At 42.9% G+C, this 144,179-nt stretch overlaps 1 protein-coding gene, 2 long non-coding RNA genes and 1 pseudogene across 3 annotated transcripts in view; 2 read left to right on the top strand and 2 right to left on the bottom strand.

The window, feature by feature from the left end:
• Positions 1-9,410, top strand: part of LOC130107213 (uncharacterized) — a 14,135-nt gene extending 4,725 nt beyond the window's left edge. Inside the window, exons 2-4 of the long non-coding RNA XR_008809802.1 lie at positions 8,338-8,465; positions 8,737-8,943; positions 9,311-9,410. This is a non-coding gene — a long non-coding RNA (uncharacterized LOC130107213). The remainder of the gene's footprint in view (positions 1-8,337; positions 8,466-8,736; positions 8,944-9,310) is intronic.
• Positions 9,411-13,502: 4,092 nt separating this feature from the next.
• Positions 13,503-14,499, top strand: LOC130107214 (uncharacterized). Its single transcript, XR_008809803.1, has 3 exons — positions 13,503-13,596; positions 14,081-14,243; positions 14,365-14,499. It is a non-coding gene; the product is annotated as an uncharacterized LOC130107214 (long non-coding RNA).
• A 5,951-nt stretch (positions 14,500-20,450) lies between these two features.
• On the bottom strand, positions 20,451-20,556 carry LOC130108557 (U2 spliceosomal RNA; annotated as a pseudogene).
• A 55,056-nt stretch (positions 20,557-75,612) lies between these two features.
• LOC130107212 (uncharacterized) lies at positions 75,613-137,940 on the bottom strand. The gene is made up of 3 exons (XM_056273694.1): positions 137,347-137,940; positions 93,100-93,129; positions 75,613-75,829 (listed from the first exon to the last, which is right to left on the bottom strand). The coding sequence occupies exons 1-3, from the start codon at positions 137,628-137,630 to the stop codon at positions 75,718-75,720; spliced, it is 426 nt and encodes a 141-aa protein (XP_056129669.1). The 5' UTR covers positions 137,631-137,940; the 3' UTR covers positions 75,613-75,717.
• Positions 137,941-144,179: the final 6,239 nt, after the last annotated feature.

The following is a 144,179-nucleotide window of genomic DNA, read 5'->3' as shown; positions in this document are numbered from 1 at the left end:
TAGGAATTCTAAGAGACTGCTTATCAGAGTACCAGAGAGCCGTTAAATCTGCAAAAACACAGTTTCTATCAAACCTTGTGTCCAACAATTGTCATAGGCCTCCGGTTCTTTTTAATACTATTAACTCTCTTATAAATCCATGTGATTCTCCTTGCATTGTGTCAACACCCACACACTGTGAAGAATTTCTTAACGTTTTTACAGATAAAAGCTCTGCTATTAGGGCCTCACCATCTTCTTCGGCCTCAGATCCTGCTGTTTATTGTGTGCCCAGCTGTCTTAGAGCAGTTTGAGCCCGTGTCCCTCTCCTTTATACCTGAGGTAGTTAACCATTTGAGGCCTTCACATTGCCCCCTCGACAGTATTCTACCCAGACTGTTAAAGGATGTTTTTACCACTGATGGGTCTTGTATTGTAAATTTGATAAACACCTCTCTTCTCTCAGGCTGTGTTCCTGCTGTTTTCAAACATGCTGTAGTGCAGCCCCTCATCAAAAAGAGCAATCTTGATCCTTCTGTTCTTTCTAATTTTAGGCTAATTTCTAAGCTGCTTTTTCTTTCAAAAGTCTTAGAGAAAGCAGTTTATGTACAATTACAAACACACCTAGAAATGAATGGCATTTGTGAAAAGTTCCAGTCTGGTTTCAAATCACATCACAGCACTGAAACAGCCCTTTTAAGAGTTTTTTAATGATCTTCTTTAAACTGTGGACTCTGGGAACTCTGCTGTTCTGGTGCTTTTGGACCTGACTGCTGCCTTCGACACGGTTGACCATAATATTCTTTTATCATGTCTTGAGCTATGTGTAGGCATTAAAGGTACTGCCCTAGAATGGTTCAAGTCTTACCTGTCAAATAGAAGCGTTTCTGTCCATATAGACCAATTCTCTTCAGCTGCGGGTCCCACTTAACTGTGGGGTCCCCCAAGGCTCCATTTTGACCCCTATTCTCTTCTCATTGTATATGCTGCCCTTGGGGTCCATTTAAAAAAAAAACATAATATCTTTTCATTGTTTTGCTGATGATTTGCAAATCTATATGCCTATAAAAAAAACAGCAGAGATTCTATACAGGCTTTGCTGAGTTGTTTAAAGGATATCAAAACATGGATGGAGTTAAATTTCCTGAAACTAAATCAAAATAAGACTGAAATTATTGTATATGGACAACCTGATCTTCTGGATGGTTATGATAGCGCTCTTGGCCCTTTAGCTTCCTACAGTCACTCTTCTGTTAGGAATCTTGGTGTGATTTTTGACAGCTCTTTTAACTTTGATAAACAAATAAGTTCAGTAGTCAAAACAAGTTTTTTTCAATTACGACTTCTGGGAAAAGTAAAGGCCTATCTCCCTCCAAATGATATTGAAAGGGTAATTCATGCATGTATTACCTCTCGCTTGGATTATTGTAACTCATTGTATGTTGGCGTAGCTCAGTCGTCGCTTCGTCACCTGCAGCTTGTACAAAATGCAGCTGCTCACCTGACAGGAAAGAAATGACGTGATCACATAACGCCTGTACTGGCCTCCCTTCATTGGCTTCCTGTCTGTTTTAAGATTTTATTACTTGTTTTTAAGTCTTTAAATGGGCTGGGACCATCTTATTTATCTGAGCTAATACATCATCATACACCAGTCACTCAGGTCAACAAACCAGATGCTTTTACATGTTCTGAAATCCAGGCTTAAGAACAGGGGCGACAGAGCCTTTGCAGTAGCTGCCCCTGATCTCTGGAACAACTTACCAGTACACATAAGATCTGCTCAGACCGTAGAGGCTTTTGAATCTTTGTTGAAGACCTACCCCTTCTCGCTGGCATTCAATTCAAGTTGAGCTTGACACCGTGATTTTATTGTGGAAATATACCTTTACTCTTATGTTTTATTGTTTACATTTTATAGTCTTTATTTTATTATGTCTTCTTTATATATATATTTTATATTCATATGTGTCACTTATTTTATATTGCATTTTAAGCTTGTGCAGCACTTCGGTTCAACTGTGGTTGTTTTAAATATGCTATATAAATAAACTTGACTTGACTTGACTTGAGTTGATTAATCAAAAAACCCACTTTCTCTGCTGGAGCAGAAGCCCTCTAACCTGGAGGAACATTGCTCGGGAAAGACGAAACAGTCCTCCTGCTGACCATAAGCCTGCTCTCCCATCAGCTCCAAAGAAGAGAACACAACTGGCTGTGAAAAGGGACCAACCCTGTTAATGCAGCCCCCTGCGGGCCCCTTTTGGCATATCACACGTGGTGTCCTCACCTGCTTTCAGGTATCTAAAATCACACTTTTTAGCACATATTGCCCTGATTTAGTAAAAGCAAAAAAAGTGAACTTCAACACGGGGATCTCTGGTTCGAATCCCTGTGTTACCTCCGGCTTGGTCGGGCATCCCTACAGACACAATTGGCCGTGTCTGCAGGTGGGAAGCCGGATGTGGATATGTGTCCTGGTTGCTGCACTAGCGCCTCCTCTGGTTGGTCGGTTGGGGCGCCTGTTTGGGGGGAAGGGGAACTCGGGGGAATAGTGTGATCCTCCCACGCGCTACATCCCCCTGGCGAAACTCCTCACTGTCAGGTGAAAAGAAGCAGCTGGCGACTCCACATGTATCAGAGGAGACACATAGTAGTCTGCAGCCTTCCTGGGATTGGCAGAGGGGGTGGAGAAGCAACCAGGATGGCTCGGAACAGTAGGGTAATTGGCCAAAGTACAATTGGGGAGAAAAAAAGGGGGGAAAATCCAAAAAAAAAGAAAAATGAACAGTGATCTTGATTCAAAAACAGCCATAGCCTGTATATTTACCACTGAGGCAGGAGTCGTTCATTGAGATGCTGCTTCCACACAACTGAGCTAAGGTCCTTCAGGGCAGGTAAGCACATACACTCCTTATTGCCTGCATACCCCCAGAGGAGAAGCAGCCCAGCCTTTCTGTTTTCTCAATGTACATGATGTCGAGTGAGTTGTGGCCGGTCTGATGCTGATGATGCCTCTGCCATCCGTCATCAACAATGGAGGCTTAGCCTAATGCAATGCCATTGGTGAGGAAGGGTGCTCACTCTCTCTTCCATAGAGCAAATGGCCTGTGCCCTGAACGTCGATGCTGGAAATTTGTTGTTTTCACAGAAATATAAAATAGATTTTCTTTTTTCTTTTTTTGATTTTGATATACTTTATTAATCCCTGTGGGGAAATTCTTCTCTGCATTTAACCCATCCTAGCTGTGTAACTAGGAGCAGTGGGTGGCCGTTGTGCAGCGCCCAGGGACCAGGAGTGTAAACCCTAACATACATGTTTCTTTTTTTGATGGTGGGGAAAACTGGAGCACCCGGAGGAAACCCATGCAGACACGGGGAGAACATGCAAGCTCTACACAGAAGATGATCTGGGATGACCCTCAAGGTTGGACAACCCCAGAGTTCGAACCCAGGACTTTCTTGCTGTGAGGTGACAGCGCTATCCACTGGGCCACTGTTGCAAATATCTGAGAGGGAATTATAACCTGTTTAACTTCCCAACACTAATTCTTCTTTTTCCTTTTTTCTTTTGGATTTTTTCCCCCGTTTTCTCCCCAACTGTATCCAACCAATTATCCCACTCTTTCGAGCTGTCCCGGTCGCTGCTCCAACCCCTCTACCGATCCAGGGAGGGCTGCAGATTACCACATGCCTCCTCCAATACATGTGGAGTCACCAGCCGCTTCTTTTCACTTGACAGTATGTAGTTTCACCAGGGGGACATAGCGCATGGGAGGATCACGCTATTCCCCCAATTCTTCCTCCCCCCAGAACAGGCGCCCCAACCAACCAGAGTAGGCGCTAGTGCAGCGACCAGGACACATATCCACATTCGGCTTCCCACCCGCAGACACAGCCAATTGTGTCTGTAGAGATACCTGACCAAGCTGGAGGTAACATGGGGATTGGAACCGACGATCCCCGTGTTGGTAGGCAACGGAATAGACCGCTACACTACCTGGACGCCCCGAAACTAATTCTAAGCAGCTTACAATACATAATTAAAGCTACTAAAGTCAAGAATTTTTTTAATGAATGTTTTTTTATGCAAATAAGCACTATAAATGACAATAGCTAAGTAAAAAGACAACATTTAGACGGCTTAGTTGTGTGGGACGGTTTACATTGACTTTGAGATGGAAATTATTTTTTAGAACAGTTCCAGGATAGTGGTGAAAAAAGTTAATCTGGAACCCTGCATACATGAAACGAGTTGTGCATGTACAATATGTTCCTGTCCTTCTATTCACTCCATGGGTGAGGTGACAATAACCTACATACATGCAACACTTACTACAAGATTGTATGAATACAGGTTGCATTTTCAAAGCACACATGGCTGGCCTTACCAATATGGTATTGGTAATATGGATGATACAAATCCTCAATTTAAGAACATTATAAAATGGCAATAATAAGTGTGGGGGGGGGATGCGCTCCAGTTATATAGTCTACCTCTCTAAGCTAGATTGGTCAGTGCCATGAATGACAGGCCTGGCTATAGCCTTCCATAGACTGTATTCCACCTGACCTACACTGTCAAAACAAGTAATTACAAATTACACCACAGGAACAGAAGCAGCAACTGCGTTCAAGATCTGAGCTCACAAACTATTAACCAATATGCTTTCAGAGCGTGACATGTCCAAAATTTTGCGCAAAGACTCAATTAGGAGTTTCTGCTCTGAAATATTCAGTGGCAAAATTATTCACGGTGGGAAAAAGGCAAATACATTAAAGTAAAGTTACACTGCATGGCAGCAGCTTTGAATAAACAATTAGCCTACCTTGCGGCAGTCATGATGTCTGTTATCGCCTACTCCAAAAGTGGCCCTTGTCGGGCCTTGTGCAAGTTTTGTGGTGATGAAGGATCGCATCAGGCATACAGCCTATGTCCAAAATAAATATGTGCCCATGTATGAGAGAGAAGTCCATCTCCTCTGGGTCATTATGCTAGTAAAGCCAACACTTAGTTTGGAAAAATGTGCTTTTGCATAATTTTGGGGAACATTTATTGGGAAAAAATATTCAATAACTTTGCTCTTATACAGTGTAGTACCATCAAATTCAGTTCAACCACCAAACTAAGTGTTGTAGTATAACCAACAGGAGACCATTGATTTGTGTATTGATTTTGGGCACACTGAATAAGAATTAAGTTATTGAATATTTTTGTGGTATTTCTTTTTAATGTTACACTTTTGAAAAGGTCCCTGTGCACTCGTCTCACAGTTGGCTGCATATAGAGACCAGTGTTATTTGTCCAGCTCAGAGGATGGCTCGTTTTGATGAAAATTAGGTTGTAGCTCGCTGTCTACCTTACTACAGTAGGAAAGAGGCGTTGTTTGTGTTTTAACAATATTTCGCTTATGAGTTATTGACCTGGGATGTTTGAATCTGTGAATATATTCCCAACTTTACCGAAGTGTTTGGTAAGTCATTTCTTTTATTTGTAGGTAATTCGTGCTATTGGGTACAACAGTGCTCTTCAGCAAGTGTCTATCTGGCTTATTTGGCAGTGGTTTTACACAATCCTCTTCAGAAAAATGATCACTGCAAAGGCGGAGTTGTCTCAATGTTGTGGGTGGAGTGTTGATGTCTATATTCAGTGCAACTAGCCACAGCTGTCTAAGGCCAATATCCCTCAGCGGTAGATGGTGAACTCTATAAGGTGACCAGGACAGTTCTTTGTTTCAACAGCCTGGAAAAGTACAAGCACGCACCGTCTTTGAAATCTTTATAAAAGTGAAGTCTGATTTCAGTCTGATCGTGCAACAGCTTTTTCTGATCCAAACAGCTGATCTGCAGGCATTGTAATACAGTGCGTGGCACAGCTGCACTTATGTGTAGAATACGAAAGTTCTACGGTTGAGAAAATGTAGTGCCAAAAAACAGGCTGTCTGACAGAAAGGTGAAGCAATGAAAATATTTTTAATATCGACTACTACTACTGTAAAATATTCTAAATATAATGTACACTTAAACAGATATTGATTTTTTTAGATGGGTCTTTTTTAGGTGGCTAAAATGCATTTTGTTTCTGACCCCTTCCACTGCAGTACATTGCTTGCTAACCCTCCCTATACCCCTGGCTGCGTCTCCAAACTGTGGGCGTGTCAATCGACATCTACTGTAGGTAATACACTAACTATGGATAAGTACCTCATACAAGCCCACTTCAAAAAATCTAAACTATCCCTCATAAGGACTCCGTGGAACAGATTGAGACATCATGCCTGTTATGCAAACTAGGACTACTGAGGCAGAAAACACTGCTTTTATTTTACCCCCTTGATCTGAGATCAAGTAAAGAGCTAATCAAAATCCTGGGCCTAATCTATGGGTTGACATCTGCCTAGGGCTATTCAGCGTAACTCTAGGTGAATGGTAATGGATGACACATTTTAGCCTGAGGAAATAATCCAACCATAGAGCAGAGCAACGATCATGGCTGATGCAGCAAAGTTTAAAAAAGATATCAGCTAGGTTGAGTTGTAAAAAAATAAAGAAAAAACAAGTTTAATTCATGAGACCTAGTCAGAAATGAATTCATATTTGGATTTGGACTGTAAAATTTGACCTTTGTTTAGTAGACTTTGTTAGAATTAATCACGTCCATAGATATTCCTAAGTTTAATAAAGGAAACTCAACTATGCTAGTATGAGCCACTGTATCTGATGGTGGATATACAGCAGGTAATTCCATGTGCCATAGCAGCTTGATAAAAGGCTAACAGGGTTACCCTTAAGTAAACTAGTGCAATATGCGATTGTAACATTTGTGATTGTAATTCTGTGTTTGGTTGTGGCTTAGAGCAGTAAAATGCACTAAAATTTTGCTCCTTTGTTTATATTGCTTGTGACATTTCTCAAGGTCTTGTACAAAAAAAAAAACAGAAAACAAACAACAACAAAAAAACTATCAAATTGTATCTGTGTGTGCTTATGAGAAAAAAGCAGGAAATTGAAAATGTGCAGCCAGCAGCTCAACTGCTGGAAGGGGCTAAAATTGGAGCTTCACAAATTGATCTGCCCAGTGAGATTAAACAGGCTTTGCAAAGGATGAACTGGTGAAAGGCTTTGCCTAATATCACTTGGAGGAAAAAAAAAAAAAAAAAAGAAAAACTCAGACCCTTTCTAAAAATAGATCCGCTGGTGTGACATCATCAGTGCAACACAAATATGATCCACCTTTACATCTGCATAGCGAGAGAAGTCCCAGAGGAGCCAGTGTTGATGTAGCATATCTCTGGTTGTTTAATGGCGACACATGTGCACGTGCACAAATTCATGCAAACGGGCACACAAAGACTAAGGCAGGTCAAAAAAAATTCTATATTGTCCTGCAGTTCTATACTGTCCCAATAATCCTGTAACAATTTCTACATTTTTCAACATCACTATCCTCTATAAAATGTTTAGGGACAAGCAGTAACCGGAAAACACTGACATAGTTCTATTTGAACTACGGAGAAACGTGTAGAAACCAGGCCCTGTATTTCCAGGGAACATGCTGTTACTTTCTTAGTACATTTTTCCTGCCCCCACAATTGTTTTTTTTTTCCTGTTAAGCTCACAATATCAATTTGTCAATTTCCTCAACTGCCAGCCCTAATCCGTCCCAAAACCCCATAGCATGCCACATTTATCCCAGTACTCACAAGTGATGGTAGTGTCTGTGAGTCATGGTGGGGCTCTGTCTCTCTGGACTGGGGAGCAGGAAAGCTGAGGCACGCCGTCGCTCTCACACGCACTTCTAAGCCCGCTGCTTATTTCAAGCCTCATCACATTGGGGAATGGGATACGTAGAGCATTCTAGTGATGTAACCGACGTCACACATTTTATAAGCAGCAGCCACTGAGGCGCACAGGGCAACGGACCGGGCACCTGTGCACTCCTGGCAAACTGGAGTTGAACTCATTCAGTCTTTTTCTGTTGATGGCTGGTTGTGTTGACTCTTTAGACAAACATCTTTCCCATAAAAGGGGGTCTGAAAATGACATCCTCCGACTGTTTTTTTTTTAACTCATCCAATGTATAACATTGGACGAATTACAGCTTGTGTCTGAATACAATTAAGATAATATCTGATGAGATATTTCTTCTCACATGGAGTTACAGCATGATGCACTTCAATGACTGGCATTAGGTTGCTCATTTTTGTATATCTTATGAAGCGAGTCTTTAGAAAGTGATGATTGATTGAGCATATATAATTAAACTCTTACATATCAGTGTACATAAATCTATTTCAACAACAACAACTTAGTTTGCCAAACTGAAATGGTAGTTCTTCCCGCCCTTTCTCTCCGCAGCTGTACCTGGCCAAAATACACATACCCACATCCGGCTTCCCACCCACAGACACGGCCATTTGTGTCTGTAGAGATGCCCGACCAAGCCGAAGGTAACACGGGGATTTGAACTGGCAATCCCCATGTTGGTAAGCAATGGAATAGGCCGTTATGCTATCCGGACGCAAAAATTGAAGTAGTTCTGAGTCATTTTTTTGTATGGTCTGGGTATGATAATAAACCACATGGAAGATGTTCCTGTTATTTTCAAATAAACACCAGGTGGGTCTTTGTGACCACCTTTATCAACATGAAAGGGCCATGCTTGACCCCAGCACTTATGACTGAATGTCTGGCAATGCATCTCTGTGTATTTGCACTGTGGGAACTTTAACAGCATAACTTTTTTCTCTCCTGCAGTGAGACCTACGCACCGTACTATGAGCTGGCTCACTGTAGTATTATCCTGAATTCAAGAGAAATGATTGGTCCATGGGTAGCTATGGAAACCAAAGTCTGAGTCGCAGGTAGAGCAGGCAAAAGGGAATGCAATCACTTCTGCCCTCCTCATCTGGACCTGATGAGCCCTCCCCAGCTAATGGAGTTTAGCACAAACAAAATGGACAGGTACAAGCCTTAATTACATTTGGAGAGTGGTCCCTAGCTACCGCCTGACTTATTTGAGCTACCCTGGTCAGGCAATGACAAACACACTAATAAAGGTTTCAGCAAGCAGGGCTAGAATTCATTAAGTAAATGACACAACACACAACATTTCAAAGCCGATTTGACATGCAATCCAGGCAATTGTGAGATGGGACATGGTTAATTTAAAGAAATGTACCCAGATACAAATACAATTACACCAAGTAAAAAACACATTAACAGCAAGAAAACGTTATAGAAATGTTAAACTAGGGTTTTTGATGTAAAATGTCCATCTTAGCTGCCAATGGAACATGCCGCTTATTTTCAATATGCTTATTTAAACCAGATTAAACCAGAGAGGAAGCTATTGTGGGGGAACCAACCGATCACTTTTAATGGCACTGGGTCACGCCAACTCTGCTTCTCTGTGGACCGGCATGATGGGAAAGATTAATCAAGGTATTTTCGAAAATCCGTCATCCCTGGTTACACCACAAGCATCCTTAAGATAAGGTCCCATGATCGGTCATCCCAGCCCACCTCCTACACTAAACAAGCCCTGTCCTCCCCACTTTACCGGGACAATATACCGAGAATATACAGCATATGTACAGTTTATTGACAGACGGTCACTTCATTTTACTGATGTTTATCTGAATTACTGAAGTAATTCAAGTAAATTTCTGTTGCGAGAAGAATATCAGTTTAGATCCACTGAATCAGTGAGGCAGAGGTCAAAAGCTCTGTATAAGATACTGCGTCTTCACAATTTACAGTTACGCGCCTATTTCTCTTTCAAGTCGGGAAGTATGAGAGAATGTCCTAACCCTTTGTTTTAACATGCAAAAGACTGACAGATTTTCAGCCATACCCTCCATCTAGTTGCAGCACAAGGACAATTGTGTAGACGTGGAAATATGTTTATGGGTAAACTTACTCCTATAAAGATTTATACCCTTGAGAAGACGGGGAGCTGTACGTCAATGAGGGAGGAGGGAGGGGTGAATTGCTTGACAGCAACCTGCACCTTCACTCAGTTGATAATATTACTGCTGAATATACTTTATGTGTGTTGAATTCCAAAACACTGAAGCACATTCCTCACAGGATTACGTACTGTGTGGAAAGTGCAGAAATGGCAGCACCCTATTGACACAGCAATAAGCGAGGCAGAAGTGTTGAAACATCAATCACAAGGAGGACCTTAACAGCATTTGCTATGACAATAGTGACAGGTGATGGATCTCTCAGGGGACCTGATGACATTCAGCCAGGCTCTACTTAGATATGGGCTCAGCCAAAACGAACACCCCCAGTGCAGCAAATCCATCTACCCCCTCGGCACCACAGCTTGCCCATCCACATGAGAGATACTGGTAGTCCGCTCACAGCCAAAGATACTGAAGAAGAAAATGTGCGTGAGGCAAGTGTGTCAGTGTGATGAATGGCATTGGATCACTAACCACATGTACTCATTACTCGGTATACATTTGATTTACAACACCTCAGCCCCACCAGGAGGCGATGGTAAAAAAAAACAAAAAACAAATCTGAGGGCCTAGCAATCACTCTGAAGATGGGAACTTGGGCCAGGCCATGTAGTAGTGTACAGAAGTTAGCATGTTTGCTGCCTTTCTTCTGTGTTAAGAAGAGATGGGGGGTTAACAGGGTTTGAGACATCATCATTACTTCAGCTAATATGGTCCTTTTGGAAGGCTCCAACCTGGGCCCTATGATTTCCACGATGTAGAAAACATGGATGGAAATATGGAATGGATGCATAAAAACAGATTTCAGATATAAAAACATAAGCATGTGGAATTTGGAGATTTGTGGGGGATTATTGTGAATTTATTAGACCTAGACCATCTGCTTCTTTTCTTACCAGAAATCCTGCTGCGTTTCTGTGTCTTTGTGTATGTGAATGTACGCATCATAGTGTGCACATGTCACGCATGCGAGTTTACTGCATAGGATAGAGAAAAAAATGCCAAAGTGACTGGCACCACATGAGACAACAATGTGAAAAAAAGCCCAAGAAACATCGCCATTTTGCTTTTGTTTTTACTATTGTGATTGATTACACAAACTTTCTTACAGTAAACCTGGGTAAAAGGACAAACATCAGGATGAAAAAAATACACAGAGATAACTAGAAGTGGGAAAAATAAAATGGAATTTGAGAAAAAAATAAAACAGATGTCATAGGGCCCTAAATGACAATGTCTCACCTCAATATCAAAATCTTGAAACAGAACAGAGAGGAAGACAGAGCACATATCCCCCTTTAGTATGTAATATCTGAAGTGTATGTAATTGGCCCTATTTTCCCCCCTCATCTGTAAGATCACTGGGATCTTGAGCAAATATTTGGCGTGTGAATGAATTAGGACACTGATTCAGAGAGAAGAACATTATCAGAAAGAACACATCTAGAGGCTAAACTTATCTCTCAGTGGCTGGGTGCTGCGCTCACTACACCCAATCCCTGGGCTGAATGAATCTAATGGTGCATTATATAACAGGCTTTGGGAAGAGTGTATGATGAGCCTTGCTTGACATGTTTGTTCAGATGAAGTAGATATGGCTTCCCTCTGATAAGTTTGTAGATTAAAGACTGGGGCATTACAAATCCAACACTTCAATATCCTCCGCATAATGAGATTGAGCGAAACTGGAAGACTGATTTCAATTATGTCTGCATAACTCTAGATAGCGAAACAGCACAAAAACACTAAGGATGCCTTCCACAAGGACACTGGTCTCAAAAGAAGTTGGAGTCTCACAGTCATTACAGTCACCCTTTGGTGTTCTCAAAACAAACAAAAAAAACTTAATCTGTCTGCATGTGAGCGTATCACTGTTTATGGTCACTTGATCTCTTATGACTATTGACTAATCTTGTCATTCTGCTCTGTTGTGCAGTACAGCACAGTTGGGTGTGTGGGGCGTATTCAGGATGCTTCCCGATTAGAAAGAGCCTGGGGCTCACAACACACAAACACTTAACCTTACTCCACTCCCCTGGTCAGTGGAAGGCAAGACCGGGGATGAGACGAGGTTATGAGGTAGCAGTTCAAGCATAAGAATGAATGATATGAGAGGCTGTTGAGAGTGAGCCGTCTATAACTGAATTCATTTTGCAGAGCGACTCAAGTGCTTAACATGCTCACTGATTTTGCTAATCATGTTTTTGCATTGACTAAAATGAGTGCAGAGCACTAATATACTCTGTGTGTGTGTGTGTGTGTGTGTGTGTGTGTGTGTGTGTGTGTGTGTGTGGCACCAACAAATCCCAAGACTAAAGATTTTGACCAAGAGAGGGCAGTATGTTTTCATTGAATGAGACATAGTTCACATGGCCCACTGGACAAAAAAAGCTTCAAAAAAAGCTACTCATATTTGCACTGACATAAAACCATAAAACCCAATTCTACAGTGGTTCAAAATTAGGCTGGAGGAAAAATGAATCATTAATAGCCAGTCACAATGAGTGGAGTAAATTTTACAGTGCCAGAAGACTTGTTACACACAACTTGGTCAACAGCTAAAAAGCTTGGTCTCCAACAGATCTATAGTTAGCTGAATTTTACTATTTCCTCATTAGAAGCTCTTGCCCTTTAGGCCTATGTGACAAGAAGTAAGTCCCAGGACATCAGCTGTGTGAGATAGCGGGTGGTGGATGTAGCACTACGTAGTTATGACCAGGAGATCACTGCCCCAAGCTCAAAGGCAAATCATACAAAATGTATTCAACTTTATAATAATTTTCCGTCTATTATCCAAACCGCCTATCCTGCTCAGGGTCGCTGGAGCCTATCCCAGCAGTCATTGGGCGGCAGGCGGGGGGACAGCCTGGAGATGCCACCTGTCCATCACAGGGCTCGCTCGCTCGCTCGCTCTCTCTCTCTCTCTCTCTCTCTCTCTCTCTCTCTCTCTCTCTCTCTCTCTCTCTCTCTCTCTCTCTCTCTCTCTCTCTCTCTCTCTCTCTCTCTCTCTCTCTCTCTCTCTCTCTCTCTCTCTCTCTCTCTCTCACACACACATTCACACCTCGGGACAATTTTTAGTATGGCCAATTCACCTGACCTACATGTCTTTGGACTGTGGGAGGAAACCGGAGCACATGGAGGAAACCCACGCAGGCACGGGGAGAACATGCAAACTCCACACAGAGGACGATCCAGGACGATCCCCAAGGTTGGACTACCCAGGGGCTCGAACCCAGGACCTATTTACTGTGGGGTGACCGTGCTGACCACTGCACCACCATGCCGCATAATCATTTTAAATGCTGACGTTTTCTAATACATTTCTCACCTACTCTTCTATGTTTTGTTGCTTGGAATTGTCAGTTGTGACAGAATAGTAAATTGTCTTGCTCTGTTGAATGGGAAATCTTCAGGTATTCTATTTTGAAAAGGAGCAAGGTCTTTTTCCAAAACCTTAAACTTAATTTATTGTCATATGAATGTGTCAGCTGAAATGCATTACAGGATGCTCGGAACACTTGGTCAAATGAAATGGTTATTGTGTTTACAGGAGACAGTCACTGAAGGTGTGGAGAAGTCATGTGCGGGCTAGCCACTGAGATGCATGTTCTATGAGGGGCTTCGGGGAGGGGCTTTCCCCGAAGTAAGGTCATCCCACAGTTGATGCAGATGTATATGGGGGATGATGATACTGTACAGCTTGTGACATGCATTGGGGTGAAAGCCCTGGCAAACACACACAATTTGTAATTGTGATATTGGGCTATGACTTGACTTGACTTGACACTCAGCATTACACACTGAGTGCCAACATCAACCAGTAGGGGGAAGAATGAGCAGGATTTACTGCTTGAATTGCCAATGCCATTTCATGGAAACACACACATACACACACACACACACACACACACACACACACACACACACACACACACACACACACACACACACACACGCACACACACACATAATCTAGTTAGTCATAGCTGATGATTGCTTATAGCATGAAACAGGCTTGTACTGTCTCATAGAGAATGTACTTGACTAACTGGATTATTCTGCTCCTTATTTGTTGAGCACTATCCCTACCGTTGAGTGTTTCTTTTAACAAAGTTTTATATATAAAGTAGTGAATTTGGGTGGCAGCCCGAGAACTGCTGCAACCAGGACGCGAACCCGGATCTCCTGCACCACGGGTGACAATGTTAACCAGTCAACTAAAGGGTCGACACTCACGCCAACAACGCAAACAGAAGAAAAGCGTCGAGGAGTCAAGACCACTTTTCTAAGGTAAGGGGAGCATGCCAGATGCCATAAAACCCACTCGGTTGGTAAGAAAAGCATTCCATAACGTTAGTAACAAAACTCACTCCACAACATTAATTTCTCTGTCTCTCTCTCCCCCCCACAGAGAACACAATTTCCACTGCTGCGCTACAGACTGACAAACTCTGTGTGCTGAGTGAGATTACACGTCAGCATCATGCCATCATCATTGCCATTAGGCCTAATTCAGTGGTTGCCTTGTACAGTTAAAAATAGCACCCTCAGTCGCTTGCAATTACTGACAGTTTCCATTTGTTTGGGATGGACACAACGTTATGTTTGTGATGTTTCAGCAATTAGTATTACAAATCCAAAGTATAATGCAAATAGTTTAGTTACACTTTGCAATTCTAAATGCTTTTGTTATTTTGTCTTGCAATAAAACACTTCAAAGTGTGTTTATCGGTGTAGTGGATTCCTGAAAAATCATTACATCACCGGGGGGAGAATTTACTTGCAGCGGGGGGCGGGAAGCTTGGGGGGGGGGGTCTCCCTTATTTCTACACATAGAAAGTGGCAACCCTAGGTAGGACATACATAGACAGACACTCATTCCATTTTAGTTAGGTAGCTGATAGTCATAATAACATAAGCGTATGCTGAGTCTCATAGAGCTAACTTGAATGCAGTAACTAACGTCAACAAGTTCATTTGTTGATCCATAATTTAGCCAGCTGATTAGTAAAAAAAAATTGATAGGTTAAAATGTTATTTCTCTCTGCTGGGAGCTCCCTGTTCTTTTTGTTTTAAGATAATGTTGAAAAGTTCTCTTTTAATTTAAACAATATGCTTAAAGGCATTTAAACGTTTTGTTTTTGAGCTTGTTTTAAATAATTTTGAATAAGTTAATCGCTGTAAATCACATTTCGGTGGCCTTACGCATACGAAATAGGTAGCGATTGTACAGAAAATGGCTTGTGTTCTGTTGTAACAGGTGTCTGAAATTCAGATTTGACCAGAAATGTAAAGCGCTTTGAGTGGCTGTTGCAGCTAGAAAAGTGCTATATGAAATGCAACTTGATTGGTTGACTGATTGAGTCTAAATGTCGACATCAAGATTTTTATTTTATTTTTTCCCTGCAAATGTGAATCAGTTCCAAATATCGGTTATCAGTCTCCTTGGTTACTAATACTCAGTATCGGCCCTGAAAAAACCATATCAATCTACCCCTAGCAGCAAAATACTTATAAGTTTTGATGAACAGCACTTAAGTGTCATTCCAATAAAGAGACCTCCACAAATTCTCTTCTCACTTTTGGTTGAATGATTTTTCACCCATCTTTGATTTTGGCACGGACTTCTAAAAAAGCAGCACCAAGTTTCACCTTACTTTGACAACAATTATTCAAAACTGGCCTTTGATAGTCATGAGGTGGGGTTTGAAGAGTTTTTCCAATGCCTGCACCAAGAACTCCGTCACTAAGACTGACAGATGCAGTACAATGCAGAGATGTTCCTCTCTGCCCACCAAATCACTGTCATCACCATCACAACTCTGTGTACACACTATTACCACATCCTATTAATGGCATGTCACAGCCAGTCAACAATGCACTGATGATTACAATCCTAATCGAAACAGTAAATGGCCTCCATTATCATTACAGTTAATTATCTCTCATTCTAGCACACGCAAACTGTGACAGGGAGCTGTCACAGCCAAATGAACAAAGATAAGCTCTCTAACCTGAGCAGGGAGGAAAAAACAGGAGTTTTGACTGCAGGGTAGGCCTGCACATTTCTATGTGATTTCAACAGCAGGAGGCTACGACCTTCAATTGCTGATCCTTTAACGTGCCTCCCTTAATGTCTTGAACGTTTGACATTTAGCGCTGCGGTGAGAATTTGATTATTAAGGATTTTGCACAACATTAAATTACTATATACTTGGATTAGAGAATGAGATTATCAATGTAGGCTGACTTTGTCGAGAACAGACATCTATTGCTGATGTGAAACCAACCAGACAAAGGCATGTGCATGTGCCTGTATTTTAAGGGATCAGCCAAGATGATTGTATGGCCTCAAATCAAATAACAATTGAACAACTCCTGAGGTCAACAACAAGAACAACTTAATCTAGGTGTGACCTAATCCAATTTTGCCATGGCTTTGCTCTCTGACAGATGTGGCTCCTGGATGCAGAATGGGAATCACACTTGATCATTCAGCAACACAGTCAAACCATAAATCTGGTTGTCACGCCCTCCACGTCCACCTAGCCTGCAGCCAGAGTCTCTGTCTCTGTCTGTTTGTCTGTCTGTTTCTTTTAAAAGTTTAGGATGTATTTTTAAAATAAAAGTTACTTTCTAAAATAATAAAAAAATCTCTCTCTCGACCTATTACAAGAAACCTGGCTCTTCAACCACTCATCGCCAGATTGTTGTATAGCTACTATGTTACTCTCATGTACTCGATTGCTCTGCAAAGCTTTTCAGAGTATTTTCCTAGTGTTGTTGCTTGTTAGTCTAATCACCTCTTCCTTGTGTTTAGTGTTGCCAATCTCCCATTCCATCTACCTGCCTGTCAGTGTGCCTGCTTGCCTGCCTGACTGCCTCATCTGCTCAGCTGCCGGTCCCCGAGCTTGGTGCAGTCCAGCCGCGCTCACTCCTTTGTCCGGCGTGGCCTGGCTCTGCTATCCGCCTCTCCCCATACACCATCAATTCTCCACTGTCTGTCTGGCCTGCCACCCTCAATAAACCCCTTTTACCTACTCTCCTTGGTCTGTGTCTGTGTCTTGCAACTGGGTTCACTAGTCTTGCCCTTGACAGTACAATCTGACCAACAGATATAAACCCAGCAGACACAGAGGCTTTCTGCCATGCCCTCGTAAATCAAGGCAGTTTAATTGGGCAACACGACCAGGCATTGAAAGAAATTATGGACAGCCTTAAGGCCCTGTCAGCAGACCAATCTACTCCCTAGGCTCCTTCAGCAGCCCTGAGCCCTATCCCTTCCTTCTGCAAGCCAACTGTCCCCACACTGGAATGCTATGATGTCGACCTATATTTCCGTCATGCCTTCCTGGTACAATGTTCCCTGGTGTTTGAGCAGAAGCCCCACACATATACCTCAGACAGTTCCCTGAGTTCCAGGGAGCAGACAGTTCCACACATATACCTTAGACAGTTCCCTCAGTTTCAGGGAGCTGCTCTCCTGTGGGCTTCTGCTGTGTGAGAAAGACAAGTCTGCCATCTGCTTCTCCTACGCTGACTTCACCCAAGAGATGAAGGTGTTCGACCATCCTGTCCATGGTGAAGATGCAGCCAACATCTCCTTTCCCTCCACCAGGGCTTCCTCTGCATTGCCAAGCTTGCCATCAAGTTCTGGACTCTTGCTGCGGAGAGCTGGTGGAATGATGATGCGCCTCAAGGCATTTTCCAGAACTCCCTAATAACGGCATTAAAGATGAGTTAGCCTCCCGGGAGGAACCTCCGAACCTCAACCAACTGATCTCCTTCACCATCCGGGTTGAAAACTACCTCCACGCGCGAAAAAAGGGCCTCAAGGACACTGCTGTTTTCCCTTTCTTCTTTGGCTACTCCCCATGGTCTGCCTCCAAGTTGACCCGAGCCCTGCCAAGACACCATGAGCAGCTCCAAACCTGAGCCCATGCAACTGGGCTGAGCCCGCTTAAACCCAGAAGAAAAGGCTCACCATATAAATTCCAGGGCCTGTCTGTATTGCGGCCAAGCTGGACACTTCTCTCCACTCTCATCACTTGTGAGGTTGAGTCACTGGTAAAACAAGTCCAGAATCAACAACCTGACCCAAGTAACAGTTAATCCCCAATTGCCTGTCTGTCCCTGACTCGGTCTGCTCCCAGGTTCTCCAGTGAGCTCAATCAACACGCCTCACCTTCAATACTGGTATAAACCTGAGGCTCGCCTTCCTACATCAATGGTTCTGGTAGCCTACCATGGATGCCGACACCCAGTACTTGATCTCTGCTTGTTCTGTGTGTACACAAAATAAGGCATCCATGAAAGCCCAGCCTTCGCTTCCTCCTGTCGGTACCCACTCATTTGTGGTCAACACATTGGTGACACTTCGTCACCAGTCTCCCTCTGTCTGAATGTAAAAGTCATACTTACCATCATAGACCACTTTTCCAAAGCAGATCATTTCCTTGTTCTGCCCAATCTTCCCTCAGCTAAGGAGATCCCAGACCTCCTGGTGGTCCATGTCTTCCGCTTGCATGGCCTACCATTGGATATTGTTTCTGATAGAGGTCCTGAAGTCTAGAAGGCATTCTGCACTGCCCTGGGAGCCACCACCAGCCTCTCTCCTGGATACCATCCCCAAACCAATGGCTAGGCTAAGTACAGTAGGCCAACCAGGAGATGGTGGCTGTGCTCCGCTGTGTTGTCTCTGCCAACTCGTCCACCTGGAGCTCCCAGCCGCCCTGGGTGGAATATGCACACAACTTCTTGCCCAATGCCTCCTCGGGTATGTTCCCCTTCCTTTGCTCTCTCGGTTACGAGCCTCCCTTGTTTCCTGAAATAGTGGTTCCATCAGTCCAGGGCCCACGTATGCCACTGCCGCAGGACCCGGAAGCATTCCCACACTGCCCTACTTCACAACACCACAAGAGCCCAGAACCAAGTGAACCACCACAACATCCAGTTCATGCGAGGCCAAAAGGTATGGCTACTCTTTAAGGACCTCCCACTCAAGGTGAAATTGAGGAAACTGTCACCCTGCTATATTGGTCCCTTTGAAATAGATTCTATCGTCAATCCCTGTGCTGTCCATCTGACACTCCCTGCATCCCTTAATGTTAATCCCACCTTCCATGTGTCCCAAGTTAAACCTGTCTTACCAGTCACTTGCTCCTCCTCCATCCAGGATGGTCGACCATCCTCTCTACATGGTTTGGCGGCTGCTGGCCATACGCCACTGTGATCATGGCTTACAGCATTACAGATCTGAGGACCGCAGCTGGATCCAATGCAACCAAATTTTGGACCCATCCCTCAACCAATATTTTCATGGGGGACATCCAACCAGCCCCAAACATACGCCAGCTGGCGCCCATAGAAAGGGATGTACAGTCACGCCCTCCACATCCAGCTAGCCTGCAGCAAGTATCTCTCTCTCTCTCTCCTGACCTACATTCACCTCACCGCTTCAGTACTACACAATTGCTCTTCAACCACTCATCACCAGATCGTTGTTTTAGATACTACGTTATATAGTCTCATGCGCTCGGCTGCTCTGCAAGTCTTGAGTATTTTACCAGCATTGCTTGTTACACTAATCGCCTTTCCGTTGTGTTTAGTATTGCCACTCTCCAGTTCATCTGCCTCGCCTGCTCACCTGCTGGTCCCTGAGCTCAGCGCAGTCCAGCCATGCTCGCTCCTTCATCCAGCGTGACCCGGCTTCTGCTGTCTGCCTCTATGCCATCACCTCTACACCGCCTGCCTGGCCTACCATCCTCATTAAACCCCTTTTCCCTACTCGCCTTAGTCCCTTGTCTGTGTCTTGTAACTGGGTTCACTAGAAGTGACACTACAATATGCTAAAAATACTATGAGTCACACTAGTAATCTCCTCCACGTTCAGCTGCGAGACATTCTCACACACAGATGCACGGATGAGCACCCACATATTCACATTGCTTGGGTCAAGCCATTCACAAACACGGAGACTGTTTGAATTTGTTGGGTTTTTATCTTCAAGGGGCTTTCATGTGCATTTTGAATGCATATTTTCTCTAAGAAAGACAACAATAAAGATTTCAATATTTCACTATTGAGCGTCTCTATTCTTGACTAACCTCCTGCTTGCCTCTGTGTGTACCAACCAGAATGATAATCAACTGTGGCTGTTAGAACTATGATTAAAAATATTCAGTTGACAAGAGTTTATTTTGAGTTAATAAATGACATTAGGAGGCTTTTGTATATTAATATTCTTTTTTTTAATTTTTTTTTAGCATTTTCCACCTTTATTAGCAATAGTATAGAGAGACGGGAAAGGTAGGGGAGAGAGAGGGGATGACATGCAGCAAAGGGCCCGGGCCGGATTCGAACCCAGGCCACTGCGGTAAGGACTCAGCCTTATGTGGTCCGCACTCTACCAGGTGAGCCACTAGGGCACCCCCTTTTTTTAATTTATGGACATTTTGAAATCCAGGAATAATTATAATAATATTTGTTATTTTAATAAAGGAATGACACTATCAGATTAATATTGTTATCAGATTAATGTCATTATTAAACTGATAAGAACAAGATACTACACATGATCTTAGCCAAAAGGCTGAGAAGTGATGGATTAATATCATTATTAATAAAATCTGGACTCAAACAGTTTTTTTTCTCTTTTCAATCAGCTTAAGAGGCATCTTAAAAATTTGTTTTGTCTCATTATTTGATCATTGTTCAGCTACATTCACACCTCTATACATGCTGTTAGGTAATTTTCACTATGTAAAAGTAAGCTGAGCCTGAATGTAACAGTTCAAGGCCAAGACAATTTACATTTAATAGCTCAAAAGTAATTCCAAACACACACACAAAAAAAAGTTTCACAATAGTTGACATGCAGTGTGACACTACAGTTCAAACATTTCCGTTATTATGGTTCAAAAGAAGTAATTTTGAATTATGTTTATACATTGGGGACCTGGTCTTGAAAATATGCTAACACACCTGCAGAGTTACTAAAAAGTTGAACAGAAAACAAAATCTTTTCGGTTCCTTGCATTGCTGACAAGAGGACAAAAAACAACAAATACACTCATGCAATTTTTCCCTGACTCACAATTGGACTTTTTCACTACCAAACACCATGTTCACAACATTCAAAAACAGGACTCACTCGTAATTCTGAATTTCATTTTACAGCATCAAATTTCATGGTCTTGCTGCGAAATATGCTTAATCAATCAGAATATTTTACTTAATGTTCAAGACTCAGAATATATATTTCATAATTAGTTTGAGCAGCTACGGAGAGCAGAAAGATACTCAAGGGCTTGACAGCAGATAGTATAAAATCTTATGCTGGATGCTGATAACTGCTTTTTTTTTTTATAACCCCAGTGACATGCCTGCACTCAAACACTTGACTTTTTAATAGTTGTTTTGGTCATTTACTCATGATGCTGCCTGTGAGATGAGCCAGTAGATTTATGTCTTCCATGCTAACCACTAAGTACTTTGGGTCAGGGAATGAATTTGTACAGTAATTGTCTAAATTCATCTTCAAGTGTGAATGGTCATGCTCACTCTAATGGTAAAGGGATTGTCATGTCACTGCCGAGTTTAAAATGAAACTTGTTGCGCTCCTTCGAAGCTTCCTAAACTGATACAGTTACTCAAGAAGCTGAAAAAAGTGATACCAATTTGGTCACAATTTTTTGTATGGCCTGCATGTCTAAACACCGTGATACTGTTTAGTGAAAATTCTGACACTCAACTGCACACACTTAGTATCGTTGTGTACCATACTAAGTGGTACACAACCAATGATAGTTCAAGAGTTTTAAAAAAAGCTTCAAGGAAATGACACAATTTTAATCAACTGAATATTAATACTGATTGTTAATAACAAAGGAATCAGCACCATATGCAACTCATTCTGACTGTTGGTAATAATATCTGGGCTCAATGCAAGAAAATCACAGCACCCTTTAAATCTACATTCCCAACAAATTAATTAGAATAAGAACAGAACCGCTATGGTTTCATACCATCACGCATATATTGTGAAATGGGCTATACAGTTCAATATTTTCAGGTCACCAGTGCTGGAAAAGTGTGGGGTTCTATTGTCTACATTTACCCCCTAACAGGTCGAATATAAGACTAAGGCATATTATACTTTGACATTTTGCTCTGCTTTCTCTCACACACACCCCATTCCGCTGGCCATGGAGGCGGTATGGGTGTCCTCATTTCCAAAGACTGGACATTCACTAAGCTTTCTCTGCTAAGCAACAACTCCTTTGAATACCATGCAATCATGGTTACTGCTCCTATTAAGCTATTTGTGGTTGTCATATACCACCCACCAGGGTGTCAAGTGGGGAACTTTGTAGTCGGGCTAGACATGTTACTCTCTCCATTCCTAATGATGACGCACCACCGATTTTCATGGGAGATATGAATCCTTGCTGACAAAACCCAAGCGACTGACTTCCTGTCTTCCTGTCTCTTCTGTCCTGTTTTGACCTCAAACAGGTCCCCACCCCTCCCACACACAAAGTGGGCAATAGTCTTGGATCTGATTTTGACTCGGAACTGCTCCACAGCAAATCTGACTGTCACTCCCCTACATCTGTCAGACCAATTCCTTTTTTATTCAATTCATGGCCTCCTTACAGGAACATCCTCATGTTCTCCCAAAAATGGTCTCCTTCCGCCAAAACATCCGATCCCTTACACCAGCGGTCCGGAACCTATGGCTCGCGAGCCATATATGGCTCTTCCGGTGACGGCATATGGCTCCCAGACAATTTTGAGTTGAAAATTATTATTTTTTCAAAAAAATCAGTTTGGAACTGATTTTAAAATACTTGTGATATTTCTTAATAATACTGTGTCATTTTAAAGTAAACAGAAATTAGTTTTGAAGATAAATTTCACGGGTCACGGGTCACCCGTGGGTCGGGTCGGGAACCAATGGCTCGCGAGCATGTCCGGGTCATTGTAAAGGTGAAGAAATCAATTTTATCAGATAGCCAACTAGTTTATCCGCTTCAACCCTTGTAACGGAAAAGATGGCGAAAAGAAAAAAAGACGATGATTACCGTGCATTCCAGGCTGCGTGGACAGAGGAATTTGCATTTGTGGAGAGAGCAGGATCTGCGGTATGTCTAATATGCAATGATAAAATTGCACCGATGAAACGGTCAAATATAAAGCGGCACTTCGATACGCACCATGCTTCATTTGCATCGAAATATCCAGCGGGGGACAGCAGGAAAAGGGCATGCGAGGAGCTACAGCGGAGAGTGCAGACGAGTCAGCAGCAACTACGTGTGTGGACCAAGCAAGGTGACGGGAATTCCGCTAGCTTTGCGGGGGCTTTGGCAATAGTAAGGAATGGAAAGTCATTCACAGATGGCGAGTATGCCAAAACATTCATGCTTGATGTGGCCAATGAACTGTTTGATGACTTCCCAAATAAAGACAAGATAATCAAACGAATAAAAGACATGCCCCTGTCAGCAAGAACTGTGCACGATCGTAGCATCATGATGGCAAATCAAGTCGAGGAAACACAAATTAAGGACATAAACGCCGGGACACACTTTTCTCTCGCGTTAGATGAGTCAACAGACGTTAGCCATCTATCTCAGTGCAGTATCATTGCCAGGTATGCTGCAGGTGACACACTGCGTGAGGAAAGCTTGGCTGTTTTGCCAATGAAAGGGACAACAAGAGGAGAGGATTTATTCATGTCTTTCATGGAGTTTGCTAAAGAAAAAAAACTACCGATGGATAAACTTATTTCTGTCTGTACTGATGGTGCACCCTGTATGTCGGGGAAGAACAAAGGATTTGTAGCGCTTCTCCGTGAACATGAAAAGAGAGCCATCCTAAGTTTTCATTGCATCCTGCACCAGGAGGCGCTTTGCGCTCAGACGTGTGGCCAGGAGCTTGGCGAGGTGATGTCTCTGGTCATTCGAGTGGTCAACTTTATTGTTGCCCGAGCTTTAAATGATCGCCAGTTTAAAGCTCTGTTAGAAGAAGTTGGGAATCATTATCCCGGTCTGCTTTTACACAGCAACGTGCGTTGGTTGTCAAGGGGGAAGGTGCTCAGCCGTTTTGCAGCTTGCCTGAGTGAAATCCGGACTTTTCTTGAAATGAAAGGCGTCAAGCATCCTGAGCTAGACAACACTGACTGGCTCCTGCAGTTTCACTATCTCGTGGACATAACTGGCCATCTGAACCAGCTCAATGTGAAAATGCAAGGTATTGGAAATACAATCTCATCCCTTCAACAAGCAGTGTTTGCATTTGAAAGCAAGCTGGAAGTCTTTCTCAGGGACATTGAAACAGGTCGTCTTCTGCACTTTGAAAGACTGCAACAATTTAGAGATGCATGCTTAGCAAGTGACTCCACTCAACATCTGGATCTCCAGCAGCTAGCTGGCTTTACGTTCAATCTCCTGCAGTCATTCAAAGCACGTTTTGGAGAATTTCGTGCGCGCACTGGTCTTTTCAAGTTCATCACTCATCCACATGAGTGTGCAGTGGACAAAATCGACCTGACATGCATCCCCGGGGTCTCTATCGGAGACTTTGAGCTGGAAGTTGCTGACCTGAAGGCATCAGACATGTGGATGAGTAAGTTCAAGTCACTTAATGGAGAGTTGGAAAGTCTTGCGCGACAGCGAGCAGAGCTGGCGAGGGAACACAAGTGGACAGAAATTAAAAATCTTCAACCTGAAGACCAGCTGATTCTTAAAACTTGGAACGAGCTTCCTGTGACATACCACACAATGCAGCGTGTGAGTATTGCCGTATTGAAAATGTTTGGCTCTACATATGCATGTGAACAGTCTTTCTCGCATATGAGGAACATTAAGACCAACCTACGCTCACGTTTAACTGATGGAAGCCTCAACGCCTGCATGAAGCTCAACCTCACCACGTATGAACCAGACTACAAGGCCATCAGCAAAACCATGCAGCACCAGAAGTCGCATTAAAAGTAAGACATATTTAATTTATTATACGTTAAAAATACTATATGGCTCTCAATGAAATATATTTAGAAATATTTGGCTTTTATGGCTCTCCCAGTCAAAAAGGTTCCCGACCCCTGCCTTACACCGACCGACCCAGCTTTCCAATGAGGTCTTGGCTTCCATTCCTCCTCATAATGAATTCTCTTCACTCCCTGTCAACGAGGCTACAGACACACTGTTCCTCACTAGCTTCCTCTCTTAGCAATCTCTACCCTCTAGCATCCAAACCTTCTTGTAACACCCCCCCCCCCCAGTCCATGGCTCACTGCGGTCATCAGAGAGCAAAGGATGGCGCTCAGAGTGGCAAAATGAAAATTGCATAAAACCAGGGAGTCCACTGACCTCAGTGACTATCAGTGTCTCCTAGCATCATTCTCCCCCAGCTTAAACACAGTTAAGACCACTCAGTATCAGAACAAGATCTGTGGTGCCACTGACGTCCGAAAAATGTGTTTTTTTGCTTTTAATTCACTCCTCAATCCGCCTTCTCCTCCGACCTCCATTCTGCTCACTCCAGACATGTTCACCTCATACTTTCCTGATAATGTTTCTGCCATCAGTAACCAGTTCTCTGAGCCTGACCAACTCTGTCTGCTGCTGCTAGCTAACAGTATCTTACTCACTTCATTCTACCCCCTGACCGAGGAGGAAGTCTCCAAGCTTCTGCTGGACTCTCATCCCACTACCTGTCCGCTGGACCCGATACCATCCAACCTCCTACAGACCATTTTCCCCGCACTTAACCCCACAGTCACACATATCAACTCCTCGCTTACAATGGGTGTGTTCCCCATTGCATTTAAGCAAGCTCGGTCACCCCGCTGCTCAAAAAACATACAATAAACCCAGCCCAGGTTGAAAACTACAGACCAGTTTCACTCTTACCCTTTCTATCAAAAATACTTCAGCACACAATCTTTAACCAGGTCTCTGAATTTCTTTCTGAGAACAATCTGTACAATCTGAATCAGTCCGCCTTTAATCAGGATCACTCTACCGACACTGTACTCCTGTCGGTAATGGTATCACTACGTTTGGCTAGAGCTGCTTGTCAGTCCTTAGCTTTATTGCTGCTACATCTGTCAGCTGCCTTTGACACAGTTAATTAACAATTCTTCCTCTCCACACTCACTGAGCTTGGTATCTCAGAAACTGCCCTCTGTTGGTTCATGTCCTACCTGTCAGGGAGATCTTTTAGAGTATCTTGGGAGGGGAGAAGTGTCCAAACCACACGGCTTATCCACAGAGGTGCCTCAAGGGTCAGTGCTCAGTCCCCTTTTCTTCTCAATATACACCACCTCACTTGGTGCAATCATCCCCTCCCATAGTTTCTCATACCATTGCTATGCTGACAATACCCAGCTCTTCCTATCTTTCTCACTAGATGACCTCACAGTCTAGGCACGGATATTATTGTCATGCCTTGCTGATATCTCTGCATGGATTAAAGAATGCCACCTTCTGTTATCCTCTTTCAATGTTGTATTCTGTAAATTGTGTAAACACAACATCCATTGCACATTGTCCGTCTTGGGAGAGAGATCCCTCCTCTGTTGGTCTCCCTGTGGTTTCTTCCCATGTTTTCTCCCTGTTAAAGGTTTCGTTTTTTTTAGTTTTTTTTTTAGAGTTGTTCCTTATCCGATGCGAGGGTCTAAGGACAGAATGTTGTGTTGCTGTAAAGCCCCTTGGGGCAAATTTGTAAATTGTGATATTGGGCTATTCAAATAAAATTGACTTGACCTTCAGCTTAACCTATCTTAAGAATGAGCTCCTTGTCATCCCAGCCAGTTCATCCTTACAACAACAGATCAATATCCAGCTCGGATCAACCCAACTCATGCCCACTAAGTCTGCCCAAAACTTGGGTGTCATGATTGATGACCAACTAACCTTTAAGGCTCACATGGCCTCGATTGCTTGATCATGCTGATTTTCTCTGTACAACAACAGGAAAATTAGACCCTACCTGTCTGAGCATGCTCTTGTAATATCACCCAGTGACTACTTCAACACCTTACTCGCAGGTCTCCCTGCATGCACTTTCAAGCCTCTGCAAATGATCCAGAACATGGCGGCGCGTCTGGTCTTCAACCAACCCAGAACAGCACATGTCACTCCACTGTTCATATCCCTCCACTGGCTCCCAGTTGCTGGCCACATCCAATTCAAAACCTTGATGCTTGCTTACAAAACAGCAACTAAAATGGCTCCCACCTACTAGGGCTGTGACAATTATTACATAATTGCCTGATCGCGATTATTTGACCTGACCGCGGTCATTTTGCATAATCATTAGAATTGTTTCCATTCATTTGTATAAAAACAGCTGGATGAAACTAACAAATGTCATATTTCATCACTATTTCCACGTAATTTTCCACCATTCATTGTTTGACTGGCGCTCTTTTAATGACGTCATCTTGTTGCGCCCCTTCTGCGATGGTAATATGTGTCATTAAACTGTCTGGAGACCAGAGAAATCTTGAGATGTTTATTCTCTAATATTCGACGACTGCATTTCGATGAGCATCTGTTGACATTAACATCATGGATGTAGTTGCAAAGCCAAACACCACAGCATTGCTGTGGGTACATTTTGGTTTTAAGCCAAATGAAAAAGGAGAGCCCAATGACTTGGAGGAGGTGGTTGGTCGGATTTGCAGCAAAAAGGTGGCAGTCAAAAGCACTAATACCACAAATTTAAAAACCATCTACGGATCCACCACCCCACCCAATTCACCGAACTTGGAAAGACAGCCACTGCCGCAGCTCCATCCCGGCGGCAACTAGCTGTTCCTGGAGCTTTCGGGCGAGTGTCTAAATATAAATGTGACAGTACCAGATGGTGCAAGTTAACAGACAGTGTAACATGGTGTATAGCCAAAGAAATGCAGCCGTTCAACACGGCTGAAAAACCAGCATTTAAAGAAATGCTGCAAAAGTTTGACAACCAGTACGAATTACCAGGAAAAACATGCATATCCAGAACTGCAATCCCCAATTTACACAACTGAGTGAAGCATGACATTCTCAAGGATTTAAAAGAAATTGGCTTTTACTCAGCCACTACAAACAAGTGGTCAAGCCCAAATATGACCCGATACATGAGTTTAACAATATATTACCTCACCACTGACTGGACTCTACAATCGAAGTGTTTAGAAACAAGATATACACTAGAGAACCACATAGCTGATACATTTGCAGGCCTTCAGTCTGCTTCGGCAGATTGGGCATTAGATGAGCAGAAAATGCCATGCATAACCACAGATAATGGTTCTAACATTGTGACTGCAATAGGCAAACTCGGATGGCCATGGCTAAATTGCTTTGGCCATAATCTCCATTTAGCTGTCACAAATGCCATAGCAAGTGAGAAGGAATGCATAGCTCGCGCCTTGGGATTGTGTAGAAGTCTGGTTAATACTTTCAACCTCAGGTGAGAGAGAGACCTGAGAAAGGCACAGACTGAGGCCAATCTCCCCCAACACAGTCTAATTATTCAGTTATTTATTTAAAACATTTATATAAGTCAATTTGTAAACATAGTAATTTCTATTCATAATTTACTTTTACATTATGTATCATTTACACTTGAAATCTGGGCATGGGCAGTGATTTCTCTCTATTAGATGCTGTAGAAAATGTTTTGAAATTGAAACCATAAATGTTAGATCATTGTCATGTGATCTTGGTATAATGAATAAAAGCCTAAACAAATGTGTTATCTTTCCTGCAGGATGCCTCTACATGATGGGGTACCAAGCAAAAAATGGTAGAGAGGGTGCTGGAACAATTCCTTCCCAAAAGACGCATCCTGATCGATGACAGAAAATGTGGGCGCCTCAACCCGACCTGGCAGGATACATCTGTCTTGGAATCCATCAATGCAGCACTGAAACCGGTGGCTGATTTTACTGATGTTCTATCAGGGGGAAAGTATGTGACTGTGTCTTCTGTGAAGCCTATGCTGGACCTTCTAAAGGGAGAACTCTTATCCCCAGACCCCAAGGACACCACACTCACAGCAAATATCAACAAAAAAATGTGCCGTGTTCTTGATGAAAAGTACAGCACAACGCCCCTTCAAGAGTTCCTGAGAAAGGCCACCCTCCTCAATCCAAGGTATAAGGGCAAAATCAGGGATGCAGTGGTCGTGGATGATACTAAGGACCAGCTTTTAAGGGAGATGATGGAGATGAGAGAGGAAGGAGGCAACAGTGACAGAGGTGGGGACTGTAACAGAGCTGTGGCAGATGATGATGGATCTGCATCTCCTGCACCCAAGAAGAAGAGGCTGTGCAACCTGTTGCAGAACTGAGATGGTACCTGCAGGAAGATACACTGGATCTCTTGGCTTATCCTCTGATGTGGTGGCATGACAACCAAGCAGGGTTCCCTTTGATGGCCAAGTTAGAAAGAAAGTACATGTATATTTGAGCAACAAGTACTGCCTCTGAGAGAATGTTCAGTATGGCTGGCAACTTTGTGACCACAGTGAAATCTTGCTTTAAGCCATATAAGGTCAACATGTTGGTATTCCTTGCCTGGACTCTACCTAACCAGTGAGGAGCATGACTGGCTATGGTTGACAAGGATATGGCCTGTTTTGGCCAGAGTACAATGTTCATTTGGATTATTGGTACCTTCAATTTTCAGTAATTTCTTTGTATAGTTCAGTAATAGGCTTTGTATATTTAAGTTATTTATGTCATACTATCTGCCCTGTGCAATTTTTGTTTACAAAGTCTAAAAGGCAAACAGAAATTTAAGTTTTATTTATATGTTCCAATGTTCAGTGCCAATAAATGGCTCTTCTTCATAAGGTATATGTGTATTATTAAAATATGATTAGGCTTATACTATAATAGTGGCATAAAATGATCAGAAAAGACAATTAAATTGTTAATCGCAATTGTCTGTATGACAATTAGTCATCAACTAAAATTTCATGATCATGACAGCCCTACTGCCAACCTGAAAGCCTTCATTCAGGTCTGCAGTCAGTCCCACTCACTACATTCTGCCAATGAAAAGCACCTGGCACTTCCGCCACAACAGGGCACTATGTCAGTAGTGAGACTCTTCCCTTCTGTGGTGGAACAAGTTACCAAACTCCATTCGATCCACTGAGTACCTCTCCATCTTTAAGAAGAAGCTAAAGACCCAGTTCTTTCTCGAACACCTCCACACTATCCATCCATCCATCCATTATCCGAACCGCTTATCCTGCTCTCAGGGTCATGGGGATGCTGGAGCCTATCCCAGCAGTCATTTGGTGGCAGGCGGGGAGACACCCTGGACAGGCTGCCAGGCCATCACACAGGGCCGACATACACACGCACACATTCATAACTAGGGGCAATTTACTATGGCCGATTCACCTGACCTACATGTCTTGGGACTGTGGGAGGAAACTGGAGCTCCAAGAGAAAACCCACGCAGACACGGGGAGAACATGCAAATTCCACACAGAGGACAACCGGGGATGACCCCCAAGGTTGGACTACTTCGGGGCTCAAACCCAGAACCTTCTTGCTGTGAGGTGACTGTGCTAACCACTGCGCCGCCCACCTCCACACCTGATATCATTCATTCATTCATTCATTCATTCATTCATTCATTCATTGTCAGCCACTTCTCCAGGGTCAGGTCGCAGTGGCAGCAAGCTAAGTCAGGCACTCCAGACATCCCTCTCCCCAGCAACGCCCTCCAGCTCCTCCTTGGGGACCCCAAAGCGTTCCCAGGACAGATTGGACATGTAGTCCCTACAGCGAGTTCTGGGTCTACCCTGGGGTTTCCTCCCAGTTGGCTGTGCCCGGTAAACCTCCAAAGGAAGGCGCACAGGAGGCATCCTAATCAGATGCCCGAACCACCTCAACTGGCTCCTTTCAAAGCGAAGGAGCAGCGGCTCTACTCTGAGCTCCCTCCGGATGTCCGAGCTCCTCACCCTATGTCTAAGGCACCCTACGGAAGAAACTAATTTCAGCCACTTGTGTCCGCAATCTCACCCTTTCGATCACTACCCAAAGCTCATGACCATAGGTGAGAGTTGGAACAAAGATTGACTGGTAAATTGAGAGCTTTACCTTCCAGCTCAGCTCCCTCTTCACCACAATGGTCCAGTACAACATCCGCATTACTGCTGATGCTGCATCAATCCTCCTGTCAATCTCTGACTCCATCCTACCTTCACTAGTGAACAAGACCCCGAGATACTTGAACTCCTTCACTTGAGGCAACACCTCATCCCCAACCCGGAGGGATCAATCCACCATTTCTGGTAGAGAACCATGGTCTCAGACTTAGAGGTGCTGACTCTCATCCGAGCCATTTCACACTCAACTGCAAACCGCCCCAGTGTGCACTAGAGGTCGCGTTCTGATGAAGCCAACAAAATCACATCATCTGCAAAGAACAGATATGCAGTTCTTAGGTTCCCAAAATGGACACACTCCTCACTTTGGCTGTGCTTTGAGATCCTGTCCATGAATATCACAAACAGAATCGGAGACAAGGAACAATCTTGGTGGAGTCCGACACCCACCAAAAACGTGTATGACTTTGTGCCGAGAATGTGGACACAGCTCTCACTTTGGTTATACAAGGACAGGATGGCTTGTAGCAACTGCCCCGGTACCCCATACTCCTGCAGTACCCCCCACAGAGTGCCCTGGGGTACACAGTCGTAAGCCTTCTCCAAATCCACAAAACACATGTAGACTGGCTGGTCAAACTCACATGCCCCCCCTCAGCATTTCTGCAAGGGTAAAGAGTTGGTCTGTTGTTCCACGGCCAGGACGGAATCTGCTTGCTCCTCCCGGATCCGAGGTTCGACAATCGGCCGGAGCCTCCTTTCCAGCACCATAGAGTAGACTTATAGACTTCCAAAGAACAGTTTGAAAATTGCTCATCTAAATATTTGTAGCTTGAGAAACAAATTGAATGAAATTGCTGATCTGTTGTTTTCAAACACAATTCATATACTTGCTCTTTCTGAAACGCATTTGGATGAGACATTTGATGATGATGCTTTGACCATACTAGGATATAATCTATACAGAAAGGACAGAAGTATGCGTGGAGGTGGAGTTGCCTGTTATGTTCAAAATCATATTCCAGTGAAAGTTAGGGAGGACATTATGTGTAAGGAAATTGAGGCATTGTGGCCTCAGGTTAACGTGCCCCATATTAAATCAATTTTATTGGGCTGCTGTTACAGGCCACCAAGTTCAAATCATTATTATTTAGATGTTATAGGCGAGAATCTAGATAGGTATGTGAATTGAATATGGAAGTTGCTTTTACAGGAGATTTAAATATCGACTGGCTATCACACATACATATGTCCCTTATAACATCAATTGATCACCATAACTGAGGGTTGTTGTTTGAAACAAATGGTAACACAACCAACTCGATTAAATATTAACAATAGGGGTATCAACACATCATCTTGTATCGATCATATTTTTTTGAGTGAAAATTATTACACCAAGGTAGTATCAGTTCCAACAGGTTGTAGTGATCACAATGTAGCAGCGATTGCCAGGAAAAGTAAAGTACCCAGAGCTAAACCAAAAGTTGTGTACCAAAGGTCATACAAGGGATTCTCTCAGGAAGCCTTCTTGGAAGATGTTAGTAACATATGTTGGTCAACCATTTATGATGAAAAGGAACCAGATGGAGCACTAGAAGTCTTTCTTAAAAAGTTTCAGCCAGTCTTGGACAAGAATGCACCTGTTAGAAAACTGACGGTGAGAACTCATAGAGCACCATGGGTTGACAAGGAGTTAAAGGACCACATGTCTCTGAGGGATAAGGCAAAGGAAATGGAACAAAAAAGTGGTAGCATAATTGACAGACAGAAATACTGTAAATTAAGGAATTATGTTACAAAGCTCAACCAAAAGAAAAAGAAACAATATTATGCTCTACAGTTAAGCAGAACAAGGAATGATGGGAAAAAGCTTTGGAGTACACTGAACAGTATAATGGGACAAAACTCATCTTTACAACCCACCTGTATTGATTGCGGAGGTACCTTATTACTAAACCCAAAGAAATTGCAAATTATTTGAATGTCTATTTTAGAAGCAAGGTATATGAATTAAGGAAAGAATTAAGAATTTTTAACCTAAAAAAATATATGAGATAAATCATGTCATTTTGAGTTTATTGAACTAAAAACAGAAACAGTTGAAAAATTAATTAAGTTAACATTTAATGACAAACAACCAGGAATTGATAATATAGATGCTAAACTGATTCGAATAGCTGTTAATTACATTGCACACCCTGTCTGTCACATAATGAATACCAGCCTGAAACAATCGATCTTTGCACAAGCTTGGAAGGACGCAAAAGTCATGCCATTGCCCAAAAATAAGAAAACATAATTTAGTGGCCATAACAGTCGACCCATAAGCTTGCTATCAGCTATAAGTAAAATCTTTGAGAAGGCAATTTTTGATCAAATACAAGAATACTTCTCAGCAAATAATCTGATAACAGATTTTCAGCATGCCTATAGAAAGGGACATTCTACATGTACAGCTCTAGCTCAAATGACAGATGACTGGTACAAAGATTTGGACAGCAAATTGATCTGTGGTGCAGTCCTATTAGATTTTACAGCAGCATTTGATGTAATTGACCACAAACTCCTTCTTGAAAAGCTGGAGTCTTATGGTTTTATACCATCTGCAATGGCCTGGATGGAAAGTTATTTGATGCATAGATCACAGAAAGTCTTCTTTAATGGAGATTACTCAGATAGTGTATCTATAGAGTGTGGAATTCCTCAAGGAAGCTGCCTAGGTCCACTTATGTACTCCATTTTTACAAATGATTTACCCCTTGTGCTAAAAGATGCTAAATTAACGATGTATGCAGATGACACTACAGTGTATGCATCAGCAACAACACCTGCTGAGTTAAAGGTAATCTTGAATAGGGAGCTAGATATAATCTGGAAATGGGTCTTTGAAAACAAACTGATACTTAACACAACTAAAACGAAAAGCATTATATTTGGTTAAAATCATTCTCTTAGGAAAGAGCCATAGCTAAAACTCTTTATAAATAAAACACCAATCCAACAAGTAAAGGAAACTAAGCTCCTGGGCATCATTCTTGACAATAAGCTGTCCTGGTCAAAAAACACTGACAGTGTTGTAAACAGACTGGGTAAGGCATTGGCAGTGGTAAGGCGATGCAGAATATACCTTACACCAGAATTGACTAAAATGGTAATAAACACTACTGTTCTCTCACAGCTTGACTATTGCCAAATAATATGGGCGAATGCCATGAAAAAAAGATTTAAGCAAACTCCAGTTGGTACAGAACAAGGCGGCACGCCTTGCTCTCCAATGTCCATACAATACGAACATCATCAGCATGCACTTCTGTCTACAATGGTTAAAAGTTGAGGACAGAATGAATGCTGCACTTCCATCTTCAATATGGAAGGTTTTACAATACAAAACTCCATTATATCAGCACAATCAGTTAAAACACAATTCAGAATCATTTATATATGCCACTCGACAGACAACAGAAGGCCGGTTTTCACTTCATAAGCCAAACACAAATTTTCTGAAGCATACAGTAGAATATAGATCAATGAAAGCATGGAATTCCTTACCAGTGCCAATGACTAAACTGGCACAGAAATCAATATTTAAAAAGCATATAAAGAAACACCTTGGAATGTTATATTTTTAGGATGCAAAATACATGGTCATACGTACACACACACACACACACACACACACACACACACACACAAGACAGGGTAAGGTGTGATTCGAACTGAATTCTATAGCCTGGATGGTTTCAACAGTTTGTACATTGGAATGATTTATGTATGTGTCTTTGCTGTTGGATGATGACTTATGTGTACTGTAAAGTTTAATGTAGGTTTTTGCTATTTTTGTTTGTTTTGCTTTTGTTTTTCTCTGTCTTGTTTTTCTCTGTATGTATTAAATGTATTGTTTTTATGTGGACCCCAGTAAGACTAGCGGTGCTTTAGGGCACAGCTAATGGGGATCCTGATAAATAAACAAAACTTTCCCAGGGAGGCTGAGCAATGTGATGCCCTGATAATTGGAGCACACCCTCCAGTCCCCCTTTTTAAATATCGGAACCACCATCCCAGTCTGCCACTCCACAGGTACTGTCCCTGACCTCCACGCAACACTGAAGAGGAGTGTCAGCCAAGACAGCCCAACAATGTCCAGAGCCTTCAGCATCTCAGGGCAAGTCTCATCCACACCTGGCGGCTTGCCACTGAGGAGCTTCTTAACTACCTCAGAGACCTCTGCCAGAAATATGGGTGGGGCTTCCCCTGAGTCTTCAGGCTCTACTTCCTCCACTGAGGACATGTTAGCCAGGTTCAGGAGCTCCTCTAAGTATTCTTTCCACCGTTCAACAACACCCCCAGTCTGGGTCAACAGTTCCCCTCCCCAGCTGAACACAGCCTGAGTCAAGCCCTGCTTCCCTTTCCTGAGTCCCTGGATGGTTTGCCAGAACTTCCTTGAGGCCAACCAAAAGTCCTCCTCCATAGCCTCGCCAAACTCCTCCCACATCTGATTTTTTGCTTCCACAACCCCGAAGTGGGAGCCCTTCTGGCCTCCTGGTACCTGTCTGCTGCTTCAGGAGACCCCTGGGCCAACCAAGCCTAAAAGGCCACCTTCTTCATCCTGATGGCTTCCCTCACCAACGGTGTCCACCACTGGGTTCTTAGGTTGCCACCTCAACAGGCACTGATGACCTTATGACCACAGCTCCTGCCTGCCACATCTGCAATAGAGGCTTTGAACATGGCCCACTCAGACTCCATGTCCCCAGCCTCCCTCGGGATACATGAGAACTTCTTCCGGAGGTGGGAGTTGAAGACCTCACAGACAGAGGCCTCTGCCAGATGTTCCCAGTTCACCCTCACTACACGTTTGGGTTTGCCAGGTCTGTCCGGCAGCCCTCCCCGCCATCTGATCCAACTCACCACCAAGTGATGATCAGTTGACAGCTCTGCTCCTCTCTTCACCTGAGTGTCCGAAACATATGGTAGTAGATCTGATGATACGACCACAAAGTATATCATGGATCTTCAGCCTAATGTGTTCTGGTACCAAGTACACTTATGAACTAATTTATGTTCGAACATCGTGTTTGTTATGGCCAATCCATGACTCGCACAGAAGTCCAATAACAAGGCACTGCTCGGGTTCAGATTGGGGAGGCCGTTCCTCCCAATCGCACCCCTCCGGGTTTCTCTATCGTTGCCCACGTGAGCATTGAAGTCACCCAGCAGAACTATAGAGTCCCGAGGCAGAGCCCTATCCAGGACACCACCCCGAGATTCCAAGAAGGCTTGATACTCAAAACTGCTATTCGGTGCATAAGCACACACAACAGTCAGAGCCTTCCCCACAGCGACTCATAGTCATATAGCAGTGACATTCTCATTTCCCGGGGAGAACTCCAACATGGCAATGCTCAACCAGGGACTTGTGACTATCCCCACACCCACCTGGCGCCTGTCACCTTGGCCAACTCTGGAAAAGTAATGAGTCCAGCCCCTCTCCAGGAATTTGATACCAGAGCCCATGCTATGTGTGGAGGTGAGCCCAACTATATCTAGTTGGTACTGCTCCACCTCCCGCACTAGCTCGGGCTTCTTCCCTGCCAGAGAGGTGACATTCCACGTCCCGAGGACCAATCTGTGATGCTGGAAGTTGGCATGTCCTGGTCCCCTCTTTTGCCTGCCGCCCAGCCTACCTTGCAAAAAAAAACCTCTATGCACCCTATGCATTCCCTTTGTGCACTGCCTATTGACACCTTATGTCCTATCAGACTTGAACCTAGTCTGTTGGCACTTACTTGCATTGTTGTCTCCTGACTAGATCCTTGCTTGTGTTGTATTAAATCAGATGTAAGTCGCTGTGGATAAAGGTGTCTGCTAAATGAAATTGCAACATTCTAACATTTTCCTGACAGATCCAGTGCCTCCCCCAACTGCCCCCTTTACATTGTACATGCACAAAAGTGCATGTACAGAGGTACAAAGGTGCATGTACAACAGCACTGACAGTATGTGTCACTGAATGTGTGTAGTTATATTCAGAAGTAAGAGCTGTTTACATCTCTTGACGCGGTGACATCGACATTGCCACATATACATGACCACCCGTGCACACACAAAAACAGACAAATAGATGCATACACACACAAAGAGCAACCCATCTCTGTGGCTCTGGCCTTTTCGCTGATCACCTCCTGCTTGATGCTGTCGAGCCACATCTGCTGTGCTTGCACTTTGGGCTTGAGGCCTGTAGGGAGCTCTTAACAGGAACTTGTGCTTTTTCTCTTTTTGATTGATAAGGTCAACCCAAATCCTAGTCCAGTTCCAATTTCCTTTGCCATTTTCTTGCCATGTTTTTCTCGCACTACAGCAACTCAAGGCAGGGAAATTTACAGATGTTTACTGGATTAGAATGACATTCTTTGGTTTTAACAATAGATTGTTCTTTTTTCATTCTACTCACTTAAATCAGTGCAGTGTCAATCTCCTATGCTAAGCAGAGCACACAACATTCAAACATATAGCAAGTGGCAGATGAGTTGGTGTTGGTTGAGTAAAAAACTGTCAGACATGTACAGCATGCCCCAGTTCTTTACCAAAAATCAGTAGCAAGAACTCCTTGATTGAAATGAATTTGCAGCTCCTGCTATTGAGACAGACTATTTTTCATATCCTTACTTGAATTGGATGTTGAGTTGATGGAAGGTGGAGACAAGTTACTGACTAATAGCAAAGAGGATCTGCTAAAGGAAGAGGAAGTTGCTGACAGAGCAAGGAAGGAAAGGAGCAAGTAATGTCAACTCAGGAAGAAACAGAATGAACATCTGTCAGCAAACGTCTTGATTTAAATATTGGTGCACAAACGTGACAGAGATATACATATCAGTTTTTTATGTTACCATGAATGATAGCCTGATGATAGACTGATGCATATTGCAAATGCAAGATAAACAAGAGTTGCATAGTCTACACCTGCCCAGCCTGGTTCTGGGGTGGCCCGTTTGCAGATATGGGTATCTTAAGGTTCATATGAGCAGTTTTTCATTAATCTGATCATTTGTTTGTAAGGTACAAACCACAACACTTTTGTCTTATCCTCATCCATAAGGGGCTTATTTTTAGATGCAAAGCACCAAAGAGCAATCTTGATCCCTCTGTTCTTTCTAATTTTAGGCCAATTTCTAAGCTGCCTTTTCTTTCAAAAGTCCTAGAGAAAGCAGTTTATGTACAATTACAAGCACACCTAGATAATTAATGGCATTTCTGAAAGGTTCCAGTCTGGTTTCAACTCACGTCACAGCACTGAAACAGCCCTTTTAAGAGTCTTTAATGATCTTCTTTTAACTATGGACTCTGGGAACTCTGCTGTTCTGGTGCTTTTGGACCTGACTGCTGCCTTCGACACGGTTGACCATACTATACTTTTATCACGTCTTGAGCTGTGTGTAGGCATTAAAGGTACTGCCCTAGAATGGTTCAAGTCTTATCTGTCAAATACAAGCTTTTCTGTCCATATAGACCAATTCTCTTCAGCTGCAGCCCCACTTCACTGTGGGGTCCCTCAAGGCTCAATTTTGAGCCCCATTCTCTTTTCATTGTATCTGCTGCCCTTGGGGTCCATATTTTTAAAAAAAAAACATAACATGTCTTTTCATTGTTTTGTTGAATATTTGCAAATCAATCTGCCTATAAAAACAAACAGCAGAGATTCTATACAGGCATTGCTGAGTTGTTTAAAGGATGTCAAAACATGGATGGAGTTAAACTTCATGAAACTAAATCAAAATAAGACTGAAATTATTGTATATGGACAACCTGATCTTCTGGATGGTTATGATAGCGCTCTTGGCCCTTTAGCTTCCTACAGTCACTCTTCTGTTAGGAATCTTGGTGTGATTTTTGACAGCTCTTTTAACTTTGATAAACAAATAAGCTCAGTAGTTAAAACAAGTTTTTTTCAATTACGACTTTTGGGGAAAGTAAAGGCCTATCTCCCTCCAAATGATATTGAAAGAGTAATTCATGCATTTATTACCTCTTGTTTGGATTATTGTAACTTATTGTATGTTGGTGTAGCTCAGTCATCCCGTCGTCATCTGCAGCTTGTACGAAATGCAGCTGATCGCCTTCTTGACAGGAAAAAAATGACGTGATCACATAACGCGTGTACTGGTCTCCCTTCATTGGCTTTCTGTCTGTTTTAGGATCCAGTTTAAGATTTTATTACTTGTTTTTAAGTCTTTAAATGAGCTGGCACCATCTTATTTATCTGAGCTAATACATCATCATACACCAGTCAGAGCACTCGGGTCAACAAACCAGATGCTCTTACATGTTCTGAGATCCAGGCTTAAGAATCATAGGGCGACAGAGCCTTTGCAGTAGCTGCCCCTGATCTCTGGAACAACTTACCAGTACACATAAGATCTGCTCAGACCCTAGAGACTTTTAAATGTTTGTTAAAGACCTACCTCTTCTCACTGGCATTCAATTCAAGTTGAGCTTGATACCATGATTTTATTGTGCAAATATACTTTTACGCTTATATTTTATTGTTTACATTTTATATTCTTTATTCTATTATGTTTTCTTTACATATATTTTCATATGTTATTATTGTATTTTAAGCTTGTGCAGCACTTAGGTTCAACTGTGGTTGTTTTAAATGTGCTATATAAATAAACTTGACTTGACCAAAATGAACCTGATTTCTAAATCACTGACTCACAAACTGACTTCAGTCTCACATTTAACTGTACCACCTGCATACTTTCTTTTTAATTAACATCATAACAATCATTGGAAGGAAAAGTAAAAAACAACAACAACACATTTTCTCCAGTTTCCCTACACCATTCTTTCTTAGCCTCTATCTTGTATTCTATCACTCGGACTTGCAGTTTCATTCAAGGTAGGATAAAAAAAAAACACCATCAACAGAGATTAAGTCAGACCTGCTCTGTCACCTTTAACAAACTCAAACAAATCAAACTTTTGAGTTTCAGATGTGTCGGCTTGCGTTTCTCGGTTGTCGGTTGGCAAAAGCCATAATCAGATGAGCTAACTTTAGCTCAGTTGAGCTTTGGCAGAAGCATTTTATTTAACAATGTCAATGGTCAGCGTCTGGTCAGGATGTTACGTATATAATATATATGGTTAGCTACTCAATCGAAAATATGCAGTCAATACTAGGCCTACCTCCAGTTACGAACTTGAGACAATGATCCTGTATCGCTGTATTCACAACAGGGTCACACAAAAGTCATGCTACACATCCATGACACTGATGCGTCCTTGTAAAATTCATTTGCTGATTTATTGAGGGGATTCTGTCTTGATGGAGGGGCCTTTTCCTATCGGGCCTTGTTCTTGTGGAATAAACTGCATGCTGCCGTCAGACAATAAGAGTCTGTTGAGTCCTTTAAATCCAAACTTAAACTCATCTTTTTGCCTTAACCTACAATTATTTGCCTTTAAATTGAATACATCACGACCTGTACTCATGGCAGGTCGGTTTCTGTCTCATGAATTTACCAAACACTCTTTTGCTGATGAGATTATAGAGTATATATATTATTGAATATTGCAAACTGTTCATGCTCTCAAATGTATTTTCACTCTCTCTGAATGATGTCTTATCTTTTCTCTTCTCCTGTGTATGTGAATGGTGTGATGTGAGTCTCCCTTGTGTGTACATGTAGTCTTTCCTCCTCCCAGGTCTCCATGGTGATGGTGGTCGCCACCTGTACTCTGCTTGGCATCCTCCTCATCACATTTTTTATTTATCTTATAAATCCATGTAATTTTGTTATCCACTTTCAATGTTGTATTCTATAAATTGTGTTTTATTCTGTACACACAATATACATTGCACATCTTGTCTGTCTTGGAGAGAGACCCCTCCTCTGTTGCTCTCCCTGAGGTTTCTTCCTATTTTTTCTCCCTGTTAAAGGTTTTTTTTTTCTTAGGGAGTTGTTCCTTATCTGATGCGAGGGTCTAAGGACATAATGTTGTATTGCTGTAAAAACCCCTGAGGCAAAGTTGTAATTTGTGATTTTGGGCTTTTCAAAAAAAAAAAAGACTTGACATGATCTCACTGTTTTTGATGACCTTTTTTTTCACAGCTACATCCTTCTTCACTCAAACCTCCTTTAAACGCTATTCTGTTACCATGGATACAACTGGTATCTAGAAAGGGCAGCGAATGGGGAGGTTGACATTGCCCTCACACATAAGAACTTGAAACTTTCAGTTCAGTCTTCTCATGACCAGCTTTCCATTTACACCAAAAACCAAAACCCATTTTATTTAAACAAATTTAATGAGCTCTTGCAGTTTAGTTTACATCTGATGAAAAGATGTTCTCAATTATAGCTGCTAGTTTGTTTTCAGAGACGATAGAAAAGGGGGCGTCATCATTCTTGAGGGAGAATGAGGAAAGGAGATATTAAACTATACACGGTGAAAATGGCTGTCAGCCATCTGTGAATGTTCCTCTTGCAGGAAAAAAAAAATCTTGAATCAGTTGATGAAAAATAAATTTTCTCCTGGACATCCTCAAATAGAGGCAATTAAGAAATAATAACAACTACTTCAAAATCCCAAGATCTTGAAAATCCGATTCTGTGACTAGTTGAGCAAAAACATTTATATTTGGATAAGCATAATTTTTCATTTTAATGACAAGATACTTCATATATTAAAGACCAGGGAAAACATTTATTGCATTGAGGGTGGAGGTAAAAGAATAACTTTAAAGAACAAATTAACCAAGCAGAAAGCTTTGGGTATGCAAACTCTTAATTGACACCACAGAAGAAAAATTACCATTTGCAAAGATCTGAAAGTTTCTCAATATATCTGGGAAAGTGTAGCCTGAACTTATGATTGACATAATTCGTTTAGGAGCTGTGTATTGTACAGTTATATTTTAAGTCCCTGAGAGCAAACACTGGCAACATGCGTCTCATGCTTTAGGAGATGAGTAACTACCATTCCTTGTTGTGAAGCATTATGTCATTTTGCTTCAAGAGAGACTTTTGAATTGGAAGAATATATCAACTTGACCCACGACCTGGTTGATCAAAAATTATATAAGATAAAAGATGTCACAGCTACTTTATTCAGCTAATTAAAGCTGATTGGATGCTGTATGAGGAAGGCAATAAAAAAGTTAAACGGCTCAACATAATATGTTCATTATATTTCTCAAGGTATTGCTGCTCTCTATGGAAATATTATATCATAGTATCACCCAAATTCCATGAATTAGGGAACACTGAAACTTACTGAGCACAATGACATGACAAATGTCCACTTTAAAAAAAAAACCAAACTACAACTTTGAGGCTGTATCATCTGCAAACATCATAGTCCACGGAGACTTCTGCTTGATCTTGTCCATCAACCTGTCCATCACCATTGCAAACAAGAAAGGGCTCAGAGCTGATCATTGATGTAATCCCACCTCCTCCTTGAATCCATCTGTCATTCCAACTGCACACCTCACCATTGTCACACTTCCTTCATACATATCCTACACCACTCCTACATACTTCTCTGCAACTCCTGACTTCCTCATACAATACCACACCTCCTCTCTCGGCACCTTGTCATATGCTTTCTCTAAATCCATAAAGACACAATGTAACTGCTTTTGGCTTTCTCTATACTTCTCAATCAACATTCTCAAAGCAAACATTGCATCTGTAGTGGTCTTTCGTGGCATGAAACCATACTGCTGCTCGCTAATCGTCACCTCTCCTCTTAACTTAGCTTCTATTACTCGTTCCCATATCTTCATGCTGTGGTTGATCAGTTTTATACCTCTGTAGTTGCTACAGTTCTGCACATTGCCCTTATTCTTGAAAATCGGTACCAGTATGCTTCTTCTCCACTCCTCAGGCATCTTCTCACTTTCCAAGATTGTGTTTGGATTGTGTTCCAATCTTGTTAAAAACACAACTGCTGTCTCTCCTAAATATCTCCATGCCTCCACAGGTATGTCATCAGGACACCTTGTTTTTTTCCCCAGCCCGCATTCCAGGAACTCTGCCTCTGATTGGCTAGTACTCGTTGCCCCCGTTGGTTAGGTTGGTTAAGGTTAGGGTTAGGGTGGGGTTAGGGATAGGGTAAGGCAGGTCTTCCCGGAATCCAGGTGGGAAAAATAATAACGCCATCAGGACCAACTGCCTTTCTACTCTTCATCCTCTTCATAGCTGCCCTCACGTCCTCCTTGCTAATCCACCGCACTTCCTGATTCACTATCTCCACTTCATCCAACCTTCTCTCTCTCTCATTTTCTTCATTCATCAGCCCCTCAAAGTACTCTTTCCACCTTCTCAGCACATTCTCCTCGCTTTAACCCAGCCACTGAGGTTGCACAAGTCAGTGCATTCTTAGTGCCGGTCCCAAGCCCAGATAAATGCGGAGGGTTGCATCAGGAAGGGCATCCGGCATAAAATCTTTGCCAAATCAAATATGCAGATCATTAATAATATTTATTGGAAATATAAAAAGTATGAAATATGCAAATGCACTAGAAGTATCAGCACATTCACTTTTTTTCTTTCATAACAATTAACAGAAACATAACATCAAAATAACACTGTTATTTCATGTTCTGTGGTTTCCTATCCAGACACCATGTATCTATTGGTTTATTTATTAATTCATTTGTACCTCCTTGGACTTTCTGGACTAAATCAGGTGAGTGAACATTCATCATCTTGCTCTCTAAATCTTAAAAACTCTCCAACCAGAGACTCATGTAATCATCATCAAGAAATTCACCCCAACCACAGCAAAAGCTTCAAACACAAGTAAGCATTCTGCTAGACCTACAATCTCTGAAAGCCCTGAATGATATTCTCACTGTGAAAGGACTGCCTGAGCTTTATCGCCAAAAATGCTGATTATAACACCAACACATGTACTGGAAAACTTAAGTGTGTTATTTTGGTGCTGCTGTTATCTGAGAATGTGCATCCAAACCCTGACCCTATGCAAAATATACCCACTCCGGCAGACTTCAAAAGTAAATCAGGTCTTGGCCTTATGCATTTTAATGTTAGAAGTCTTCCCCTCAAAATGGACATGATAAAGCTCTGGGTCGTGACAACTCAATTTTGTTTCATTCTCACAAATGCACCCCACAAGTATACCTTGACTGCAGTATTCTCTAATGATGTCAATGATGACTGTGCTATTTTCTGTGAAAGAGTCTAAAAATTACCCAAGTTGAAACCCGTTATGTTTTTTAAAGGTATTTTAAACGATTTGAAGAACGAACATTTCTTCATGATCTCTACAATAGTGATATTAGCAGTCAGTTTAATCCATGATGTTGGCTGTGGATGGGATATCCAAATCAGAATATTACTTAAAACATATTTCAGAAAATCTCAACAATCCCACTGAATTCTGGAAACAAACAAAAGCATTGTTATGTTCCAATTCCACTTAAGGCCTCCCTGAACACGTTTTAGTTGGCTCAACTGAAATTAAAAGCAAAGATGATATTGTTGGGCACTTTAATTAGCATTTTATATCAACTGGGGTCTGTTTTTAATACTTATGCAGTCTCAGAACTCAAATTCCAGATCTTTGACACCTCTATCCTATACCAACTCACCTAGGGACCCCTTTGTTTTCAGACCTATTTCCAGTGTGGAGGTCTATAAGCTATTGATCCAAAAAAAGTCATATGGGCCCGAACACCCAGATCCTTATCTTTTAAAGCTTGCAGATTATTTTATTGCTGAGCCAATTACTCAAATTTTTTTTAATCAGAGCCTCCAGACTAATCCCATCCCCAATATCTGGAAAGCAGCCTATGTTCTCCCCTTATTGAAGGGTGGGGACCCTTTGGACTTAAACAACTACTGCTCTATATTCAAACTTCCTACCCTTGCCAAGATTTTGAATCTCAATTAAAATAAAAATTGAAACAATTCTTGGCTGACAATATTTTAAGTTGCCCTGTGATGGCCTGGCAGCCTCTCCAGGGTGTCTACCCGCCTGCTGCCCAATGACTGCTGGGATAGGCTCCAGCATCCCCACAACCTCGAGAGCAGGATAAATGATTTGGATAATGGATGGATGGGTGGAAAATTTTAAGTGAAAATCGGTCTGCCTTTAAATCAGGTCATAACACCATAACAGCAGCTATGTTGGTAACAAATGAAATTATCAATGCCTTGGACAGAAAGCAGCACTGTGCTGCCCTGTTTGTTGATCTGTCCAAGGCATTTGATTCTGTCAACTATGAGCTGCTGTTAGGCAGTCAGTGAGGTTGGTATGGGTAACAAGGCTATAGAGCAGTTCAGGAATTACCTTGCAGATAGAATCCATGTGTATATACAGATGGTTACAAGTTAAGCGTCACGGGAACCTCTAAGGGAGTCCCCCAAGGTTCAGTGTTAGCCCCAGTCCTTTTTCTATTTTTATAAATAACATTTGGAAAGACATGCTTACAGCTAAACTGCATCTTTATGCAGATGATACATTAGTCTACTCAGTTGCCTCTTCTCTTGGTCAGGCTGTTGATGGGCTCCAGACTGCCTTTCAACAACTGCAGGCTTCATTGTATCGTCTTAAGTTAATTCTTAATGTTAAGAAAACGTGATCTTTTCCAGAACTCGCTGCCAGATCTCAGAGAGTGTTGGCGTTCATATCTTAGGAGGGAACTCAATTAAAAGAGTATCATGCTACAAGTACTTGGGTATTTGAGTGTATAACAGACTATCTTTTAGAGTGCATATTGAGATCCTAGTGAGGAGACAGAAGGTTAGGCTGGGTTTTTATTATTGAAATAGGGCCTGCCTTAACTTAGCAATGTCCCAAGTGTTTTAGACTATGGAGACATTATTTACATGCATGCTGCCTCCTTTACACTTTGCTGCCTAGATTGTGTATCAGTTCTCAACATTTTATATCCAACTCATTTTCCCATACACATCAATGTGTACTTTATGATCTGGTTTCTTTGCCTTCATTAAACTTAAGGAGAGAGCAGCATGAACATATTTTCATTTACAAAGCCATACTGGGCAAGCTCCCTTGTTACCAGGGTAATCTCCTATCACTCACCAACAGCTGCTATGATTTTCACTCAACTAGATGGCTGCTCTACCAGGTACCCAAGATTTGCTCAGAACTTGGTAGAATGGCTTTCTGCTATTTAACCTTCAGAACACACTACAGCTTAATGATTTTGTCTCCCTGGGAGAGTCCAAAGCTCTGATAAAAAACTGTGTAACTGAAGAGTGCACTTGCAATTCCTAAACTGGATTTTGTATTAATTATCTGTTGTTCAATGTCTGTTTTTAATGTGCTTAATTTTTTTTAAATTGTCCCTTCTCTGCAGTAACATACCGTGGGGTTTCAGTCAGGGCCTTCAGTAATGAACTGCACCCCCCCCCACAACCACACACATATTTCTCAACAAATTCAATCAAGTATAGCCACAATATTATCAGTGCCCCCGCCTTCAGTTCAATAAAAAAAATGTGCACACCAACCTTTAGTAGAAGTTCCATCTTGCTTAAGGAACTTGTGGCAGCCTCCCCTCCCAAAATTCATCCAGTAATTTAGCCCGTTTAGGAGAATGTGTTAAAAAATGCAGACATTTCTCTCAGATTTGTAAAAAACACAAAGTAGATCAGCAGCAAGATTGTCAATAGCTGTGAATGCAGTGGCCATTGCGCTTAGTTCGCTCACAACCCACCAAAGGCTCAAGCTCAAAGTTGATAACACCGGGGGCTATCAAGGATACATCACTGGTCCCCTAGAGCGTTCTGTCTGAGCTTAGACATCCCTGCCTACATCCCATGGAGAGCGAGATGGCATCTGACAAAACTTCATTAGTTAAAATCTGAGCCCTAAGGGCAATAAAGAGCATTTTAATATACTGAATAAATACATCCCCGAAGTTCATAGCCCCGAGGGTCTGCAGAAAGAAATTTGGTTCTATTCTGTCAGATTCTACTTGTTAATCGGTCAATTGGTTCAAATGAAGAACATGCAGGAACAGGTAAAGAGGGTAAACTTTTGCAATATTAGCAGGGATCAGTGAATTTTGGGTAAGGAAACACCTCTTTCAGAAAGGTACAGTGGTGCTGGAAAGTTTGTGAACCCTTTAGAATTTTCTATATTTCTGCATAAATATGACCTAAAACATCATCAGATTTTCACACAAGTCCTAAAAGTAGATAAAGAGAACCCAATTAAACAAATGAGACAAAAAATGTATACTTGGCCATTTATTTATTGAGGAAAATGATCCAGTATTACATATCTGTGAGTGGCAAAAGTATGTGAACCTCTAGGATTAGCAGTTAATTTGAAGGTGAAATTAGAGTCAGGTGTTTTCAATCAATGGGATGACAATCAGGTGTGAGTGGGTGCCCTGTTTTATTTAAAGTACAGGGATCTATCAAAGTCTGGTCTTTGTCTCATTTGATTAACTGGGTTCTCTTTATCTACTTTTAGGACTTGTGTGAAAATCTGATGACGTTTTAGGTCATATTTATGTGGAAATATAGAAAATTCTAAAGGGCTCACAAAGTTTCAAGCACCACTGTACATGGGCATGTAAGTGCAGCTAACAAATACAATGGCGTTACATATTGGTAGTCAACTGCATTAGATAATCTGAAAAGGCATGCTAGGCCACAGCTCCCATTGGCATCAACTAACCTCCAGAGTGATAGAGGCAAAGGATCACTAAACACTTGTACACACAATAACACTGGCGATAAGGAAACACTCGAATATAATACAAAACTATGTAAATCTGTTAAACAGGCATGCTACTCAGGTAAAGTTAGATGAACACATGGATCTGCATTTTAAAGTATGTGTGGGTTGGGGGTGGGGCTGTTTTTTTTTTGTCCCCCCATGAGGCACCAAGAGGGTGAATCATCATTCTATCAATTACAGCTCAGCACAACCCCTTCTCTCTGCCCCGAGGGTGCAGCTAGGCACACTTTAGTCAGATCAACAGCCCTCTTCTCAGAGATCTGAGGTGGAGGCGCCATGCTGTGCAGCTGCTGCTGAATGCTCCTCAAAACATTGCCTGCAAACAGGAGGCGAAAGGACGGTTTTAAGCACCTACTATTGCAGCAAAAACACATCAATATGTAAAGCCCAAGCAGCTGCTTAACACCAATTACAAAGATATTAGCCCTGCAGCCAAAACATACAGCACCCTCTCATTCATTTTCTCCTTCCTCACAGATACCCGTATGTCTTTTGTTGGGGAACAAAGTATGTTTTTAATAGGCTGATTGAATTCAAAGTTCACCACTGCCACAGAGTCATCCAATTAAAATCATAAACCCAATTTAAAAAAAATGTCGCAATTGGTGTGACGTAACAGAGGAGCGCTAGTGAAGGTAACAGCACCTAAGTGATACCAATACATAACTCTTGGCGAGTACTGTGAGCACTGTCATTGGTAGGAACATGACATTATGGCGTCTTCATGGTGTGTCCCCATGGGACCATGGGGAAGACCTCGTACGTGTTGAGGCCTTCATTTGTGTCATAAAGGCCTGGCCCACAGTTAGGCGTGGATCCTAACATGACTGATGCTGGATGTGCTGGCTGCCTCCCAGATGCCAGCTGTCAACCTTTTTCCATCAGTTGCCAACACACATGTGGCCACAGGTGACACATTGCTTGTTCCAAGAAATGTCGATTTGTCCCTGCATCTATCCTACACAGGAAGCTGCTCACCATGCCGTCTATAAGATGCTTCTTTTTGTGAGGGACATGGGCATCTGACCCATACAAGCCAGAATCCAAGTTGACTCACAAGTCAGTCTCTAAACCAGTGGTACCCAGACCGCAGTTCGCGAGCTGCATGCGACTCTTTGATGACTATATTGCAGCTCTTTTAAGTCTCCAATATTGTGTTTTCTAAAGCTTTTGTAACCACATATTTCACCAGATATTGTCTAAGACCCTTGCAGCGGTAATGCTCTTCTTCTGATGAATTATCAGCAGACTAGACTTAGCAAAGACATATTGCTGCCCTCTACAGGTCATTGTAGACCTCCATTGAATAAGCTAAATCTTTATGTAGAGTCCAGTGCAATGGAGAAAATTAATAACAGTTCTTGTTGTTTAACAATGTTCACGTCGAGTATTGATTTCAATGAATAATCTGTAACTCCAATTTCTGACAGCTCTGCTTGCATGATGCTTCTTTCTGTGTGATAGTGCGCTCCACCAAAGCATGATTCACAGTTTCCAGCAGTAACGTTAATAATCCAATTTCCCAATAAGAGAAAGCTATGACCCTACGAAGGTTGGGTGAGGGGGCATATTTTTGTAATGCGGCTCTTTAAAAAAAAAAAACATTGTCAATGTGGCTTCTGAGTTGCCCAAGTCTGAGTACCGCTGCTCTAAATGCTTTGTTCAAAATCAACTCAAATATGATAAAAAAAAAAATCGAAAAGACAGGATAATCTCAGGTTTCGTTGCTTAAACTAGGTGGAAACAATTAGAGAGTTACAAAAAAAACCAACCTGCATTTCAGAACCAATCCAAATTCTTTAGAGTGGCCCATCATATTGGGGCGGGGACATACAGAATTGCTGTGCTTGTAAACACTGTCTTACCAGCAACACGTACATTATAGGATGGCTCAGCCACAGTCACAGAAGACAGTGTAATCAGTAAATTTGGGGGAAATATCCATTCATATTGTTAAGATTAATACTCATCTCACATCTTTTGTTACTAGAAAATCAAGCAGTTATGAATGATACAGTTGTAAAGTCACAGGATGTCAAATATCATGTTAGGCCAACGGTAACGTTCATGGTAGCAAGTGCTGGTTGACAAAACTACTGCAATAGTGGCTCACTAGTCAGTAAAGTCATCCATTCGTCAGTCTGTTTGATTTGTTGAGTGACAACCAGTTTTTATGCATGTGGTTAGCCTGGCATGCACTGAAATGATTAAATCTATTCGAACAGTTAACATGGAGACCCATTCTGCCGTGTTAATGTGCAAAGTCTGTGTGCTATTCAGAGGCTCTGATTCATTTCCACGTGGTAATAATGGAAATGGTAATGTTAGGTGCAGGAAAATAACTTTGTAGTTTCTGGTGACCATTCCACTGCTGTCGACAATCCATTATCTGCATACCGACTAAGGACTGTCACTGGTCTGCTTAATGTCAGTAGTCTCAAACGGCCAATGTCAAATCTTTTTGTAATACATTTGTGAATAAGTTCATTGTTGTGAATCACATTTCGGTGGCCTTCCGCATACGAAATAGGTAGCGATTGTACAGCAAACGGCTTGTAACAGGTGTCTGAAATTCAGATTTGACCAGAAATGTAAAGCGCTTTGAGTGGCTGTTGCAGCTAAAAAAGCGCTATATAAAATGCAACTTGACTAATTGAAAACTCCTTCAGTTTGTTGATGTTTTTTTGCGTTTGCGGCGAAACATATTTATTGGTTAAAAACAAACAATCAAATAATCTAATGTTGCTCATGACATCCACGTTCAATGTTTTACAAAGCTCTCTCCATGTTACAAAGTGATCCGCTATGTTTCCAGAGGAGGATAACGGGAGGCATCATTTCGAGTAAGGCGTGCCCTAGCTTTCTAAAGCAGTAGGCGTAGGCTTGTTAGCAGCCCTTCTCACCGCCATTCTAGCAACCGAGGTGGACAGATCCAAATAGAAGTCTCGAAGCATTGGTAGACAGGGAGCTCCAATTGTCTGGTATCGCGAGACTAGAATCTAAATTTAAGAACGAGACAGTGTGTCCGGGTACCGTAGCAGTCTATTCCGTTGCCTACCAACACGGGGATCGGCGGTTTGAATCCCTGTGTTACCTCCGGCTTGGTCGGGCGTCCCTACAGACACAATTTGCCGTGTCTGCGGGTGGGAAGCCAGACGTGGGTATGTGTCCTGGTCGCTGCACTAGCGCCTCCTCCGGCCGGTCGGGGTGCCTGTTCGGGGGCGGGAACTGGGGGGAATAGTGTGATCCTCCCACGCGCTACGTCTCCCTGGCGAAGCTCCTCACTGTCAGGTGAAAAGAAGCGGGCGACTCCACATGTATCAGAGGAGGCACGTGGTAGTCTGCAGCCCTCCCTGGATCGGCAGAGGGGGTGGAGCAGCGACCGGGACAGCTCGGAAGAGTGGGGTTATTGGCCAAGTACAATTGGTGAGAAAAAAAGGGGGGAGGGGGATGACAGTGAGAGGAATTCTCTCAGATCCAGCCATTTAGATAACACAAAGCTACAGTGAAACAGATTTGCCATCCCTGCTCCTTAAAATCGCTCTTATTTTAAGGAAGCAAAAACGATCCTGTTAACATCAGCAACAAATACTAAGTGTTTTCCACCATCCTGGGTTCCACTAAAGGGCCGTTAATGTTTGAGCAGTATTTACAGTACTATCTCGGCTCAGATTCCTTCTTACACTTCCATCTCTTGTAAAGGACATCAAATTAAGGAAATTAGGAGGATCTGACAACTTGAAATGTTAATGGACTTGCATTTTCGAATAATAACAAAAAAAAAAGAACAAGACTAAGAATCAGATGGGAGAAATTGGGAGAGAGGGTAGGAAGGGTCAGCACGTAGGCTTTGGTTTTCTGAAAATATCACTGTTTCAATACCCAGGAAACCCAAAATTAAAACTTAAGGCAGAAGTTGAAAAAGTCAGTTAGTCATGTGGAAAAGGTCATTTTGACAGAGGCCAAGCCTAATGTCAGATTTCATATTCAGATTCTTGTTCAGAGGAAGAAAAAGAATTGGCTGCTTTACTTTAATTCACAATGTTCTGTGATGTGTTAAATTGCCCCAGTGTCGGAAAATAACAGCCCTTCACACTGCGACACACACCCTTGCCATTAGGGGAGACTCATGCTGAACCCCTCCATTTCTAGCAGTGGGAGGGCATGCAAGCATGGGGGAGGCATGAGAGTGGCGCATTTTATGTTTGTGTGGATGAGGAGTCTGGAACCATCACACCTCCTTTGTCTGAACAACAATGCCTCACTAATAGCTTTCGACAAGGGAGCAAACAAAGATGACAGCAACAAAATATGATTAGGCCTATCTGTTTCTAATCACACCAAACACATAAGAGGTGAGCTCAACCCATTTTGAATTGCTCCTGGGAAAATAAGATAAATGCGGCTTAAGTACAGCAACTACGTAGCGACTGGTGGGACAGTAAGTTGTGCTTGCATAGTCCTGTATAAGTATAGGCCCAGATATTACTGCACCATGAACTAATACCATGGATAAGACACAACCATACCACCACAGCCATGCATTATCTGTGGCACACCTTATGTATCACATCTTATTATCCCATCCAAAGACAAAGCTATTTTCTCACAAGCTGAGACAGTATACATGCACAAAAAAACCAAATCCATACCATCTTATGAACAAAGTCAACATGCAAATATTGTGTACAAACAAAATGCAGCCAAATCACCAAGCGTTTCTGAGGATAAGCATATATATCAGTTAAACTTTCATTCAGCAATGTGGCAACACCAGCAATAAAAAGGGTCTAACACACCATTACTGTTCAAACAAAGATGAAATCCATCCTACTTGCTAGTCTGAATATGAAAATTCCTGTTTTTGTGGAGCGGTTAAAATGTAGTTTATCATCTAGCTTTTCGTTAAATGAAGGCCGAGGCGGTTTGCATATGCCTCTGATCTACCTCAAAGCCTGTTGTTTCCTCTTCTGGTTTACCACTGCTCCAAGGGCAAGACACAGTGCTTTAATTTGCACAAACAGACCCTCGTTTTTCACAAAACACCAGCTGCCAGTTGAGGAATTTGCAGTAGAAATGAGATGTGTGAGGATGCCTGTCTGTCTTATACAGTCCTGCCTGTACTCAGGAGGAAGGGATGCACAGAGTGGAAATGCCCTAAAGTTATTTCTTTGGGTGCACACTTCTTGTTCTTATTGTCAAATAATGTGTTGGTGGTGATGGAGAATAGCAGTTTTAAAATCAAGGTGCAATGTGTTAATGACATGAGATAGGGCATTATCACTGCAGTATAATTGGCTGAACATTCCCATCAGACAAAAGTCGATATGATATTAGAATAATGTAAGGGAGCTGTAGAAAGCCAGTGCTTCTACTGGAACTGAGAAGAGACACATTTCAACTCGCAGTATTCAATAAAAACAGTGACATTTTGCCTTACCCTGATAACCTAAAATCCCTAAACAAGATACTGTGATACGACCGTGTCCTCTGACATCTCTGTGAGAATCTATTGGTACGTAGCTTGTTGACAAAACTGTGAGTTAGCCTAAGTGTCAGAGCTGCAAATAGTGGATTTTATCCCTGAAATGTTAACATTGGTATGTTGTTATGTTGAGTGACCATTTGAAAAGTTTAACTGCACGAGAGAAATGAGCTCTTCTCTAAGACAGAAAGAAAAGCTTCCCAATACACTAAAGGCAGAGACCACTAATGTTATGGAACCCGTCAACATTGTTAAAAAGGGGCATCCGGGTAGCACAGCGGTCTATTTTGTTGCCTACCAACATGGGGCTCACTGGTTTGAATCCCCGTGTTACCTCCGGCTTGGTGGGGCATCCCTACAGACACAATTGGCCGTGCCTGCAGGTGGGAAGCCAGATGTGGGTATGTGTCCTGGTCACTGCACTAGCACCTGCTTGGGTTGGTCGGGGCACCTGTTCGGTGGGGGAGGGGGAACATGGGGGAATAGCGTGATCCTGCCACGCACTACGTCCCCATGGTGAAACTCCTCACTGTCAGGTGAAAAGAAGCGGCTGGTGACTCCACATGTATCGGAAGAGGCATGTGGTAGTCTGCAGCCCTCCCCAGATCAGCAGAGGGCTGTAGCAGCGACCGGGATGGCTCAGAAAATAGGGTAGTTGGCCAAGTACAATTGGGGAGAAAAAAGGCAAAAAATAACATTGTTAAATAGATGGAAACGACCAAACAACTATCTGAATGGAGTAATATGTGTCAAGTTGTAAAGAGTAATATGTCCTTTAGTCTTTCTTTCAGTATTGGCATCAGAGATGATTACTGCTTCACGTGCTTCACTCAAATGGACTTTTTGGCTGTCCTCTCTGTCAAGTAAAGAAAGAAAGCTTCTCAGAGCCACAGAAAAAGGCATAGTAACAGCAGTACATCAGTATAGCGGATGCTGGTTATCTTAACTGAGAGCATGCTGTGTAATAGCAAATCCAGTAACCATCACTTTAAATTAATAGTCCTCACTGCTGATGGCATCATGGTGCCTTTACTCGAGAATTACCAACACCATAATGGATGTGAGATGGAAACTATCTTGTGTCTCCTGTTACTGCAGACAGTGTCAGTTAAGTTTTTAGTTTTGTTTTCTGCATTATAATTTTGGTTCCTACTTCTCACCTGTATATTGTAGTACGGAGGGCGGAACTAATCTCCGCGGCTCTATTGTTACCGGCAATTTAAGAATGTAGCACCTCGATATCAAGCGCCAAAAATAATAGCACTAACAGCGACAACAAGAAAATAGCAGCACACAAGACAAAGCTAATTAAGAGAAAGACAAGTTAAGATAACAAGAAGATTTAATTGTATACTTACCTGTAAGACCTGAGGAAAGAAGATAATCTAGACGGAGACCAGACGAAGTGAAGAATTTAGCCCCTCTCAGTACTAAGCAGCTGACGAGGTAACGTTATGTGATGCTAATTGTCTGTTGTGCTAGCTAATTTGCTAATGTGCTAACTATATGTGCAGTTTTGAGAATTGACGTACATGTATGCATTTTATTTATTTATTTTGATTTTCATTTGCTCTCAACCCAGTCTCACGGGTTGGCCTGTTCCCGAAGAATAAACCCCATTGCTATCCAAGATTTGCTTCGTTGTGATTACTGAGTGGAGCTACATCTCCTTCAGTTATTTAACACTGACGTAGCTCTACCAATGATATACAAGTGAAGAATTGCTGAAATATATTGTAGCGAATTCGGAGGGTAGCCCGGGCGACCGTCGCCACAGCCGGGACGCGAACCCGTGTCTCTCACTCCGCAAGCGACAACATTAACCAGTCGACTAAAGGGTCCGACCCGTTAGTCAAGGACCAACGTGTCTACTTATCCATGCACGCTACAATATGAACTAAGAGTATCGTAAATAACGGGGCAGAAGCCATGCTATAATCCTAATGCCATGTTCACAAATTTAATGGCTCTCGAACCTACTGCGCTTAAGATTACTTGATCTTCAGCCAACCCTTCCACAGGGGCGAGCTGGTCAGAATGCAGGTAATGGCTACTATATATGAAAACAGTAAATTTCCATCAGCCCAACAATGATGTTCACAGGCTCACTGTCAGCACATCTCAATTCAATAAATGAGAGGGAAAGGGGGGAGGAGGAGGCCCATGCCAGTATTCCTGACTCAAGCTCAGCACTGCCTCATGGCCAGTGGATTTTGCATCGAGGTTGGATATTGTAAATATTTCACATCCTTTGTGTATATTGCGGGGTGGGGGGTTATCCGTTGTCTACAGTAACCACTTTCAACAGCAGTAAGTACCCTGTGGATCACTGTGGAACACTGTGCCCAACATCGGAGTCTAGATGACATTCTCTGGCTGCTCTCGGTGTCACAGAAAATAACACACTATGCCTGAAGAAAAATCCAATATGCTGCTCTGTGCCAAAAGCTGTGCTGAAACAGAGTAGGTGAATACACTGGGATTACATTTCAGCCCCAACCTCCCAGCTGGCCTGTAATCTTAAATTACAAATTGCAACCAGCCAGCGAGAGAAATGAAAATCCGACACCTTCGAGGGATGCTGGGGTTCTTTCCATGCTTTGCTTTGTCACAAAGTAAAGCATGGAAAGAACTAACTCTAAATATACTCACTGCCATGTAGGATTTGTTTAACGTTTAAGCAAAATATAAGAATGACATGAACAAATTTTGGCTGGTGTGTATACTCTGCCACAAATAGTTTCCATCACAATGGAAGCATGGCGAAATCCGATGTCTTTCAACCAGTTAACAATGATTCCAGTCTTATGAACAGATTTTAAGGATGAATTTCAGGACTTTTTTGGCCTGAACACAAAAGTGAATTGTCAAACTCCTGTAAATTCAATGATTTGAAAACTAGGGAGAAAATCAACTGTGTTTAAACCAGCAAACTCATGTTCTCTTTTTCAATCGACCAGAAATGGACTAATTGGGCCCAAAACTGCTTCGTTGTGGGTGGTGAACATACTGTGTCACTGACACCATCTGGAGATTTGTTACAAGGCTGTATGTAGTAAGCGCCATATCGGCGCATCAGATTTCACATTGCTCTTTTGATGTGGCAACGTTTTTTTTCTCTCTCTTTTCTGGGCATGGCTGATGGAGGAAAAGGTCAGCCAAGAGTGTAGCCATCTGTAAACATCTTTACATTTCTCACCACAGCTTGTTCTGACCAGCAGGGTGTCCATTATCACCCCAAGAATACCCAAGAGGAGCAAAGAAAAAAGAAAAGCCAACTTGGAAGGTCAAAATCACAATCAGTTTGTTTAAAGCATGAGAGGATGAGTGATTATTCATTGCCAAAATAGTTTGCCCTTCGGAGGGGGGCTTCTGAGCTTTACCACCATAACACAGTAGGGTCATCCTTGGAAATCACTAGGCATGAACCTAATGGCTCCACTCACATCTAGCCTCCATATAGTTCCTGTGAAATTACAGTAATGACTATTAACAAATATCCAGATATCCATTAAAATGTGTAGAACTTTGCACTACAGTGCAGTGTATTCTTTCATTCAAATTCATAATACAGTCAAGGTGAACAGCGGCAGCACGGTGGCCTAGTGGTTAGCACTGTTGCCTCACAGCAAGAAGGTCCTGGATTCGAACCCCAGCCCATCCCAGGTCCTTCCTCTGTGGAGTTTGCAGGTCTGTGTGGGTTTCCTCTGGGTGCTCTGGTTTCCTCCCACCGTCAAAAAGACATGCATGTTAGGGTTAATACTCCTGTCTGTGTCCCTGACCAAGGCAATGGAAAGAAGAACTGGAGTTGGTCGACGGGCGCTGCAGCTGTCCACTGCTTCTATACAATAGGATGGGTTAAATACAGAGAACACATTCATTGTAACCTGTACAATGACAAAATATAACGTGGCTTTATTTCTTCTTTTCTTTCTTGTGCTGTTGTCATGACGTGTTGCTGTTACCTTCGGCAAATTTAGCATATTTGTCAGCCTTTGTTTTCAAAAAGACCTCAATAATGGAAAATAACTTTAAGGGGACTATATTAAGAAAAGACTATAAAAAGAAACTCTTATCAGTAAAAGGTAGTCAGCTCTACTCTGCAGCTACACTCTGCAGCTACCCTGATGGGTTGTTGTAGTTTTTTTTTTCTTTCAGTTTGTGTTTTTGATCTACATGGTGAGGGGCCATGAGGTTGGTTAGAGTGTTAAACTCAAGCTACTGACTCATTGACATATTTGTGTTGCTCAGAAAAATCAAGAAACCTAACCAAGTATGCCCAGCTCTTCTCTCTACCCCCCGTCTACAATTTCATTATAACCTACAATGACAAAATGAAGTGGCTTTCTTCTTAAAGAAAGCCCACCATAGAATGGGACTATGATCTAGTATCATCCAACTTCCTACTAAAGACAACATGGGGGAGAAGTTTGAGATGGTCAGTTAAAACCGTCCCAAAGGTGTCCCAAGCCTTAAGATGACCTTTGGATATTCAGAGCTGCATTTAATCATCATTCATAAGAAACGAGACAAATGAAAAGGGAGCAGGATTGTTGTCACAGTAACATTTTCTAACATGTTTGATGTGCTGATGCTAGACTAGATGTTTTAGCCTTTGTTATGGATGATGATCTTGGCTATTAAATGAATTAAAAATGACAATGAAACTTGTGCTGGATCATATGGAAAACATTATAATAATCATGTGGAATTTTACACAGTATTGATATCTCACAATATTTGCTTACACATGCAAAAATACCATATTTAAGAAACCAACTGATGTTCATCAGATTGATATATGTGGTAATGTAAAGTATAATATCAAACCAAATAACACCTTAGAAATGTCAGACCTTATTTGGTGAGAAATCTTAGGTAATATATTATTTTATCATGGATTTAGATCACAAAATTATGTATCACAATATGACAATATCTGAATTTTATCCTGATACAATACCACTGAAAGATGATAAACATTGATATTGAATTAATGCCCAGCCAATTAAACAATGGAAAGACTGAACAACTGAATGTTGTATATTTAAGATCAAGGGCTTTTATGGGGTGTCTGGGAAGCGTAGCTGTCTATTCCGTTGCCTACCAACAATGGGATCACCGTTTCAAATCCCTGTGTTACTTCCAGCTTGGTCGGGCGTCCCTAAGTGTCAGAGCTGCAATTAGTGGATTTTATCCCTGAAATGTTAACATCGGTATGTTGAGTGATCATTTGAAAAGTGTAACTGCACAAGGGAAATGAGCTCTTCCCTAAGACAGAAAGAAAAGCTTCCCAATACACTAAAGGCAGAGACCACTAATGCTACGGAACCCACCAACATTGTTAAAAAGGGGCGTCTGGGTAGCATAGTGGTCTATTTTGTTGCCTACCAACATGAGGCTCACTGGTTCGAATCCCCGTGTTACCTCCGGCTTGGTCGGGCATCCCTACAGACACAATTGGCTGCGTCTGTGGGTGGGAAGCCAGATGTGGGTATGTGTCCTGGTCGCTGTACTAGCGCCTCCTCTGGTCGGGCGGGGCGCCTGCTTGGGGGGGAGGGGGAACATGGGGGAATAGAATGATCCTCCCACATGCTACGTCCCCCTGGAGAAACTCCTCACTGTCGGGTGAAAAGAATCGGCTGGCGACGCCACATGTATTGGAGGCATGTGGTAGTCTGCAGCCCTCCCTGGATCAGCAGAGGGGGTGGAGCAGTGACTGGGACGGCTCAGAAGAGTGGTGTAATTGAATGGGTACAATTGGGGAAAATAAAAAAAATAAAAAAAGGTCAAGGGCCTTTATAAATAAGGGAACATACAGAAAAAAGTAAAATACTTCATAACCAATCTGTTGGCATTCACACTGAAACATTATACAAATCTGAAAAAACAAGAACTTAAATGGTGACAGCCAGAACAGTGAACTTGTTGTGTTGTGGATTTCTCAAGGAGGAAACAAACAAAATACATATAGAGCACTTCCACTCTGAATATTTCATAATTTTGAAATTAGCCAGAGAAGGAAGCGAACTATTCATTGTTCAAATAGTCTGGGCACACACCTTTGGGGAACCGATGCCTAACAGAGCAGCGATGTGGCCTTGAGGAGGGTTTTCGTGTGTTGTCAGCTGGTGAGTTCAGCAGAGGATGGGCCTCTGGAGGATGCTGCTTACAGTGCTGCCGGCGTGACTCAACAAATACTCATGAATTCTCTAAGAGCCACTAGAAAGATAATTAACTGCCTTCCACGAGCAGCAGGCCTGCAGTAGCCTGGCCACTTGCTCTGTTCTATTACCCAGCCTTTAACAGTGATGAATTAGTCCTCCTCTCCAACCACCTTCTCACACCATTATTGGTGGCTTAGCTGACAGGAAGGGGCAAAAGTCTGCTTGGTCTGCGTACGCTGTAAATGAAATGGCTCTGATAAAGGCAGCAGACCAAAGTCTCTGGACATGGGGTGGAAAATTGGCCAGCAACAAACCAATAATTGAGATAATCCAAATAAACTCATTAGTGGAAATCAAGATGCCTGCTCGTTTCTCCTACTTTAAGAACACACACACAAAAAAGAAGGAAAAAAGCCTAGTTTCTCTCCACCAAGGATGAGAAGACATGATAATGATCCAGCTGCAACAAAGCAATTATCCATTACCCATCTGTATTCCTTATGATCATGACGATAAATAACGCTGTGTTCTGGTGAGGCGAGTGTCACTCAGTAATGGAAAGGATGAGGTGCTGGTCAGCCCTTAACGTATTTCTCCAATTCAGCGGGTGGCCTTGACCAGGGCTCATCTGAGCGTGGAGTAGGGCCTTGACAGCCAGCCTGTCTCGCTTTCAACTATTAAGCAGGAGCGGGTCTGAAAGCTAGATCCATCTCAAACGCAGTGCAGAACCACTATTACCTCACTTGGCTGAGAAAGAAGCACCCTTTCATTAGTGGACAGACTAAAGTTTAGATTGGATAACTTGACACAGCAAAGCCCATACTCCGTGGGCTACAAAAAAAAAACTTTCATTTTATTTTAAGATAGCACATTTTCAGAGTGGCACTCTTGTTGCACTTTAAATTTTCATCAAAATATACTTTGTTGAGTGTCCGGGGAGCATAGTGGGCTATTTGTTGCCTATCAACACGGGGATCGTCTGTTCGAATCCCCGTGTTACGTCCGGCTTGGTTGGGTGTCCCTACAGATGCAATTGGTTGTGTCTGCTGGTGGAAAGCCAGATGTGGGTATGTGTCCTGGTCGCTGCACTAGCGCCTCATCTGGTCAGTCGGGGCGCCTGTTCAGGGGGGAGGGGGAACTGGGGGGAGGGGGAACTAGTGTGATCCTCCCACGTGCTACGCCCCCCTGGCGAAGCTCCTCACTGTCAGGTGAAAAGAAGCGGCTGGCGTCTCCACATGTATTGGAGGAGGCATGTGGTAGTCTGCAGCCCTTCACGGACCGGCAGAGGGGGTGGAGCAGCGACCGAGACGGCTCGGAGAGTGGTGTGATTGGTCATGTACAATTGGGGAGAAAAAGGGGAAAATAAATCCAGTTATTCAAGTAAACAACTGGATTATTTTGCTCCTTGTTTGTTGAGCACTATTCCTACCTTTGAGTGTTCCTTTTAACAAAGTTTTATATATATATATATATATATATATATATATATATATATATATATATATATATATATATATATATATATACACACACTTTGTTTCGGGATGTTAATAGCTAGTGACTCAACTGAAGATGTGTTATGCAGTGAGGCAACAACAGTGGCACAAAAATTACATATCAATAATTAGGGTTAATTTATGACAAAGACATGCTCAGTTGGGGTCATCCACTCCAACAGTAATATAGATTGTATTTCTACTTGTTAACGTTATGAATGGAGCTGGGGCAGTGTATTCATGGCCAGCCATAAATATATCCTCAGCTCCAATAACAGCCATTGTGGTTATTAATAAATCCAACCCATCCCAATGTGCCCAATGCTGCACTGAATACCACAGCCCAAAACAATGATGCAGATGCAGAGGATTTCCTCAACTTTTCACAGTAGTGGCACTGTGCAAAATAATTAACAGGACTTTAATTACAAACAGAACAATGGCTCTCTCTGAGAGGCAGAGCAGACAGCGGCCTTATAATGAGGCACCGGCACTACAGAAACAAACAAATCCCACATGTTTCTACTGAGGATTACTTCATCCCATCTAGTGTTTTTTTTTGTTAAAACATATGATCGACAATTTTCAGCTGCACGGGGATAGACAACAGCTACAAAATGGAAACATAAGCTGTGAACAAGTTTAATGATGTGGGGCCGCAATTTGCGGGGATGGATATTTTAGTGAGCCAGTCAACATCAAAGCGTTCCCATATGAAGTGTGGGCAAAGTCCGCTGGATGGTGTGAGGCGAACTTTTCTCCCGACGCATCCTGCATACTGACAAGCTGCACTGCCACTCCCTCCCCTCTTCAGAGGCAACGCGGCACAGCCATTTGTCAAGGGTATTGCGGGTTGAGTAAACCAAATGCTCACTATGCGTCTCTGCAAGAAAAAGCGCCAACGTGAGCCACAGGCAAATTAGTATTTTGTTGCACCAGGCGTGTCTGTCGTCTGTTTTTCCAGGCAATGTGAAATAGACACTCATGTTTAATCACTCACCCGCGAAATGCTTTTTTCATCAGTTGAGCCTTGCGCTATGTACATAGCACCCGTTCAGGTGAAAACCAAAGGTATTCGTTTTCACATTTCATGTACATTTAAATTTTGATGCGCTGGACTGGTCTAATAGCTTCAGAGTAATACATAATGTGTTCTGTTGGGCGACATGGCTCAGGAGGTAGAGCGGGTCATCTAGTAATTGGATGGTTGCTGGTTCGATCCCCGGCTCCTGTGAAGAGCGTGTTACAGTGTCCTTGAGCTAGAGACTGAACCCTTAACTGCTCCTGATGAGCAGGTCGGCCCCTTGCATGGCAGCCTCCACCATCAGTGTGTGTGTGTGTGTGTGTGTGTGTGAGAGAGAATGGGAGAATGTGAGGCAAACACTGTAAAGCACTTTGAGTGGTCAGTAAACTAGAAAATTGCTATATAAATGCAGTCCATTTACCATTCTAATGTCAACCTTATGACTGGTGATGGTAGCAATCACAAGGTTACTACCATAATGATATGGTAATAACTTTTTTTTGCTGGATAACAAGGCAAACATTTAAATAATAATGTATCCACTTATCTTGTAGCCGCCAATAATACTGGACACACATTCTACCATTTACACATACTTTCTTGCACAAGAAACTGCTGCAAACATGAGGAATCTCAAGAGATCTGTCTCCAAACTTCTCAAGGGTGCAATATAATTCTGTTCCTCTTCTGCACATTTCGGCATCTAACTACTTCTGCATTCTTTGTGCTATAGAAACCATTCAACTATCAAAATGCTCGGCTTTTTTAGGACATTTCTGCTTACCTTCAACTTTTTTTCTAATATTTATATTTTTAAAATATTAAGCTTTTTATGAAATTTTTTTCTCATTGAAAAATGAATGGAGAGAATGTTCAAATCCTCGAAAAACCTTCTGCTCGTTGGCATACTTTTAGCTAGAAACTTCATTTGAAATTTAAACATCAGAAGGTCTTGTGACTACAAGACCTTCTGATATTAAGCGTACATTCAGATTTTTTATATATATATTATAGTTTTTGATTTATCGCAGTTTAAGTTTTGTGCTCTTTTTCTGACAGTTTTTGAGTATATAATGGGTGTGTATTGGAGCGGTTAGAGTTGGTGACGTCACGCCTGCGCTAAACATCAGCTGTTCTGCCTTTCTTAAAGAAATTTGTACTTCTGCTCTTCCTGCTCCTACATCTTTCACTTCTAACAGAGAATTTCAAGTAAAAAAGTGTAGACTAATTTGTGCTGTATCACACAGTGTGACTCCTAAAGCTGTATGACTTATGGTTTTTTAAAACTGGAGCTTTAAGCAACAGGAAGTGCCTCAGGTGCTAAATAGACTCTAATATAAAGTGAGGAGCGGATTTTCAGAGAACAAATGAAAACTCCCCTGTGTTTTACTCGCTCGTATGGCCACATTTGTGACGCCAGGAACACCAAACTTGACAAAGATAATGCAGGAAGCTCTTGTGGTTTTGATGGTCTGGTAACTTTGGTGACATGATTTCTTGTAGTTTTTGGATGTGTTTTTGTCTTTGCATTGTACTGCTGTGGGCTGGGAGGAAATGGCATCTCATGAAAATAAAAAGTGTTCCTGATTTCTGATGAGCTACTGTTTCTACTCGAGGGAAGGCTTTTGAGAGGGTCTGCTAACTGTTGTCTCTGTCTCACTCAGTAGAAATTAAGCACGCACAATTACTATGGCAACCGCTGAGAGCAGCGTGGCACACAGTTGATTCGGATCAGCTGATTAAACGACTTCTCCAATGTCTGTGAATGTTCTCCTTCGTCCAGGTCATGGTTATCCAAAGCAATTGAATGCGTGCAACTGGACTTGGTATATATCCTTGAAGACGTTTTGCCTCTCATCCAAGAGGCTTCATCAGTTCGTGCCTTTCTGACTAGACCAAGCTAGTCTGACTGGCTGGTGATGAAACTCAGATATTTAACCTCTTTGGAGTCATTATCAGCAGCTCTGTTCAGTGCGAAACTCCCTCCTTCCAACCTAACCATGGAGGAAAGGAAAGCCGTGACAGCCCCGAGCATGGATGAAAACATCACTATCCTTCCAGCAGATAAGGGGAGATGCACGGTTATCCACAACACAACAGACTACCATGCCAAGATCACGTCATTACTCAGCGACACCGACACCTATGAACCTCTGAGATGCGATCCAACTAGTGGTTACAAGAGGAGAATAATAGAATACCTACAGAAACTACAGAAAGGAGGAACCATTGATCGGATACAATACCACCATCTCTACTCACAAGATAACATTCCATGCATATATGGACTCCCTAAGATCCATAAAGATGGAACCCCCCTCAGGCCCATCGTCAGCAGCATAAACTCGGTCATGTACAACATTGCCAAACATATAGCCAACATCTTGACCCCAGTAGTGGGCGAAACACCTCACCATATCCAAAACTCCATTGACTTTGTGAACAAGGTCCAAGGCGTAAAGCTGGAACCGAATGAAACCATGGTATCCTACGACGTGACCTTGTTATTCACCTGCATCCCAACCATGGAGGCTTTGGAAACTGTGAGGCAACGTTTACTACGGGATGACACCCTCCACAATAGGACCAACCTCAGCCCAGACCAGATTTGCCAACTACTCGACCTTTGCCCGAACACTACATATTTCCAATTCAGGGGCCAGTTTTACAGACAGAAACACGGCTGTGCAATGGGCTCACCAGTATCTCCCGTTGTGGTCAACTTATATATGGAAGAGGTAGAACACAGGGCCCTGAACTCCTTCAGAGGAACACCTCCGAGCCACTGGTTCAGATATGTGGACGACACATGGGTCGAAATCCAAACACAAGAGGTGCAAGCGTTTACCAAACACATCAACTCAGTGGACAAGAACATTAAGTTCACAAGGGAAGACGTAAAGAACAACAGTTTGCCCTTCTTGGACTGACATCCACATTGGGGAAGACAGGAGCCTCTACATTGGGGTTTACAGGAAACATACACACACAGACCAATATCTACTTTTCGACTCACACCACCCGCTGGAACACAAACTGGGCGTCATCAGAACTCAGCAACACAGAGCTGACAATGTGCCCAGCAGTACTCAGGCCCAACGGGAAGAACACAAACACCTGAGGGGAGCTTTAAAAACCTGCGGCTACCCCAGTTGGACCTTTGTGAAAACTGCAACACGTTCCAAAAAGACCAATTGGGTGAGCGATGAGGAGAAAAGGAACAGAAGGAATAACATAGTCATCCCGTATGTTTCTGGGGTCTCCGACAAACTCAGGAGAATTTTTAACAAACACCGCATCCCGGTATACTTCAAACCCAGCAACACACTCCGACAAAGATTGGTTCATCCCAAAGACCGTGTACCACACACCCAAAAAAGCAATCTGGTGTATGCTGTACAATGCAATGAGGATTGCACTGACCTATACATAAGAGAAATCAAACAACCACTACACAAACGGATGGCCCAACACAGAAGGCCAAACTCCTCAGGACAAGACTCAGCAGTCTATCTACACCTAAAGGAGAAGACACACTCCTTCGAGGACAGCAACGTACACATTTTGGACAGGGAAGATGGTTTGAAAGAAGGGTGAAGGAAGCCATCTATGCGAAACTGGAAAAACCATCCCTCAACAGAGGAGGAGGTCTGCGACACCACCTATCTCCCACTTACAATGCCGTCCTTTCATCTCTACCCAGGAGACTCAAGAAGCCTAGCCTCCAAGAACAACGGTCGGTCACTAACGGCTCCAACAACTCTCATGGCCACTGAATGGATCACTAACGAAGTCGAAACTAACACCCCCAACGACCGTCGCTGCTTAACATCGGATCACAAAGAGCCATGGACACCAATAGCTCTGATAACGACTCCAAAGAGGTTAAATATCTGAGTTTCATCACCAGTTAGTCAGACTAGCTTGGTCCAGTCAGAAAGGCACGAACTGATGAAGCCTCTTGGATGAGAGGCGAAACGTCTTCACGGATATAAACCAAATCCAGTTGCACTTGATTCAATTCCTTTGGATAGACTTCTCTGATGTCTGTAGTTTGGATCAAACGCCGTCACAGAGAGAACGCCACTCGTTTTTGGTGAGTTAAGCTAATGTCATTGCTAACTTAGCTTTATTTTCGGATTGTTAATTAATTTAATTTGGTCAGCAACCCCATTATGATTACGTATTTTCTCAGTTCACATCATCGTTATTAACACCCGACTGGTTAACAATCATAAAACGTTTTAATTTAATTTTCACGAACTTTAGCGGAGACGGGCCGTTCGTGAAAAGTCTACCCGGCCGCGGTGACGCTCGTCCGGCCTCACTTCACGGGAAATTCCGCGGCCAACCCAGAAGTTAATAATGGAAACGAACTCCAGGCCCAATGACCGACACTAGTCACTCCGGTAATACTGTCCTGTATTTTTAGATTGTATTAATTGGACTTTATGTAACTCTAATTCAAAGAAATTGGAAAATTAATAGACAACAATGGCCCAACTAGCCATGAGCTCAAATCGGTTAAGAATTATATCTATCTTGATTGGACACAACAGGGTACATTGTTGGACGTAATTTCATCACCAATTGCCCAAATTATGATAATTAAAAAAGTGGACTTTGCAGTTTGAATGATTTGGTAATATAATTCCGTGTGTGTGTGTGTGGACCCTGTGATGGCCTGGCGGCCTGTCCAGGGTGTCTCCCTGCCTGCCGTCTAATGACTGCTGGGATAGGCTTCAACATCCCCTTGACCCTGACAGCAGGATAAGCGGTTTGGATAATGGATGGACTTGACTGACATTTCTATCAAAGTCCTGCTACACAGTGTTTCCACACTACATACAAGACACGTGGATTTAACAGATTTCACAGAAAATATGCCAGATTTAGTCAGGAGACGTTTGGCAGTTACTTTAAGTTGGTTCTTCTAGCTGATTCTATATAGTCCATGGGCCAGAGCCCAAAATTTCCTATTTCGGTACACTCAAGGTGGCAAAACTTACTTATAATTTTTGAAAGGATCCATGTCTGTAGATGATATTTTGGTATGATAACCATTCCTGAGTGGCAGCTGTATCACAGTTATCAGCTCATGAAGTTAACCACCCCCTAAAGTAAATTGCATTTTAGACGCTGGTGCATATCCTGGTTTAGCCTCATGGTCAGGACATTTTTCAATGTTCTATAATATTGTCTTTGGTATCATTTTAAAGGGGACCTTCTTAGCTTTAATTCAAGCCCTGTTGTGGATATTTCTCTCAAATATAGAGGTCACTTGAGCTCTTCAACCTGTCAATAACACACATCTTTCTGCAATGTTCGCCTAAACTATATACTTTATTTTAGCCCTGTGGCATCTAGGAATATCAGGGACACAAAACACAAAAACTGGAATACTCACAGGACTGTAAAGATTCAGGAAATGTATAATATACCCATACTATTTCATTGTGTGAGGTGATTGTGAACCTTAAATTAGAAGGGCATTATTACTAAGAAACTAACTAGACCAAAGCCAGTTAGTCCATGGGTCAGACCAGATATCGATATCACCCAAGGTGACACAACTTCACTGGTGCCATTTTATTTGGTACACTAACAGAAGTAAAATAATACATGATAACCTTTCCAAATGAGCAGCTATTTCATTTTTCTTTCAGGAAACCTGTTTCTGTGCCTCTCACGATTGTGTATTTGCCCAGATTTTTACAAATATAGCATTTCAACACCCCTGGTACTGAGTAGCCTAGCTTAAACTCTGGGACAGTTCTTAGTTGGCCAACAACCAAGGATAACCAGTACTGTGTACTTCCATTCATTGTGCTAAGCTAGGCTAACATGCAGCCAGATAGCTTTCTACTAAACACATATAGAGGAAACTGGTATCTATCTTCTTGTCTCACTCTGGAGAAGATTGTAAGCTAATTTCCCATAATGTTAGCATGTTCTTTTAATGTATATGTTAATATGATTAGTTAAAGTGGCTACGAGGAACTTTCATCTTGTGTTGATTTTAGTGGCCTCATGTGGACAAAATACAGCTGTTGCATAGCAACTAGGTAATGTATCTATTTGTGGCTATGTAAGATAAATAATGGTAATATGACGCTGGTGAAGCAAAGTAAACTTTGTTTTAGTAGTGTTCATACACCTAAGTTACATGTATTTGTTTGTATGTGGCAGGTGAAAACTGACTGAATATGGCCACTGGTGAACAAGCAAGTTTTTACCCAATACCAAAGCGCCCACGGGTGGAGTGCATTATCCACTGTTCTGATGATACAGATAAGCTGGTTTCACTACAAAGTGTCGACTCATGGAGAACTCTGCTCAGGGCAGCTCAGATACGAAATCATGCACCAGTTTTGAAACTGGCAAAAGACATTCCTGAGGGACAGATTCCAGCAATCTACTACCACAGAAAGTGTCGCAGTATCTTCACTATGAAGCAAATTCTTGATGGCCTCCTTGCAAAAGAAAAGAAAAGTTGTGTCTCTGCTGAAGAGAAACAATCTAAGAGAGTAGCTCGACATGCTCCAAGTACATCTAGGACTTATGATGCAGAGTGCATATTTTGTCAGAAAAACAGCAAATATTCCAAGAGACAGAATACGAGAGAAGTACTGGTGCAGTGTCGAGAACTGCGAGCTGATGCAAAGATCAGGAGTGCAGCCACAAAGAAAAGGGACAGCAGAATCCTTGCCATTGTGAGTAGAGACCTTGTAGCAGCTGAAGGGCACTACCACAGGTCATGCTATAGACTTTACACCAAAGAAGAGGTTTCCAAAGGAGAGGTTGCCAGCAATGAAGATGATGATGCTGCAGCCCAGTATGAAGCTGCTGTGAATAAGGCATACAATGAGCTGTTCCTCTTCATCAGGATGGAGCTTTTTGGCAATCCTCAAGTGATGACAATGACTGATCTCTCTTCTAGACTGGTAGCTTCAATGAACTCCCAAGGCATTGCCCAAGTCAAGGAATCAACCAAGAAGCACATAAGGCGAAACCTGGAGAGTGAGTTTGCTGGAGCCTTGCAGATATTCCCTGATGAGAAAGGAAAATTCCTCCTCTATCCCGATAACTTGTCCATGAGGGAACTTGCCAAAGAAAATCAGTCTCTCAAAAGGGAGCTGCAGACCCTGAAAAGTGTCAGTGCACAAGATGTTATAGCCAAAGCAGCCATCAAATTGAGAGCAGACAATAAAAGTCAAGATGTTCCTCAAACCTGGCCGCCTGAAGTCAAACCAGAAGCAGAATGTCCTACCATTCCAGAGTCGCTCGTTATCTTCCTGTACTCTCTACTCACAGGCTCAAATGATCCTGATCATGCATCCCAGAGAGTGCAGTGCCTTCTGCAGTCATTTGGCCATGACATAGTATATGCAGTGACATGTGGAAATACCAAGCCTTCCAAGCACATTGTTCTGCCATTCAGTGTCAAATCGTTGACAGGAAATGTAGAGTTGATTAACATCCTCAACCGACTTGGTCACAGTGTGTCCTATTCACAGATGGAAGAGATCAACACTGCCCTGTGTCTCCAGAAACTCTCATCATCAGGGAGTGGCATTGCCCTTCCAGCTAACATCCATCCTGGCATATTCACAACTTTAGCCTGGGACAATATCGACCGTCTTGAAGAAACTGTCAGTGGTGAGGGAACATCTCACAGAGTCAATGGGATTGCTGTGCAAGCAAAGCCAGTCAACCCACTTCCTGTCCAACCCATGCCCACTGTTCCCAAAACAAAGAAGGGAAGCATTGATGGACCCCCACCAATGTTACCAACTTACAATGCTGGACAACGAGTAGGGCCACCACAAAGCAAAAAAGTCAGATGCCGATACTGCAGCCAATACTAAGCTTGCCAGAGAGAAAAACCTTCTTTGGGTCCTAGCACGCATGTCACAACAAGAAGAACAGTCAGTCAGCAGCTGGACAGGCTTCAACATCCTGACTCGAGGAGAGATGACGGTCATCCCCGACAATATAGGCTATCTGCCTACCATCAATGCTCCAGCGACACAAATGTCTACTGTCAACGAGGTGCTTAACCAGTCACTGAGCATCATGCAGTGCTTAGGCCTGAGGAAGATTGTCTGTGTCTTTGACCAAGCCCTGTATGCGAAGGCTGTCGAGATCACATGGAAACACCATGACAAGTTCCATGATATCATCGTTAGGCTTGGGGTATTCCACACCATCTGCACACTGCTGGCAATAATAGGAAAGCGTTTCCAAGATGCTGGACTCAAAGACCTCTGCATTGAGTCTGGCATGATTGCAGAAGGCTCAATTGCTGGTGTTATGGATGGCCGCAAGTACAACAGGGCAGTGCGACTACACAAGCTCCTGTATGAGGCTCTCATGCGACTGACCTTAAATGGTTTCCTGTCCTGGTTGGAAGAAACTCACAGGAATGACATGGTTCACCTGAATGAGACACTGAAGACCATTGACAGCCTTGGGAAAGAAGTCTCACAACATGCTTTGAAGGAGGTCCTCGAGAACAGCTCTTGTACACGCATCATGGATCTATTTGAAGTCTACCGTGAGTTCCTTAGAGGTGGAAACGGCAGCCTCTCGAACTTCTGGATGTCCTATTTGGACATGGTTGAAATCTTGTTGGGGCTCATCCGAGCATCCAGAGAGGGAGACTGGATGCTACACTTGGCTAGCATTCGAGCAATGATCCCATGGTGCTTTGCTTATGCCAGGATGAATTATGCACGCTACCTCCCCTACTACTACGCCCAGATGTCTGAGCTGCCCATCACACACCCAGATGTGTACACAGAATTCATGGAAGGAGGCTTCTCAGTCCAACTGGGCTCCACCAATCCCTTTTGGCCGAATCCCTGTTGACCAAGCTATAGAAGAAACGGTGAACAAAGACATCCAAACAGCTGGAGGGACAAAGGGATTCAGCTTGAAGCCAGGAGCTGTGACCAAATATTATCTCACAGCTGAGTATAGAAGCATGTACCTCAGACAGCTGAGTGACCTGACAGGTCAAGGCAGGTGCAAATGGTCTCATCCAGATCTACAGAGTCCAAGGATCAAGAGAGATGAAGCAGATGTCCAGTCTCTCATGGACCTTATGGAGAATAACTGGCTCAATCCTATGTCCCCTGATGAGATTGATTTGGTTAGCCTCTCCACTGGCAACATGGCTCCACCTGATGTGACCATAGATCTCTTGAGAGCTCTTGAGAAAGGAGAAGAGGCCTACCAAGCATTCCAGCAAACAAGGTTAGATGCAGACCCACCACCTGTGAAATTCCACGACAAGATGACCAAACAAAGTCTGAAAACATTCTCCAATGTCAGCACAAAACAAGCTCATGGAAAGAAAGCACAAGATGTGGTTCTGAAGGCAGATAGAAACCTTTTCAGTCACATGATCCTGGTGGCTGAAAGCAGGAAGGTGAATCTGAAGGATGTCCTTGCCTACCCATTGGGCCCACTACCATGGGCACTGGCAAATGCTGATGGGTCCTTACGAAAAACAAACAAGGCTGCACTTGCCAGAGAGCTTGAAAAGAATGTATCTCCTGCAGAAGACATCCCAATCCCATCTACTTCCATCATTGATGGGATGAGCCTGGTCCAAAAAATGAATGGCAACAACAAAACCTTTGCACAGGTGGCAGAGTCAGCCTTGACCCAGGTCCTCCATGAGGGAGCACAGAGTGGGAGGATTGATGTTGTTTTTGATGTTTATCACCAGACTTCGATCAAAGATGCTGAACGACTGAACCGGGATGGAGACATCACTCTCCAGTACAAGAATCTTGCAGGGGGACAACACGTCCAGCAGTGGAGAAAATTTCTGTGCAGTTCCTCCAACAAGACCAGTCTCATCAAGTTTCTGGTGGAAGAGTGGAAACTCCCACGATACAGAGCTATGCTGCATGGCAAGGTGTTGTACATGACCTGTGAGGAAACCTGCTACAAGTTGACAGAAGATGGGTGTGAGGAAGCAGCAGAACTGCACTCCACACATGAAGAAGCTGACACCCGTCTGCTCCTGCATGCATTGCATGCAGCAAATGCGGGCTCAAAGTCAGTTATCATCACAGCTGAGGACACTGATGTCATGGTGCTTTGTCTTGGCTTCCAGAAGGACATCACCTGTCCCATCTACCAGAAGGGTAGGACTCAGAACCGCACACGGTTTGTCGACATCACCAAACTGGCAAGTTCACTTGGAGACAGCATCTGTGACAGCCTAATTGGCTTACATGCCTTCACAGGCTGCGACACTGTCAGTGCATTCGCTGGTCGAGGGAAGCTGAATGCCCTGAAGATAGTGAGAAAGCACACTTCCTGCCAAGAGACTTTTAGTCAACTGGGACAGACATGGAATGTGAGTGATGAGCTGTTCCAGAAAATTGAGCAGTTCACCTGTCGGATGTATGTTGCTAATAGCAGCACTGCTGAGGTGAACAAACTGCATTACCAGCTCTTCTGCACCAAAAGGGGAGAGGTTGAGTCCAGCCAGCTGCCACCATGTAGAGACTGTCTCTTTATGCATGTTCAACGAGCCAACTATCAGGCAGCAATATGGAAGTGCTGTCTGCAGGCTAACCCTGTGGTGCCAAGCCCTACTGAGTATGGATGGACAGACGATGAAGGTAAACTGGCCGTTTACTGGATGCGCTCCCCACCTGCACCAGATGTGGTCTTGGAAATGCTAACATGCAAGTGTGTGCATTCATGCAAAATGCCAAGCTGCATGTGCCTGTCAAATGGACTTCCATGCACAGACATGTGCAGGTTACAGACCTGCAGTAACCAAAAACAGCAGGATGGTCCAGAACTGGACTTTGAACTTGGGGAGTCAGATGATGAGAGAAACGAGCAGTTTGATGAATGACAGTGTGATGATTCTGATGGTATTACTGTGGTAGTAGTCTATTGATGCACAGGATGTTGATTCTGGACTTGGTTACCCAGAGCTTGATAACAATAATGTAACCATATTCACATATACCCATTACCCTACCCATTACCATTACATATACCCACTAATGATATGGGATTACATGTATCATTGACTAAGTATATGTAAATGTCAATGTTGTTTAAAATATTAAAATAGTTCATTACCTCACTATGGTATTCCTTTTTATCATGTATTTTGATTGTGTATTTAAACAAATGTATAGAGACCAGTTTGTGACCTAACTGGCTTTGGTCTAGTTCTCATTTAAGGCTCACAATCACCTCACACAATGAAATAGTATGGGTATATTATACATTTTCTGAATCTTTACAGTCCTGTGAGTATTCCAGTTTTTGTGTTTTGTGTCCCTGATATTCCTAGATGCCACAGGGCTACAAGAAAGTATATAGTTTAGGCGAAAATTGCAGAAAGATGTGTGTTATTGACGGGTTGAAGAGCTCAAGTGACCTCTATATTTGTGAGAAATATCCACAACAGGGCTTGAATGAAAGCTAAGAAGGTCCCCTTTAAAATGATACCAAAGACAATATTATAGAACATTGAAAAATGTCCTGACCATGAGGCTAAACCAGGATATGCACCAGCGTCTAAAATGCAATTTAGTTTAGCGGGTGGTTAACTTCATGAGCTGATAACTGTGATACAGCTGCCACTCAGGAATGGTTATCATACCAAAATATCATCTACAGACATGGATCCTTTCAAAAATTATAAGTAAGTTTTGCCACCTTGAGTGTACCGAAATATCGTCTGGCCCATGGACTAATACACACACACACACACACACACACACACACACACACACACACACACACACACACACACACACACACACAAAATTGAGACTCATTCTTTCCATTTTAACCGTTAAAATGAAAAAAAAAATTCAAACCTTCATCTGTTCGTGATACAGTTCATCTGTCTGATATTAATACAAATAATTTCTTTTTACAAAGTTTCAGGGTATTTCAATTCTACTTCCAGCTTTGGCAATGTATAATTTTCCCTTTCAGCTGTTTCAGCTACATTTTTTCAACTCCTGATTCTTCAGCTGATATACTCCAGTTTTTCTTTTAGTAATGCAGTTCAGCTCCCAGTTCTGTCTGTAGGTGATTATCTTCCAGCTTCCAGTTAAGATTTCAGCATTTTCAGCTTCTTTAGTTACAGACTTCAGCTTCCGACTGCCACTATTACACTTAAGCATGCATGATTTTCAGTTAAGCAATTAAATGCATTTCAGTTCATATCAGCTGGTTTATCAGCAATTTTCAGCATTACTTCAGCAATTTATTTCAGCTTTCAACCTCCAATTTATTTCAGCTTCAGCTTCCAAATTTTGATTCTTCATTTCAGCTGTTTTTTCCCCTAGCAATTTCCAGCATTACTTCAGCAATTTCCTTCAGCTTTCAGCTTCCTCGTTTTACTTTTACAATTCAGCTGTTTTTGCAGCAATTTCCTTCAGCTATCAGCATTCACATGCATTTTCTGCAGGAAATGCATTTTCTAGTTACATTCCTTATCCAATCTACACACTGCTGATGTAAACTCCAACTTCACCCACATGACTCCCGAAGATTATTCAACTCCATTGAAAGTGGGTATTGATGTTACTCTTGAGTGGTTGCTTGTTATCTTGCAAATACTCACGAAAACTGTATACTTGCCCGAGACAACAAACACAGGCATCACAGGTGTTTCACATTCATGCTAAGCAGTCCCGTCATCTCCAGAGATAATTAAAATCAATAAACATGGTGGATGACACAACTCATTAGGCATTTGATAATCGACAGCCTCCCTAGGCAAAAAGGACCAGGGTGGGTGGGTTGGGGGGTTAATTTTGAATAACTTTACCCGTGCAAAACCTGTCTTTAGAATCACTCCTTTACTTTGTGCTGGATACAGCAAGCACATCATCAAGAATAAAAAGTCTTTGAAATTGCCATGAAGCTTTTGAAGCCCATGTCCCACTGCTCAGCACTCTAAGGGTTTTCAGCCCCCCCCCCCCCCCCAATCTCTCCTCATTTGCCGAGGAGCTCTCAGGGCCCTGTCAAGCAGCTGTAATGAACTCCAGCGCAAAGCAGCCACAGAGCTGGGCATCACTGTATGTGCCACGTGACAATTTATGCAAAGAAGCTCCTGACTACAAACTACAGTGTGGTATCAATGAAGCACGGGCGCCACATATTCTGCCTCCACTCAGTTTGGTATTTGCAGAAACACCCCTAAAAGACATCCTTAGACTATTTCACATTTCATCAAGTAATGCTGAATGGCAATGGAAAGTGACTGAGAGAGAGAGAGAGAGAGAGAGAGAGAGAGAGAGAGAGAGAGAGAGAGAGAGAGAGAGAGAGAGAGTTATGTCATGTCGGGGGTCTGTTCTGCCAGCTCTGTCCCAGAAAAGTAGTATATTCTCCCCCTGAGCTGCCCCTTCACGGCTGGGATGGTAACGGTTGTCCTTCATTTTCTATCTGAGTGGATTTGCAGGCTTAGAATGCCACCTAACAGACTGTGCTTGGTCTTCCCGTCACAAAGGGGAAGACCAGGGACAAAAATGGAGATTCCTCAGCAGTGCTGGAATAGCATTTTACTATACTATGACCACAGCAAAACATGTTATCTTCTTGCTAATGTAATAAAACAGTTCCATATTTCTTTCAGACTGGAGCTGATCCTATGGAAATATGTTGGACGTGGGCTGATGATGAAAAGGTGACTTCAATAAAACCCTTCTATTTACCCAAACGATGAAGACTTCCATTTGCGACAGGGGTAACCTCTTCTACAAGGAGGGGCAATCAGGTTTACGGGGCTCTCTGAGACTTCTACGGGTAACGAGGCATGCCGCCTGCAACACAAAAAGAGAGACATTGAAGTGGTGCACAGTTCATATAATACATTTGGTTTACATAAAAAAGACAAGTTTGGTGAATTAATTGCAGGCTAGTAGACATAGATGAAAACTGGTGGGTCTTTTTCATCACAATACACAAAAAGATGGATGGACAATGATGCACTTTTCTGTTGCAGCACAAGATTACAGTATGTTATTATGACAGGCAAAGCCCACCACTATGCCAACTCCCAATGAGCTGACCATGGCATTCAACAGAGATGGAGAATTACTTCTGGCAACTCCCAGTGGCATTGTGATTCCTTCAAGTTAGGGCCAGTGACTTTCATCATAACTAAGTGAATCAGCAAGGAAGGCTCAGTGCCAGGTAGGTGGCAAAAGAGGAGGGGGAGAAGGAGATGGGGCAATAAGGCAAGATCAGATCTGTTGCTGCAGACATAATGTGAGAAGACAACAGTGGCTTTGCAAAAATAGGTAAGCGAGCTGGAGAGCAGTACTTGAGGGACAAGGAGAAGACCTGTGACATGAAGGTTGATGGGAGAGAGACAAGGGAGCAGAGGTTCCTGTCAAAACTCCACTCTGTAATGAATAAAAGCTCACACCGGTGAGAGGGGAGGCAAATCAGGAAAGCTGGAGGGTATACACGCCAGCAAGGGTGAGTGGAGCATCGGCCATAAATAAACAGCCAATATATCTCTTCCTGGTGTCTAATTGCAGCAGCTGGCTGAGTACTAGGAGGGCACATCTACTTGTCATTGAATCATTCCCCAGTAAGGAATGATGCTGAATGGGATACCAGATAATCCATGGCCACCTGAATCTGTTCTCTGTCCAGAGTAGCTTTCTGACAGTGCTGAGGTCGGTCATACATATGCAGCACATCACGTCCTCTGACATGTACAGATGCAAAGTCTGAAATAGTTGCACTTGAACTCTTGTAAGCATTGTATATTGTTTTCAGACCTACCAAGGTTATCTATTTACATACTTTTTTTCCCTTTAAGTAGTTAAGCTCTTTGTGAAATAATGTGACAAAATTTCAAACCTGTTCTGAACAACAGGATCTTTATCTGATGGAAAATGGAAAAATAAGATAAAATTAATCACAGAGTAAAACATTTGATCACCTTATCAGATGGGCTTTTTGAGGATAACACTAGTGTAAAATTAAAGGCCAGATGTTCATCTATAAACCCACTAGCAATATTGAACATTACTGTTTATCACTAAAGGGATTAAAAAGTATTCATCTCGGTCTGGGCGAACTGGTAAAATGTCAAAGTCAACAGCTTTGTGAATATTAAATTCAGCTGGACTGGCAAACCTTGACATCAGAATAAGAATAGGACAGGAATATCAATTGTGTTCTACTTTTGGTGGGGTAATAAAAATGTTGGCGGTAAAGACTGAATGAATAGTTACAACATGCTCTGGTCATCCGACACCTGCTGGTTGGTCACACCATTAACTGGCTGAGATAATCTTTACTTTATGTTGATTTATAGTGAAAGTACATGCTCACGTCAGAGGAATATATTTATTTATTCTTTTTTCTTTTCTTTTTTGATTTTCTCCCCAATTGTACTTGGCCAATTACCCCACTCTTCCTAGCCATCCCTGTCGCTGCTCCACCCCCTCTGCTGATCTGGGAATGGCTGCAAACTACCACATGCCTCCTACAATACATGTGGAGTCACCAGCTTCTTCTTTTCACCTGACAGTGAGGAGTTTTGCCAGGGGGACGTGGCGTGTGGGAGGATCACACTATTCCCCCCTTTTCCCACTATCCCCCCCCCCCCAAACAGGTGCCCGACCGACCAGAGGAGGCGGTAGTGCAGCGACCAGGTCACATACTCGCATCAGGCTTCCCACCCGCAGACACGGCTAATTGTGTCTGTAGGGACGCCCGACCAAGCCGGAGGTAACACGGGGATTTGAACTGGCGATCCCTTTGTTGGTAGGCAACAGAATAGACTGCCACGCCACCCGGCTGCCCTATTTATAAATTTTTGACCAACTTATTCTACTAGATTTTTGGAGCGCAGTAGAGTAATGCAACTCTATGATAGTCAACAAATTGTTTTAAAGTTTTGCCTCTTTGAATAATGCTATCTGGTGTCTAATGTGGTGTTTTAAATTAACAAAAACTTCTCACAAAAAAAAAAAAAACAAAAAAGGAAAAACACTAATTCCCATCTGCCACTGTTCTTTAACAATGAAACCGTTTCATTATTTGGATTTGCAATTCATTGAATATATGTATATAAACACATTCTGGCTACACATTACAGCTCTTATTTGCATTTTTAAAAGGATGAAATGAACCCCGTCAGTGTTGCCTCTAGGAGAGTTTAAGAGAGCAAACTACTCAGATTTTATAATACCTTTTTATTTTTATTGCTTCATATGCTTTAATGCTGAGTTTTAATTAACATATTTAATCATCAATTTCAAAGGAAAAAAGAAAACCAACAAACAAACAAACAAAAATAATTATAAGTCAGCAGTACAATTACTAGGGTCACTGTGTTATGTGAGAGTGTCACAGTGTACTGGGAATTATGACAATTGCACACATGTAAATAGATTGTGGGGCCTGGAAGGACTGACAGGAAGTATAGATTTGGCGGCAGTTGAAAATAAGTTGTTTATCAAGAATGTGGACTCAAAGGCAAGTGGAACTTTTAGAGGTTGTCACTCCTCAACCAGCACAGAAAATGCCCTTTTGTTATTCCCAAACTATGTTTATTTCCGGGCTCATTGTGGTTGGTTGGTGAATGAATTGAAAGTAATTTATTTCTTCACATTTGGTTTAGCTATACATCAATCGCACATCCAATTTCTGAATGCCAGTGAGGCGGAGGAGAGAGCCTAACCCACCAATAAACCTGCTCTGTTGTTAAAACCACAACTGCTACTAATACTTAACTGTTAAAATCCCCAAGTGAATATCACAGCATCCAAATAAAGACAAATTGCAGCAATCAATCACTTCTTCATGGCTCAAGCTTTTCAAAGGTGATATGTAATTCTTTAATCAGCATCACTGCATTCCTGAAACATTTAATCTTCATATGGTCTGTGTTGCAATAGAAACTGCAATAATGTGCCTAATCTACAAAGAATATTCTAAGAAACGGAAATACTGAGAAACAAAATTCTTTATGGTAATTTCAGTGGGCTGTGACTAGTGTGATGGGAGGACCACATTTAACATGCAAATCTAACAGCAGTGGGCCTTATGGAAAGAAAAAGTGCCTTAAGGACAAATGGGTTGTGATCCTTTGCGACCCAGAGCTGCCAGTAATAATCTCTCATACCATGGGGTTAAGTCCTGTGGAGATTTCCCATTGCCTTCTATAAAAGCTTCCTGTTATCACTGGAGTGCAGGTCCTCTGCTTGCATAACAGCAATCTCTAAACACTCTTACTCCCAAACTTAAAAACTGTTAAAGGGTGGGCAAAGTGGTTTCAAGGACTAATTGAGCATCTTATTTACACCCTGTGGTCCAGCACAGGTCACAGAGACTACAAATACATCCTCTGCTACATTCCTGGATACTATTGGCCATCAGTGTCAGATGTCACTTAGAAAAAAAAATCCAACTACTGGATAAGAATAACATGTACAAGCTGCAGGTATGAGATTCATTATAAGAATAAGAACAAAGAATAAAATAGGGTGTGTCTAAAACTTTGACAAGCAGCAATTCACTTTCGAAGCCATTAGTCTGTCAAGTCACCCTCACTACGCATACAAAGAATGATCTCCATCAGTTTCTCTAGGAAGGATGCCAGGTTTACGGGGTAGGTTTGGATAATGTATGCTCTCACTCTGATTTATTACAGTGCTACATGGTCAGCTTATCTTAATATATAATTCTGCACAACGGCCCATTTCTATGCCATCCGTAAGGGATCTTTGCAAGAAGACCTGCATCAAGAGGAGACCAAAAAAAAAAAAAAAAAACCAACAAAAAATACCAGAAAAAACATTCAGAGCTCATTACAAAATACAGGGGCGAAGCTCAAGTTAGAGGAAACCTCTTCTTTTGTACACAAATCCCACAGAAAAAGTACCTCCTGTCATGCTTCCCACTAAGGAAGAGTACCATGTAGCACTGACAGAATTGCATAATATGCTGTCTGCTGTGTACGGCATTTGGGTTTAAACAGTTTTGCTTTATGTAATACAAATCCAAATCTTTCGTTTTTGTTTAGATGGGCAGCCTCTTGTCCCAGATTCAGTGGTGAGGATAAATAATATTAGTCACAGCATTATTCACAGTATTCACCCAAGGCACAACTCATGAAAAAAGTGCTAATTGGTCTAATCCTTGATACATTAACCTACTGTATCCATTTCCATCATTCTTATAACAAATTATAGTATGATTAAGTTGTCCTTGCTACTCAGAAATATCACACCTGTGGTGTATCACATGTGGTGATCCACAAATCCCACTGTGCATTCACAAAACAATTGAGTAAATTCCCATACCCAAGTCAATGATCACTTTCACAAAATCAACAGAGCATAAATAAAGATTTCAGAGAACCAAATACTGCCCTGTATGATATCATATGATATCATACTGGCAAAGTCCAATTATCCTTTGTTGCTTCACTATAAGGCCTCTCAAGATCTTTGTTCCAGCACACTGCACAAATGTGATGCACCATGTAAGAGAGCTGGCTGTAGCCTCTAAGGAGGAAGCTTTTGCTACATTTCTCTCCCTCTTTTTTCCTCTCACACTACTGAAGTAAATGCAGACTTAATAATCATTATTTAAAGTTTCACCAAACTATCAGCTACTGTGGTGTGTCAGGCCTTTAAAGAGCCAGTTGCCAGTGAGTGGTATAATCCATGACTGGTCCAGCGGCCTATTTTTTGATTGCTATTGGGGAGGATGGGGCTATATGTTCAACTGGGCCATATCACTCTACTGTGCACTGGCACTATGACAGGCTTTGTTTTGAAAGCCTGAATGAAGCACTTCACAGTTGCCTCAGTGGCCTACATATTCGTATCCCCTTGGAGCAGATTAAGGAGTGGAAACACAGACATAGTCCGAGTAACACATACCTTACACCTGGCACAAAGCGGTGCCAAGCACAACACAAATGTCTTTGCTAGTTTCAGACCGACGCAAATGTCATTTTCCTGTCAAGTGCCCACTTTGTTTAAAGCTAGGGTAGGCAATGTATTGTAGAAACATTTCTGTTATATTTGTTGAAATTGTCTTTACATCCTGACAGCAATCAATAAATCAAATGTTCTGACAAAACAAAAAACAAAAACAAAAAACGGTATCTGTGGCTGTTGCAGGTAGGCAATAAGTCCATCTAAACATTTCATTCAACCCAAATGAAATGATTGGATGGCCTACCTGCCCGTGTACATACCTTTTCACCTATCTGCGTGCACTGTGCCTGGGCACTCATTGTGCATGACCAGTCTTCCACAAGGCTAGGCAAGGCTAAAGCTAGTGAGCTATAGTCAATATTAGTGTAACTAAGATTCGCTGAAAAAATATTTTTTACATGGATTATAAACTATGATACATGTTTCAGGAGTCTCGCTTTGTCATTTCCTGGTTGTACACATTTGAATTATACTAGTGCAGTGCCCATTTGGTTGTAACCCCCCCCCCCACCACCGACCACAATGTGGGTTGCAATTGGCAGAGTGAAGCTCTTCATCCAGTCGCCATGGGAAGAACATCTCTGTATGTATGTATGTCTGTCCATTGATTTTCTCGACAGCCATTTATCCAAACAACTTCACACTCGATACTATACTTCATTGGGTCCTAGACAATGCATTTGCCAAATTTGAAGTCAATCAGATAAAAGGTTGTCGAGAAAATTGAAGTGCTGAGAGCTGCAAGAAACAGCCTGTATTTTCAAATTCTGGCATTTTTTATTTTTTTTTTGCCTTTTACAGAACACTGCCTACCTCAGCTTTAAATAGCAAATGTACTTGAACCCATATGAGCGCCCATGGGCATGTAGGTCTTATAATGAGGTGCGGTCAGGTGCATTGTTGCTATCTTGCTATCTTGAGGCAGCAGAAAGTGACTGCGTGATTGACCAACAAAAACCTGGTCTGGCGCAGTATTTTACTGTTATTTTAAGGGCACATTATTAAGAAGTAACCCAACCACTGAGGATGCACAAGCCAGTGCATTCTTAGTGCTGGTCCCAAGCCCGGATAAATGGGGAGGATTGTGTCAGAGAGGGCATCTGGCGTAAAACCTTTGTCAAGTCAAATATGCGGATCATAAATCAGATTTTCATACCGGCTCGGTCGAGGCCTGGGTTACCTACCACTGCCATCGGTACTGTTAGCCAACAGGGTGCTGGTGGTAACTATGCTACTGTTGCGCAAAGGAGAAGGAGAGGGGGAAGGCATGTCCAGAGGCAGCGGGAGAACAGGAAGGGTAGGAGTGTGGAGGTGAAAGTCAGAACTTTGAATGTTGCGACTATGACTGGTAAAGGGCAAGAGCTGGCTGATATGATGGAGAAAAGGAAGGTGGATATACTGTGTGTGCAAAAGACCAGATGGAAGGGGAGGAAGGCCAGCAGCATTGGAAGTGGGTTCAAACTCTTCTGCCATGGTGCGGATGGGAGCAGAAATGGTGTAGGGGTAATTCTGAAGGAAGAATATGTCAAGAGTGTGTTAGAAGTGAAGAGTGTCAGACAGTGTGATGAGTATGAAACTGGAAATGGAAGGTGTGACGATGAATGCTATCAGTGCATATGCCCCACAAGTTGGGTGTGAGATGGGAGCGAAAGAAGAATTCTGCAGTGAGTTGGATGAAGTGGTGGAGAGTGTACCCAAGGTGGAGAGAGTGGTGATTGGAGCAGACTTCAAGGGATATGTTGGTGAAGGGAACAGAGGTGATGAGGAAGGGGGTAGCAGTCTATTCCGTTGCCTACCAACACAGGGCTCTCCGGTTCGAATCCCCGTGTTACCTCCGGCTTGGTCAGGCATCCCTACAGACACAATTGTTTGTGTCTGCGGGTGGGAAGCTGGATGTGGGTATGTGTCCTGGTCGCTGCACTAGTGCCTCTGCTTGTCGGTTGGGGCACCTGTTTGGGGGGAAGGGGAACTGGGGGGAATAGCGTGATCCTCCCATGTGCTATGTCCCCCTGGCGAAACTCCTCACTGTCAGGTGAAAAGAAGCAGCTGGCGACTCCACATGTATCGGAGGAGACATGCAGTAGTCTGCAGCCCTCCCCAGATTAGGAGAGGGGGTGGAGCAGCGACCTGGACGACTTGGAAGAGTGGGGTAATTGGTCAGATACAACTGGAGGGAAAAAAGGGGTAAAAAAAAAAAAGGTGATGAGTACGTATGGTGTCAAGGAGAGGAACATGGAAGGACAAATGGTGGTGGATTTTGTGAAAAGGATGGAAATGGTGGTGAATACATATTTCAAGAAGAGGGAGGAACATGGTGACATGAGAGTAGAGGAAGTTGCACACAGGTGGACTATATCTTATGCAGGAGGTGCAATCTGAAAGGGACTGGAGACTGCAAGGTGGTGACAGGAGAACGTAGCTAGGCAGCAGTGGATGGTGGTCTGTAAGATAACTTTGGAGATCAAGAAGAGGAAGCAAGTGAAGGCAGAACCATGGATCAAATGGTGGAAGCTGAAGAAGGAAGACTGTTGTGTGGAGTTCAGGGAGGAGTTAAGCCAGGCACTGGGGGGGGGGGGGGCGTCTGGGTGGCGTGGTGGTCTATTCCGTTGCCTATCAACATGGGGATCACTGGGTGAGAGAGGCACTGGGTGGTAGTGAAGAGTTGACAGATGGCTGGGCAACTACTGCAGAAATGGTGAGGGAGAAATCGAGGAAGGTACTTGGTATGTAATCTGGACAGAGGAAGGAAGACAAGCATATTTGGTGTTGGAATGAGGGAATACAGCAAAGTATACAGAGGAAGAGTTTGGCAAAGAAGAAGTGGGATAGTCAGAGATGAAGAAAGTAGACAGGAGTACAAGGAGATGCAGCGTAAAGTGAAGAGAGAGGTGGCGAAGGCAAAGGAAAAGGTATAAGGTGAGTTGTATGAGAGGTTAGACACTAAGGAAGGAGAAAAGGATTTGTACCAATTGGCTAGACAGAGGGACCCAGCTGGGAAGGATGTGCAGCAGGTTAGGGTTATGAAGGATAGAGATGGAAATGTGCTAACAAGCAAGGAGAGTGTGTTGACAATGTGGAAGGAGTACTTTGAGGGGCAGATTAATGAAGAAAATGAGAGAGCGAGAAGGTTGGGTGATGTGGGACTATTGACTCAGGAAGTGCAGTGGATTAGCAAAGAGGAAGTGAGGGCAGCTATGAAGAGGATGAAGAGTGGAAAGACGGTTGGTCCAGATGACATACCTTTGGAGGCATGGAGATGTTTAGGAGAGATGGCAGTGGAGTTTTTGACTAGATTGTTTAACACAGCCTGGAAATTGAGAGGATGCCTAAGGAGTGGAGAAGATGTATACTCATACCATTTTTTAAGAATAAGGGTGACGTGCAGAACTATAGTAACTACAGAGGTATAAAGTTGATCAGCCACAGCATGAAGATATGGGAAAGAGTAGTGGAAGCTAGGTTAAGAAGAGAAGTGATGATTAGTGAGCAGCAGTATGGTTTCATGCCACGAAAGAGCACTGCAGATGTGATGTTTGCTTTGGGAATGTTGATGGAGAAGTATAGAGAAGGCCAGAAGGAGTTGCTCTGTGTTTTTATGGATTTAGAGAAAGCATATGACAGGGTGCCGAGAGAGGAGGTGTGGTATTGTATGAGGAAGTCGGGAATGGCAGAGGAGTATGTAAGAGTGGTGCAGGATATGTATGAGGGCAGTGTGACAGTGGTGAGGTGTGCAGTAGGAATGATGGATGGGTTCAAGTTGGAGGTGAGATTACATCAAGTATCGGCTCTGAGGCCTTTCTTGTTTGCAATGGTGATAGACAGGTTGACGGATGAGATCAGGCAGCAGTCTCAGTGGACTATGATGTTTGTGGATGACATTGTGATCTGTAGTGAGAGTAGGGAGCAGGCTGAGGAGAGCCTGGAGAGTTGGAGGTAAACACTGGAGAGAAGAGGAATGCAAGTCAGTAGGAGCAAGACAGAATACATATGTGTGAACGAGAGGGAGGGCAGCAGAATGGTGATGCAAGAAGTAGAGGTGACGAAGGTGGATGAGTTTAAATACTTGGAGTCAACTGTTCAAAAATAATGGGGAGTGCTGAAGAGAGGTGAAGAAAAGAGTGCAGGTAGAGTGGAGTGGGTGGAGAGGAATGTCAGGAGTGATTCGCGACAGGATACCAGCAAGAATGAAAGGGAAGGTTTACAAGATGGTAGTGAGACCAGCTATATTGTATGGTTTGGAGACAGTGCTACTGACAAAAAGACAGGAGATGGAGCTGGAGGTGGCAGAGTTGAAGATGCTAAGATTTTCACTGGGAGTGACAGAAGGACAGGATTAGGAATGAGTGATTAGAGGGACAGCTCCGGTTGAACAGTTTGGAGACAAGGCAAGAGAGCCAAGATTGAGATGGTTTGGACAAGTGTGGAGGAGAGATCCTGGGTGTATTGGGAGAAGGATGCTGAAGGTGGAGCTGCCAGGCAAGAGGAGACAAAGCAAGAGAGCCAAGATTGAGATGGTTTGGACATGTGTGGAGGAGGGATACTGGGTGTATTGGGAGAAGGATGCTGAAGGTGGAGCTGCCAGGCAAGAGGAAAAGAGGAAGGCCAAAGAGGAGGTTTTTGAATGTGGTGAGGGAGGACATGCAGGTGGATGGCATGACAGAGGAAGATGCAGGGAACAGGAAGAGATGGAAACGGATAATCCACTGTGGTGACTCCTAAAGGGAGCAGCCGAAAGATGAAGACGATAAAGTGTGTGCTGCCAACAAGATGCTTCCAAGACATCATAATGGGAGCAGTTCTATACCTTAATGTTTGTTCCGAGGATGCGCCTTCATAGAAAATGCTTTGACTAAGCTATAACCCCTACAGGGGGAAAGCTTGCATTAGTGTAATAGCTCAGTGCATAAGTCCAAGCCTTTTACCGAGGGCGACCCGGGTTCGATTCCCGTATCAACACACTTTCTTGTCTGTGAATGTTCTCATTCATCCAGGTCATGGTTAGCAAAAGGAGTTGAATCAAGCGCAACTGGACTTGGTATAAATCCGTGAAGACGTTTCGCCTCTCATCCAAGAGGCTTCCTCAGTTCGTGCCTTTCTGACTAGACCAAGCTACTCTGACTGGCTGGTGATGGTGATGGTGACAGGCGCGGCTGGACATCAGAGCACAGGAGAGCCACGCATATCAATAGCTCCGATAACGATGGGCGTGGCCAAACATTGGTACACAAAAGAGCCACTCATATCTATGGCTTTGTTAGCGACGGGTGTTGGTAAACATCGGGACACAAAGAGCCATGGACATCTATAGCTCTGACAACAACTCCAAGAGGATAAATTCTGAGTTTCATCACCAGCCAGTCAGACTAGCTTCGTCTAGTCAGAAAGGCACGAAGTGAGGAAGCCTCTTGGATGAGAGGCGAAACGTCTTCACGGATATATACCAAGTCCAGTTGCACTTGATTCAACTCCTTTGGACACTTTCTTGTGTTTACGGAGTAATGAAAGACACGAGTATAATTTATTGTATTAAAATAAAACATTTCACTATCGCAAAAATATCGTTATTGCAAAGTCTTTTCAATGGAAAAATGTTAACTGGGAGGACTAAAAGCATTCCTGTTCACTTCCAGGTGAGTTTTAATTTCTTTATTAGTAATTAATGTATAGAACCACTCCCACTGTGATATCCTGGAAACTTCTTTTTGGCAGCACACAGTGTATAGAGTTCTATACTTAAGACATTTTCCGTGAAACATTAAATGCGTTGAAATTACATCTTTGTGTAGACCACATTTCACCTACCAGTGTAATATGACTTGGGAGAAATACCTTCACACTAACATACAACTGAACAAATTATCAAAGTGATTTTTAAAATTGTGTTTTGTAACACGATTTTGCAACTGCATTTTATCTGGTTGAAAAGAGGGCAAAAATATATCTTAACGTTCAGATATTACCTAGTTTTCAACTAGAAATCAACGTTGAAATCCGGGTTGGTGCTCACTGGGATATTTAGAACATGGGGTAGTAGTACACTTCAGCCTCTTGTGGCCAAAATGAGCATTACAGCAACAAACACTTGGAAAAACTATTATGACGGGAAAAAAAAAATCACCTGCCAAAACTTTTTTTCTCCTGTTTTCACAGATGAAAAACATCTTGTGGCCGAAATGATTATTACAACAATAAACACTTAGAAAAATTATCCTGATGATTTTCAGTTGCCCCTCAGGGCTTCGGTCTTTAATCATGTTTTTACTTTGTCAAGATTTATGGGTTGAAAAAGCAACTGTGAACTACGCAATTTGTTTCTGTAGCTCAGGGGTCAGCAACCTTTTTCTATCAAAAGAACCATCTTTGGCCAAAAAAAGAAAACAAAAAACAAAAAAACTCTTTCCCCACAAAACATATTTGAGCCTTATAATGATGGCAACACAGCCTATTGAGTCTAAATTAGCCTATCAACATTAATAACAGTTCTAAATGAGCATTCATTCATTTTTTACCACGTGGCTACTCTGCAGTGGGCTATTTGTGATTATTTGGTACTTTAACTTTGCATTTCCATTGCAATATTATGTTTGTCGCATTTATGAAATTATAGAACTACAATAAGGAAAACTGTTTACATTTTTTGTTATTTTTTATTGGGGGACGCTATTACCAACAAAACACAAAACTGAACAGAACTCCAGTTCAGTGCGAGGTAATTTTCTTTATTTCCTCAGCCACGTATCAACCCTTGGGTCTGAGCATAAAACACAACAGCTAAGGGTCATTCAATTCATTGACAAACATAACTTGCTTTGTTGAAAAATAATAGCCTATTAAAGGATATGTTCTCACTCGTTTAATGTGATTTCTGTTTCTGAATGTCATTGCAGACCTTCTCGATACAAGATGTAACTTTGATCTTTACAAAGACTGCAGGCTCTCATCTGTGAGGCTGGAGCGATATTTGGATTATGTAGTTCATGCTTGACGGTAGAGACTAGCCACCGCTATTGAGGTTCAGCAAAATTTAGATGGAAAGGTGCCAGGCTGTAGATGTAGGCTATGACGCATATTTTAGTTGACGAAATGTTAAATAATAATAATAATTTGGTATGGGGAAAGTAAGAAGCACTTTAGGCCTACAAAACTAATAAATGACGATGTTAAAAAAACAACCGTAATTCATTACCACATAATTTTGTCAAAGCCACGGGGGTCTGCAGGTTGCCGACCCCCACTGTTGATGCTGAAGTAACACAACAGCTAGTAAGAGTAACACCAGTACACACACTGAAGTCCTAGTTGAGGAGGGGGGGTGGGGGGGAGGAAAACAAAATCTGGGGTGAAACAAAGCAAGGCATGCCTAAAGGCACCCAGATTGGTTTTTGTTCTGCCCTCTCCTTGGCAAATTTCCTTACTCAGGTATCTTGGTGCATAACATGTGACGGCACATAGCCAGTGGCCAGTCAACCCACTTAACCTTGGCATGCCCATTTAAACAAAAAGGCCGTGTCAGCACAATGTTCTTTCGTGTCAATACCGTATTTATTCCACTGGGGCAATGTTACAGCCAGAGGGGGGACAAAAATTTTTTTGACTGCAACACATCAGGCAGGCATAGGGTGAAGGCTTTAAGTGGACAGCACACCAGTTTCAGTTCACATCTGAACCCCTGAGACAAGGTGACAGAGGGCAGCCTTAGATGAGGGAACCGACAGAACTGCCTTCACAGTAGAATAAGGTGTTGGAAACCAAAAAAAAAAAATCCCTGTGGGGGGCTTGCTAAGGGGGTGTAACACACACAGACTCATGAAAGGAAACACACACACACACACATACACACACACACACACACACACACACACACACACAATAGAAAAATGCCCTTGAGCAGTGGATATTTAGGGCTTTAAACATAGCCTATCCACCAGGAAAGAAGAGGGAAAGAGAAAAGAAAAAGTTGAAACAGTCACAAGAAACTAGCCCCATCACAGAAAAAAGATGATATATAAATTCTAAAACTGTTAATGTCTGTTTAAATAAGGAAAATGCTTAAATGTAAGCAGGCATTTAGACATTCAAAAGATGCAGCTGAAAAACTCGCATACTAGTCTCACTGCAATTTCTTAGATAACCTTGAATGCTAAACCATTTCTTAAGCAACTAAAAGCATTAAGGGTTTCAGAAAACACTGCAGGTCATGTTTGCATACATTATTAGTGTATATTGCTGTTTTACCTTCCCAACAAAGCAAGCAAACAAAATTAGAATTCGTTTCTTGGGGCTCTTATTAAATTGGCATGAAAAAGCAGCAGGATTTTGTAGAAAGCCTTACATGAGAGCAACTATTAAGTGAGCCAGATGTTAACTGCAAAATAAAGAAATACTAAGAAACTTCCTAATTTGCATGCATTACAGAAATGAGGTGAAAAAAACTGGTCCTGCTGGGCAACGCCAGAACAAAAGCCTACATTAAAATAAAAAAAGAAAACAGAAGCTTCTCATGCAAAATGTAATTCTATTTTTTACTACATAATAGCAATGCTGTGCATCTACATTATGGGTACAGATGGCAGCAAAGGGAACGTTAAGAGTACTTTACTCATGAAAACACACCGAGTTACTACATCTGCAATGGTTAAATTTCTCTCACGGCAGACTGGATTACCTATTTTGGCATGGCCCTTGCAAATAATTTCATGGATCATCATCAATCCAAGCTTCAGGAGTTTTTTTTTTCCAATCTTACTTACAGACTTTCAAGTACCCTAATCTTACCTATTGTTAATTATGTCACATAGTCCAAATAACCAGCCGTAGAGGCCAATTCGCATTGTTTTTACTTATATGCCAAAAACAAGATAACAGTACAGCTCAACTACAGAATAACTGTTAAAGATAGTTTCTATGTCTGGGTGCCAACTGCCAAGCCAGGTATGAAAAGCTACTTCTATGCCAGTGCATGATAACACTTATAAAAAGTACCAATGTGTTCACAAAATTACAGTGCCAATAGTCTCCACAAGTTCAATATGGCTTTCAACATAACCAATGCACTTAAAAATCACAGATGGTTATTCAGCAATAAAGTCAGCAGTCAGGGTCAGATTTTATCGCCAGCCACATTCTGGCAATTTCTACGGCTGTGGCTTTCATATTTATCTACTCCGTCAACAGCTTTGCCAGGTAAAATGGCAAACCAACGATCTGTTTCATATGTCAATTGCCGTGAGCATTAACTAGAGTTTCAATGGCCATGTGTACTATTCCCAGAGGATTGGGGAATAGTTGCAATCACAGCATTGTAAGATGGCGACAGATGTACTCTTAGCCCCGCCCCCTTGGTTCAGGGATGGTCGTTCCCTCTTCACATAGAAGGCCTCCTTGACTCCCTGTTCAAACCACCGTTCTCCCTATCAAGTGTGTGCACAGCCTCCAGCCTCATCCTTGAAAGAGTGGCGACTGGCCTGTAGATGGGTAGACTATGGAGTCCTGGCCTGATGTGTGTTAGCTCTTCTGTGTTGTGCCATCCGCCATCCTCTTGGCCAGCGTCTGTTTGGTTTACCCAATGTACAAGTCACGGCAGTCCTCCTGGCCCAGGAGGATTGCTCTGTTGGTGCTGGGCGACCCGATCCTTGAGGTGGACCAATTTCTGTCACAGCATATTTTAGGGTTTGAAAGCAACTGAGAAGCGATGTTTGGAAAATACGCATCTCAACTTTTCTGACGCTTCCACCGCATGCGGAATCACCACTGGTTTACGCTTAGGCAGCTGTTGTCCTCCTCTCTTTGATTGGCTGGTGCACTGTTTGGGCATCTTCCTGGCTTTGACAATGCCCAGTTAGGATAACCACACTTAACCAGGGCCTGTTTAATGTAGGATTTCTCCCCTTCCCTGGCTGCTCTGTTAGGGGGATGTTGTTACCTTGGCAGTACAGCGTCCTGATGACTCCTAGTTTGTGCTCCAGTGGATGATGAGAGTCAAAAAATGCTGTGATTGCAACCATTCCCAAATCCTCTGTGAATAGTACACATTGCCATTGTAACTCTAGTTAATGGTCACGCCAATTTGTATATGAACCTGATCGTTGTTTTCGGTCGTTTTGCCACTGTATTGTTTATAAGGGTGGGGATACCTGCAGTCAGTTGAGACCGAAGAGGTCCCTTTGATGAGTGATGAAATGTTTCTCTCTCAATAAACATTGCGTCCAGATGAACTGATTCACTTCTGTGATTTTCTTACCTGGATTATTGAGCATGTATAAAAGACATCCAAACTATGTGTATTTGTCATCTACTTCAGAAAGTAGACAGTTGACTATCTGGGTAACAAATGGTTTATTCAAAACACGAAGCACCAGTCATCCTACTGCATCAGACATAGTTGTGTATGGCAACTACAGCTTCATAGAATTTATTTGCTATCACAATCTCCAAATTCTCCGCTATATGAACGCACAATTTAAAAAAAAGACTGTTGGACAATTACAGTAATGGGATTCTAGTGACTAGTCCCAAACTGTCTAGATTCTCATCCAGTTAACTAAAAAAAAAGAAAAGAAAAAAGATTAAGACATGAAAATGATTGCTACATTTTTGCTTGCAAGTCACATTACTGAGTTATAATTATCACTCACAGCAAGTCACATTTTTGAAATCAACAAAATTGCATTAACCACATGGATATTCATTTATCGTACCAATAAATTTACTGTTATCTAATACTGCCACTACACTCTACCTGGTGCATCAATCACAACTAAGAAAAAGCTCCACTCCATCTAACTTCTGCATCTCAAAGGGGCATGACTTACATTCATCTTCTCTGGGACATCTCAATTTGTCCCAGCACACCTCATCAGTTCCCTGGGATGTGAACTGTCTTGAGGCACTTTGGAACAACATTGTCACAAGCTCAAAATCAACTAATAGATGTCCTCCTTCCCATATATTAATTATATATGGAGAAAGGAATGTTAGTCTGCCTGGGTAAATAATATGCTGCCAAAATAAATTATTGTTTTGTCTTTGATTCAGGTGCTTCGATGTAATAAAGCATCTGTCAAACCCAGCATTAATGTAAAATGCAGTTTTCAGAAAACAATGATTACTGTTACATGTTGGTATGGTTGGCAGCTATACCAACATGTACCCTGGCTCTGCCAAATGACGGAAGCTGAGGAGGTATGGGCTTGGCTAGTACTTGGATGGGAGACCTCCCGGAAGTTGCTGCAGGAAGTGGTGTCGGTGGGCCAGTAGGGGACAGTCTTCCCTCTGGGCCTGATAAACAACAAAAATCTCAGTGCAGTGATGGGGACACTGCTGTAGGAGATGCCGTCTTTGGGATGAGCTGTTAAACCAAAGTCCTGACTCACTGTGGTCATTAAAGACCCCATAGCACTCATCGCAAAGAGTAGGGGGTCCCCCAATGTCCTGGCAAAATTCCCAACCTGACTCTCCATCTGGCCACCTAATCATCCCTTCGTGTAACTGGTAACTGATTCAATAACCCCTCCCTCTCCACCTCAAGCTGATGTGTGGTGAGCATTCTGGTGAAAAATGGCTGCCATGCATCACTCAGGTGGGTGCTACACATTGGTGGTGGTGGTGGAGGTGAGTTTCCCCCCTTCATTGTGAAGCTCTTTGGCTGTCTAGATAAAGCACTATGTAAATGTAATCCATTCTTGTTAACATTATCAAACACTGAAATGGGATTTTAAACAACAAGGACCATAACTAAATGGACCTATGACATGAGCACATATACCTATGAGGATGGATTTTGCCTGCCGCACAACACGTTATTCTCTGGCTGGCCACTTTCGAGGTACAATCTTCATGGGGGGGGGGGGGGGACTTCAAAAAGAAATAGAAAAATTGGGAATGGAAAAAAGAGACACCGCATGTTCTATTGCAACTCCTGCTTGTCTCATCTGGGTACGTCTTTTACAAGTGAGGGTGCATAGGACTGACCCTAGCAAAGCCAAGGAAAGTTGATGTGAGAGTTTGTTTAAACAACATGTGAGAGCGTTTTTTTAGACAAGATGCGACTGAGAGGGATGTAGGAGACAGACAGTGAAAACTACTTTGTTCACAAGGAGTGCATCATTTATCAAACATACCTGATGCCTCTGGAGCCTTCACTTTCACATCTGTGAAGTACAAAGACAGAGCGGTCAGACAAAAGAGAAATTCTGAAATATAAACTGAATCGTAAAAATTAAGAAAAAAAAATGTAGTTTACATTTGTTTTCACGCACAACATACAATAAACATAATGATGCTGCATTTCAGAGACCAAAGAGAAACTATGAAACTGCATTGGCAGCATAAAAACTCACATTTGGGTAAGTAACAGTCATATACCTATTTGAAGGCATTACGGCACAAAGCTAAGCTGCCAGTTAAATAACCAAAATTGCCTCCATTGCTTCGTCCTGTGGGCCCAGGGACCACAGCCCTGCCCAGAGCTGCATCCGAAGAGGAAACACCGAGGGCCGTCTGACGGGACGCGGTAGTGGGTCAGGCTAAGCTAACTGCTAGTCCATGCAAACCAGCAGTTCCGATAATACCGTGGACGGTCTGGCAGCAGCCTCGCCTAGCGTTGACTGTGTTTTTGGTGTCATCTTGTGGAGTGCGGGCTGGTGTTTTGAGGGTGTCTGGCTGGGACAGCTGGCATTGGATCGGCTGGGGGAGCCTGGTCTGCTGCGTCCGGTGGGCCCTGGGACAACGGCCCTGCCTGGAGCTGCACCCAAGGAGGAAACACCGAGGGCGGTTTGACAGGACGCGGAAGTGAGGCAGGCTAAGCTAACTGTTAGCCAATGCAGAGCGGCAGTTCCGACAGTCATCCTGGCATTTGTTCTCTCAGTGATTTGTGATTTTTTTTTTTTTTTGGAGTTTGACATATGTGTTCTTGTAGTTTTCAGATATGTGCTTTTGTCTTCGTGTTGCAGTGCTGTGGGCTGGGGGAAATGATAGTGTAACATGCACAGATAAATAGTCTTGCTAGCCCTTGGCTAGCCATCGGAAGTGCGTATGCCCAAAGGCGTGAGGGAACTGATATGCTGAAGCGCGGGAACGCGCTTCCCGAAGGAGGGTAGTGTAACATGTATCGATAAATAGACTCGCTAGCCCTTGGCTAACGAGTCGGGCCCTTTAGTCGACTGGTTAACGTAGTCGCCCGTGGTGCGGGAGACCTGGGTTCGCGTCCCGGCTGCCCCCTGAATTCGCTACAATATTTCTTTCATTTCATGAACGCAAATAAATGAAATGAAACAACAAATAAAGTGTTCCTGATTCCTGATTCTAGACCAGCAAGTCTAGGACAGTGAAATCATGAAAAAAGAAAAGCAGAGGGGAGCATGGGAAATTGTGTGTACTTCTCATTGATGGTGAGTTCCAACACCCACAGAATTACTTCATAGCCCTGAGCATCTTTGGATTACAAGCTAAATTATGCACAAGATTTACAACAGTTATACCATGGCATTTTCTAAATCCAAATAATAATAAACAAATGCTCTCAGCAGTTCGTTTCTCTGTTAACAAAATATTGTTGATTCAAAATGATCTAAGATTTGTATTTGAATGGGGCGGCACAATGGCACAGTGGTTAGCGCAGTCACGTCACAGTAAAAAGGTCCTGGGTTCGAACCCCGGGATGGTCCAACCTTGGGGGTCGTCCCGGGTCGTGCTGTGTGGAGTTTGCATGTTCTCCCCGTGTCTGCGTGGGTTTCCTCCGGGGGCTCCGGTTTTTTCCCACAGTCCAAAGACATGTAGGTCATCAGGTGAATCGGCCATACTTAATTGTCCCTCGGTATGAATGGGTGTGTGTGTGTGTGTGTGTCAGCCCTGTGCGATAGTCTGGCGGCCTGTCCAGAATGTCTCCCTGCCTGCCGCCCAATGACTGCTGGGATAGGCTCCAGCATCCCCGTGACCCTGAGAGCAGGATAAGCGGTTCGGAAAATGGATGGATGGATGTATTTGAATGGATTCAGCAGATCTCTTTTAAACACATTTTTGTCCCCATGAAACTGTTTTTGCTGGAAGTTGGCAGACAAACCAATGTTTAAAATACACATGAAACTAAAAGCTAAATTGAGCAAAGCAACTTATTTTGTTCTTGAACCTTGGGCAGATGTGTGGTCAGGCGTGTGTATAATGACAAATGCCAGCATTACTGTGACTCACCACAGCTTCCAAAGAATACCGTCTAAAACCCCAGCAGTCACAGAGCCAGACAGTTTTTCATTTTGCTTGGAAAAATAGAGGTGGGAAGTCCTGTCTTTACTGGAGCACTGCAAAAAGGGCAAATGTCCATTGTGTCCACATCAACTTCACTTGAAAAAGTGAAACCGACTCTTCAATTTAGTTGGTGAAGGCCCAACTGAGAAAGTTCAACCACCAACCTTAATAGAATTAACTGACACCATCATAATTTTCAGGTTATCTTTCATAACCCATGAAATCCAGCTAATGGGACTCTTGTCTTTTACTCATTCACCTGCAGCAGTAAGGTGTCAGATGCACTGTACTCAATACTAAACTAATGAGTGATTTATGAGCTATATTAAATGCCTCTCTAGAGAAGAGGGTGAAGCAAACCCCAAAGAGGTGGCTGCTCGATACCTTGATCCAGGCTGCATTTAGAAAGACACCAAATACAATACACCTTCTGCTAAATCACAAAATGTGCGTTAATTAGCTTTGATAAGCAACATTTAATAATAATAACTATTTATATAGAACTTTTCACAACAAAGTAACATTTCTGAATTTATCACTTCCGACATGACTACTACTACTACTACTACTACTTAGTACTGGTTTTACAAGACACTGGCTCAAGAGTGAAACTAAGTGTGGGAAGGGACCATTAGTTGGGGCAAAGGCAATAACAAACATGGAAAAATCAAACAAGATGACAAGAAAAGGAGGTCAAAACCTGTTAGCGAAAGATTGACAAAGATTAACTTGTGCTTGCAATGCTTGGTTGTACTGCAGTAAGATTGTGGTGCAGCATTACCTGAGTTGGTCCCGTCGGTAGGAAGGGTTGGGAGGGTTGGCAACTTTGGTCGGCTATCTGGGGGTGAGATTTTAATTTTTCCATGTGCGAGCGTGTGCCTGCATATGTGCACATCAATTTCTAGACTGCTTAATTAGCCTTCCCTTAACATAAAACTATAGCTCACAGAGTTATTAGTATTTACACTAATATTGGTGGAGACTAAAATGTTAAAGTTTTAAGCCTTATTTGCAAAGGTGATAGCAATATAGGCCTTGGGCTGCTGTAGTTATCAAGCTTCTCATAGCAGTGCTGAGCTAAGGCCAGTCTCACAATCTAGCTCATAAAGAAAGAGGATACGATATGAAAGGAGAAACTGTATTCTAGGACCTGTCCAGACAGAATTAAATTCTCCAGGGAAAGTAAGGCATTTCCATGTATCACCGACATTTACCTGTTGATTTGAATCCTGTCTGGATTGGCCACATCTGTTTTTCATGCACCACCTCATTGAAAATTACCTTTAGGGATTTTCCTCAAACTCAGGCATTCTCTGAGTAACTTAAAACCATCTGGTCCCAAATCTCTGTGTTTAAAAAGACATTTGTCTTCGCAAATTTGTTTTGACCTCTGTTGGCTACTATATAGGCCCTATTTTTATTTATTTATTTTTGTACTTTTCAAGAATGTGAAAATTAAAAGCGCTCTTATGGTGCGTCTGGGTGGCGTGGCAGTCTATTCCGTTGCCTACCAACATCCCATCGCAGCTCCGCTTTGATTTTGGATGCTGTTGCTAATAAAAAGTAGAAACACGAGTCATAATGGAATGATCAACAAGGTTAAGGCAATGATCACTCAGTCACATCCTGTTATGCAGAATGGAAAAAAAAATGTTGCTTGGGAGTGTGGTCTGATTGGTATGTTGGAAGTATGTTGTACAGTTGCTGACACTGATATTGAATTGCTGATCAAGCAGAGTTAACAATATTATTTAAGTGTGTGGGGTAGGCCAAGCTCGCCCCATTAGTTGGCTTCAATCACCACATAGCCACTTTAAGGCTTACTGCCACATGTATTTGATTGAGCTTCTGCTAGCAGGCTGTATGCTTTTGAGTGCTAGGCACTGGTGGCAGCGCAATGCCGGGTGCATAGTACTGTGAGTGGGTGGGGATTGCAGGACGATAATTAGCCTATTTACTAAGCGTTACACAGTAATTTGATTATGTAATAATTATCTAATAACTTTACACAGAACATTTAGCTCACATTCTGCACTGATGGCCGCTACAATCAGAAGATAAATTTCTTAATAGGTTAAATTGAACATAACTTTTCTGTTACGTTCTGTGTATGCGTGCGTGTGTGTAACAGAAAGGAGGCCTAGCAGGCCCGCCTCTTCAGCGATGTGTCATCAACCACCAACATTCCTGCTGTCTCCTCTTTCTGATGGATGGGTGCTCACTAAATGACCCTTTTTGTTCAACTGATGGGGTGACTGAAAAAATGGGGCTCTGTAAAAGACCATGAAAATACATAATAAGACAGATGCCACCCATGAAACCTGATTAATTTAGTAGAAAACAAGGTGGGTGTCAAAAAGCAGTGCCTCCATAGCCAATGCTGTCAAATGGAAAAAGTCAGGGAACTGATGGAATCGTCTGATGTGAGATATTAAACAAGATATTAAACACTGAAAATACTTGATAATTTAAAAGTCACATGCTTACTTGACGTTCAGATATTCACATCGCAATCTCATGGTCAGGTTTTTCAGTGATTGACTGCTGAAACTCTGATTTTTGTCTCACATGGATGACACTCTTTACATTAAACACAAAGCATGGCCAATGGATGCATGGCAAAAACCAACACCTTGTTTACTGTGTTACCTTGAGAAAATAAGCAGATAGCTAATGGAAAAGACCCTCGCTGTTCTCCTTTCCACAATGATGAAAAAATATCACTTTGTGCTTAGCTGAATTCATTTCTGCCCTCTATTTCCATTTCTGCCAACACACCAATCAATATGCCCAGGACAAGTCAAAGAAGAAAACAAAAGATGAGGGGCAGAGTGTCTGCCTGTAAAAAGCTACAGAACCAGTATTACAGTAAATGGACTTCCTTGACAATCAAATGGACTCCAGCAGCTGTCAGTCCAATCATAGGAAGGATTAGTGTAATTAACATTTCCAGACCCAGAGTTTTTCAATCAAGGAAAAAGTTTTAATAATCACAGATGAATTGGACTGTGGGGACTTATATGTTTGACTTGTTTAAGCACTGCCCCACAGAAGGGCTGTCCTCTCATTTGTAGGCCAACATTTTTTTGTAGCATTTTTTTTCTTTTAAATTTCCAGTTCTTTTTCCAGTTCTGTGTTGATTCTCTGTCCATACTAAATCTGATTTATATCAAGCTTGAAATGCATTATTGTATTGCCTTGATTGAGGGAAAAGTAAGCAAAGTGATGCATGAAGCAAATTGTAGTGCATGTCCGGCAGTTTCACATGGAATGGCAGAAATCCTGGATAGTAGTGAGGGCACACATCAACCACACTGTAATGAACAGACTTGGGGTAAAGCCAAAGCAATTAAATGATATGAAACTGACAATGACTGGTTTTCATTACATGACCAAGAGGAACCCAAGGCAGCAGAATTTAATCATGTCACCATATACTAGTTACATGAACGTGTAAAGTCCTGACACACGGTGAATAGACTGCAAATCCCTTAACAGATTTTGCCTATTTCAAAGATTTTGTGTAAGGACAAAAAGCAGGTGTATTGTTAATTAAAAAGCTGTTACAAAGTGGCAAGTCAACAGGGAACGAGAAAAGCCAATAACTTTTGGCTTTCATATTTCATACTGGTAAAACATTGCTCTAACTCTGATCAGTGTCTTCACTAAAACAAGGAAATTCTGCTTTTACTGGCTTTGGCTCCCTGTTCATAACAGGTCACCCTGACTCAAGTTTTCATGTGCTTCTCTGTGCCTCTCAGTTAAATCTGCAGTTGTTTAGTCCAACAGGATGATGAGATTAACCTGTTTACCAACTAGGACAATACATTATAGCCAAGGATTACATTTACTGTGGAGTGGATAGCATGATCCAGCTCTCTGCAGCATACCTGTAAACCCACTGTGAAAGAGGGGACAAAGTCTGACTTAGTTTGACACTATGCATTGCCATAGCATGAGATCATTTGGTCAAGCTTGGTGGAGAAGCAGAACAAGTACAACTCTTACTATGTACTTGCACATTTGTCTGAAAGTGCTTTATTTAAAGCTCCGTTTTGAAGTGAATCCAGTCAGATCATTTTGGTGGGATATTCCTTGAATGGTCACAGAGACGTATAGCTAGCTCAGCTAACTAAATATTATCAGAAAGAGAGGCTATTGTGTAATACATTGGTATATACAACAGTCAGCCAAAACATTAAAACCATCTGCCTAGTATTGTGTAGGTCCCCCTCATGCTGCCAAAACAGCTCTGACCTGTCGAGGCATGGACTCCACAAGACCTCTGAAGGTGTCCTCTGGTATTTGGCACCAAGACGTTAGCAGCAGATCCTTAAGTCCTGTAAGTTATAAGGTGGGGCGACCGTGGATCGGACTTGTTTTTCCAGCACATCCCACAGATGCTCCATCGTATTGAGATCTGGGGAATCTGTAGGCCAAGGCAACACCTTGAACTCTTTGTCATGTTCCTCAAACCATTCTTTAATAATGTGTGCAGTGTAGCAGGGCACATTATCCTGCTGAAAGAGGCCACTGCCCTCAGACATTATGGTTGCCATGAAGGGGTGCACTTGTAGTAGTAGTAGTAGTAATAATAATAATAATAATAATAATAATAATAATAATAATCTACTACTACTACTTTTGGCTCCTCCTGTTAGGGATCGCCACAGCAGATCATCCGTTTCCAAATGGAAACGAATGCAGACCATAAATATTAATAATACTAATGACATTTATATAGCACTTTTCAAGACACCCAAAGTGCTTCACATTTGAAGGGGGGAAACTCACTTCAACCACCACCAAAATGTGTAGACCCACCTGGGTGATGCACAGAGGCCATTTTGTGTCAGAATGCTCACCACACATCAGCTTAGGTGGAGAGGGAGGAATCATTGAGCCAATTACATGGGGAGATGATTAGGTGGCCAGATGGAGAGAGCCAGGTTGGGAATTTTGCCAGGACACCAGGGGGACCCCCTACTCTTTGCAATGAGTGCCATGGGATCTTTAATGACCATAGTGAGTCAGGACCTCAGTTTAACGTCTCATCCGAAGGACGGCTCCTCCTACAGCACAGTGGTCCCCGTCACTGCACTTGCGCATTGGGATTTGATATTTGTTATTTGTCTCCCATCCAAGTACTAGCCAAGCCCATACATGCTTAGCTTCCGTCATTTGGCAGAGCCAGGGCTGGTATGGCTGCCGATTTGATCTGCAATAATGTTTAGGTAGGTGGTAAGTGTCAATAACATCCACATGAATGTCAGGACCCAAGATTTCCAAGTTGAATATTGCCCAGGGCATCACACTGCCTTCGCCAGCTTGCCTTCTTCCCATAGTGCATCCTGTTGCCATCTCTTCCCCCGGTAAATGACACATATGCAGCCGGCCATCCACATGATGGAAAAGAAAACGTGCTTCATCAGACCAGACCACCTTCTTCCATTGCTCCATGATGGTCCAGTTCTGATGCTCATGTGCCCATTGCATAATAAAATTAAATAAAATTAATGAAAATTCATTAAGATTCATTGGAAACACTGACTGTAACAGTAATCCATTAATGACAGCAACAATGAATCATGCTAGTCACATGATCTTACTGACATAACTAATGACTTTTTCATCACTGATGTAGCTAGCTGACCACCTGTCAAAATGGTGCAAAACCACATTTTTGATTTTCTTTGGGAAGCCACAAAAAAAAAAAAAAAAAAAAGATCAGCGAGTTGGCAGAGGCAGACTAACAGCCCAGTGCAAGCACCTCGAAAACAACCAATGCACCCTCCCTGGAGTTTGATGATTAGGAGTGCATTGACAGGAGCCATGCCCCCACTATTCAAGCTAACGTCGCATTCAAAATGCAAATGTTTCAGAGGCACTGCATCAACCAACCGGCTTCAGGTTTCCTGGAAGGCCATTGGGAAAAGAGAGATTTTGTCGTTCATATGTCGTCTGGACATTGATGCCCTAATGTAGGGCGCCAACCTGGAAAGAAAGGCCACATGTGGAATTCTGTGATGTGGGTGTTACGATGTTCTCTCTTTTTAATGCTGCCGCTGCGCAGCACAGTCTTTGGAGATTAGGCTTTGGCTATATGTTTTATGTTCTTGTTTTTTGAGTCTGGTCCATATACCTTTTGGATATTCACTTTTTGTATCTAGGTTGGCAATGAGCATGTTGCCAACCTAGAAAGTTGCCTGTTTAAACTTATCAGTCCCTCTCTGAAAAGCATTGCACCTGGGAAAGTGCGTATTCATTTATACATATTTTATGAAAAAATCTTTACACAGAGGGGTAGAAAAGATTAAACATACAACTTCCAGTTTAAACAAAAACACATTTGGGCTGAGTTTTATTTGCTCATTGCCAGCCTAGAAAGGAAAAACGAATATCCAAAAGGTGTACGACCACTGTGACATGTTTACTGTTGCAGTGATGTTCAGCACCACGGACAGCATATGAGCATTCCGCATAGTCGAGCTGTTCCAGTATATTTTATCAATGTTGTTCGTTAAGCGTCTATATGCACACTCATGACGTCATTCCTGCCAGATACAATTCTGCACGGTTAAGTTGCGACGCCCCGCCCCCCTTTTTTTTTCAGCATTCCTTGTTCAGAACACATTCCCGCGGCTATGATTGCAGGCGCTTTCGGCGGTGGACAGGGGTCACCATGGGCACTCTGACCGGTATGCAGCTATGCAGCCTCATACGCAGCAAGCTGTATGTTTCTGACACCTGTCTATCATAGCAAGCATGAACTTTTTCAGCAATTTGAGCTACAGTAGCTCTTCTGTTGGAATGAGCAGAGAGGCTATCCTTCATTCCCCACAAGCATCAGTGAGCCTTGGGCACCCATGACCCTGTCGCCGGTTCACCGGTTGTCCTTCCTTGGACCACTTTTAGTAGATACTGACCACTACATACCAGGAATACCCCTGAAGAGCTGCTGTTTTGGAAATGTTCTGACCCAGTCGTGTAACCATCACAATTTGGCCCTTGTCAAAGTCACTCAGATCCTTACACTTGCCCATTTTTCCTGCTTCCAACACTTCAACTTCAAGAATTGACTGTTCACTTGCTGCCTAATATGTCCTACCTCTTGACAGGTGCCATTGTCATGAGTTAATCAATGTTATTCACTTACCTGTCAGTAGTTTTAATGTTTTGACTGATCAGTATACACTCACTGGCCACTTTATTAGGTACACCTTGCTAGTACCGGGTTGGACCCCCTTTTGCCTTCAGAATTGCCTTAATCCTTCGTGGCATAGATTCAACAAGGTACTGGAAACATTCCTCAGAGAGTTTGGTCCATACTGACATGATAGCATCACGCAGTTGCTGCAGATTTGTCGGCTGCACATCCATGATGCGAATCTCCCGGTCCACCACATCCCAAAGGTGCTCTACTGGATTGAGATCTGGTGACTGTGGAGGCCATTTGAGTACAGTGAACTCATTGTCATGTTCAAGAAACCAGTCTGAGATGATTTGAGCTTTATGACATGGCACATTATCCTGCTGGAAGTAGCCATCAGAAGATGGGAACACTGGTCATAAAGGGATGGACATGGTCAGCAACAATACTCAGGTAGGCTGTGGCGTTGACACGATGCTCAATTGGTACTAAGGGGCCCGAAGTGTGCCAAGAAAATATCCCCCACACCATTACACCACCAGCAGCAGCCTGAACCGTTGATACATGGCAGGATGGATCCATGCTTTCATGTTGTTGACGCCAAATTCTGACCCTACCATCCGAATGTCGCAGCAGAAATCGAGACTCATCAGACCAGGCAACGTTTTTCCAATATTCTATTGTCCAATTTTGGTGAGCCTGTGCGAATTGTAGCCTCAGTTTCCTGTTCTTAGCTGACAGGAGTGGCACCCGGTGTGGTCTGCTGCTGCTGTAGCCCATCTGCCTCAAGGTTCGACGTGTTGTGCGTTCAGAGATGCTCTTCTGCATACCTCAGTTGTAATGAGTGGTTGTTTGAGTTACTGTTGCCTTTCCATCAGCTCGAACCAGTCTGGCCATTCTCCTCTGACTTCTGGCATCAACAAGGCATTTTCGCCCACAGAACTGCCGCTCACTGGATATTTTCTCTTTTTCGGCCCATTCTCTGTAAACTCTAGAGATGGTTGTGCGTGAAAATCCCAGTAGATCAGCAGTTTCTGAAATACTCAGACCAGCCCGTCTGGCACCAACAACCATGCCATGTTCAAAGTCACTTAAATCACCTTTCTTCCCCATTCTGATGCTCGGTTTGAACTGCAGCAGATCGTCTTGACCATGTCTACATGCCTAAATGCATTGAGTTGCTGCCATGTGATTGGCTGATTAGAAATTTGCGTTAATGAGCAGTTGGACAGGTGTGCCTAATAAAGTGGCCGGTGAGTGTATATGGTTACTGTTGGAATGACATTGATGCTCAGTGTTTTGCCTCTACATAGTTTTGTTTTACAGACTGCCCTCATGTAAAGCATCCCAACTGATATAACAACATATATGTCCATGGCCCATCTGTTTTCTATGCCTAATACCTTATTGTGGGTTTGTGTACAACATATACAACATAAAAGAAAATAAGGTAGGTATTGGCGCCTGTTTTTTCATTATTTGTTTGTGTGAAGCAAAACATAAAGGCAATACCCCATTTTTGATCTGCCACATGGTAGAATTGAATAGTTATCTGGGAATATAAAAGGATCCAACACATAGCCACCAGAGGGTTAATTTCATTCGACTTGAATTCGTTTTTATTTATTTATACTGTTTTTATTTTTACTCTTACTTATTTGGTCCTACTCTTATTTTTGCCTTTTCTGGTTTTATTTCTTTGTAATGCACTTTGTAACATTGTTTTAGGAAAGTGCTACATAAATAAAGTTATCATTTTCATTATTATTACTTTACTATAAAGTATCAACACTTATTTAACCAATTCCTCTTTTGTGAAAAGCGGAAATCCTTCCTTTCAGAAATACCTGACATAGGTTTACCCTTAGGAGATACAATAAGTTCTACTTCTTGTTGCAAATGAATCTTAAACCTTAAGACTGATTAATTTCCCAAAGTGGTAAAACCATGGATTATCAAATTAGGGGAAAAAATAAACAATACAGATACAATACAGTACACAATCACTAAAATGTCTGCAAGATTTCCATGCAGCACACAATTAAAACAGCCCCGCACATTCCTCATACTGAGGCCTGCATGTACTTCTTTCATGATCAAATAAAAACGAAGCCCCAATCTAATTAGACTATATCAACGCCACTGTAAGTGGACAACAATTGAACAACACTGGCATTCTGCCAGCAGGGAATATGAGCATATACCCGTGTTTGGCACGGGGGGGGGGGGGTAGAGAGAAGAGTTGGGCATACTTGGTTAGGTTTCTTGATTTGTCTGAGCAACACAAATATGTCAATGAATCAGTGGCTTGAGTTTAACACTCTAACCAACCTCATGGCCCCTCACCATGTAGATCAAAAACACAAACTGAAAGAAAACACTATAACAACCCATCAGGGTAGCTGCAGAGTGTAGCTGCAGAGTAGAACTGACTACCTTTTACTGATAACAGTTTCTTTTTATAGTCTTTTCTTTATACAGTCCCCTTAAAGTTATTTTCCATTATTGAGGTCTTTTTGAAAACAAAGGCTGACGAATATGCTAAATTTGGCAAAGGTAAGAGCAACACATCATGACAACAGCACAAGAAAGAAAAGAAGAAATAAAGCCACGTTATATTTTGTCATTGTACAGGTTACAATGAATGTGTTCTCTGCATTTAACCCATCCTATTGTATAGGAGCAGTGGACAGCTGCAGCGCCTGGGGACCAACTCCAGTTCTTCTTTCCTATTGCCTTGGTCAGGGACACAGACAGGAGTATTAGCCCTAACATGCATGTCTTTTTGATGGTGGGAGGAAACCGGCGCACCCGGAGGAAACCCACACAGACGCGGGGAGAACATGCAAACTCCACATAGAAAGGACCTGGGACAGCCTGGGGTTCAAACCCAGGACCTTCTTGCTGTGAGGCAACAGTGCTAACCACTGTGCCACTGTGCTGCCCCACTAAAACTGTTTGGATTTGTTTATTTGGTTCACTACAACAACCTAAAAGTCTGTTTAGTTGAGAAACCGTGAGCAGGATGGATAATGACACATGGTCTGACATCCTCATACATCTTTTCTATAATCAACAGTCAAGTACTTTGCCTCAGCAAAGCTGCTGACTAAAGAAACAAGAGGAAGTAGGCTATACTCAGTCAATATTAGTGTGGATTAATGTGGCTGAAAGCTGACTACACAGTAATACCATGAATCTCTCTCAAGATGCCTCTCATCTATTGCTGCCCGGTCAAGTATAAGTAATGATGTAAGGACATAGCTGTCGGAGGAGGAGACACCAGGATACTAAAGCTTTTTATCTGCGATGTCATATGGATTTCTACAGACTGCTTAACACATGACCTTGGCATGTAACAAACAACTGAAAGTCAACCCACACTCGACCATGGCACTGTTTAAGACAAAAGGGAAACACTGAAATAAATGTGTTCTCAAAATGGTGTAGACTAGAATATGGCTCTGATCAAAAGGATCAAAATATCTGATTTTCTTGATTGCTTCTCCAATTTTTTTTTAAATTTCTCCCCAATTGTACCCGGCCAATTACCCCACTCTTCTGAGCCATCCCTGGTCGCTGCTCCACCACCCCCTCTGCCGATCCAGGGAGGGCTGCAGACTACCCACACGGCTCCTCCAATAGATGTGGAGTTGCCAGCAGCTTCTTTTCACCCGACAATGATGACTTTCATCAGGGGGACATAGCATGTGGGAGGATCACGCTACTCCCCCCAGTTCCCCCTCCCCCCCGAATAGGCACCCTGACCGACCAGAGGAGGCGCTAGTGCCGTGACCAGGACACATACCCACATCTGGCTTCTCACCTGCAGACACGGCCAATTGTATCTGTAGGGACGCCCGACCAAGCCGGAGGTAACATGAGGATTCGAACCGGTGATCCCCGTGTTGGTAGGCAACAGAATAGACCGCCACGCCACCTGCCCCGCCATGCCACCCAGCCACCCGACCGCTCGCTTCTCCAATTCTTGACCCTCTCATTCAGCTCTCGTTATGGTCAGGTAACAGTAATGGCAAAGATGACAATTTCAGTTTGACCATCTGAAAAACTATCTTCTAAAATAATTTCCTGAATGTCACGGTCAGTGTGTTTTTAAAAAATGTTTTCCGTGTTTTATTAGATGAGTATACTAAGCTCCCCACCCAGGAATTTCACATCCACATAGTTGGATTAATACCTTTAAAGTACTGAGAGAACTTATAACTGAATGACAATGCCATCCCCATTCACCTGTTATGCAACACATAACCATTGACTCCATCCAGGCAAGACATTATTCTTCTGTATTCTTCATAAACTTTATAATTCCATTATAATTCTGTTATCCTCTTTCCATGTTGTATTGTGTAAACACAACAGCCATTGTAACATTGTCCATCTTGGGAGAGAGATCCCTCCTCTGTTGCTCTCCCTGAGGTTACTTCCCATTTTTTCTCCCTGTTAAAGCTTTTTTTTCCCCCTTTTTTTAGGGAGTTGTTCCTTATTCGATGCGAGGGTCTAAGGACAGGATGCTATGTGTTGCTGTAAAGCTCCTTGAGGCAAATTTGTAATTTGTGTTATTGGCTATACAAATAAAATTGACTTGACTTCTGTCTTCATTAACCATGTTGCTTTTATAGTATCCCATATTTATTTGTTGTCTTGTTTCACCCCATTTATTGTAAAGTGACTTTGAGTGTTAGAAAAGCACTATATAAGATTGATTGATTTTATTTTATTTTATTACTTTATTGATCCCCGTGGTGAAATTCTTCCACTGCATTTAACCCATCCTTGCTGTGTAGCTAGGAGCAATGGGCAGCCGCCGTGCAGCGTCCAGGGACCAACTCCAGTTCGTCTTGCCATGCCTTGGTCAGGGGCACAGACAGGAGTATTAACCCTAACATGCATGTCTTTTTGATGGTGGGAGAAACTGGAGCACCCAGAGGAAACCGACACAGACACGGGGAGAACATGCAAACTCCACACAGAAAGGACCTGGGATGACCACCCAAGGTTGGACAACCCCGGGGTTCGAACCTAGGACCTTCTTGTTTTGAGGTGAAAGCGCTAACCACTACACCATCGTGCCGCAGTGGTTAATGCTGCCGCCTCAATAATATTACAATATTATTATTATTATATTTGTCAGGTATTTTTCCTGATCTCAAATTATGATAGTTACAACGGTGCTTGGTAAGCACAAGCCAAGACACATGCTGTACTTCTCTCACATCCATAATCAAAGTGTGGTCTAACTGTGCTGATGTTGCCATTTGGGTGAAGGTATCCATTTAAAATGTGAAAAACATTAGGAACTTGATCGTCAAAATGAACTTGTTGTTTTTTTTTTTTACTCTTATTCAAATGAGTGAAGTGGTTCCCAAAAATGTACAGCATCTCCTAGACTTGGTTCTCATCTGGTCACATTGATCACCAATACTAATCTCCTATTCAAGGGCATTTCACTGGCTCCATATTTTAATGCATCCACCGATACGGTGTATGACAGCTCCTTAGTTATTGCTCATACTTCAGTTCATAACCAAGAGCCATGTGTAACGTCAATACACAAAGCAAAATGGCAAGATTTCCTGCTCTTTGTACTCATAAAGGGATGGGAGGTCCTTCTTAATGAGAAGCGTATATTCCCTCTTGAACCATTTTATTCAAAGAAAAAATAAAAGTCAAATATGTATTTTTCAGCTAAACCAATCGATCAGATTGGTACTCAGTATCAATCAGTTAATTTAGCAACCCTCAAGTTGTGCTAACCAGTGTGGTCAAATGATGTGCAGGCAGGTGTGCAGCTGAAAGGTGGCCTCCATCTCATACAGCTTCTCACTTTTTACCCATAATCCATCTACTATTACTACTACTTTCGGCTGCTCCCGTTAGGGGTCGCCACTGCGGATCGTCCGTTTTCATTGCTTCCTGTCTTCTGCGTCTTCCTCTGTCACACCAGCCACCTACATGTCTTCCCTCACCACATCCATCAACCTACTCTTTGGCCTTCCTCTTTTCCTCTTTCCTGGCAGCTCCATATTCAGTATCCTTCTCCCAATATACCCAGCATCTCTCCTCCACACATGTCCAAGCCATCTCAATCTTGTTTCTCTTGCTTTGTCTCTAAACCGTCCAACCTGAGCGGTCCCTCTAATATAATTGTTCCTAATCCTGTCCTTCTTCGTTACTCCCAGTGAAAATCTTAGCATCTTCAACTCTGCCACCTCCAGCTCTACCTCCTCTCTTTTCATCAGTGCCACTGTCTCCAAACCATATAACATAGCTGGTCTCACAACCATCTTGTAAACCTTCCTTTTCACTCTTGCTGGTACCCTTCTGTCACAAATCACTCCTGACACTCTTCTCCACCCACTCCACCCTGCCTGCACTCTTCTTCACCTCTCTACTGCACACCCTGTTACTTTGGAAAGTTGACCCCAAGTATTTAAACACAAATGCCTTTGTCACCTCTACCTCCTGCATCCTGACCATTCCACTGTCCTCCCTCTCATTCACGCAAAGGTATTCCATCTTGCTCCTACTGACTTTCATTCCTCTTCTCTCCAGTACATACCTCCACCTCTCCAGGCTCTCCTCAACCTGCACCCCACTCTCGCTACAGATCACAATGTCATCCGCGAACATCATTGTCCATGTAGGCTCCTGCCTGATCTTGTCCGTCAACCTGTCCATCACCATTTACTCATAATCCATCTATGGGCTGAAAAATGCCTGATGTGATGTCTACAAGTGCTAGAAGCTGCTGTGAACCGGAGTCCAATTCCTCGTGTGTATAGACACACTTGGCCAATAAAGCTGATTCAGATTCTGCTTTATAGCAGCAATTTGAAATTACTGCCTCCTCATCGTAACTGATATGTCAAACAGGATGCGCATGTCCAACAGAACTAAATGGTGACACTGTTGATATTGGCTTTCAGTTCTCCCCCCTCTTTTTTTTCTCCCCAATTATAACCAGCCAGTTACCCCATTCTTCCAAGCCGTCCCGGTCACTGCTCCACCCACTCTGACAATCCGGGGAGGGATGCAGACTACCACACGCCTCCTCTAATACATGTGGAGTCACCAGCTGCTTCTTTTCACCTGACAGTGAAGAGTTTCACCAGGGGGACGTAGCATGTGGGAGGACCATGCTACTCCCCCCAGTTCCCCCTCCCCCTGAACAGGTGCCCTGATCGACCAGAGGAGGCGCTAGTGCAGTGACCAGGACACATACCCACATCCAGCTTCATACCCGCAGACATGGCCATTTGTGTCTCTAGGGACGCCCGACCGAGCTGGAGGTAACACGGGAACTCAAACCAGCGTTCCCCGTGTTGGTAGGCAACAGAATAGACCGCCACGCCACCCGAACGCCCCTGGCTTTCAGTTTTTAATACAGTTCCCTGGTGTGAAGATGTGAGTGAGAGAGAAAAAGATTGAGTTGGGAGGAGAGGGTGAGAGAACGAGAGAAAAAGGAAAAAGACAGGGGAATGAATAACCCCTCCACTACAGAGCATCACTTTCCTGCTTCCCCCTTTAAAACCCCTCTTTTTTTTGTTTATGAGGACCAAAAAGTCATAATAAAGGCTAAAACAATGACTTTTCACTGAAAAGTGACAATGTCAGCATTAAAAACTAACTACCACTTCTAATATAGTATTTTGAAGAGGCTGTAGCCATTTGATTGGTTTGATCAGAAATGTTCAAAGTTTTATTTTTGTAACCTCCAAAAATCGAATCAAGACATGCTGAACTGTTAATGTCAGGAAAAGTCAAATGTTCACATCACTCCCAACAATGCTACTGTGCTCATCATAAATATATTAAATCCACAGGATCGAGGTCTAGAATATTCAGTGAGTACAGTAAGATGGAACATATCAATTAATTGCATGGTATTAATGGCTGGAGCATTTTAATTTGCTACACTGTAGTAACAGCTTCTAGCATTATTGCTGCAGCATATTGTGATCATGACGTGAAGTGTGAACATTAATGCCTTTGTGCCCTTAGGAGAGTGTTTAATATATGCCAGCATACTGCGATGATAATATCCCTCATTACATTTGTGACCACAGGGGAGTCTGAAGCACATGAAAGAGGACGATACGCGTAGCTACCCGCCACTACATTAAAGAACATGATTTTTTTTTTAAAAAGCGATGGCCGATCTAAATCTATCATCACCATAGCCCAGAGATGACAACATCAAATACATCAGCATCAACATGATAGTGTAATGGCATCTGCTTCACAAGGGAAGATGAGAGACACAAGACATCAAATGACTTGTGGGTTTATTTTTGTCTTTTGGGTTTATTTTGATGCGTTTTGTAAAAGAGGGCAATAACATCGCCAGTGAGCGATGATGCCAAAGCTGGGCTTGAAATGCCTCAGCGATTGATTTAATTTTCGAGTGCTGATCATGTTATCTCACACGCGCGCGCACACAAACACACACACACACACACACACACACAACAATACACTTTATCAAAGTGTGTATGTGGGGGGGCATCTTTATGTAATGCACATTAGCATATATAAAGATGCTCCCCCAAAAAACACAAAGGCCCACAAACACACATTTGTTTTCAATACTTGTGAGGACCTTCAGTGCCCCTAACCCTAAATATCGGAACTAGATACCTAACCTTACAAGGAACACAATCACGATTTTCATCACTCTGTCTCTCTCTTTCTTAAAAAAAAAAAAATCCCTCTTTCACTTCGTTATGCATCTCAGTGTATGCTGTCCCAGTCTGCATCTTGCATCTTGCTACTATGTGCTGGACTGTCTCAGGGGCATCTTCACACAACCTGCACCTTGGATTCTGTCTGCTGTCGTAGAGCCCTACCCCTAGATCCATAGAGGCAGGGGTCCACCACAGTGCATATATATATATATACACACACATACACACACACACACACACACACTTTTTTTTGAAAAGCAATGATTTAAAAGGCTTTAAAGCTTTTTTTTTTTTTAATTTAAAGTGATTTAAATTTTCAAAACAAGCCCCAATCCCTACCCCATTGGTTGTCATGTTTTCTATCCCCCCATTGGTTGCTGCGCATCGTAACTACCTACCCCACTGGTTGTAATTTTTCAAAAATTTTTTCAAACGATTTCGATCCTGTCATTGGTTGCTGTCGACCGTAACTAGAGGCGTGATGCGGGGCAATGTAGTATTTATTGACTGTGTTTTTTCTTTGTTGTTTTATCACATTGGCATATGAAACAGGCTTGTACTGAAATACATTAAAGTTTTTTTTTTGTACATCTATCTTAATATTCTGCTCCCCATTTGCTGAGCAGTTTTATCGACACCATTGTTGGTTTCCAGAAAAAAAAACCACTAACTATATATATATCAACATGTATACAGGAAAAAAGATTTTAATGCATAGCAGTACAGGCCTATTTCGTGCATCCTGCACTCATCAGCTGCTATATATATATATATATATATATATATATACACACACATATACAGCGGGGTTTTTTTGGAAATTGTCAATGGTGTTGATAGTAGAATATCAATTAGCAGCTGAGTGCGCGACACATGAAACAAGCTTGTACTGCTATGTATTAAAAGTTTTTTCCCTACATCTATAGTATATCTATATATCTATCTATCTATCTATCTATCTATATATCTATATATATACAGTGCATCCGGAAAGTATTCACACCCCTTCACTTTCCCCACATTTTGTTATGTTACAGCCTTATTCCAAAATGGATTAAATTTATTTTTTTTCTTATCAATCTACACACAATACCCCATAATGACAAAGTGAAAAAGGTTTTGTAGAAATTTTTGCAAATTTATTAAAAATAAAAAACTGAAATATTGCATGTACATAAGTATTCACACCCTTTGCTATGACACTCAAAATTGAGCTCAGGTTCATCCTGTTTCCACTGATCATCCTTGAGATGTTTCTACATCTTGATTGGAGTCCACCTCTAGTAAATTCAATTGATTGGACATGATTTGGAAAGGCACACACCGGTCTATATAAGGTCCCACTGTTGACATTGCTTGTTAGAGCAGAAACCAAGCCATGAAGTCAAAGGAATTGTCTGTGGACCTCCGAGACAGGATTGTATCGAGGCACAGATCTGGGGAAGGGTACAAAAATTTCTACAGCTTTGAAGGTCCCGAAGAGCACAGTGGTCTCCATCATTTGTAAATAGAAGAAGTTTGGATCCACCAGGACTCTTCCTAGAGCTGGCCGCCCAGCCAAACTGAGCAATCGGGGGAGAAGGGCCTTGGTCAGGGAGGTGATCAAGAACCCGATGGTCACTCTGACAGAGCTCCAGCATTCCTCTGTGGAGATTGGAGAACCTTCCAGAAGGACAACCATCTCTGCAGCACTCCACCAATCAGGCCTCTATGGTAGAGTGGCCAGACGGAAGACTCTGCTCAGTAAAAGGCACATGACAGCCCGCTTGGAGTTTGCCAGAAAGCACCTAAAGGACTCTCAGACCATGAGAAAGAAGATTCTCTGGTCTGATGAAACCAAGATTGAACTCTTTGGCCTGAATGCCAAACGTCACATCTGGATGAAACCAGGCACCTCTCATCACCTTGCTAATACCATCCTTACAGCGAAGCATGGTGGTGGCAGCATCATGCTGTGGGGATGTTTTTCAGCAGCAGGAACTGGGAGACTAGTCAGGATCGAGGGAAAGATGAATGGAGCAAAGTACAGAGAGATCCTTGATGAAAACCTGCTCCACAGCGCTCAGGACCTCAGACTGGGGAGAAGGTTTACCTTTAAACACAACAACGACCCTAAGCACACAGCCAAGACAACGAAGGAGTGGCTTCGGGACAAGTCAGAGCCCAGACTTGAACCCCATTGAACATCTCTGGAAAGACCTGAAAATAGCTGTGCAGCGAGGCTCCCCATCTAACCTTTCACAAAGATGAGGATATCCTCGCATGAGTTCGGCAACTCTTCCTTCAAAAGTATTAATCTTTCCAAAGGGAAGTTACAACTAGTCTGAGTACACTGAGGAAATAAAACAGAGGAACACAGGAAGAGGAACAAAACAGCTATATATATATATATATATATATATATATATATATATATATATATATATATATATATATATATATATATATATATATTAGTGTGGGGATAACACTCCATTAGCAGCCATAATACTGAGCAGCCTTCTGAAATGCTGCCAGAATTATGAAGCAATCAATCTGTGAATGTGAAAACTTACTTCCTGGTGTGCTGACTGGCTGTACTGTATAAGAAAATGTGAATACCAATGTTACATTCAGATGTACAAGAAAATGCAAATAAAAACGCTCCAGGAAGTTACGTTTTCACATTCACAAGATTATTCACGAGTAACGGATGCAATTTCATCTGCACTCCAGAGACACACAGAAGATGGATGGCTCAGTATCATGGCTGCTAATGGAGTGTTATCCCCACAACATATAGGCCTAGAGACAATGTTGAAAATCATGATTGTTTTCCTTTAACCCTTTACCTAACTTTAACCTAATCCTAATTCTAACCTTAATCCTAATCCCTACCTCAATTCGAACCCAAAAATAGGCCCCTGAAGAAGTGAGGACAGGCCAAAATATCCTCACTTTGATGTTTCAAAATTGTCACAAATATAGCTGAACACACACACACACACACACACACACACACACACACACACACACACACACACACACACACACACACACACACACACACACACACACACACACACACACACCTGAAGTATATTGGCAAGATTTTTGAACCTGGCCCTGTGTTGGTCAATGGACTATAAAAGCATTACTTGGCAATAGCAGCGCAGTGAGAATCTCACTGAGACATATTTGGCAGCCAACAGCAAGGCAGTCTCATACACAGTCACTACACACTTTCATAGTTGCTGCCCACCAAGAGGAATACTCAAATGCGTTTTCGGTACTTGCACATTTTTCAGGCATTTGGCAGCTAATATGACAACACGAAAAGTTTGATACCAACAAGACTGGATGAAACTGATCATTATTAGCAGCAGATCCAGAGCTGACCTGCCTGGAGCCCTAAGCAAAATTCTGCTAAAGGGCACTCCTACCTGCCCCATGGGCCATATAAACCATTTGCCATTGTCACACAGCCACACCTGACACCCCCAGTGCTCCCACTACAATCCTCCTTCCTTTAAAACAGTTTGCTCCATCTGTCGGTCTATGAATATGTAGACCTATACAGAACAGAATGAGGTATAAACAACCAATATTTATTGAATAGAATATTTTTATAGAATATTAAGAAAAGTGAAGGGGCACCCCGGTGGCTCACCTGGTAGACCATGTACCATGTAAGGCTGAGTCCCTACCGCAGCGGCCTGGGTTCGAATCCAGCCTGGGCCCTTCAATGCATGTCATCCCCTCTGCCTTCCCTGCCTTCCTGTCTCTCTCTCTACTATCACTATACAATAAAGGTAGAAAATGCCCCAAAAAAGTTAATATAAACAAGAAAGTGTGGAAAATATCAAATATAACACTGAGTTTTGGCTCTGCTACCTGACAATTAGTCCAGTCCTCACAATATTATACAATTAGCTTCGCCTATACAATGTAAACACAAGCCTATAGGCTATGGCTGCAGCTACTATATGTCTTAGAATAGTAAAATAAAACCTATACAGCTCGGTGATTAACTTTGGTTCCCTCTACAGCTGGGGCATTTTCAGGATATGCATGGACATACTATGGCTTGGCTGAATACTTGATGGTTATTATTAACTGAGAGATGTGCATCCTTATTGCCCAGTATGCCCAGCTGATCAACGTTTTAAATTCAATATCTAATCAATAGTCAATATCAATCCATTGCTTTACATCTTGCATTAGTCCAGAGCTGTAACTACACCTTGACTGACTGACTAGGTAATAATTGTCTTGTTTTAAAATTAAGTGCACATATGTATGAGGAGTGCCATCATGCCTAAATATTGTCTAGACTGGTCCCCACAGAGGTTGCTGCTGGAAAGTACGAGTTTCATTTCGTGCACTTGTTCACCTTTGACACGGTTATCTTTTCTGAGCTGCAGTTTATAAACATCGTTGCCCATTATCGTTTATCAAACGTAATAAATAGTTGTATTGCAGTCTCACTTTTGTCAGGCACAATGTCACAGAACACAGCCCTGGATGTAGCTGGCAAGCAAGCAAGACAGACAGACCAAGAGACGCACTACCCAGCTAGGTTAGCAAGGCAGAGTTACTGTTTTTTGCTGACATCAAACGTGGAGAGGAGAGAACACAAAAGTTTACTTGATTGCTGTTCCCACAATTTTTTTTCTCTTTTCTTTACCAGAAGGATCGTCCGTCTTCATCCTCTCATCGAAGTTGTAAACACTGACACCTGCTTTGACAAGAGGGGGAGTTGGGGCCCTTGCATAATTTGCAGGGGGGGGGGACAAATATTTTCTTTTTTGTCAAGACATCGTAGATTCTCTGACTGACCATGTGAAGAGTGATGATGCATGCATCGTCACTAACACACATACACACCTGCTCAAGATCACCTGAGGCTGACACTCTCAGCTGCCAGGGCAGCTGATTTGCCATAATAAACAACCTAATAACTATTATGCTTATTATGACACTTGATATAGAGAGCTGTATTTCTTTTTTATGTTATCCTTTTATGGTACTTTTTTGTGTGAAATCCCCCCCTCCAGGGAGCCCTCTGCTGGCCAAGTGGCCCTATGCCACCGCAAAAGGTCACTTTTAGACAAGTTTTCCCACCCTTACCTAGGGCGCCGGGGTGGGTGCATTGCTCTTCCGGTCTAAACATCCGTAGCCGGATGTAAACATGCAAGCCTAGATCTGCGATATCTTCAACAACATTAAACATTAAAAATGGACATTAGAAAATCAAGAAATGGTTCAGGGACACATTGTGCGGTGCATGGCTGTACTAACACAGGGAAACACCTGAATGAGTGGTTGGATAGAGATTGTGTTGCCCGTCGACCTGCCACAGAACAGCAATGTCCCTGCACTCCGTTGTTGTCCTTCCACAGAAAACCAACAGCAGATTTCGAATCACGGATGTGATTGAAGGCTTTGAATTTAAAGAAACCACCGAAAAACGTCTTTGTTTGTTCCCATCACTTCATTGCCAAAAAGCCAACCAAAGAAAACCCTTTCCCTGAACTGTGGTAACTAGGGAGCTACTCGTTACACCGGAACAGAAAAGCATAGGGTGGCCCAAATGCGGAAATGGACCGAAAGTGCCATGTATTTAGCAAACCTTTTTACCCATTTTCAAAATAATCCAATTATGGGGCATAGGAGATCTCTCAATATAGGACTATAGACAGATTTATTTTTATTTTTTGTGACCCCCCCCCCCCTTTTCTCCTTAGTTGTACAACCGAGCAGTCCCGGTCACTGCTCCATCGCCAGCTGCTTCTTTTCACCTGACAGTGAGGAGTTTAGCCAGGGGGACGTAGCGCGTGGGAGGATCACACTATTCCCCCCAGTTACCCCTCCTCCCCAAACAGGGGCCCCGACTGACCAGAGGAGGCACTAGTGCAGCGACCAGGACACATACCCACATCCGGCTTCCCACCCACAGACACGGCCAATTGTGTCTGTAGGGACGCCCGACCAAGCCGGAGGTAACACGAGGATTTGACTTGGCGATCCCAGCATTGGTAGGCAACGGAAGAGACCATCATGCCACCCGGACGCCCCTTTAGACAGAAAACAAGACTTATCTATGGGCTGTAAAGCTCTTAAACCTATGCATAGCCCCCCCTCCTTATGGTTCACTTCCTGACTCAAGCTCAATCTATATCTATTGAAATTAATCTCTATACTTCCTCACGCCTCCCCTGTCCAAATCAAAATATTCAATAAATGTCATTAAGTCAGAAAATTGCTGCTGTGGCAAGAAGCAGGAACCTCGTTTTTCAGTGGACTGATATGTGCCCTGTACACTGACTGTACTTAGCGTGCTATGGATTCGAGTGTGTGTTATGCAACATTTGCACTCTCTTTCCTTTCTTGAATGTGCTTTTACTCTCCATTATACCGTAATAAAGCAGAAATGCCAATAACAACCACACTAATAAGGAGAGAAGACAGATATGAAGAACGCTTAAATATTATCAAATTATGTTTTACATTAAAACTATATGACAACTGGATTTGCAACAGTTAAGTGGAGTGATTAGCATTTTGCTGTCATTTCTCTATTATGAATCGTTTCCATTATTCTTAAAACATTTGCTACTGGGAGAGACCTCCTGTAAACACTCTTGTTATTAGGCACCAGAGGACTGTCAAAAAAAAAAAGCATATGAAGGGCCCAATTCTTTTGGAGAACATCACTCAAAGGACCCTCACCTCTTTCTCCCCTCTCCCGGCATGAGCAGCTAGAGTCAAGAGTTGAGGCAGGATTTTCCAAGCAAGCTCTTCCTGTTCCCTTATCTCTATTTCCTGTCATTGAATTCCTTTTCCAGAGTTAGGCTGCAGCTGTGGCCTAACTTCCTCAGTCCCTTCCTGCCCTGTCCTCAAACCCTGCAGCCAGGGCCAGGTGATTCACTTTTAGCCTGAGCAAACATCTTTGTCTCTCTTCAGCCACTGTCTGCATGAGGCTGTGTGAGTGTGAAAATGTCAAGAAGAATAAATCTCAATTAACAAAGAGAACCCCACCCCAGTGCAAATATTTTCAGTGACTGTGTCTGTCAGTCTAACAAAGTGAATTGTACATGGAGTCCCTGTGGCATATGTGTGCTTTATTCACACGGAAGTGGTGTGACCATGATCAGATGTAGAGCTGGGCTTTCAATGGTATTGTATCCACAGTTCAAATTATGGGGGGATGGGGGGTTCCCCCCCCCCCAATTAAGACTTGGACCACCCAAAAGGGGTAAAAACAACAGGAAACATTTATGTATCCTTACCTGTAATTGTAAATACTGCAGTATATTGTCTATATTTATGCCTGGAAAAATCTTGTAATATGATTTCAGACTCCCCTAAAGTGGACCATACCATTTCTTAACCTTGAAATTTCGCTGGAGATATAATCTATTTTAAGTACACGTTCACATGCGCATGGTGGCTGCCTCATGTATCCTGCATCCGCTTGGAGCGGCGATCGTACACATCCTCAGAAATAAATGCTACGCATCCCCAAGATGCAATATGCACATGAATGGTAGCAGCAGTGTAGGGGCAGTATGGGACAAGTAGGCAAGTCAGCAGCGACATCCCCCCCAGAATTCACCATAACAGGAAGAGTTAATGTGGCGGGGGCTGGATGGCACGGCCAGAACGGCTCTGTCAAACAGGAGCAGGGACCGGGGCTGCCACTGGAAGGGCCTTAGGGACCCTGTGGCAGCGTGGGGGTAGGTTGGGGGGTAGAGGAGCCTTGGGGGCCTTGTTGGGGGCTGGAGGCCAGGTAGGAGGGTGCCCTCACCGTGGGGTTTGGGCCAGTCCAACAGGTTGGTCCAAGTCCAGGTGAGCCAGTTTGAGGCGATCCATGGAAATGCGCTCCGGCTTGCCACTGACGTCCATGACAAAGTGCTTGTTCCTGGTCTCCAGAAAAGGATGCGGAACAGGCCATTGTAGGGAGGCTGCAGGGGTCTACGACAGGCATCATGGCAGATGACAATGTATTCCGCTGACTACAAACTTGCAGGGACATAAGACTGTGAGAGGCTGCGTTGTGAAGTGGGGACCGGTGCGAAAACTCTGGCATTATCCAGAAGTGTGGTCCCCTGGTTGGCTGCAGACCAGGGAGCGTGGTGTTGGGGACAAAATCCCCTGAGACCCGCAGCAGCTGGCCATAAACCAGTTCAGTGGATGAAGACTGGAAGTCCTCCTTGGGGGCAGTCCTGAGGCCTAGCATGACCCACAGGATCCTGTCAACCCAGCTGCTGTCCTTGAGGTTGACCTTCATAGAGCAATGAAACCACTTGCACAACCCATTGGCTTGTGGGTGGTACATGGTGGTGCAGTAGAGTTTCACCCCTAGGCTCTCTGTGACTGGATTCCAGAGCTCAGACGTAAAGTCAAGTCAAGTCAATATAGCCCAATATCACAAATTATAAACTGAGTGTCCCGGTCAGAGCAGAGGTCAGATCGGGTGCTGAACCAGGCAACCCAGGTCCCGATGAATGCCCGGGCTACCTCGAGTGGGTGTCATTGATGACAGTCAGATGGCTTCCGGCCATCAAGTGGTCCTATCCACCATTGTGAGGAGGTAAATAAAACCGTGGGAGGGGGGCAGGGGGCCTACCAGGTTCACGTTTGTGTGGTCAAACCTCCTTTTGAGCACCGGGAACTGCGCTAGGGGGGCTTTGGTGTGGCAGTGTACTTTTGAGCGCTGGCACTCCATGCAGGTGTCAGCCCAGTCATATCTTTTTTGAGCTCATGCCAGATGAACTTGGCTGCCACCAGTCTTTGGGATGGCTTTTTGCCTGGGTGGGAGAGGCCATGGACAGCGTCAAAAACATGCTGCCTCCATCCAATGGGAATGAAGTGCCGGGGCTGACCCGTGGAGACATCGCAAAGGAGCATGGTAGCAGCATTGTCGAAAGTCACATCCTCTAACTGCAGCCCTGTGAGAGCCGTCCTGAAAGCCTGCACTTCCAGGTCAGTGGCCTGGTCAGCTGCTATGTGGGCGTAGTCAAGACCCAAGTGGAAGGCCCCCACAATGGCTGGGGAGAGGCAGTCGGCGACGAGTTTGGTTTTGCCTGCAACATGCTTTACATCCGTGGTGAACTCCAGGATGTAGGAGAGCTGTCACTGCTGGCGGGCAGTCCACAGCTCAAGCCACCTTGGCCATGGCAAACATCAGTGGTTTGTGGTCCACAAACGCCATGAAATGGCGGGCCTCCAGCAGGGAACGGAAGTGTCGAACAGCAAGGTAGAGAGTGAAAAGCTCCCAATCAAAGGTGCTGTACTTCCGCTTGCTGGGGCATAACTGTTGGCTGAAGAAAGCGAGTGGCTGCCAAGCACCATTCACCCACTGCTTGTCCACCACACAGACTGCATAATTCAAAGTGTGGTAATGGTGATCGGAGCCTTGGGTGATGGGTGCGCCAGCATTGTTGCTTCAGCCACAGCAGTCTTAGCATCCACAAATATATTGTCCCTTTCTGCAGACCAGTCCACAGTATGTTTAGTGGCCTTTCCTTTCAGGGCCTGGTACGGGGGGGTCTCGTGAGTTGAACAGCTTGGGGGGATGAAGCAGTGGTAAAAGTTCAGCATGCCGAGGAACTTCTGCAGGAACTTGACTGTGAGCAGTCATGGGAAATTCACAAGGGCATCCATCTTTGACGGGAGGGGTTACTACACTGTCTTTGGTGATTCGGCATCCGAGGAAGTCGATGGTAGTCAACCCAAACTGGCACTTGGCTGGGTTGACGATCAGCCTGTGCTGGCTGAGCTGCTCAAAAAGTGTCTGGAGGTGAGACAAGTGTTCCGCTTTGGAGGTGCTGGTGATGGGGTCAAGATAGATTAAGATAGATGAAGATGAAAGGCAGGACCTGTAAAATCGAATCAATGAGGTGCTGGAATGTCTGTGCAGCGTTCTTGAGGCCAAAGGGCATGCGCAGCAACTCAAACAGTCCAAATGGAGTGATCACCGCCATTTTGGGGACACCCATGAGTGGAAGGGCACCTGGTGGTATCCAATGACCAAGTCCACTTTGGAAAATATGACTTTTCCAGCCAGATGGGCAGAAACGTCCTGGATGTGTGGGACTGGGTAGTGGTCCAGTGTTGTTACATTGTTGAGTCGGCGGTAATGGCTGCACGGGTGCCACCCGCCACCAGGCTTCAGCACGATGTGGAGGGGTGAGGCCCATGGGCTGTTGGAGCAGCAAATGATGCCAAGGCGCTCCATATTCTCAAACTGCTCCCTGGCAGTGGTGAGCTTGGCCGCGTCAAGCGCCAAGCTCGAGCAACTGGTGGGCCAGTGGCGGTGATGTGGTGCTCCAATCCATGCTTGGCAGTGGATGATGAGAAAATGGGCTGCATGAGGACTAGGAACTCAGCGAGAAGCCAGAGAAACTCATCTGCAGTGGAGAGCAGGCGAGACAATCTGATGGCACCCACTCTGCAGAGTGCAAGCATATGAACAGAAAGTGACAGCATTGATCAAGTGGCAGTTTTTGACATCCAACAGCAGTCCATATGAACATAGGAAATCCGTGCCAAGGAGGGGCATGGCAACTTCAGCTGTGACAACCAACCGAACCGCTGTCCTCCAAAACACAGCTCCACTTACCTAGTGCCATAAGTGTGGATGGGGCTGCCATTAGCAGTTTCCTGGGGGGGGGGGGGGGGCATATCCGCAGAACTGGATGTCTATTCTTGATGCGGGCAGGATGCTCCTCTGTGCGCCCCTGTTGCATAGGAACTGCCGTCTGAAAATGGTGTCTTGGATGAACAGCAGCTTGCCAGTTCAACTGATGTATATGGCCATTACTGAGCGCCGGCCCTGGCGTTTCCTGTCATGCTGAAAACCGCATGGAGATCAGCACTGCTTGGCTTTGGGTCCGAACTTTGCGTGGCAAAAACACAGGCTGGGGTCCCACCGCCGTTGAGGAGCTGCTGCTGCAGCGGTGACTGTTGTGTCTCCTGGCAGTGGTGAAAATGCTTGGGCAGGAAAAAACACAGCTGCACAATGCTGTTGACCAACCAGGAAAAATTGATCAGCCTCCTCAGCCAGAACATGGCAGTCAGTGATGGTGGTGTTGGCCAAAGCTGCCCGTACCTGAGAAGTCAGCTGTCGCAGAAACAGTTGGACAAAGAGGAAGTCAGGCTTGTGCTCTCCCAGGAGATCCAGCAGCCTGTCCATGAGTTCAGACGGCTTACTGTCACCAAGGCCTTGTAGAGAGAAGAGCTGGCTGGCCCACTCAAGATCAGAAGGTTCAAAAGTTTTCAACAGGTGAGCCTTGAATGGCTCATATTTATCCTGCTGCCGAGGATTTTTGAGGAGACTCACCACTCTGGTTGCTGTTGAACTCTCGAGGGCCGACACCACATAATAGTATTTTGTGGCATCTGCGGTGATTTCCCGCATTGTGAACTGCTCTTCTGTCTGGGCGAACCAAGCCAAGGCTGACGACTCCCAGAACTCTGGTAGTTTGAGAGAAACTGCATTATTCATGTTCATGAAGAGCTATCAAAACGCCACCTCAACTACATGGCACTGCATAACCATGGCTACACCCTAAGTCCTTAAAGTGAGCACGTCAACTTCACACTAACATCAAGCTATGGTGAATTATGTCCATATATATAAAACTTTGTTAAAAGAAAAACTCACTCAACAGTAGGGAACTTGAGACTCACTGGATTATATATATATATATATATATATATATATATATATATATATATATATATATATCACCCAGAGCTATGCAGATGGATGTGCATATGTTTATCATAGGGTTCGTCCAAGGCCAAGGCCTTGCTGGCACTTTCTCTTGTTGTATAGCAGCCCAGACTTGGGGATGGGGGCGGTGGTATGCACAGTCATTAGCAGGTATTCCAAGCAGACAGTCAGTCCCAGCTTGAAGCTTTCCCTGGAAGCCTCAGATGAAATGGCACAAATAATGAGGTGCATTATCAATCACAGGCAGGGGGCAGCTGGCTCAGTGTATGTACCACACAAATTCCTCACTTCTCACACACTTACATGCGTGCCTGTACACACACACACACACACACACACACACACACACACACACACACACACACACACACACACACACACACACACACACACACACACACACACACACACACACACAAATGGCCTGTGGCACGAAGAGGGGACAAGAGGCAAACTGCCCAGAGAAAGGAGCCCAAAGATCATTACCCGAGCAGCCGACCAGAAGAGAATATTGGAGCCATAAAGTGTTCACCCAGGATTAGATTAGGGTAGGAAAAAAAAAAGATAAAAAAAATACTCCCTCAAAAATGTCAGACCTCAATTTGTAAGAAATTTAGGATAATGGATTCTTATCATCATTAATTTGGATGACAAAATTGTTTATCACAAGGTGACACCATCTGAATTCCATTGCGATACAATACCACTGAAAGCCCAGCTCTACATCCGCACAGTCACAATCATCAGTCTCGCAGAAAGTAAAACAGATATACCTCCCATTAGAGATCCCAGACAAACCAGGATATACGTAAGGAGGAACTATAATTCAGGTAGATAAATGCTAGTGTGTTAATATAGATAAATCATGGAAGGAAAATTATGTTGCACATTTTTTGTTTGTGTGTTTACATTTTAAAGCGAGCCTGGCCGACCATATTTGCCCCTGATGTTAAAATATTCTTTATAATCTGTATTATTTTAGCAATGTGTGCCATATTATTGTCAACATTATTATTGCTATTATTATTGTTATTATTATTGCCATTATTATTGAATATTCTAAGAGTGATTCAATCATATAATGTGATGACTAGTCCATCAAGCAATGCTTGTTTGTCATACTTTGACTACTCATTATATGCAATACAAATAGAAAATAATGAAAGCGGTCAATAATATATAATTAATAACCCATTAAAAAAAACTTTCCCATCTTGAAAAAGGCTCAACTGTCTTCCTTCATGTATTTCATCTCAACCATGCTGGTTTTCATTTTAACTGGGATGGTCTAGACTACAACACTGTTGAATTATTAAAAAACACAAAAAAAAGAGAAAGAAAAAAAAAGGTAATTCATTCAACTAGAAGAAAAAGCAAAAATCCAAATGAGAAGAATGCAAGAGCCGTGAAACGACGAGCGTCATGTTCCACACAACTGCGGGCATACAGTATACCAACAGCGACGCAGCATTATGTAACCGTCGCCGTAGGTACTGCCATAATCCCCTCCCTCTGAGAACAAGTGCCTAAATCGAGAATAGAGGACTAGACTTATAAGTTCATCACAGTTCATGCTGGTCAGCGCGGCCTGTCTTGTCGCGCTCGGCGGGAACCCACAGATTAAAGCCAAAGAGATCACACCACCAGCAACATGAGTCACACTCACATCTGTCATGTGACATCACCAGCGAGCCGCAGGACTGAACACAGCCAAATACATCTCTCTGTCCTGATGCTGGGAGAGGATGAGGGAATGTGGGAAATGCCTTTGTGTTGTTTGACTTCCTTTGTAGAACCAAATTCATGGACAGTTCTCCTGCAGACCTGAAGGATATTGCTGCTGTTTTTCTTGTTTGGCTCATTTCCCCTATCTTCAATTCCCTTTTTAAGCATTTTCTATTTACCATTTTGCTAACATAATATCCAAGCAGTGCCATCTGGATGAACATAAAGGAGAAACGAAGGAGGTGAAAAAGGCTTTAATTGCAGGTACTTTCCTTTAATGTGCTCCCCTGTAAGAGCAAACGTCCTCAGTGATAACTGGAATGTCCTCAGCTTCATTATCCTCATTATCTCCAACACTTCTCTTAAACCCCATTGATCTACTGAAGAACTGCTTCAAGTAGTACTGTTTACTTGGAATTTACCGATGAAGGGCTAAATTTTGAATTAGACTGAGAACATGCCCTACCTTCAGATTTATAACCCAAGATAACAAAACATACAAAGACGGAATTGTTCAGAGGCTCCTTTTTGGCTACTTCTATTCCCTGTGAACGACTCAACACAAACCACTTTCTACTCATCTTCTCTTTTGATGTTAAGTAAGGTAATGTGAGAAGAGGAGCAACTCAGGCTAGGCTGTTTTCATAACAGTCTTTGGATTATTGAACTCTAAAATCCACAATTTCAAACATTTTTATGAGTTATGGTCCATGATGTAAGCGCCTAAAAGCATTTTCATTATAACAAATGGCTATGATATCCCATACCAGATGGTAAACATGCAAACTGAAAATAATACTTCCACCCAGGCCAGCTAATCCCTCTCCAAAAGCCAACTGAGCATACTCTAAACATCTCATTGACTGTCACATCACAGTGACCTGTTACGTAAATTCAAATTATACTTATAAATCAAAGCATGACTACACAAGGGTGTAAACAGCAATGTGAAACACAGAATGGGTGCACAAAGGCCAGATTCAGATCCGCTGTTCCCAGCACAGACCTATCTCTGGACTACTTCAACAGAAGTTTAGATCTCACAGCTCCTTGACTTGTGGCATACAGACATTCTCACCCTCTGCTCCAACTGCAGGTGGCCTCTGGAAATTAAAACTGCACTAGGTGAGGTATGGGTTTGAGTAAAGAAACTTATATCAGGTCTGATGACATGGTAAGGAAAAATGGTAATGAAGTCATCATCACCTTCAACCATTAAATTTAGGATGAATGGGGGCATCCGGGCAGCACAGCAGTCTATTCCATTGCCTACCAACATGGGGATCACTGGATTGAATGCCCGTGTTACCTCCAGCTTGGTCGGGCGTCCCTACAGACACAATTGGCCGTGTCTGCGGGTGGGAAGCCGGATGTGGGTATGTGTTCTGGTCGCTGCACTAGCGCCTCCTCTGGTTGGTTGTGGCGCCTGTTCAGGGAGGAGGGGGAACTTGGGGGAATAGCGTGATCCTCCCACATGCTACGTCCCACTGGCGAAACTCCTCACTGTCAGGTGAAAAGAAGCGGCTGGCGACTCACATGTATCGGAGGAGGCATGTGGTAGTCTGCAGCCCTCCCCGGATCAGCAGAGGGGGTGAAACAGCGATCAGAGCAGCTCGGAAGAGTGGGGTAATTGGCCGGATACAACTGGGGAGAAAAAGGGGGAAAATCCCCCCCCCCCAAAAAAATTAGGATGAACTACGGTGTGTGTGCCTCTGCAGAGAGAAAAAAGTACAGCTGGCCTATGCAGTGTATGCCTTGTTGAATGCCAATCAAGGTAGGAGTTCTTACATATATCGCTCAATTTATTTCAAGCATAAGCATCCTTTAAGAAGCACTGAATTGAAACAAATTGCGCCCAAACAAATTGAGATTCACTTTTCCAATTGTACCTACATATAGCTTCAGTGGTTCACACTGAGGGGACACACCTCTCCACAGTGTGACTCATGTCATTTCCAAGTCACCATGAATCATTACAGAATAAAGTGCACCAATTAGTGTTACAGTTTTAACTTCATCACAATCAGACTTAATTGGGAGCGAGCAGTCAAACAGCAAAAGCGGAAGAAGCGATGGATGAGTCACGCTGATGTAGCATCTGGTAGAAGAACCAATTGTGACTTTCAAGGAGAGTCAAGAAGAACTTCTCATTACGTATTCATGTCATAGCACCAAAATGTGACATTCATTATGTTGAAAACATATTCAGTCCCTAAACATCTGAAAAGATTTTATTCTGAAAATCCTGGCTTTTGATAACGAGAAAAGAAATAGCTCAGCGGGTATCAGATGTAACTTCAGCAAAGAGTAAATAGGTATATTTGCCGCAACAAAACTGAAGTCACTAACTGCTTTACTCAATTCTACAAGATGAAAAGGTGTTCTGTGGACACTTCCTATTTAGCATTTCATTGAAGTTTTTTTTTTAAACTGTATAATTACCGCCTCACATGGAAAATCTTTGTTCAAAAAATATATCAAATGATATATTTCAGATCATTTTAAGGTGAGTCTCCTTAGGAGACAACCTGAAGTATTTTAGGGAGGGAAAAAAACAATATAAGGATGAACCTTAGATCAATAAGAGGCTCCTTTGACTTGTGTAGTGTTGGAAATCTTAGGCTGTCTGCATGTCTCAGAGGTGTGCATTGAAACCATCATACAGAACAGGAGTAGGATCATTTTCTACCTCAGCAGTTTCCAGAGTTTTTCTTTAAATACTCTAACTATCAAATGTTGTGTCCTGACTGCTAACAAGGACTTGACAATACATTTGCCTCCACATACCTGAAGAGATAAACACGATGCCTTGTTGATAACAACAACACATAATAAGCACATTCCAAGGAAACTAGGTCTACAACATTATTGCATAAGCACAGTCCTGCAGATGAAGTGTGAGGTCTTAAGAAACAGTACAGGGGAACATTAAGCGAGCAAAGGGCATGCCACCCAATCCAAATCAATCTCAGAGAATTTAATTTGCTGAAAAATTGCAAAAAACTCTAGGCACATCAAAGTCTTACTTGCTATGCATGGAATAATGCATACGGGTGAAACACAACTGAGCGGCTGGCCTCACACAAAGACAGCGGAGCTGGGATATGCCCTAATTCTCTTCTTCCTGTGGGCCAATGTGCCTCCTCTATGCCAGGCCAATAGTAAGAAAACCTGCAGGTGTTTGTTTATTCACCCACTACTTGCCTTCTCTACCACAACAAAATTATCGTGAAGCTATACCTTTGGACAATACAGAAACACTTGCACAAAGGGCACAATGAAATGGCCTCATGGCAGAGATTTATAATATGGTGCTAGCAGAAATCCACCGATCCTTTTTAACCATACTGTTAATGATATACTTCTTTCTTTGTTTAAACTACACAAACTGATTAGGGGAGAGAGACAAAATTACATGAAACTGACTGAATTAGAATTGCAATACATCACTAATTCATCAGTCAAAGTAATTGCAGCAATGAGCCAAACTCAATAGGCCACCTTTATAAGAGGGTCAGATGCATCCATTCAGGTAAACACACCTAGTACATTAGCCAAATGTCCATTCAAGTGAGAGACAAATGTCTGTAAGCATCATGGTGAGCGAGCAAACATAAGGACTATGACTACATTCTCCTGCTAGACCAGACAATTAACATAAAACAATATGCATATTGGGTAGTTAAATGAAAATCCTCCCCCATCTACTCTCGAATTGTCCTCAAGGATGAGTTGAGATTATAATGAAAATTCCATTTAGTTTGCTTACTTAGACAGCACTAAACTAACCCCACTGATTTTTTTTTAAATCCCAGCATTTCTTGAATGAGCTCAGTGTTGACGGTGGGTTTGAGTGCAGATGGGTTGTGCAGTATTCATGTCAGCGCTATGAACCTACAGTAGATTTGCTAGCTAAATGAATGCACACTCTTTCTTACATACATGGAGAACACCCACAGGATCCGAACCATGAACTGACTGGAATATCTTTGCTCCAGTGATGCTGTGGTTTGATTAGCGTCAGCTAGATGGAGTGAGATTGAAAAAAAACATGACTCCATCTCTGTAGGCTAGTTAGTATATTTTCTAGTTTGACCTCAAGGAGCCTTTGGCCCCAAGCAAAAGATGTCCATGAGAATAATTGTTATTTGGCATGTTTTTCCACTGACCATTAGCACAGCTTTTATTTATTCAAAAGTGGTAATAGGTCACTTTTCTCTAAATAAGGGAGGTTAAAAAGAGTATATATTTCCTTTTAAAAGAAAAAAGACTCAATAATATTTCAAGGTTTTTTTGTTGTTGCTTGAAGCTACTCAACCATTCATCAGATCTTCTGGGTAATCACCTTTCACAAAGATTATTGAATTTAGGTACTATCATGAGATTAGAAAAGGTGCAAACCAAATATGAATCGCAATCACATACAATTTAGGTATTCAGAGGAACCCATGGCTGGAATAGAAATTTGTAAGACCAAAACAAAACAAAACAAAACAAAACAAAACAGCAGGCTACTGAAGTGGTTATAATAAGAGGAATACAAGTGGTGGGCGGTACAGTGGCCCAGTGGTTAGCGCTGTTGCCGCACAGCAAGAAGGTCCTGGGCTCGAACCCCAGGTTTGTCAAACCTTGGGGTTCATCCCAGGTCATCCCTCCGTGTGGAGTTTGCATGTTTTCCCCGTGTCTGTGTGGGTTTCCTCCGGGTGCTCCGGTTTACCCCACCATCAAAAGAAATATGCATGTTGGGGTTAAACTCCTTTCTGTGCCCCTGACCAAGGCAATGAGAAAAGAACTGGAGTTAGTCCCCGGGAGCAGCATGAAGGCCGCAGCCCACTGCTCCTAGCTACACACATCAAAGCTAGGATGGGTTAATTTGCAGTAAATGAATTTCCCAAAGGGGATCAATAAAGGAAACTTAATTAATTAATAAAGAGATATGACAGTAGGACAGAGATCAAAATTGAGGGTCTGAATTTCGGTGCAGGATTGCAAAATATGCACCAAAGAACGACCTACAACAACCAAGAGGAATACCTTGAAATGTTATGGCATTACAGCAGCATTAAAATGGGCGCTTCAGTCTAAGTGAACTCCTAACCTGTGATGGTACAGAAAGGCACATCTAACATAAACATAAAATGATATGCATAATGGGTAGCTAAATGAAAATCCTCCACCATCTACTCTCGAATTGTCCTCAAGGATGAGTCGAGATTATAATGAAAAATGCCATTTAGTTTGCTTACTTAGACGGCACATTTTAAACTGAACTAACCCCACTGATTTTTTTTTGTTAAATCCCAGCATTTGTTGAATGAGCTCAGTGTTGACAGTGGGTTTGAGTGCAGACAGGTTGTGCACTCTTACGCACATGGAGAAAACCCACAGGATCTGGACCATGAACTGACTGGAATAACTTTGCCTCCAGTGACACCGTGGTTTGATTAGTGTCAGGCAGATGGAGTGAGCTGAAAAAAAAAAAAACATGACTCCATCCCTGTAAAAGCACAATGACTTTAAGGGATAGGGACACCAGCAAAATGTTTTGGTTTTCTTTTAAACTGACAGTATAAGCATTCTGCAAGCTTACAAGTTTCCAGACAATTAACTGTCAGTGACGCAAACGTCAAGCTGTTCGGTGACATGACATCAACATTTTTTTGGGGGGGGGGGGTTCCCTCTTTTCTCCCCAATTGTACTTGGCCAATTACCCCACTCTTCCGAGCCATCCCGGTCGCTGCTCCGTCCGCCCCCTCTGCCGATTTGGGGAGGGCTGCAGACTACCACATGCTTCCTCCGATACATGTGGAGTTGCCAGCTGCTTCTTTTCACCTGACAGTGAGGAGTTTCGCCAGGGAGACATAACATGTGGGAGGATCATGCTATTCTCCCAAGTTCCCCCTCCCCCCTGAACAGGCGCCCCAACCGACCAGAGGAGGTGCTAGTGCAGCGACCAGGACACATACCCACATCCGGCTTCCCACCCGCAGATAAAGCCAATTGTGTCTGTAGGGACGCCAGACCAAGCTGTAGGTAACACTGGGATTCGAACCGGCGATCCTCGTGTTGGTAGGCAACGGAATAGACTGCTACGCTACCTGGATGCCTCCATGAAATCAACTTTTGGTCTTGATTTATGACTCAAGAGAATTGCTGGTGTTCACTAACATTAATTTGATTGTTCCAGCCATATCTATAGCATATGTTAAAAAAAACTCCTCTGTTATCAATGTTGATCAGTATTGGTATTTATTTCCCATCTGGTCTATTCAAGTCACAATTCTATAAAAATGAACCAGGATTTTTTTAACATTCAGACCCTATAATGTCAAATAATTGCCACAACTGTGTGAGCCCAATATGAATTGTATGTAGATATGCATATTTACTTGGCGGGTGAATCGGCAATATTAGATCAATAGATGGATCAACAGAGAACTCCAGGTTCTGGGAGAATTACTACCTTTTGGTTTGCATTACTTGAAGCCCAGAGTTAAGCCTTTCTAACAGACAGGAAGTCTTACTGGTGGAGAAATTGCCTCTACTGAATGATAGATGGGCTGCATCCATTTACACACCTGATGAGATCCAAGGGAAAAATGTTATCCCCTACTCCCCAATAGAGGAAGTGAGAGCTAATTCTGATGTCATCTGTTGTACCTACAGTATTCAACACAATTTGCCCTACAAGCAAATCTGAAGTCCTGAAATTGAACTATGACGACGGCCAGCAAATGATCACTGCAAAGCAGCCATCTCTTGCTTTCTGATTAAGTTCGAGCAAATTTTAGGGAGTCAAACCTCATATTGCTGTGCTCCCCCATTGCTGTGTGTAGCAAACCTGTTCACAATCCTAACATTCAAACATAAGACTGGCAGTCGTTACTATACTAAAGTTGAGCCCCATGGATCAAAGATTTATTGGCAAGAGTTCAAAAGAAAAAAAATCTAATTTGTGGCTTTCTGCTCCAGTAAACAATATCGCATGCTCCAACATTGCCACAAGATGATCGATAGACACAGCCAACTCAGCACAGAGCCAACGGCCTATTCTCAGAAATACAGTATTCTGTCCAACGGCTCATCGAGAGACCACGGAGGCCTACAGTGTTAAACAGTCTATAATACAAAATCCTAGATATTATTTCATCATATCGTGCAAAATGTCTAACAACATAACTTTTCAGAGTTTGCCATTGAAAAATTTTTTTTGCAAAACTTACACAGCATCATAACACAGCATGACATTAAAATGAGCATTTTCCCCTTTCATAACCAGTGTAAACAAAAATCACTGCAGCCTCAAAATATGAGCAGTAAATAGAACTATTCAGACTGTTTTTTTTTTTTCTAGCCGTGCCATTTGTTATCATCAAAGCAGGTATTGTGCACCAATTTTACAATACCGGCACCATTGCTTAAAAAAAAAAAAGAGGTGTATACTTTGGCTTATGCATACTGTGACAATGTTCAGTCCTTAAACACATTTTATCCAGTTTCTTTGTGATTTACTTTATCTCATGGTGAACCAGAGCAATGCTTAACTAGACTTGCTGCAAATGCCACAGCGCTTGCATACACATAGCAGTGTGGTAACTGAACAATGCACATTAATATAGAGAATTGAGTTAAATTATCATGTTTTCCACTACCTCTTACAATGTATGGGAGGTGCCACTGTGTACCAGTATATAATAGGACTCTTAATAGGGTTCACAATGCAATTTGATTCATTCTGAATTTGTGAGACATTTAAGATAAACCTACTCACCATAATAAAGGATTTTTTTTAAATATTGGGAAAGTTGTTTGAGTTATTCTAATATTTCAAATACATTTTAATTCACATTGCTTTTTTTAAAGTAAATGTTATTGTGACCTTATACATATATTATCCGTGATGTTCATCAGAATGAGGCTTTCTGAGGTGACATTTGAAAAAGGAAATATTCTGTGGCATTCAATGAATTGCCAAGTTTGAAATGAAGAACAAACAGCAAAAAATCATATAAAATGCCAGGTTTTACATCTTACAGAATCCTTAAATATTTCACCACGAAGCATTTTTCCCCCTTTTCATCTTCTGTATTCAAATGGCAGCCTGTCAAGCCCCCCTGGGGTTCAAAAGCTACAGTGCTCTCTATTTAAAATGCATTTCTACTTTGGCTGTAAATGCATCACACACCGGGTATATTTCACAGCTTGCCCCTCAGCAACATTGGCATATGTGCTTACTCATAAAGTCAAAAGTTTGCTATATCCATTCATTATCCATCATCCAAACTGCTTATCCTGCTCTCAGGGTCGTGGGGATGCTGAAGCCTATCCCAGCAGTCATTGGGCAGCAGGCGGGGAGACACCCTGGACAGGCCACCAGTGCATCACAGGGCCAGTTTGCTATATTCCTTACCAAATTTCATATCTCCCACAGCAATAACCTATTCCCTTTTTGATGACTGGTTTGCAACCAATTCCTATAATGCTGCACACATCTAAATAAATTAAAATATATATTATTTGTATCGGTCATCTTTGCTACGGTTTTGTTTAAGCTGAATGAAAAGTGTCTTGAACAGTGCCCAGATATTTCTGATGTCCTAAGAACAGTGCTTGTTGACATGGGCAATGTACACAAAGGCTATAAATCCTATCCAACTTCTGCAGGCCTGGACAGACGGTTAGTCGAGGCACCCAGGAGAAAAACATTTTAAATCCCAGGCAACAAAACCTTGGCACTGCAAAGCCCGCAGAACAACTAAAAGATGTCTTGATCCTTATGCTGTGCTTGGTTGGTTGTAAATAAAAGACAGCGGTCACAAACAGCAACACTAAGAGTTGTACACTAATTGGGCAAGTTTTAATTAGATCCTTGAATAGGCGGGAGATATTTTGGTCTCCATCACTTTCCATTTTCAGTCTGAAACATATAACACATAATGCACATTCCCTATTTCGTCAAGCCACTTGTGGGATACAATACAGCTGCATCACGAGTTGCAGCTTGGTCCAAGATGCGGATTATAATCCCTAATTTTCATGTTGCAAACATTTTAGCAACGCTGCAACATATTAAAATGACTAAATCTGTTCAGGGATTAACTATGGTGGCTGATATTGCTGACCAGCAAATGTTTTCTAGGATGGCTAACTCAACCATGAATGTATTTTAGTATAGCACAATGTGCAAATTTAATTCTAAAATTAATTTTTAAACACTTTTTTTTTATCAGTGTGAGAGAGAAGCAGCTAAGCATCAGCGAGGTTAAGCAGATGCGGCATCAAATGCAACGATAGTTTAAGAAGGCATGTGAAAATGAATTCACTGCTGCGCTATGGATTTAAAAAGGGCAAACGAGTGTGCATGAAGGGATAGTTAACAATATTTGAAGTCCATTACCATTTTCCACTCACCAGTAATTGTGTTATTTGGTAGATTTTATTTTCACATTCATCCCTCCTGCACTTCATACTGGACACGGAGCTCCTACAAGCTATGCTGTACTGCATGAGTCATAGGGGACAAATCTCATTCAGTTCAAAAAGGCACTCCACGGCTCACCTGAACCAAGGTAATGCTGTTATTGGCTACCAAACATCTCTTGGGGCAGTTTGGGAAGAACAGACTTGCTATGTGGCATCTCATTTACCTCCCAAGCAAGTTGGAAGATTTAAATTAACCACTTTTTTTCCCCCCAGATTTCCTCTCCAATTGTATCCGTCCAATTACCCAACACTTCCGAGCTGTCCTGGTCGCCGCTCTATCCCCTCTGCCGATCCAGGGAGGGCTGCAGACTACCATATCTCCTCTGATATGGCCTGATAGTCGCCAGCTGCTTCTTTTCACCTGACAGTGAGGAGTTTCACCAGGGGGATGTAGCACGTGGGAGGATCACGCGATTCCTCCCAGTCCCCCCCCCCTGAACAGACACCCCAACCGACCAGAGGAGGCGCTTAGTGCAGAAACCAGGACACACACCCACATCTGACTTCCCACCCACAGACACGGCCAACTATGTCTGTAGGGATGCCCGACCAAGCCGGAGGTAACATGGGGATTCGAACCGGCGATCCCCATGTTCGTAGGCAACAGAATAGACTGCTATGCTACCCAGACGCCCCTTAAACCAACCACTTCTGGGTCAAAGTTCTTTAACTAACAAGCTTGTGCCTTTACACTTGATGCAGTAATTCAATTTCACAGCCACTAGCTTTGGTAACTGCATGATCAGCATTAAAGCACACAATGAGTCCTAATGTGAATTCTGTTGTACAGCACCTTTTGTCCATCAACACACCTACAACCACTGACCCACAACATGACCTTGATAGGACTGTGTGAGGCAGCATCACTTTTAAACTGAAAGATCCTGATGATCTAGTAACTATAAATTAAATGGCAAGATTACATCTCTGTATGCCAAGAGATGTCTTTTTATCAATATTGACTGTACTAACAACATTGGCGAACAACTCAAAAGCCATCTCTCTCGCACACTGTCGGTTAGTAAAAGTAACGTGATGAAACGAGTGGTAGATACACATCGTGTAGTGTTTACTGAAGAATCCATGAGAAAAACAGCTCCATCGTTGGCCTTCCAGTCAAGGCCAGAATGACCAGCTGACTAAGGTCAGCAGAAAGAGAACAGCTGACGTGGCCCAACTGTTGACAGTACACGAGGGACAGAACTCCCTCTCAGCTGCATGTGTCTAAAAGTGTGTGTGTGTGTGTGTGTGTGTGTGTAAAAGTGTGTGTATTCTTGTACTTCTATCTTTGTGAGGACCAATTTTCGTTTTTAACCATCCGAGTGAGGACATTTTAGCAAAGCGTTGACATTTTGGCCTGTCCTGACTTCCCTATTTTTGGTTTAGCACTTAGGTTTAAGGTTAGAATTAAGATTAGGTTAGGGTCAGGGTTAAGCATGTGCAGTTCAGATGGTTAAGATTAGGCGCAAGGAAATGAATGTAGTCAATGAGAGTTCTCACAAAGATATAAGTACAAGTCTGTGTGTGCACATGTGCACGCACGTTCCTGCATGCATGTGTGTATGGTGTTTACACATGCATGTGGGCAACCATTATATGCTCCAAATATGTATCAATGTGCTTGAATTTTCCACAGAGATGACCCATTTGAAGGCAAATCAAACATTATCCTGTCGCCCCATACAGGTCTATTTTCAGTCATTGTGGTGTTGAAATGCTACATAAAGATTGACCAGCTGTTAAGCTTAAACGTGCTGCTCCACACAGACTATTTATAGCATGGAGAAAGTGATGAGTAAGCAAATATGTTAATGATGTCACAGGTCAAAAGGGAATTACTGTGCTTTGGCTCATGTTTACATACTTAGAGAAAAAAAATGGAAGATAGCTTTGTTTCTTCTCTGCATGCAGGATTTGGGACTGAAAACGGATTGCATTGAAAAAACTTGCAGGAGAAATGTGACACGCGGTGCCTGAACTTGTGCTTTTGGTGCCAGGATGGTCGTACCACCATCTGCTATACCGTGGAGCTAATCATTCACCAATACAACCGACTGCTTCATTGATGGAGTTAATTTGCTTTATATGAACAGATGTAGTGATTTTTTTAAAGAATACTACGACGTAACAACATGATGTCCGGAATGACCAATATGCTTAATCAGGCAATACACTGACAAAGCCATGATTAATATAGCTAGAGGTGGGCTGGCAATGTTAATAAGAAGGCACGGAGTTACTTAAAAAAAAGGGAAAAAAATAAATTGAAACACATAGGTAAATAAGTGTTTGTGAATAAAATGAAAGATAACATCATTTGTATAACTACAGTATAAAAATAATAATATGCATCATATATAGGGATGAAATGCACACTACAAAATAAACAAAAAATAAGTTACCGCTCTATAAAATGCAACTTGATTGATTGATTATGCAACTGAATAAATCTTCTGCCTTATGTATGTCGACAGTGTTCATGTTTACGTGTTACAAACTGAGCCTGTCCGAATGGGCGTCGCCTGAGTCCTCCTGTTCTGTGATCAGTTCTGTATCTAATCACGCCCGTGCACCGAACAGATCTCCGTACTGAATCGTGTCGTTTCAAAGTAAAAGTTCTCGACTGTCGTGAGAAACCAAGCCACAATCTGACCGTGCGTCTCTCAGCTTGTGACTGTCACATTGTGATCTCGATCGTCACACGTCACACATCAGAACGGAGGCTCCATGACGCCGCGAGCATATGCGCACCGTATGTTTTGTTACAAGTGATGCGAGCTTAACGCTAGCATGCGTATCCGGTACTAACTTGGTTGAGGCAGCACTACAACAGAGGTCATGGTTTCTCAAAGGGCTGGACTTTCAGCAGGTTTCTCCCTACCTGTGTTATTTTCTAGTCTATATTCTGAAATGTCAACATGTTCACAGACGCACGCGCGCGCACACAAAGCGGACGCTATGGCGCGCGTAACGGAACCTTTGCACTCATTACGCAATACGTGGTACAGTCGCTTGCGTGTGTGTGCGCATTCACATGTGACTGAAATAATCCCACAAATTGAAAACAACATGGCAGAGTACCAAAATGAGACCAAATGTCAGACAAAGTGTCAACGAAGTGCCTATCGGAGTTTAATCCTGGTTATAAGTGACGGCGGAATACGCGTGCATGCGTTTCTAGCAGCTCCCAAAGAAGCCACCCTCCCACACCGGAGCAGGGCGATTCTCACTTGGCGACCAACCGGTGACAGATCGCGTTAAAAAAAAAACTTTAAACAACCGACGTTTTTGGTTGTTTGTTTGTGTTTTGCGACACCGTTAATCTCAATTCCCGACTTACTTTTCCTGTATCACGTTCTCCTTTATGGCTCCTAACGTGGTGTGGCTGTTGCCGTGCTGGAGTCTGCAGGTGGCCAGGTGTCGGTGGTGCTGATCTTTGAGACAGGCGTTGTCTTTGCAAAGGTCCGACACCTGGAGCTCCAGCTCTTCGATTCGGACCCTTTGCTTCTCCAGCAGCTCCTGCTGAGTCTCGATAATTTTATTGAGCTCCTTCAAATACTCCGCCGCCTTGCTGGGGTTCTCGGTCGGATTCTCCATCTCGTAAAACCTCTGCTGCCCGTCCATAAAGGCAGGCAGGCAGGAAGGCAGGCAGACGCCAGCAGTTTCCTCTTAACCCGCTCAGTAGGAGAGCAGAGCGCTGTCAAAATCCCAATCAGCGATCCCCCTTCGTTCCGCCATTACTCTGCTTTTTAATTGCTCGAGCGTTGAAGTTGGTCCGCCTGCCACTGTGCGCCGTCCACAAGCTCTGCACCACGGTAGCCTGTACAAACTAACCTCCGCCAGTACATGGCAACGCGCTTAACTCTTTCAGGGACGCGATTTGACACACTCCGGCGGAGTTCCGTCGTTGCCTCTGCTGGTGTTGATTACGTGTCCTCCGAAGGAGACACAGTAAGTTTAGTTGTATCCACGTGTGTGTGGGGTGTGGTGGTGGGTGTGTGCGAGTGGGAGGGGGGGGGCGTCTACTCAACAGGTAGGCAGTCTTCTATTGTACTGCTGGATTGCACAGGTGCGCATAGAATTTGAATTCATCCTGGGGGGAAAGAAATACATTTCATTTGTCTACTACCATAGTCTGCTGCGGTCTTACAACACAGCCTTGGTCAGTGAAACTTTGGCTATCAGATACCCCAAGAAGCTTTCCAAGGAAGATGGCACATGCCATATGCAAATCCATAACTGGACCACTGTCATGGACAAGAGGTGTTGCCTACACGTAAAGCTGACATCAGCAAGAGGATATCTTTTATCATCCACATGGGTGAACAAATACATCTCAAATGGGACGTTAACAAGATGAATAACATCCAGCTGTTCTCACACTCTTTCACAGTCTGCAAGCACACAGAGTCTACACATACACACGAGATTTGAATATTCATGTGCATATGAAATAGTTGACAGCGAGGCGTCTATTTTCTTTCATGCCCTTCCTTTGGTGTAAACACCTGTCATAGCTGACCTTTGGTTTGTAAATTCCCATTCTGAATGTCAGAGCTCTGGCCCACTCAGGGTAAGGTGGGAGAAATATCCTTGGAGCCGTACCTTCCCAGAACATTTCGAGAGAGCACTTTGGGCATTGCACACAATGGAAACAATTCTTCCAGCTACACTCAACTATTGCCTTCAGTTTGTATCGGCCATCGGAACATATATTTTGGCAAACTAATATTCTCCCCATTTTACTGGAAATGTTTTCCCCCCAAAACAAAGCATCGGAATTAGATTTGGAAAACCTCAAACCAACACCGATAAAGCTGTTTGGTGTACACTGCATTTCGTCTCTGGCGTTACATCAAACAGAACCACCCTTTCCATCGTGCTGTGGTGCAAGCTACTGGAAGCAAGCCTTTCTGCACATTTTCTATTGGTGGTGTGGCATTGCAGCTGCCCATTGTGTAGTGGGGTTAAATGTGTATTTGGCCTAGGGGTGAAAATGATTTTCTACAGAGGAATGCTCCTGGGACATGGTGGACGCATTACATGTTGTAATGTCTGTAGACCACTGTATGAAGGAACAAAGGCAGCAAGCAACTCCTTGTGGCACACAGAGAGGAGGGGGGGACTTCTCTGCTAACGGCACTCAGCATTCTTGCACCATCAGGCATCAAGGAGACAACAGATATTTTTCAGTCTTAATGTGAATGCAGAGTGGGTGGTCCTTGAGTGCTGTAAGGTAAATGATTTGTTTGCCTCGTACAGCTGTTTTGCTCATGGCTAAGGGGATATTTTATTGAGATGGTCCAGTAGATACAACACAGGCAGGAAGACTGAAAGTTTGGACTTGAAACATCAATCTTTACATTTTTGCTTGGTTCAGACACAAGCTAAAACCCGGTCTATCCAACCTTTTTTTTTTAATCTGGAATGAATAAACGTATAAGACTCAGAGGATGAGATAACAGGCAACAAAAGAAGCTTATGCCTCAAGGTTGAGTTGAATGATGGTCATTTTATTGGATAGCACAAAGTGATTGCCCTCTAGTGGTTGGCTTTGTTTAAAACACAGGCATTGTTGGTGGATGACTTTCACAACTTTTTTTTGTCAAAATTTCTCCTTGTCAGTAGTTGTCAGCAGTAATGTTAAAGTAAGAATATGCCATGGCGCAGGCTGCATTAAGTTAGCTTTCACTTTACAGCCTTCAGATGACTGAAGGAATACAGCAGAATTATAGTCAGTGCATTTACCAATGGGATGTATTGCATCATACTGTATTTCTTATGAGATTAATGATCATGTGCATAGCTAACACCAAAGTTTATATGAACATTCACATGTTTAGGATATCATAACAGCTGTGAAATGTAGGGATCCCAGCAGTTTGAGGGATTTATTTTAGTTCTACGTATATCAAGTTCCTTCTATCCGTGCACATTTATTGAGGCTGTAGCAACAAACTTAATGCACGTGGGATAATGGCTTGTTTTGAGCAAAGACTATGCTAATGCTCTTTGTTTTGAGAAAATAGCAATTACACAGGTATCATTGGATCACGTCAGTGTGAATAAGCATGTCATCACAGTTAGGCGATAGATGATTTCCATCTGGTTCACAGACAATTTTTTTGGCTGGGATCAAGTCAACTCTTCAGTCGCCATGGCATCACGTGAGTTGTGTCTCTCAATAGACCGTTTTTATCCAAGATGTACTGCAATAGTGACTGTAAGAGAGGGAGTGTTGTATGAGAAAGCAGCTGAAGTGGTCAGAGTATTTTCTTTACACCCTGCAGAAGCACCCAACCGGAGAGGTGAACATATGCTGGGAAATGTTATACTTGCCAACTCGAGGAATATGATTCACTTTGTCTGATGTGAGAGATCACATTTCCTAATATTTGACAGTGGCTTTACTCCAAAATCATAATGGACATCTTTTTTTTCTCTCTGTCAGTGCAACAGTAAATGCTGTTGAAAAGGAGAAAAAAATCAAAACTGCACAGCTTAACTACCTCCAACAATCTTAGCTATTTAATACCCTTAAAGTACACTACAACAAACGTTTTATGTTCTAATTAACTCAAAGAAACTTTTCTGTCAAAGTATTATGTAGGTTCACCATCCACCATAACTGTTTATGTTCGGGTCACATGAGTGACATGCTAGTCATAAGCTCTACATCAGCATTAATGGCAAACATCCATTTCCATCACTCTTTTTACATTTTAGCTTTATTGAAACTTAAATAATTCCACCTCAAACTCAAACAAGTGTAAATGAATGAACCAGTGAAAAACGGCATATAGTGGAGCAATGACAAAATACCTAAAGTGCCAGTGGGAAAAGGTATCAAATAAGGCATTTTTAACGGTGTCCAGGTAGTGTAGTGTAGCGGTCTAGTCAGTTGCCTACCAACATGGGGATCGATGGTTCGAATCCCCATATTACCTCCAGCTTGGTTGGGCGTCCCTACAGAGACAATTGGCCGTGTCTGTGGGTGGGAAGCTGGATGTGGGTATGCGTCCTGGTCACTACACTAGCACCTCCTCTGGTCGGTCGGGGCGCCTGTTCGAGGGGGGAGGAACTGGGGGGGGTAGTGTGATCCTCCCACACGCTACGTCCCCCTGGCAAAACTCTTCACTGTCAGGTGAAAAGAAGTGGCTGGTGACTCCACATGTATCGGAGGAGGCATGTGGTAGTCTGCAGCCCTCCCCGGATCGGCAGAGGGGGTGGAGCAGTGACTGGGACGGCTCGGAAGAGTGGGGTAATTGGCCGGATACAATTGGGGGAGAAAAAAGGGAGGGGGGAAATCCCTCCCAAAAAAAAGAGGCATTTTTTAAATGAAAAAAAAAACTGCAGATAACCGCTGTAACAAATGTAGTTGAAATTGTTGGACCTTTGACCCCAAAGACACTGTCTAGGGGCTATTGTGGGGTTTTCAAGTCCTACTGCATGATCCAGAATACAACAATAACCTTCGCATCACAGTATTGTAGTTCAGATAATTTCTATTCACAGCACTGTTACTCCCACTTCTGCCCCATTGCAATTTAGAATAATTAATAAAGATTTCTTTTGCAGTTTCTATAAATTCAAAGACTCCAAATACATATTTCATCATATTTCAGCCCCTCCATCACACCTTGGCTGACATGTCCCCACGTCAGGAACACTGCTTGACATCTCTAATCAACAATCAACGCACCTAAAACACCTCCCTACCTTATGGTTTTACATAAAAGTAATGATATACAAAAACTTCCAAGGTCTGACCCAGTAGTTGATTTGATAAAGCTACTGTATGAAACTTCCTTTTAACACCATTTTGTCATATTTGGTTAAATTCTCATTACCGACAGGTATCCATCACGTAAATATACTGTGGAAAAACCCAGTCTCTCTGGCTGCTCCTGGGGCTGTGTTCTGATTCACACAAAAAGAAAAAAAAATCCATTCAGTTTGAATGAAACAACCAATCACTGATAACAAGTGTCCCTAACTCACTGTCAATCACGTTGTGTGCACACAGTGCAGCCAACCAGTTACAACAGCCAAGCATTACTGATGAAAAAAAAGTACATTTTTGTGAGCAATGTGAGTGTAACAAAGAGATCCATCCCTTCATCCATTATCCAAACCGCTTAACCTGTTCTCAGCATCACAGGGATGCTGGAGCCTATCCCAGCAGTCATTGGGCAGCAGGTGGGGAGATACCCTGGACAAGCTGCCAGGCCATCACAGGGCCCACACACACACACACACACACACACACACACACACACACACACACACACAATGTAGTATGACAGATTCACCTGAGCATGTCTTTGGGCTGTGGGAGGAAACCGGAGCACCCAGAGGAAACCCACGCAGACACAGGGAAAACATGCAAACTCCACACAGAGGATGACCCGCGATGACCCCCAAGGTTGAACTACCCCAGGGCTCGAACCCAGGACCTTCTTGCTGTGAGGTGACCACGCTAACCACTGTGCCACCGTGCCGCCTGTAACAAAGGGATTTACTGAATTATTTTCTTAAATGCATACATTAACAACTGTGATACATTTTACTGTCTTCATGGCATGAATATGGATCTTGGATGGAGGTAGTCACACAAGGAACCTGTGCTTTGGAAAAAGCAATCTTTGTGAGTACTTTACGTCTAAGTAAAACAGCGCTTCACAACAACAGTGTAGGTTTAACCAAGACATTTGCTGAAAAAATATGTTTTTTACAAGCATAGCTCATCAACAACAGCGCGAATTTTGTCATTACCAATAGGCAAACTCATGCACATGCAGGAAGCTGGTTTGGTGGGGAGGTCATGGGAGGGAATGGAGGAGGTAGAGCAAAATGAGGAGTGGATTTTTTGAGAGGTGTTCTGTCAATGTTGCTCACCTCTCCAAAGTTACATACAGCAGCTTTAGACACTCACGCCTTTTTATGAATTGCTATTTTAGAATGAACTAGATGCACACAATTTGACCAGAGTGCAGCTTATGCTTTCTCAAGTTTGAAAGGCTTTCCTTGCCCGCCATAAATGTGGACAGCAAACAGCTGATGAGTTCATTAGTGTATCACTCCTTCGTCACAATATTATTATCTCTACTTTTTGTGTTTGTCTTATGTCTATCTTTTCCCCATTTGCCATAGGATTAAAGGTTGAGATAAATGATGCATACAATATCACTGTGTTCTGTTGAAAACGAGCTGGGCCTAGAATCAGTGGCGGTCAGCAGTATGCTAGCTTTATCTTTCAGCAAGTTCAAGAGAAGAAGCCACTTTATTTTTGTCATTGTACAGGTTATGACGAAATATGTTCTCTGCATTTAACCCATCCTATTGTATAGGAGCAGTGGGCAGCAGCAGCGCCTGGGGATCAACTCCAGTTCTTCTTTCCATTGCCTTGGTCAGGGGCACAGACAGGAGTATTAACCCTAACATGCATGTCTTTTTGATGGTGGGAGGAAACCAGAGCACCCGGAGGAAACCCACGCTGACACGAGGTGAACATGCAGACTTCATACAGAAAGGAACTGGGACAGCCTGGGGTTCGAACCCAGGATGTTCTTGCTGTGAGACAACAGAGCTAATGACTGGGCCACCATCATGTAATCATGTAATCAGGAACCATAAACCATTACAGCACTATATATCAGATGAGACTATTGACTTTCAGTGAATATTGTCCATCTTGAGATGTATACATGACAAGGGCCTTGGGAAATACAATGCATATTGATGAAAATAAAGAAAAAAAAGCAAAAGGCAGCACATGTATTGTCCGCTTCCTTATTGAGCTGACAGGGCATTTTGAGAAGCTGTGTCCTTAGCAGAATCCATTGAATTTGGACAGTCACATCTCGGTTGAATGCCAGACACTGAGACCCAGTGATGTGCACTGAACAGCAGTTTATATTTTTCTATTTCAAGCACAATATCTTTACTCCCCATCACCTCGCCCCAGGCTGATAGAAGGGCAGTGAATTGAAGTCAACAGCAATGACACTGGCATAGTTACCCTCAGACATCTGTGGTGGGTTTGCCATCACATTGTTGAGGACAGGTGTCAAAAAAACCCCAGGGCTACAGCCTGTTTCTTTGTCAAACCATAAAAGAAATGCAGCGATCATTGCTATGCGCATGCACAGGCATACTTGCGTTACATTCATA

The sequence above is a fragment of the Lampris incognitus genome, chromosome 2 (genome assembly GCF_029633865.1).
Source record: "Lampris incognitus isolate fLamInc1 chromosome 2, fLamInc1.hap2, whole genome shotgun sequence".
Lineage (NCBI taxonomy): Eukaryota > Metazoa > Chordata > Actinopteri > Lampriformes > Lampridae > Lampris > Lampris incognitus.
This window is presented reverse-complemented; position numbering and strand designations above follow the sequence as displayed.

Coding starts and splice junctions, on each gene's coding strand:
- LOC130107212 (XM_056273694.1), bottom strand. CDS start 137,630: ATGGACGGGCAGCAGAGGTTTTACGAGATGGAGAATCCGACCGAGAAC. Junction 93,130..137,346: donor GAGAACGTGATACAGGAAAA/GTAAGTCGGGAA, acceptor TGTACTTCACAG/ATGTGAAAGTGAAGGCTCCA. Junction 75,830..93,099: donor GAAGGCTCCAGAGGCATCAG/GTATGTTTGATA, acceptor TTTGTGTTGCAG/GCGGCATGCCTCGTTACCCG.